The sequence below is a fragment of the Oryzias latipes genome, chromosome 23 (assembly GCF_053564925.1).
Source record: "Oryzias latipes strain Hd-rR chromosome 23, Olatipes_Hd-rR_3.1".
In the NCBI taxonomy this organism is placed as follows: domain Eukaryota; kingdom Metazoa; phylum Chordata; class Actinopteri; order Beloniformes; family Adrianichthyidae; genus Oryzias; species Oryzias latipes.
In genome coordinates this window covers 4235194-4352324 of record NC_136259.1, presented here as the reverse complement: position 1 = coordinate 4352324, position 117131 = coordinate 4235194, and the positions used below count along the sequence as shown (strand labels likewise).

At 44.7% G+C, this 117131-nt stretch overlaps 3 protein-coding genes and 2 non-coding genes across 8 annotated transcripts; 3 read left to right on the top strand and 2 right to left on the bottom strand.

The window, feature by feature from the left end:
* Window positions 1-35163: 35163 nt before the first annotated feature.
* On the top strand, window positions 35164-35235 carry trnaq-uug (transfer RNA glutamine (anticodon UUG)). Its single transcript has one exon. It is a non-coding gene; the product is annotated as a tRNA-Gln (tRNA).
* Window positions 35236-35514: 279 nt separating this feature from the next.
* On the top strand, window positions 35515-35586 carry trnaq-cug (transfer RNA glutamine (anticodon CUG)). The gene has a single exon. It is a non-coding gene; the product is annotated as a tRNA-Gln (tRNA).
* Window positions 35587-43083: 7497 nt separating this feature from the next.
* Window positions 43084-48705, top strand: slc38a2 (solute carrier family 38 member 2). Of its 2 annotated transcripts, none has more exons than XM_023952368.2 (16): window positions 43084-43445; window positions 44139-44276; window positions 44374-44455; window positions 44533-44648; window positions 45186-45259; window positions 45354-45446; window positions 45522-45597; window positions 45920-46002; window positions 46073-46131; window positions 46211-46363; window positions 46438-46517; window positions 46602-46702; window positions 46942-47066; window positions 47162-47306; window positions 47491-47588; window positions 47665-48705. In XM_023952368.2, exons 2-16 carry the CDS (start codon window positions 44146-44148, stop codon window positions 47764-47766), a joined length of 1518 nt encoding a protein of 505 aa, XP_023808136.1. In that variant the 5' UTR covers window positions 43084-43445; window positions 44139-44145; the 3' UTR covers window positions 47767-48705. The 2 variants fall into 2 exon arrangements, with proteins under 2 accessions (XP_023808136.1, XP_023808137.1); XM_023952369.2 differs by having other exon boundaries at window positions 43093-43578.
* Window positions 48706-52234: 3529 nt separating this feature from the next.
* On the bottom strand, window positions 52235-70335 carry scaf11 (SR-related CTD-associated factor 11). The gene is made up of 15 exons (XM_023952350.2): window positions 70105-70335; window positions 63184-63230; window positions 62954-63099; window positions 62788-62871; window positions 62622-62695; window positions 62454-62533; window positions 62342-62379; window positions 62200-62264; window positions 61988-62116; window positions 61613-61713; window positions 58360-60426; window positions 55959-56281; window positions 54982-55137; window positions 54795-54914; window positions 52235-52582 (listed from the first exon to the last, which is right to left on the bottom strand). Exons 2-15 carry the CDS (start codon window positions 63200-63202, stop codon window positions 52487-52489), a joined length of 3498 nt encoding a protein of 1165 aa, XP_023808118.1. The 5' UTR covers window positions 63203-63230; window positions 70105-70335; the 3' UTR covers window positions 52235-52486.
* Window positions 70336-72713: 2378 nt separating this feature from the next.
* Window positions 72714-114780, bottom strand: arid2 (AT-rich interactive domain 2). Of its 3 annotated transcripts, XM_023952211.2 has the most exons (22): window positions 114575-114780; window positions 114246-114435; window positions 114031-114124; window positions 113019-113116; window positions 98811-98944; window positions 89991-90209; window positions 89836-89903; window positions 88649-88718; window positions 87985-88232; window positions 87557-87653; window positions 87269-87478; window positions 87037-87195; window positions 83501-83579; window positions 83287-83421; window positions 82971-83176; window positions 79797-82081; window positions 78434-78579; window positions 78211-78349; window positions 78049-78137; window positions 75872-75995; window positions 75554-75645; window positions 72714-74270 (listed from the first exon to the last, which is right to left on the bottom strand). In XM_023952211.2, exons 2-22 carry the CDS (start codon window positions 114335-114337, stop codon window positions 74159-74161), a joined length of 4896 nt encoding a protein of 1631 aa, XP_023807979.1. In that variant the 5' UTR covers window positions 114338-114435; window positions 114575-114780; the 3' UTR covers window positions 72714-74158. The 3 variants fall into 3 exon arrangements, with proteins under 3 accessions (XP_023807979.1, XP_078798278.1, XP_078798279.1); XM_078942152.1 differs by lacking the exons at window positions 114031-114124; window positions 114246-114435; window positions 114575-114780 and adding an exon at window positions 113584-113720; XM_078942153.1 differs by lacking the exons at window positions 114031-114124; window positions 114246-114435; window positions 114575-114780 and adding an exon at window positions 113365-113442.
* Window positions 114781-117131: the final 2351 nt, after the last annotated feature.

Here is a 117131-nt window from a genome sequence, read left to right as displayed (position 1 = left end):
TAGGCACGTTAACATTGGGAGTTGGGTCATCTAGACCCACTAGTCAGTGCTCTGAACCTTTTTTCTTCAATGATTTGTGATCTTCACTGGTGTCCATGGATTACATGAAATCTTTCCACCTTTATCCACCTTTGTCATGGTAGGGAGAACACGTCAATGTAAGGGTGGGGTCATCTAAGATAGCACAAGGGTTAAAAGGGGAAAAGAGCCTAAAATGATATCCATCATTTAGCCCATTCTAGCTTAAAACTAAAATAATGTGGACTGACCTATAGAACACATTTTTGATGTTTTAAATATCAATATAAAAAGGAAGGTTGCAACGATTCTTTCCCAGCAGTTGGGTTCAAACGAGTTCTGATTGGGTTTCAGTTCAATTTGATTTGTGTTTTACAAAAAACAAAAAAAGCTTATAACATTTCAGAAAAATCTTTTTATTATTATTTGTAAATCGGCGAGTAATAACGAGGAAAACCATTTCGGTTAGCATAAAAAATAAAATAAAAACTTCTTTCAATCGAAACACATGCAAACGTGTGTTTATGCAACGATTCACTTTAGCCACAATTCAGTTCAATGATGTAACATATAGTTGGGTTTTAAACCATAAAGCCTTGTGCTATCTTGTGGGGTCAAAATGACCCCACCCTTACATTGACGTGTTATGGATAAAGGTGGAAAGATTTCATGTAATCCATGGACACCAGTGAAGATCACAAATCATTGAAGAAAAAAGGTTCAGAGTACTGTCTAGTGGGTCTAGATGACCCAACTCCCAATGTTAAAGGGCCTAGGATAGCACAAGGGTCACACTATTAGAAAAGTCCTGCAGCGGTGTACCTGGGCACCGACACACACCGCCGTGCTTCCTTCACTCCCTTCCACGGTTTGTGTCTGGTTCGGCAGTGACGCCTCCACCGTCCTCACTCTCACACAAACCTTTTGCCTTCTGTGACCCCTCTGCCCCAAATCTTCTTTTCCTGAGGATTAACTGTACCTTTCCGGACAGTGGGCTGCATTCCTGGAACACGCTCACCGTGAATAACCGTCTGTGTGGGAAAATGCCCGGCCGCATTAGTGACAAAACTTACTAACATCTTCCCTCCATCGTCTTGTAAAAGCACAAGGAAAATAATCTGATCGTCTTACTTTCAGGCAATCACCGTTCATTTGGGAAAAGTGGGATTTGTGCAGATTTCAGTTCTGCATTCAGATGTTATCAATCACTAATAGCTGATCAATTGTTCATCATCACCTCCATTGTGACAGTTTCTTGCTCATATATTGCTGCCAACAGAATTTGAAGACCTTAAGAACATTTTAAACGTTGCAGTTCCTCCTTTGACCACTGGGGGCTAATTTTAAAAAAGTGATTTACCATTGAATCTAATGTTCACAAGATCACTTGTGGACCAGAAATGAATCTACGTCTAGTCTCGGTGCAAAAACATTTTTGACAATTGTTACTTTATTTTCTGCTCATAACAGGCGGAATCATTTTTTTTAAACCTTTTTATTAAATCATGTTCAAAGAAGAGCACATAACATAACCACATAACAAATGAGGGCGTGCTTTGGTGATTGACAGGTGACAACAGATCCCGAGCTTTAAAACTTTGACACCTGGAGTTTTGGAATTCTGTAGATGATTTTTTTTTCTTACGACATTAATGCAGCAAAACTCACAAAACAGCCAAACAGTTGTAAACTCATTTCCATTCAGACAGAGCAGGACATGTGGAACCGGTTTAGGAAGGACCAATTACATTCACGCACCTTGTGGCATGCAGGGTCGGAACTTTGGAAAAGTTTTAGCTAAACAGACAACCCTTACCAGACATAAACAACATGTGGAGATTAAAAAAAAACGGTTTAGGGTACTAAATGTCACATTGTTGGGTGATATTCGTATTTCTGTTTTTATCCGTTCACAAAGTTGTCTTCTTCACAGAGAAGGAAATCCAAACCAGTTTAAGATTCAATCAAGAAGACGTCGAAACATTTTGATAGAAAGTGTCCACCCCTAGAGGACATTTTCAGTACTGCGTCAATTTGCTGTGTCTTTAAACTGGATTCAATCTGGAAGTCAAGCCCCTGGATGGTCAAGTGTAGGACTGCCGCAGAGTTTGATTCCCAGGGGGCGCGATGAGCGACATCCAGTCTGGGTCTTTGGGCGAGACCCTTCACGCTACTGCCTTGTGGGGTCCAGATGACCCCACTCCCAAGGTTAACGTGCCTCCTGGGAGTGGGGTCATCTAGACCCACTAGACAGTGTGCTGAACCTTTTGTCTTCAATGATTTGTGATCTTCACTGGTGTCCATGGATTACATGAAATCTTTCCACCTTTATCCACCTTTGTCATGGTAGGGAGAACACGTCAATGTAAGGATCGGGTCATTTGAACCCCACAAGATGGCACAAGGGCTAATTATGTAGCCACAAGGCGGGCAAAGTCCGGGTGTCCCTGTGCAGGGCCCCAGCCCGGCTCACATTCAGGGTTGTGTCTGGAAGGGCATCTCTGCCAAAGCGCCTGTGTGAATGAGAAGTGAAAGCTGATTCGCCGTGGCGAGCGCTGAGAGGATCTGCAGGAAGGTGAACAAACAAAATGGAGTGCAAACCCCTGCACGTCTGGCTAAAGGGTTGTTGGTTCAAGACCGGATGTGGACAGAAGTAAACGGGGGGGGCAGATACTCTTGTTTTCCATCGTGGGGCCCTTTAACAGCATCCTAAACCCCAACAGCTCCAGTGGAGTGTCCCAGAGGCCGCAGCCTCACTGTGGATGTGAACAGGCTTTCTAAAAGGTCAGAGGTCGTTCTGAGCAGATCAACCCTGTAAAACTATGGAATTGAAACAATTCACTTTAATAAAAGCTTAAATCATAAACTCAACTAATAAATCTTTTAATTTCAAAGACAATGAAAACCTGCTAGAACTAAATAAACGTGTGGACTGTCTGGTTACATAAAACTTCTGCCATTTTAGCATGAACTTGTGTTTATGATTTCTGTTTTTTTTTCCTGAACTCAAACAAATCAACTGGAAGTTCAAACCTTAAATGGAAAAGCAAACAAAGATCCAAAAATAGCCTTCTTCACACCGAGGGCCCGAAGCCCGTCTCACATGTAAAAAAACGTTTCCTGTCACCTCCTGACATGACTGTTCCTGTCGCACACGCCACAGGTCTGATCCCCTTCCAGATGCTTTGCTGGGGCCTAAATGTGTGTCTGATTGAACCAGCTGTTATGTGAAGCAGAATCAGTCTGCATGACCCCCCCCCCCCCCCCCCCCCCCCCCCCGAGGAAAAGCAGGCAGGAAGCAGCCAGCACTCACCCGCACAGCATCCAGTCTGTTACATCATGTAGGAACTCACAAAAAAAGAGAGGTTCAGATGTTGTTTAGTAAAGACTGAGAACCAAAATGAGGAAACCATGAATCTCTGTGAAAGGAGTGGATTCCTGGAACCCACCGGTGAAAACAACTGAAAAAAATATATATTTTTTAAACACAAAGCAAGTTTTTAATCATCAAAACAAATGAAAAAGAAATTGAAATCTTTTTCTTCTGGTGTGTGATGTGATCAATTATTTAAAAAGTGTTATTCAAACCATTTTTGTTTCTGTTTGAGTTTTTAGTTGAATGTCAGGAAGAGTGTGAAGCTAAGTTCACATCGCCAGCGACCACTTCCAATGAAAAGTCTACATAAACACGCTTAAATGCTCATTTTAGGCTTGTGCGTTCATATCTCTTGCGTTCAGGCGTCACTATGCAGGTTTTCGGGTTCTACGTACAAAATGTGCGGCCTTTGAACCTGTGTTGAAAGTTAAAACCAGGTCGAACTTTGACCAATCAGGGACTCAGATTTGGTAGTGACGTGTGGATGGCATCCTTTTTAATCTGCGTAAGTGGCAACGGGTTGAAAGTTGATCACAAAGGAGAAAGTTTATTATTGCAGTTAGTGTCAGGCTGGAATTCTGTGACAGCAAGTCTTTCATATATCGGACTGGAGATTCCCCAGATATGTACAGATTTCCAACTGTAGGTGGCTGACATGCGCTCAGGGGTCTCTTCACTTGGTTGAAGGGCATCACAAACATGCAAGATGTAGCCGGCCCATCCGCCAAAGTCTACTGACTATTCATGCTTCACTAACTTTCAATCAAAATTTCAACATCTATCGCTCTTTCAGTCAGTCAACTCATGCAGTTAAATATTTCTCTTTTAGTTTCTTTGACATTCACTTTTCTTTGCATTCACATTCCTTTAAGTGAGCCTTTACATTCCTCTTAGTTGTCATTTCACATTCCTTTATAATTGCCATTTCACATTCCTTTAGTTTTGGCATAAGACTCCGTGCAATTCCATGAGACAAATTTCCATAAACTTTCGGTAATAACTACCCCCTAACGGGGCTCACAGGTGGAAGCCGGGGAGGAGGGTGGGGCGAAGAATGCAGTGCTGCAGTAAAGAAGGACGAACAGCTTACACACCTGGACTTAAATAGGACGCTGCACAGGTGAGTTGATTAACTGACCCGCCCTAGGGGAGTGGCCTAAGTAACCGCCTGCTTGAGATTGACTGCCCGAAATGCTCCCAAGGTCGCTCACGGAAATGGAAGTCTGGAGATGTCTCCAGAACACAATCCAGGGTTGGAGTAGGTTAGTGTAGGTTGGTGTAGGTTGGTGTAGGTTAGTGTAGGTTGGTGTAGGTTGGTGTAGGTTAGTGTAGGTTGGAGTGGGTTAGAGTAGGTTGGTGTAGGTTGGAGTCGGTTGAAGTAGGGTGGAGTAGGTTGGAATAGGTTGGTATAGGTTGGAGTTGGTTGGAGTAGGTTGGTGTAGGTTGGAGTTGGTTGGAGTAGGTTGGTGTAGGTTGGAGTCGGTTGGTGTAGGTTGTAGTGGGTTGGTGTAGGTTGGTGTAGGTTGAAGTAGGGTGGAGTAGGTTGGAATAGGTTGGTATAGGTTGGAGTTGGTTGGAGTAGGTTGGTGTAGGTTGGAGTCGGTTGGTGTAGGTTGTAGTGGGTTGGTGTAGGTTGGTGTAGGTTGGAGTTGGTTGGAGTTGGTTGGAGTAAGTTGGTGTAGGTTGGAGTTGGTTGGAGTAAGTTGGTGTAGGTTGGTGTAGGTTAGTGTAGGTTGGAGTAGGTTGGTGTAGGTTGGAGTTGGTTGGAGTAGGTTGGTGTAGGTTGGTGTAGGTTGGCGCGGCCGCTTCTGACATGAGGGGGTTAATGGTCAGGAACAAAAACACAGATCAGTTCTCTGTAATCATTTTTGCTTCTTTAATGTAAATTCATCAGATGCCCAAAGTCTTGTCTGTTTGTATTGATCGAGGAAAAAGTGTTGCAGTTCACCACTCAGGGCAACGTGTTGGGGAGGTGCTGACGGAGCCTGCATAGTGTCTGAACTGTGACAGCTGCAGTTCAGACTCATGAAAGCGATGCCTGTATGTTACTGGGTCAGTCCCTGTAGGTTAATGGAAAGCAGGGCTAGTCTGAGAGGGGCTCATGATTTCAAGTCTCTGACGGGAACACTGTCTTCTTTGGCAGAATTTCTTGTCTGACAGCCAGAGGCTGAACACTGAATGCCAAACGGGGGGGGGGGGTCGTCTCAGTGTCAGAGATCAGCTCTGTGATCCTCTGCATCCAGCTGGAAGAGGCCGAGCGACACAAACACTCTGGCAAAGATGGCAACACAGTGGGAGAACTGACGCCCAGGTGACAGAAGCAGTCCATCTGAGGACACGCTGACCCTCACACAGATTCTGACCTGTTGGTTGAGTCTAAAAAAACCCTAAAGAGAACCCCGGAAAGAATGTCGCTCTTCTCAATATTTACTTTGTAAGAAGAAAAGCTCATTTCTGTTCACAGAACAGGTGATTCCAACTGCAAATGATTACAGGCCCACCCCAGTGAAAATGGTGTTTTTAACTTGTTTGTAACATTTTTCTCATGATAGAGGACATTTAAACATTTAGTACAATCAAGCTTCAAATGGCATTTCTGAGTTTTTCTTCATTCAGATTCCAATTTAGATTCAGATTATGAATCATGAAAAAAATGGCGTTTGAAACAGCTTGTAGCAGTGACGGAGCTGTAGTAGTGGGCGGGGCCACACGCTCCCTGCTCCGCTCCATTCTGATGGATTCAGTTGCAGACAAGTAGATTCATGAACATCTTTGTTTACTTCATCCGAGCTGGATGTGTGCGGCTGGATAGCTCGGATATAGCTCGCCGTTTTGGTTGCTAACGTTAGGTTGGAGGTGTGAGGGGCTGTAAGCTAGCTGGAGAGAGTGTAAACACAGGGATGATGGAAAATGGCGCCAAAAGTCCTGCCTCCACCTAAAGGTGAATTTCTAGGTTGTAGAGGATGGTGCAGTGTGTGTGTGTGTGTGTGTGTGTGTGTGTGTGTGTAGGGGGGTGTTCTGTGGTTGCATCGTGATCTTTGGGCCTGCTCTGGCCTGTGGTGACGAGGTTCTGGCGGGGTGGTGGGTGGCTCCATGGTCCCCCTTTAGCCCGCGTCTCCATGTCCAGCGCTCGGTGGCCCCAATAGCTGCCTTCCGGTACGGCTGAGCATGCCTGCCCTGTAGGCTTGGGGCCCCAATGCCAGGGTTACCCGTGCTCCGCGGTGCCGGAGGCCCCCCCCTCCCTCTGCACTTAGCCGGTCTCCCTCACTCGAGCTGCTTGAGTCCTTTCACCGGGGACACTCTGGAGTCCAGGGGGTCTCGTGCCCCCTCTCTCCTGTTCTGGCCAGTCAGGCTGGGTAGTATCTGGTTCCCCCTAATGATCACATGGTACAATCCGGCAGCGTGCATGCAACTCCACCCCCACGTGCACACTGTTATCCCTCTTCCTAACCCACAGGGTATTGATGGACAGGGATCTTCCGCTCATCTCAGTGTCAGATTTTCACTCTTCTTTCTGTCTTTCCAGCAGATCTAAAATAAACATTGTGAAGCTTAAAATCATAAACTATTCAAACTAGCAGCTTGGCACTCGAATCCCCTTACTTTCCCCCTCTCTTTTTTTTCTTCTCCCCTTCCCCCCCTTTTCCCGTGTATAAATTAAAAGAAAACGAAAGGGGTTTATACAAATATACACTTTGGCTGTGAAGGCCTAATTGATGGGTGGAGTGAGGTGTAAAAACCTAGCGTACATTGAAGTGAGGTAGATCTTCCTTAATCAAATTGTGACGAACGTTCACACATAAATTTAGTAAAATATCTAGTAAAAACTCATGTGATGTATAGCCGGCCATATTTTCTGGTTCAGGGAGTTGTCATTAATGTTGTTGAGTGTCTGACAGGAACACTGCAGGAAGATGAGTAGACCTGCAGGCATGGGGTCGCGTCACTCCCCTCTGGCGTTCTGCTCGGGGGGAAAGCTGACGGGCTCCAGTGTCTGCGGCGTCCAGAGCAAAGAGGCAACGGTCCAAGAGCTTCCATGAGTGAGGAGAATGGCTGAAGAGGACACCAGCAGGAGGGAATCTGAGAGGGAAGTGGGAAGCTTTGCATGCAGCAAGGCTAAAAGTGTCATGGTGCCTCTGTCAGCTTTCCTCCCCCTCCCCTCTCTGCTTGGCTCCTGATGATTCCAGCTGTGTCCACTCACCTCATCACCGACCAGACCTACTTAAGGAGATCCAGAACCAGCATTCATCGCCAGTTCGTTGCCCCTGATGGTGCATAACCTGGTCTCTCGTTTAGTTTAGGCCAAGTGTTCATGTTCACATCTAACTTCTGTATTGCCGCGCCTTCAGGACATTCTGACCACGAGTGGACACCTGAGTCACCGGATTACCTGAGCCACGGAACCTCTCGGAACACCAAGAACCTCCAGCCTCGCCTCGAGCCATCACTGACCTCCAGCCTCGCCACGAGCCAACTCCGACCACCAGCCTCGCCCCAAGCCATAACTACCTCAAGCTACTTCACCTGCTGCTCTCCAGCCTCCAGCCACATCGAGATCTCAAGCAACTCCGAATATCATTAAAACTTACCAACTTACTCACCTTGAGATTTCCTTCCAGGTTCCAGCGCCTGGGTCTGCCTCGCCTAGCTTTCCATGACAAAAAGTAGGTGATCAGATTAGACCTCCACGAATTGCAACTTAACTCTTCAAAATGAAAAAAACAGTGTATTAACATACAAATACTTTACCAGGTATTGTTCATTCATTCATTCATTTTCTTAACCGTTTCATCCCTTTCGGGGTCACGGGGCTGCCGGAGCCTATCCCGGCCACTTGTGGGCGAAGGCAGGGGGGACACCCTGAACAAGTCGCCAGTCTGTCGCTGGGTAGAATGTCCACAAAGATACACCCATTCACTCTCACACTCACACTCACACCTAGGGACAATTTAGATTGGCCAATTAACCTATGAAGCATGTTTTTGGATGGTGGGAGGAAGCCGGAGACCCCGGAGAGAACCCACGCATGCACGGGGAGAACATGCAAACTCCACACAGAAAGGTCCCCCGCTGATGTTCTGTTTTTCACATCCCCCAGCCGGGACTTGAACCGGGGGCCTTCTTGCTGTGAGGCAAGAGCGCTAACCACTGCGCCACCGTGCAACCAGGTATTGTATCCTCTGCAATGGATCCTTCCTCATTATGCAGAGAGAGTTGCTACAAGTTTGTTGATAAAAATGAACTAGACTCCTGTGTGTCCATGCTGGAGCGGAGATCCCGGCATATCTAAATACCAACGCGTCATCAACAAACAATAGAGTTTGCATTCCTCACTGACAGCCAAACAGTGAGTCAGCACCTTCCTGGAAATCGTTCCTGTTCGTACACAGAGTTCAGGGTTCTGTTTCTGCAGGTCCAGATAAAGTTGCAAAACACAGGGGGAGGGGGCACCATTTCATTCATGAGCTTTCGGCTCACGCTTCACCTTTTTTAGAATTGTTCCTCATTTAACCCGAACGTCTGCTTCTAAATATGAAAAAGCGTTTTTGTGCAACTGATCCCAACAAACGACTGGCAGCAGTTTGCTGGACTTTAACCCAGGAACACTATTAAAAAGTTACACCATCACTTTTGTTGAGTAATTTTTACCCCATATAATACACACAACAAAAAGTACTTGACATAAAAAAATAGATCAAAACATGACAACACATGGTAAATTAAATTGGGTACCAATTGAAAAAGGAAGTTCCTAAAAACATGCTCATTTACTGAAAATTGGGAATTTGAGAACAAAACATTTCTAAAAAATAAAATGATACTAGAAACTTGGTCTTTGGTCCACCCATTCCTGGGACTTCCCTGGTGACACGCGACGTAATGAAATTCATTTCAATCGTTTTGTTCAGGTGAAAATCACCCGGCGATAATGCTCTAGGGTTAAAATCCAGAACTGATCTGGCATAAGAGTCTATTCTAAATCGATGCTGTGCTCTAGAAGTGAGTGACAGACAACTGTTGCAGGTGACCCCACTGGCACCAAGACAGCGCCGTGAACGTTTGCAGTGAAGACCATGTGACCTGGACAGTGCAGCAACCGTCTACCGTCCTATTCACCGATGGGTGTCGGGTCACCTTGCACAGAAATGATGGTCGTCAGCGTTGCTGGTGAAGGCGAGGTGAGCGATAGGCTGAGGTCAACATGGTCCTCAGGAGTGGCTTTGGTGGGGGAGGAGCAACTGTCTGGGCAGTCATCACCTGGTTATTGTAGATGACCCAGTCACTCCCTGTTAGACACCATAGAACCATCATCCTCCCCAATTCCACCAGAACACCCCAACCCTCTGTTCATGGATGATAACGCTCCCCCGCATGGTGCCAGAATTGTCAGAGCTGGACTTCAGGAAGTGGGAGTGGCTCATCTGGTATGACCCTTGACCTGAACCACACAGAGCACGTCTGGGACCAGCAGCTGAAGCAGAGACTGGATGATCGGACCCCAACCCAAAGTGAACCTGGTAGAACTGCAGGAGGGTCTTGTGGAAGAGCAACTTCATGAGGCTGGAGAGGAGCAGGAGACGCCGCTGTCAAGCTGGCATTGCAGCAAATGCAGGAAATACTTAATATTGACATGCTCTATGCATACTTGGGGCTACCTTTGTAATTGTCTTCATTTTGGGGGGTAATACATTTCAAAATAATGAAAATGACGTTTCTTCTCATTCATTATTAGTAATATCAAACGATTTTTCTGAATCATTTATTAAAATTCAGACCAAATGGGAAAATCCCTCATAGAAATGACAGTGAACTTGTTGTGAGCAGTAAAGTTCTATCGTGGAAGAGAATCAGGGTTTAACACAAGCCAAGCTGCAGAATAAACAAAGACTTTCTTTCAATTTAAAGTTGACAGAAACGTTGCTAAACAGAGATTTCTTTAGGACTGGAGGTTCTTTTCTGGAGGGGCTCTGGAACAAACTGCCCTCTAAATAGAGGAAGGTAAATGAACCACAGTAGGAGGGAATGAGGTCATGGCTGTTCTGACTGAGATCTTTCACTGATGTTGACAGCTCTTATTTGCTCTTTGGTGACAGAAAAACAGTTTTCGCTGCAGGCGGCGAAAACCGGAGCTGCTGCTGCTGCACACAGCCGTCCTTTCTGGTCAAGACGAAGGCGAGCAGTGGACAAGTGTCCTCAGTGGAGTAGACATACAGAGGACAGAGATTCTGCAGTCAGGCTGCTTTGTGAAGGACTAGATGATTCTGTGGTCACAAAGAACAAACAGCAAAGAAAAGAGGAGTATTGAGTTCTGCATGTCGGTGGAATCAGTGACTGACAGGAAGCCGTCAGGAAGGAAAAGATGAGAAACCTGACGTGGGTGCAAAACTAAGGACACACAGCAGAAGTAAGCCAATGGACGAGACTCCACACCCCACCCCTGCCCCCAAGGACCGGTTCCAGGCGGTCCTACCAGCCTCTTAAATGGTCAGGATTAAATGTGGTAATAAGATCTGAATCCAGAATAAACTGGGATGGCACCCAAGACCCCCCCCCCCCCCCCCCCCCCCCCAGCCTGTAACCCACTTGACCTAACACATGGAGTAGCGACAGAAGGGGTCCTTGGCTTTTCACCAGAAACCCATTCGGGTTGGAGTTCTGGTTGCGGCAGTGCACCTTCATCCGTCCTGTTTTATCTGCATGGTCGTCATGTTTTTTTTCTCAACATTTCACCAGCATTTACTGTGATTTAGGGTCGGTCCCCACCAGCCCTCACATGTAGGGGGTGCACCAGTTTAGCAGCACTAACCCTTGTGCTATCCTATGGGGTCACGATGACCCCATCCTTACATTGACGTGTTCTCCCTACCATGACAAAGGTGGATAAAGGTGGAAAGATTTCATGTAATCCATGGACACCAGTGAAGATCACAAATCATTGAAGAAAAAAGGCTCAGCGCACTGTCTAGTGGGTCTAGATGACCCAACTCCCAATGTTAAAGTGCCTAGGATAGCACAAGGGTTAAGGTGATTATAGATTATAGATATAATAGATATGGCTCTTCTAACCTTAGCCCTAACCCACCCAAACGTTCCCCTACATGCCAACAATCCAAGCTCTGGATGCTGCCATGATCAGAAACTATCCAACCAAAGCGGACAAGAAATGTTCTCATTGCCAAGTTTCAACTGAGAAATTTGCATGTGTATCTCTACCACTTATACCACTGACATGGAGGCCCGATGTGCATGTTTGACTAAAAAAAAAACACTACTCAGACTTAATATGAAAAAGAATTTCCTGAAAATTACCAGACTCACTGAGGAAAATCCTGGATTAAACATTAATCTTATCAAGCTTCCAGCATGAGAAGGATTCAGCCCAATGAAGACACAGCCTTGGACAAAACTACACCCAGAGAATAAAGTTGGAGTGAGGGATCATCTGAAGCGTTCAGGTAAACGTCTAGCATGTTTTGGCTCGTTTTGACTGTCAGAGTTCTGGTGTGATGCTTTCATTTTATACAGCTGCTGATGAAAGGTCTCTGAAAGAAGACACTAGCCTGAAAGTGAAACTCAGTATAATTAAAGCGTGCAGACACCCCCACCCCTCCATTAGTGCGACTAATAATAGCAATCAGCAGGATGTTCTGTGTTCAGAGGGGTCCACTTGTGCTGCGTGAACCAGGTGGAAATGAGCAAACACAAAATTCCACATTTAGAAAAGCCTGTCCTCATTTTTGAGTGAGACACTGTTAGGTTTTTCACATCAAACTGGAGACATTTGATGGAAAACAACCAAAGTTTTGCAAAACCTCACAGGAGATGACTCCCACAAACAGATGGGGAAACACATTGGCGCTTTCAATTGTTCACTAACTAAACATCAATATGAAAAAATGGGAATCAGTGCTGTGGTGGTTCAACCTCAAACCACCACATGGGTGTTAGTATTTCTTTATTTTTCTTGAAATTCAAAACATTCATTTTTACTTTGTTTACTTAAAATAGATTGACAATGGGTGCACACATTTGATTAATTTGTTTTAAGTGAGAAAAAAGTAGTTTATTCCCTTTTTGTTTTTCTGAGTTTCCATCTCAGGTGAGCCCATCCACAGTAATCAGCAGAGGAGATTGGGAAATTCCACTGGGGGAACTGCAGGGGTTGCCAACTCTCCTCATGGACTTTATTTTGCTTATTTAAATGAAATGATTTAGTCCACCTTTTGTTGAAGACTACTTTTGTATTATATGAATTTTGTTTGGTTTCTGTTTCTCTGTTTTGTAATCAGATTAATTAGTTTGAATGTTTGATTAGTTAGTTTCCTCTCCCTCATGTGTCTAGTATGGTTTGTCCCTGTCTATAAAGCTTCCCCAGTGTGTCAGTGTAAGTCTGGTCAGGCCTGTTCACTTTAGTCCCACTTGTTTTGTTTCATTTAGTTATGTTCTCAGTTGGGCCCAAATTACTTTAGTTTTGAAACTTTTCTGTTTTTGTACCTTTTTTTTTATCTTCCTACCAAAAAAACAATATTAAAAGATCTTGTAAGAAACACCTATTTTTGTCCATTGACTAATTGTGAACCTTCACAAGTGCATACATTAATATCAATGACCTTATCGATGACCTTATGCTCTTGTCACAACTGCCCTTATGGGTGGATACGGGCTGTCTGCGGCAGAGAAAAACAGCCAAATCTGTATAGGGTACACAGGTGGCCATACATATAAAGACAAACTTAGTGAACCCGTAGAGTAAAATTATTCTTCTATGGGCATTCTGCAAGTGACAGAACGTAAGCAAGGGTGAGATAAGTGAGATGCAGGCGTGTCTTACATATTTTTAAATGTTTTAACCCTCCTGCACACTGCCCAAGAAGCCGGTTGTGTTGTCCAGGTGATAAGTGTGCATCCACTGTACATTAGAGGTGTGTAACTCACTCTTTACCAATACTTCACGATACACACACACACGACAATGGAAGGTTCCATTTTCATGGCGTTCCTTGACATGGCCTCCAGAGAACTGCAAGACACACCTGATGCGTCCGCTCTTGTCGGGTCAGCCCACGCACAAGTGCATGTGACATATCGGCATTAGAGGCTCAGAACTGTAAATATGAATCAGGGACAGAACATGCAGTAACATGTTTCATTGCAGAAGTACCATAGCAGTATTTTTATCGTCTTCCTGTGAATAAGATGTTAACCCTTGTGCTATCTTAGATGACCCCACCCTTACTTTGACGTGTTCTTCCTACCATGACAAAGGTGGATAAAGGTGGAAAGATTTCATGTAATCCATGGACACCAGTGAAGATCACAAATCATTGAAGAAAAAAGGTTCAGAGCACTGTCTAGTGGGTCTAGATGACCCAACTCCCAATGTTAAAGTGCCTATGATAGCACAAGGGGTGGTTTTAAGTTGGGCTCCTCCCCCGTCTGCAATCATCCATGCCTCTAAAATCATCTATGAATTATAGCACGATATAGTGGGCTCCTCTTTCTGTGGTGACGGCAACACCCTCCGATTCCCCACAGCAATCCTCTCATCTGTCAACAAAGACGAGAAATTTGCCTCGTTTCCCTTTTCCTGCTTGCTGCGACCCAGAAGTGATCCGTTACCCAGCTCTACACTTCTGAACAGGAAGTGGGACTTGTTTTCACTTCAGAGGTGGCCATGATGCAGGGGTAAAGCGGTCAGTCTCTGATCAGAGGATTGCAGGTTTGGTTCCCACCCTGCCCGCCCATGTGTCAAAGGGTTCTTGGGCAAGACACTGAACCACACATAGCTCCTGGTGGCTGTAGATTGGCGAACGTGTTCAGCAGCGGTGTCGCCATTAGAGCGCAAATGGGTGAATGTGACTGGAAAGCAATTTAAAAAAGCGCAATCTAACTATACGCCATTTACCATTTAGTGTGTTTGGTGAATTTAGCTAAATTTACAGAGAAAAGACTACGACCAGGTTTTCTTGCAACTCCAAAATATGAAACACGGATGTTAAGCAATTATTTATTCGTAGAAATTATTGGACATATACGGCGGCCAACAGGGCTCCCACTACATATAAAAGAAACAACGCAACATTACCCGCAACACAACAGCATTAAACCTCAGCACAATGGAAATGACGGAACAAGAGGAAATGAGGAGGTTTTTTTCCTACCGGCGGGAAAAAAATTATTCCGTTACTAACTTTTTGGCACTCCTTAGAGCTACGTGATATTTGCACCAGATTAGGGTGTTTTATTACTAGATAACGTAATTTCTTGCCAATACACGTTTGTCTAAAAATATAAATTTACCCAGCTCTCCACATAGTGAGATCTGCATCCAACGCTTTTTGTCTAACACTAGGTAAAGTTCCGTTTAGTAGGCAGCTAAGCTAGCTCATTTAGCTCAACCCGTTCAGGCAGCTAGGTGAGGACAGTTTAGCCTCTAATGATCGAGAGTTGCAGTTGACAAGTGTGTTATCTTGCTTATCTTTGAGTAAGCAAAGAGAGGCGCTGTAGCTGTGTCATTCAGACTTTGGATTGAACAGTCTTTTTCCAAGTACTACACCGTGCATGACAATCTCTCATCAGCTTCCTAGCTCTGCGCAGTGCACTAACACGTGACTACTCGCCAAGCATGCTGGGTAGTCATGCATGCTGGGTAATGCAGTTCCATATAACTAACTTCAATACACTACAAAAAGTGATATTCATAATATCTATAATTTGTAAGAAATTATGTTATCTAGTAAGAAAACACCATAATCTAGTACAAATATCACGTACCTCTCAGGAGCGCCGAATAGAAAAAAGTAGGAAAAAAAGTCCCCATTTCCTCATTTTCCGTCATTTCCGTTGTCCTTCGGGTTATGCTGTTGTGTTGTTTCCTTTGCATGTTGTGTGAGCCCTGTCGGCCCCAGTAGATATGACTGGTTACTTATAACATTCATTATATTCTCTGTTTGAGTTCTTATACAATGGAAGCTGTACTGGTTTTCCAGGTTAAATATCTCACAGATGCTGTTTGGTTTTGTCTGAAGATGTTCTGCTACACTGCTGCTTTCATTGGGACTGACTCAACTGGACTCAAACCGAGCACTGTTCTCTGTGGGACTGCAGGCTGTTTACGCTTCCGGTTTTCAGAGGTCAGATCCTAAATCAGAAAAGGGGGGACATTTTTCTGCAATCGTCCCCTCATCATACGAAGGCTGCTAGACTTTAAGGGGCACCTGTGAGACGAACAAACAAGACAGTCATGATCCGTCTCTTCGAGATTCATTCACCACCTCACTAACTAAAGTGTTCTGTCCAAGCAGAAGAAGTACTCCAGGTTCTGTGCTTTTCCTTGACTTCATTGCTTCTGGCTGAACAATGGAAACATCTGGTAAATTATAAATGAACAGGTGGAGTTGCTCACTAAGGATTCTGCAAACGAGAATGTAATCAAACACCAAAGCCTTTGTGGCCACAAGTTTAACGAAAGAGAAAAACACGACTTTCTTCTGTTTTGACAACTTTCCTGCTTCAACAGTCTGTCTGGAGGTTCAAATCCAGGCAGGACTATCCTGCTTTCTCTGACTTGGCAGATCTGTCGACGTGCCAACTATTCTGCACCCAAAAAGGTCAGCCGCTCTGGCTGGAGCTGACTGAGGCCACCGGAGACCGGATATCTCAACGTACTATAATATGTACTCAGTGCCTATTTATACACAGGCCAGTAATTACAGTTCCCCATGTATGTCACAGGTGGGACAAGCTCATTTTGACATTATTAAAGCGTGCACATCAGTGGAGCAAACACTGGTGAGTTTAATCTGGGTCCATTGGGTTATTTCTCTGATAACTACCCATAAATCTATGAAAGGACAGAGATCATTGTGTCGCCACAATAAAGAAAGTTATCTGTTTGATTTTCCAACCATCTAGCCATCTTTCACAGACAGCATCAGAGCCACTAATTAGAGTGAGAGTTTGATTTAAAGTGGTGCAGTCTTTCATCAAGACATGTTAGAAGTCATACATTTTGTAAATTGCACCTTAAACAGAAACCTTTGTTGCTCCTGATCCAGGTTTGTTATCTGAGCCAAAAGTCATGAGCAACTCAGTTTTCTATGGTTTGTTTAAAGTCGTTCATGTTCAGTGTTGAAAAACTTTCAGAGGGAGTTTTATGTCTGTGCAGAGCGGAGGGCTGACAGTTACCGATTTGAGTGACAGGAGGATGAAGCAGGTTTTCCAGCCTTTGTCAAGGCCGTGTCACACAGCAACTACGAACATTTTGTGCAATATTGCACCGATGAAAATAGTGAAATAGTGAGAAAAGTTGTTGATCTGTCGTAAAATTTTGACAGGTGTATCATGCACGATCCATGTTAAAACACCAGTAAAAATCCACGTAGAACAGATACCGTTCGTGATTATTGCGCTCTTCATAGGCAATTCATTAGTAATTTGTGCGTCAATTACATAAATTGAACGCTTTCTGTGTGCCGTACACGTGATATAAAAGTTATACATCGGTGGCACATGTGTGAAAAGTTCATTAGACATACGTGGAAGGGTCGTGGAAAGTCACAAATTTGCGCATGCATCTTGCAAAAGTCATACAGAACTGTGTAAGATTTTCATAATAGTTGCGTATTAACTACGTAAAACACGCATAATCGACTAAAAATTTGAAAAGTTTAAAACCAAATGAATTCAAAGACCTGTCAGCCGAAACCCTCAAAGGACATCGATGAATGACAAACGCGAGAATTAATAACGTATATCATGTGTATATCACAACAAATTGGAATGTGATATGTGCAAATGAACAAAATGCGTGACACGGCCTTTAGCTTCTATATTCTGCTTTGGTTCACTTTTGGCTCTCTGAATAATCTATTCATATTTACAGAGAAAGAAAACTGCACCAGGGTTTACTTTCAACTCAGTTACATTTGTTGTTAAGTCTTAAAGAGGTTACCTGAGAAAGTCAGCTGTAACACTTTATGCAAATCTGAACGTCAGATCTGAACGTCAGCCAGGGGCTGAGCTATAGGGGGGGCAGCTGCCCCCCCGGCAAAAAGACTTGCCCCCCTCCTCCCTGAATTCAGCAATAAAGCTACATTTTAAACAGCAATGCAAATTTAACAATTCCCCAACCACTGTCTACTGAATGAACGTGCTTTGGTATCTACAGAGGACATCTGGAGCTTTTCGGTGATACCCATTGTCAATGGGTGGGACTCTGGGAATTGTAGTTTTTGGTGGGCTCAAACACTGGAAAAAGTTTTTTGCACTTTTCTCTGGTAGTCAAGTGGATAATTCCTTTACCTGATAATATTACAATGTTCTTAACAAAACGGGTCAGAACGTTACAGGCGGTTATAGGTTGGGCCCGTGTTTGTCATCAGTGTATGGATGTGTGGGTGGCTGGAAAGCCCTTTGGGCTTTAACGGAAGGTAGTAAAATCAAATCTTCTCAGCTTCATGGTCGTTCAAGTTAAGCCTCTGTTTAACTCTGACCCGTTTATCTGTCTGCCTGTTTGACCCCTGACCTTTTTCTGGTGTTTGACCTTAGAGTTTTGGATTCCTGCTGCTTGGACAGCGCTCAGTTTGTCGGGCCAGGATTCTGACTCACTCTTCCACTCGGACCAGGAGTTCCCTTCCAGGCTGTCTCTAGTCTGAGTATTCCTGAACTCTGCCTGTTTACATGAGTGAGGACTCACACCAGCACCTCTATATGTTCACCATTAACCTGGTGTTTTATTTTGATTAGACTGCTGTGCCCCAGTGAAGCACAGAACCCTGCTGCCTGCTGTGCGGTGAGAAATTCACTAACACACCTGTTACCATTCCAACCCAGCTTAACTTTTCTTGGGTCTGACGGAACCATCTGAGCAGAACCAGGTAAAACTCTGGTGAAAGGAGAGGAGCATCTACCCTTTCACCACCCATTCAGCCATGACACATGTCAACAATGAGAAAAATCAGACATTTTCTGCATCATCCTCCACACAAACGTCTCAAGGTTCTCATTTCCTGCACTGTTGTCCTCAATAATAACAATTCATTTCATTAAAAGGAGCCTTTCTGGCACTACGAACTCAGAACACATCTAAAAGTCTAAAAGAACAAAAAAAAACATAAAACCAGACACAGTACGGAAAAAAAAGGCGGTTTAACATTCTGAAATGAGAGGGAAGTGAGTTCCAGAGTTGAGTCACTCTGCTCTCTAAACTGCCAATCACAGGGACAGAACAAAGGAAGATGATTCCAGAACAGAGGAAGTGTTGGAGATGTGGGAGATGTGAGAGAGATTGTGAAGGGCTTCAAAGATGAGAAGAGTTTAAAATTCAATTTGGAAACTATGGTACAGCTGCTGGAGAACTGCAGTGACATCATCATAACGACTAAGGAATTCTGGACCGATTGCTGTTTCTGGCGACATGTGAGTGAAACCAAACAAAAGAAAAGACAGTTGAAATGATCTAGATGAAAGTGTCAAAGCCGTGGACAAGAATTGCAGTGGTACGGGATGGTCAGGGACGGGCGATTGATGTTGGCTAAGTAGATGTAGGCAGGCTGAGAGAAAAAAAATCGTCAGGCTGAGAACAGCACAGTAAGAGTTGATTGGTTTTGGATAAAAGAGGGTTTGACCCCTGAGTAGTACCTCAGTTTTGGTTGGGTTTAAAAATATTTCAGGGAAAGAATAAAATGGATTAGTTAAATAAAGTGGGATGAAGGCTGAAGGGGGTTTGATGGTAAGGTAGAGCTGGGTGTCATCAGCATAGCAGAGATGACTGTTATGTTTATGGAAGATGTGCCTGAAAGGAAAGATACGAAGGGTCAGGGGCCCAGAACTAAGCCCTGAGGAACACCTGAGCATCTTTATTGAGTTAAATGATCCGGATATCATCTGACAACATTTTAAAGAAAAACTTGGTAGCTGTTGTGAACAAACTATTAAAATCACTGACTGTATACACCCAGGCACTACCCCTAGCTTTAATTTACTTTTGTGAAAGAAGAGGGACAACAAAGATTAAAGGTTTCACACTCCTCACAAACACAATAGTCCAGCATGGATAATTAAACAAAAAACACTTGTGAACTAAACTGGCACATGTTCTAATGCCACTACGTACATTTGTGCTTTTTCCAAATTTCAGTCTGTTGTGACACGATGTACGTAATTCATCAGTGTGTTTCTTGGTTTCGTCATTGGGTTGAGGATTACACAGTTTATGCGTCTTTTATGTAGTTTATATACAATTATTACGTAATTCTTATGTAATTGTACGTGATTTTTGCGAGATGCACACACAAACCATTCCACGTATGTCCAATGAACTTTTTACACATGAACCACAGATTTATAACTTTTATATCACATATCACGTTAAAGTTATGTAATTGATGCACAAACCTCTAATGAATTTTAACATTCATACTTCTTCCATGGTTTTAATATGGTTCATTAGTGACACATGGAAAATTTCACCTAAAGAACCACAAATTCTCTCACTTTTTCCACGTATATTTATGTGTGACCAATTTTTATCTGTGCTATATGTGCATTGTGGATGTGTGACACTGCCTTTATTAACACTTGGAAAAGTTAACAGCAACAGTAGTTTTAAAGATATCCTATCCTTGCTTATGCAAGCCCAGATACAGCTTCCATTTTTAGCAGTGTTTGTGTGACTTTACTGTGGGAAAAAGTCCTTATTTACGTAACCAAGTATTACAAAACATTATTCCAGCATGCGGCCAAACCAAAGCGTCTCCATTCGGTCAACACAGATAAAAGAGCGTGAGTCTGGCATGTACACGAGAAATCATTCAGTCAAAGGTGCTCTGTAACACCGCTCTGCCAAATGGTTGCAACTCGTAGGAGAACAGATCATAAGTGAGTGGACTCGAATAAAAGGAGGAGGCTCTTTTGGCCAACTCAGTTCTGATCACTACATGCTGACCAAAGTTGTTTTCTGTCCTTTACCCTCCTACAAAAACATGAAACCATTTAATAAAATTCTTACACAACTTAAAACTTAAGGATTTTTCCTTTCAATTGAACTCGTCAATGGAACCAAAGTCATAATAAACACAATTCTTTCAATAAGATATGTATTTTTTGTTAGAGTTTTTCCCCCCAAAAAATCCACATTTTGCAGATTACGCGCCAAGATTCTTCCTATTTCTCAGACTAGAGGTTTGACTCCTTTTTATGACATTTTTATAAATTCTTAATTAAAAATAAAAATTCTGTCAAGTCCACCTGTAGGTTGTGTTCATCTAACATTTCTACATAGGCGTTTTTAAAGTCATGAGCAGTTTTACTATCAGCTTCCCAAAAAAATGCACATTTCTTTTCAATTCAATAACTTTAATTCATTTTATTCATCAATTAAATGTTTAAATAATAAATACGCATGTATGACTTTGAGTGTAGAACATCTCTCTTGATCTTCAAAACCTAAAACGTTGATCCTGCACGTGGAGACAGCCTCTGTACGTGAATCTGTTGGGAAAATGTTCTCAGAATGAAGGGGCGGAAGGAGCTGGACTTCAGTTTAAATCCTATTTCCAGTCATGTGAAAGCCTTTTGAAGTGCTGCTTGGTTGTGGAGTTGGCCGCTGACGTTCTTTCCCTGAGAAAAGGGTCTCACAAGCGCAAGAAACTCTGATGATAAAACAGTTCTTCAGCTTTAAAAGCAAGTCGTAGAGTTTTTTTCAAATCCACACATTACCTGTTTCCTGTAGCAGGAAGCCGCTGTGTTTCCTGTCTACTTCAAACAGGAAACAATCGTGTTGAAGATGTTTTGTTTGTCTATTCAATAGAGACTAGGTAGGCTAGCAGGAAATCACAGATACTAGCAGCTAACTCAAGTCTCGAAAGTGTTAGTTTTGCGCTGTTTCTACATTTTCTTCCAACACCAAAGTTAGAAGATGTTTTGGTTTTAGCTGTTTTTGCTTGCAACGACTTCCTTGACTTCAATGAGCTCTGTGTGGTTGCAGCATGCTAACTGTAGCTCATTGGCGTGAACCGAATCACCCCCGTGTTCCCTTTTTTCCCTCCCTGCTGGTGCTGTGAAACCTGAAGAGCCCATTCATGTTTTAAAAGCATCGCTATCACATACGAGTACACAAACACGCATGTTCAGCAGCACAGAGCCGAGCAGCTGGAGGTGAGGAGGTAGAGAAACTGAGCTAACCTGCTTCAAAGCTTTTACGTCAAGAGCATTGCAGAGCTAACTTGTCTTTCACATAAAACAACACAACTGTTGGATTAAAGAAAGTTCAAAAAACAGTTTGATTTTGTTCTTTCTGTGTGCAGTTTGCTTTTTCTTCTAAAGATGATTTACAAAGGACAAAGAAAAAGGTGGGATGAGGCGGTGTTGTATCTGCAAAAAAAGGAAAACAAAATGAAATCCTCTTAAAAGGAGCTACTTCAATAGGTGAACTGGAAATGAGTCAAGAAAGTAGTCAAACGTCTGAAGACTTCCTCTGGAAGGACTGAAAACTATTGCTAGACCCAACCTTAAAAGATTACAGGTCAAGTTCCTCTTTCAACAGCTACATGTAATCTTGGGGCAACGTTGTTGCCACAGTTCTTCCGCTTTTAACCCTTTAAAGACCCACTCCAATAAAAAGCGTGTTTCTAACATATTTTAAGGCATTTTACTGATGGCGGAGGACATGTATAAAGAAAATTAAGACAAAAAATGTCATTTCTGAGTAATAAGTCAAACTGTCATGAATCAGGAGCACATGAAGAAATTCCATTTAACAAAGTTTGTAGCTACGACATACAATTGACGGGCCAAAGTCTCCCTGCTCTGCTCCATTCTGATGCATTCACTTGCAGACAAATAGATCCATGCTTTCCTCGCCATTTTTGTTGCACCAGTGACGTTAAAGGGAAGTTGTAAGAGGCTGTAAGCTAGCGGGAGAGCGTGTAAACAGAAGGATGCTGGGAAGCAGGGGTGGGCTTACTCCTTGCCAACAACTCAGTAGTATAATATATTGTGTTGTTTTGTGTTGACCAAAACATACAGATAAAGTGGTGCTTTTGTGCACCATACCACATCATTACTTGATCAGATTTGAATTCAAAAAGGTACTCCCCTACTAGTCTTCGGGTCGTTGTCCTGACCAGTGTGGTTCCCGAAAGGAAGGACCCTTCATGGACCACACAGGTCAGGACAACAAGCCAAGATGATCATCCTAATCATCAAGATGATGGGGAGAGAAATTAGCCAGAAATTGGCCTGATTATACAATTCTGAACTGCTACCTAAAGGATTTTTTAAGTGCCAAACTATCTTCCAAACTATTGCTTCAAACTGAAAACTCTTGTTTAGCATGAGATCACAGGCCAGAGTCCTCCAATCAACAATGGAACCATTGTTAAGGTCGAAACATCTGTGGCTCAGTGCTGTCAGACGGACCCTTTGTTTTTGTTAGTAGGGGATCTTCAATCCAACAGTTACACATGAATTACAGGTCCATCCACAATAGTTCACACATACATCTATTGTACTCCAGGAGGGTTGTCCGTCTCAAGATACTAGATTTTGGCTGCCTTTGGGTTTTTCCAATCTTATACTGCTCTACTCAAACAGCCCAGCTACTGTACCAACTGGGCTTTAATTACATCAATGCATACATGCTGGTGGCTTTGGTGGCCATTTTCTTCAGGATCTACTTTGGGGTTATATCTTACTGGGCTGCAATAACTCTTAATTTGTTGAAATCTTTTTTTGTAATAAAGTAACAGAACCTAGAAATATTCCAGTTGGGTTTGAGACGTCTAAGCAGGTCCTGCAACTAAAGCCAGGAATCTGAGGGTCTAAGACACAAACTGAGATGATCCAAAAACTCCTTCATGAATGCAGGTTGTTGTTTGAAGCCAACAGTGTCCTTTCTGATAGAAGCCTTTCTTGTTTGAGAAACAAGGTTGGGACTCTTGTCCTCGGTGCCTCTCACAAGCTGCAGTGTATTTGTTGAACAACAATGAGATCACAAATATACAAAACAAATACTATGTTACCAATTTATCCACTCAACACATTAATTGACACCACAAAGGTAATCCTTGGTACTTTTTCAAAAACATTTCATACCAGAATGATAAACGATATTTTTGGCTCAGGCCCTTATTAGTAAGGTCAGGGTGTTGTTGGTGGTGTTCACTGTCAGCCATTACTAGGAAGAGAACATAACAGAGTATCTTCTTTGTGTAAACCCTTTAAACTGGTCGAATCTCTATGCGGTCTTAATGATAACCCTTTGTGTCGTGTTGATATGCAGATCCAAGCACTTCAGTAAAAATGTGTGCCATTGTAGTGACATCTGACTCTGAGTTGATGCACACGTATGACTGGTCCCACAGTCCTGTGTGACTCCTTGATGTCACGCACACTTCCTTTCCTGTTCTTATTTAGGTCTTCAGCTGAAGTCCTCTAAATTGAGCAGCCGTGATGTCATACAGGAGCTTCTGTGTGGTACAGGGTTGTGTCATTGGTTGATAAGTAGGTGGAGTTAACTCTCTGTGGGAGTTCTTGACAATAAAAACAGCTCTAGTTTTGGATTATACCATCAAATAGAAGCTGATTTTTCTCTGCTGTTAACTTTTATCACAGATTTATCAAGTATTTTAGTCAACATGTATCAGGTATCTCAAGATCTGATCCCTTTCAAGTCTTTAGTCCAGGGGTTTGGTCTTACCCTGACGCTTGAGTTCTCCTCACAATTCACTCCCAGGCCAGAGTACATTTGACCCAGAAAAACAGTTTATTTACCTTGTGGGATTGTTATGTTCTATGCTCGGGTACAATTGACCTGCCTACCATAGGGCTAGCTTGCAGAGGAGAGTCAGAGGAGAGTTCAGGACTCTGGTAAGGTAGAGATCTAGTGTGATCGTTAAGCCCTCTAGGCAACTATTTCAGCAAGTTTTGACATCAGTCATAAATTCCCCTTGTTTCACATGTTATTTACTCATTTAGTACTGGGCATAAATCCACAATGTAAACCCAATTCCAAACAACACCATCCAGTAAGAGACAAGCCATAAGTAAAACCGTGATCATTAAGCCTTGACCAACAAAAATTGTTCCACAAATCTATAGAATCCTTCTTTTAGCCGTTTATTGATGGATGGTAAACAGCTAAAGAGTGTAATTCACTGTTTACTGTAAGGAATGTATGACACTGGTTGGGGAGATGTGGTACTACATGAACAACAGTGATCAAGCATGGATCAGTACAGATTTCCTGATATGAGTTGTTGTCGTTCGCCTTGTTTTCAGGTGGTCTCATCAGCCACTATATATGTTCCCCCGTTGTGCCTTTGGGTAGGTCAGTTTGTTTCTGTTACTTGGTCTGTTCAGTTGGTTAAGTTAAAGTCAAGTTTGTTGCCTGACTTAATTCTGTTTCTTTTGACCTATTCTAAGGGCCCAGTTTGTAAATTATCCACATTTTATTTTAGAAAAATCAAACTTTCATTTTTTGATTAATTTTCTGTTGTCCTCTTTGGCCGCTCGATCCCTCACATGGTCGCCCACAAAAGTCATGACATTAGGCTTTACTGTGATCCTGCATCTTCTTGGTAGTTATTTTTTCAACTGGACTTGAAGTCGAGCTTAAACATTTAAGTCCAAATGTTAAAAATAAAAGAACGAGGAATGGAGCTTACTTCAGTGAAAAACTCCAGCAGGCTGGACCTTGTGCAGTTTATAATATGCTTCCTAATGGTAAATACTAAAAGCAACTACTGGGAAAAGGCTGGCATCAAACTGCTGTTCATGAATAAGACGTCCACTTCAAAGATATCAAATTATTGATTACAAATGACACAGATTACGTCTGCTTAACATTCATAAATAAGAAAACTGAGAGAGGCTTTTAATCATAAATGACCCATTTCAAGGAAATTTGAATCGGTTAGTTCAAAAGTGGCCCAAGTCCAAGAGGTTTGTTTTTCCAGGAAATGATTTTAATTGCAGAGCTTAAAAAAATTAAGATTGAAACTGCATTTCTAGTTATTTCTTTATTCAAATCGTGTTGGGTTTGGAACAGATGAAAACCTGCCATTTGAAAAAATGTGGGTCTGTGACGCAGCAATTGCCACAGACTACAATCCACTACAATCCACTACAATCCACTACAATCCACTACAATCCACTACAATCCTAAATCCTCCACTTGCAGACATATAGATCCATGTACGTCTTTCTTGTCCTCGTCTGAGCTGGAATCTGGACACAAACTATACAGCTGGATAGCTCCAATATTGCTTGCCCTTTTTTTTGCTACGCTAATGCTAGCCTGGGCTTGCGAGGAGCTATACGCTAATGGGAGAGTGTAAACAAAGGCATGCTGGAATTTTAACTTCTGCGCCAAAAGTCCTGCCCACAACAGGCTAAACAGTGCATAATCAAAAATTAAAAGCTCACTGCTTTTACATGAGAAAAAGTATAGTTGGGGTGGGAATATAAGGATTTTTGGACGCAGGTATGAAACGTTACTTTCATTTTTTACTTTGTTGCGTCTGTATTCCATGTTTCTCGTGTTCTACCACTCTGACTACACAGAGAAGTAGAAACACAAAACCAAACATAAAGTGGACATCACATGCCCTACAGCCAGCCGGGTGGAGGCGGGCAGGGTGTCAGTGGGTTCACAGGACTTTTCGTCCTGGGTGGAAAGTTTTTGGAGAGTGAGACGAGCGGCCTCCCAGCCCCCTCTGAGGCCCCTAAGACTAACCTGATCCCCCCCATTTGTGCGTCTGTCATAAAGAATGGCCCCACTAAACCACTTTCCCACCACTAAGAGGATTACAGTGGTAATGCTCTTGAACCAAGAGATGCTCCCGCACATCTAGACTTGTAACGCAGAAATAATGACTTGTCCAAAGTTGAACACAAAGGTTTTCTGTAAAACGCTTGTGGTCGAAGATGTAAAACAACAAAACTTCAATGTACAAATTAAATAATTAGTGACTCATGAAAGGGATGCTTAGAGCAGACAGTAACGACCCAGTTGTGTCAGTTTGATTGGAAGGCAACTCGTTGTGTGGCTATTTGCATAAATGTGAAGACTTAAAGGGTTTATGTCAAACTGGAGGTTAGATAGCAGCCTGTATTGACCAAATGACCTTAGATTTAACACCTTCGTCCTCTACGGCCGTTGGGCTGGCGGTTGTTGAGGGTTGTTGGGATTTCCCACTGTGTTAGGGGGTCGTGTTTGGCTAAGAAGTGTTTGTGTAGTGACCTTGATCCCCTCGCAGTCCTCATGTCCGATCAGGATCAACCATGGCTCTGTGTGAATAACATGACAAGTTCTCCAAAAGATAACTCACTTCCTTTTTGAAGAATTGTTTGGCTTTCAGTCTGTTGGCCACCAGCCTCCTTTGTGTAGGCGGTAATGTAGGGACGCACAAGTATGCCTGGACGTGGGCGTAAGCACCAGGGTCAACAGATGAGCATTAGGTTAGAGGGGAAAAAAGCATATTTAAAGTATTAAAATCTTTTAAAATATTATCACTTTTTTTCTAAACTGTTTAAATTGATCCTGTTCTTTTTATTGAAAATAATCAGATTACCTCTCAATCCTTAGATTTTCTGTCATGTTTATTTATACTGAGATTCCACAGAACAAAAAAACTACTGACCTTCATTCTCCTAGTGAAAAATCCATCTCTCTTTCGTGGAAGTCAGCAAAGAAACAAAAGTTGTGTGTCTACACTGTAATGAAGATCCTCCTCAGTGGTTCTGTGTTCCAAAACACACTCAGTGGGGATGAGGTGAGTGAGGCTGAGGGGCAAGAACATCCCTCACCTAATGAGAGGGAGCACAGAAAGGTAATAAATGGAGTTGTGGGGGGAGAGGAGCGGAAGGACGGGGAGGATGTCAGTGATCTGAACTGGCCACGGCGGGGGGTTTGGTGGGAGACCCATGAGGGTAAATGTAATTTATAAGGGCTTTTTATTTGGTCAGTGGGGCTAAGGACTTACATAAGGGGAAAAAGGCAGCGGCGGAGGTCAACAGGTACAGCTTCAGTGGAAGGAGGTCAAGTCATACTAAACAACAGGAACTCTTTGAACTGCCTGTAAAGCTGTCAAAAGAAGGAATAAGCTATTTCATTGACTATCTATTGTGTAAAAAAACACCAATTTGAGGCAAACCAGAAAGAACCAAATCTATCACTTCCTAAAATTACCACTAGAGGCTGGTTCCAACAGGAAGCGCTTTCCCGTTAACCCCGTGTTAAAAGAGCCAAATAAAAGTTTATAGACTGGTTTGAAAAATCTGTTGGGTGTTTAATTCTTTAGTTGTTCTTTATGTAATTTATAATTAGTAAAGTGTGTTTCTGTCTAGGAAATAACACAAATTCATTAAAAGAAATGTATAAAAACTTAAAACAGACAAAAGGTTGAAGTTTTTTAATTATAAGACAAAAAGGAAAATTAAGTTCATAAAGTAAAGTCAAACCTTTGATTTATTGTTATTTGACGGCATATGAGAACTGGATTGAGTGTCTGTGTGTGTGTGTGTGTGTGTGTGTGTGTGTGCCGCCCCCCCGGTGTTCCAAACAGGAAGTTCCTGCTGGTTCCCTGAAGCCAAAATCCATTGGGCTATGTTTGAATTCCTTCACTACTCACTACATAGTGCACTATATGGAGCGTTTGTCATTTTGTACTGCTGTCCTTATCTACTACTTCAAAGTCGAATGCCCTAGAAATTTCCTTACGAAAAACCAGTGCGCATCGAAGCTCACTAAATTGGCGAATATAGACCACAATGCATTGCGTTTGAACAATTTTTGCGAAAATGTTTTATTTAAATGTATGTTTTAATAAATCATCAAGGTTTTCATCTTCAGAACTCAGTGGATTCATGAGTGGTTGTCGCAAAACGCTCACATCAATGAGATTTTCACTTTGTGAAAACGATGACGTCATATTTGCTGTTTAAAAAAAAATTTGTGAGCATGGTGTCCAAATTGCTTTTAAAATCCAGGGCACTAAATTGTCCCGCACTATATAGTTCTTAAATAGTTAGGGATTAGGGTGTGAATTCAGACATTGTCATAGACTTCTACAGAGAAATTAACAGCTATTGCTCACGTCAAAATAACCATTCTTGATCTGATACATTTTTTTAACATGTTCTTGTAATACTTTCAGGAATGCTAGGGGTGTGGCCTTCCAAAAGCGAACTCCTGATTGGAAACACTGACTAAGACCGACTCGGACTGCTTACTGACGTCGGCCTCAGCAGCAGTCACTGACTGCAAGGAATACATTGTATTCACAGTTGGAAAGATTTCTGCGCCTTTGAGCGAAAATTTGACCCCCGCCACATACTCGAAAAGTCACCAAAATGTGCACACACCTAGGATAAATTGAAAATGAATTTTTGCCTAAGTGAACGTCACCCCCTGAAGACGATGACATCACGGCGATCCCGTAAAAAAAATGAATGGGCCGAAAATCGCTTATGGGGCCAAAATGTTTTTTTCAAAATACAGTTACGAAACCAAAACATTTCCGGGATATCCCAAGGAAGTTCTGAGGTCATTATGGGACGGCCACACGACCTACGGCATGGCGGCCATTTTGTGGCTAACTCTAAAAATTGGTGATTTTTTGTGTTTTTTGACAATATGGAAAAACGGCACTTTGGTTTATGCGATTTTCATGAAAATGCATTCTACACTAACATTGAGCTAACATGCTGTTAGCTCGAGTCTACAAACACAAAGAAGTTTCGTCGACCTTTGACCTTGGGAAGAGGCCACCATCTTGAATTTTTTTTAAAAGCACCTTAAGTACCAGATACAATCGAAATCTTGTCCTACGGATTTTTATCGATCGTCTCAAAATTTCTCGGGCATCAATGGCAAGCTACTGTGGACAAAATGTTGCAATTACATGTTGTAGAATTTTAACGGCATGCGTGTTGCAAATTTGCATTTTTTATCGGAATGTTGTAAAAAACGAATATGCGATTCTCTGGCCCGCGTTGAAAAAAACAATATAGCATACAGCAAGATCGATAAAGGAATGTGGGCGTGGTAAACAATAATGATCGTAGAAAACTGTGCTGACTTGGCAAAAACGAAAAATTCAGATTTACTTTTTTAGGATTGACTAATGAAACCATTGTACCACATTAGCACAACTAGTATAGTTGGCATAATTAGCTTTGTAAGCTATGTGTTTTTCTGAATAAGTTGATGATGCTGATTGCAATGCTAGTCCGTTTAGCCACATTAGCATAACTAGCGTAGTTAGCATAATTAGCATTTTAAGATATGTCTTTTTCTGAGTCAGTTGATGATGCTGATTGTTAAGCTAGCACTTTTAGCCACATTAGCATAACTAGCATAATTACCATAATTAACATCTTAGGCAATGTGTTTTATCTGAGTGAGTTGATGATGCTGATCGCAATGCTAGCACCTTTAGCGACATTAGCATAACTAGCATAGTAACCATAATTAGCATCTTGGGCAATGTCCTTCTGAGGTAGTTGATGATGCTGTTAGGAATGCTAGCACTTTTAGGCACATTTGCATAACTATCATCGTTAGCAGGATTAGCATCTTAGGCAATGTGTTTTTCTCAGTCAGTTGATGATGCTGATCGAAATGCTAGTAATTTTAGCCACATGCAGCTCAGTTAGCCTTACAGAAAGAGAAGGAGGAGTTAGATGTGGGTAATGGCTGCTTAGCATGTGTGTTTGGGTCAAAGGTGGGTCTTACGAGTTGCTGTGGTGCCTAGACCAGGGCAGCAATGGTGGCAGTGGTGCTGGTAGAGGCAGGCGGGGAGGGCAGGTGGCGTATAGAGGGGAGGGCGGGTTGCGCCTGCGGGATTTCCTCTCTACTTGCATGATACCACCAACGGGGACACAGTTGAATACCTTCTCCAAATCCTGAAAGACTGGATGAGCAACTCCTACAAACCCTCCAGCACCATACAAAGGATATAAAACTGGTCCAATGTTCCACAACCTGTCAGGATCAGTGTGGAAACAGAAAGATCCAGAATCCAAAGTTTTATTTTGTTAGGAAACAGACTGGAAATGAACGTAAGATGATCATAGCTCTCATACACATTAAAAAGTGAGACAAAAAACTAAATATAAACATCAAGCAATGCCGCCCTACCACACACACACAAACCCCAAGATTTTGTGTGTGCGTTTTTGTGTGCTTTGATGACATCATGACATACAATAAATCAAATTACGTCATGATGACCTCATTGTCAAGACACAATGTCATAGCGTGAACTTACATTTAGTTATGTCATTTGTCCCGTCATGACATCATATTGCATGTCATGATGTCATAACATGTCATATGACATCCTTGTCAGAAGTTTATAAATAGCAGTCATGTTTTCTGCCAGATTTAACTTTGAGATTCAAAGAGATCAGCTCTTGCAAGGATCTAAAGATTGTTTGGAAAATGTCTGGAAATCAGAGAAACCACGCGACTAACCCAAACCAGGGATTCTACCGGCCTCACGGAAATCCTCACTTTGGGCAAAGAAACCACCGTGTCCAATTCAACCCAGAATATCCCTCCCCTAGAATGCACGCCCAACATGCACCAGTCCACGTCCCCCAAAGGAACCCAAGTTGGGGACACAAAAACCCCCATGTCCCCTTCAATCCTGCATTTCCCCCCTCTGGCATGCGACCCCCACATCCACCAGTCCATGCCCCCCAAAGGAACCCTAGATGGGGACACAAAAACCCCCATGTCCCCTTCAACTGTGTTCCCCCACCCCAGAGAAGGAACCCCCCATATCCAGTTGAACTCCGTTCAGAAAGCACCGACCCTCAGTCAGCCAATCAATGTCCTCAACTGGAAATACAAGACAACCAGAATAACCAAGAAAATGTGGCTGCCAGTGAGGACCAGGCATCAAACGAGAATGCAGAGGACATCATAAAAGAGATAACTGACCTGAGAAATCAGCTGATGGAGAAAGACGCATATCTTTCTAAACTGAAGAAGGAAAAACGTGAAGCCCGGACGGATAGGGGGGACAAGCTTCATAGACTCAATGTGAAAAACATAAAGCTGGTGAAAGAGGTCAAGTTTAGGACCCAGTGTGAACGTAAAGTGGTCACTCTGAGAGAAGAACTGAAGGATCTCAATGAAGCTGCTGAAGCAAAGCAGCCAAAATGTGAGGAGAGAGAGAAAGAGGCTCATATCCAAGCATTGAACAAACTGGCACTGCTGAAGAAAGAGCTGCAGGAAAAAACCCTTTACAATCTGCAACTGGCACAAAGACTGAAACTTGAAGAGGATGCAGAGAAAGATCTGAAACACAAGATGGAAGAGATCCAAATCCCATTGGAGACTGCAGTCAATGGGATTTCAGGGAAACCTGCACAAAGTTTCTCTGCCAATGAAGTCCAGCTTAGTGTTGAAACACAAACCAAAGTGTCAGAACCAGAGGTGGTAAATAACCAGGTGGAGGCTGAGGAAACTGACATGTTCTTAGCACCTCAGGATTTAAATGGATGGCCACAAAACCATCTCTCTGAACCAGAAGTGGTCTGGGAACAGGCGGAGTATGAGAGAACTGACGCCATCATAGCCCCTCAGACTGAAAATGAAGAGCCACAAAATGCAGCATCAGAACTACATGTGGTCTCAGAACAGCAGGAGGCTGAGGAAACGGACACCACCATCCTAGACTTTCTGGACACTGGTGAAGCTCAAGACCTCAGGATTTCTCAGGAAGAAGTCAGCCCCCCATCACCATCAGAGCCTGTTCCATCAATGGAGTCAGGACATGAGGACAGGGAAGAACCAGAAGCTTTGCCGTCTGAACAGACCAAAGCACAGAAACCATCACTGTGGAAGCGCTTCAAAAAGCTTTTTAAGCCACGCCACAGAAATCACAGAGACAAAAAAAACCAGGGTTGATGTGACAGAGAATTTAATTTAGTTGTAGGAATAGTATTTTAATTAAAATAAGCTTTAGTTTTAGTCACAATTTAGTCCTGTTGATTCTGTTAGTTTTAATATAATTTTAGTCGACTGAATTAGAGTAGAGATTCAGTCGAAACAAATCTAGAGTCAAAGGTAAAGCATTTATATGAAATGTACTAAGTTATGAACTTATAAATAGCACTCAAAGACTTTACTAAGTTGAAAAAAAAAGAAAAATTTCACTTTGCTTTCCAAAGTTGTCATTTCTGCAAATTAAGCATCAACAACCTAAAAAAATAAACAAATTAAAAGAAAATAAATTATAACTTAAAATCATCTTTTCTATCATCCTTTTCAATACACCTTCCCCCCGCACACACACAAACTCTGAGTGGTGTGTGTGCGGTGGGGGGTGGGGCGGCATTCTATGATGTTTTTCTGTATTTTTTTGTCTCACTTTTAGTTTTTAAATGTGGAAAATGTTTCTAATGTTTAGCACTTTGATTTAGGTCAAATGGAAAAGTGCTATACATATAAAGTTTGATTAGAGATCTAAGGAATGTAAATAATAAAGATGTGTGTGTAATAGAAAAATGTTCCTGAAATAGTCCATAGTCTTTAGGCGGTCAGGCTTTGGGCAGATGATGTCTTTATTCTGGTGGGATAAGCTCGGACAATAGATGAATAAAACCCAGAGCCTAGACGCTGATGGTGGTTGAAGGCCAGAACACGTTAGAATATTGGTCCAGGTGGAGAATGGGGCGGAGGAGGGCCGGCAGAACCATCTAGAATGTAGAAAGACAAACGTTGCTTTGCTCAACAGTAGCTGGGACAGGCTCCAGCATCTTCAAGGCCCCAGAAGGGATAAAGCGGGTTAAGAATATGGGTGGGTGGATGAAAACCAGTTATCATTTACATTTGGCTGCCAGTGACGACAAGACATCAAAAGAAAATGTACATGATATAGAAAAAAAGAATAGCTGACTTAACAGCTGTTTGAGAAAGATGCACATCTAGAAGAGAAGAAACTTTAGGCCATGGATGATTGGACGATTAAGAAGACGCTCTTTGACCAAAACAGAACTATGGACAGAGAGTTCAAGTTTAGGATCAGAGTGGAAAGAAAGTTGGGATCCTTACAGACAAACTGTTGGAAATAAATCAAGCTGCTAAAGCAAAGCAGGAAAAAGCACAAACACACACCCACACATACACACATACACAATTAAAAATAAAAAAGATTTTGTTACTTGAAAAGAAACTATCTGATCAGAACTGGATTTCATCATTTCTGTAATGAGTTTGATAAATATGTTATTTTTTTATTGTACTGACTGTATTTCAGTGTATTTACTATTAATGGTTGAAATAAAAAAAAAAATTAAAAAAAATCCCCTCCGTGAACCGCCACCTTACCGTGGTGGAGGGGTTTGAGGGCTTTAGTGATCCTAGAAGCTGTGCTGTATTGGGTTAACCCTCTTGTTAGGGTCTCCCATTGCAAACAGGTCCTAGGTGACAAGCCGGACTAAGAGCGGTTCAGAAAATCACGATGGAAATTGTTACATCTAAGTCACCTTTATCTTTCCTTTTTTGCTGCTTTACTTTAGACTTCACAACACAATGTTAGATTTTTCATGGCTACTAGTCCTTCCAATTCATCCTCACTTCTACTCACCTGGAAGTGTTTGCCTATCCTCCCCAACCCATCGTACCAGACCCTCTACTGAATGAAGAAGACCAGATCAGCCAAGCTGAAGTCACAGAAATCCTCTCTACTAGCATGATACGTCTTTGAGCCAGGACCTCCAGCATGCATTAGGGGGGTTTATATAAGAGTGTTAAGCAGCTGGGATGAGGGTCAGCACCTCTGAACAACATTTTTGTTTGTACGATTTTCATGAAATTGTACTCACATGCAGCTAGCTTGAGTCTACAAACACCACAGAAGTTTTGATGACCTTTGACCTTGGGAATAGGCTGCAGTCTTGATTTAAAAAAAAAGCACATTTACTTCCAGAGACAAAAACTTGTCCTTGGGATTCTTAACGATCGTCTCGTAACTTCTAGGGCATCAATGAGAAGGTAATGTAGAAAAAATGTTGGAATAAAAAGTTGTAGATTTTTGCGCGTAGTGAATTTTAAACTGTTGCAAACTTCCAAACTTAGCTAGCTTGCACATTTTTTATCAGCGATTTTCACAACATTTTACGCATATGCGGCTATCTTAACTCTTCAACCAACTCTTGAGTTTCGTTGACCTTTGACCTCGAAAAGAGGCCGCCATCTTTAATTTAAAAAAAAAGCACCTTTAGTACCAGATACAAACGAAAACTCATCGTTGGGCTTTTTAGCCTGTAAAGTGTGTTCATAGGGTTTGTAGTGTAATCATTACACTATAGAACCCTTGGAACACTGACATTCCACCCCTGGTGTAGTGTTTAGCACTCTGGACTCTAAATCCAGGAGTCTGAGTTCAAAACTCTTTAAATCCTGGAAATGCTCCTTCTTCATTGTTAGACGGAACTAAACAATGCAGAAACTCAAACTGAATTAAAAATCAAATGAATTAAAAATAACAGACATCGTTATTCATAACTTAAGCTTCTGGCCACTAGTAACCAAATTCTATCTTATGTTTTCAAAATAATCCTATGCACTTCACTGTTGGTGTAGAAGATATGCCACGTTATTTTGCACATATAAATTATTTTATCATTTAATCTTTTATGTTGTTCAGCATATATCTATTTTATTACTGAACCTTTTGCATTGGTCAGCATATATTCCATTTTGTTAGAATTAATTTTTTCGTAGCCTGTATGGATGTAAGTGGACATAAGGTTCTATGGTGTAGTGGTTAGCACTCTGGACTTTGAATCCAGTGGTCTGAGTTCAAATCTCAGTAGAACCTTCCAACCCAACTGACTCTTCTAACTCATCATTGTTACACGGATCTAAACAATCCAGTGCCTCAATGTAATGAATTGGAAATAACAAACATGCTTTTAGTTTTCTGGACTCCAGGAACAGAAGAAAATTTCTATGATCTTCACTGTTAGTGTACAAAATGTGCCATATTATTTTTTAAATATAATATATATTTTAATAATAAATCTTTATCTTGGTTACCATTGTTTCCCATTTTTACAGTTTTTCTAATAGAAACATGTAACAATGTATTTGCTAGCTTGGTTCTATGGTGTAGTGGTTAGCACTCTGGACTCTGAATCCAGTTGTCTGAGTTTAAATCTCAGTGGAACCTTCTAACCCAACTAACTCATCATTGTTAAATGGATCTAAACCATACAGCAACTCAAACTAAGGAATTAAAATATCAGACATTGATGTACATACCTTTAGCATCTAGCAACAAAATTCTTTTTTTTTCTCGTAAAAATCTATGCTCTTCAATGTTAGTGTAGAAAATATCCCACCATGCTGATCGTAATGCTAGCACTTTAACCCTTGTGCTATCCTAGGCACTTTAGCATTGGGAGTAGGGTCATCTAGACCCACTAGACAGTGCTGTGAACCTTTTTTCTTTAATGATTTGTGATCTTCACTGGTGTCCATGGATTACATGAAATCTTTCCATCTTTATCCACCTTTGTCATGGTAGGAAGAACACGTCAATGGAAGGGTGGGGTCATCTGAGATAGCTCAAGGGTTAAAGCGGGTAGTGGTGGGGGACGAGGCCAAGGATGGGTAGCGCCTGCGGGCCACACAACGCTGCTCGTGGATTTAATTTTCTTTTCTTGCTTCTTAGCATTGAAAGATGAACACATTTTCTTACATAGGAGATAACCTCTTTTTCTCAGCCTTAATGTTACTTTAATGTCAATAACTAACCTAGACAGGTAATAAACAGACTGGATTATGTTGGGTTTTGGTCCATAGAAACATAATGGGCATCAATGAGGCTGAGTGTGGATTTTTTTACATACAGTATCTATATGAAGGCACTTGGAAACAATACAGCAAAGCCACAACAAACCAGCCCAAGCAGCTGGATCTGCAGCATGTCACTGGAAAATGTAAACACTGGTGGGAAAAAGAAATTTTCCTGCCGTGTTGATGATTCAGACAGGAAGTGATCAAGTATTTTTGGTTTTGTCCCCATAAAAACTTTCAAGAAAACTTTGAAAAGTCACTTTGTTTCCTTTCCCCCACAGGTGTTTCTAAGCTGCTCAGAGTTGGGTATTGTGGTGTAAATCTTCCTATCTGGTTCCTTCAGTTCCTCCAAAAACCTCCCAAACTGATCCAGACTCAAAGGGATTGTTGCATGATTTGATATCACCAAGTAAAGTTTTGAAGTCATGAGGGTTCTCCTAAAATAAAGACCAAGAACTGCCCCCTTAACCCCTGTGCTATCTTAGATGACCCCACCCTTACATTGACGTGTTCTCCCTACCATGACAAAGGTGGATAAAGGTGGAAAGATTTCATGTAATCCATGGACACCAGTGAAGATCACAAATCATTGAAGGAGAAAGGTTCAGAGCACTGTCTAGTGGGTCTAGATGACCCAACTCCCAATGTTAAAGTGCCTAGGATAGCACAAGGGTTACGGCCTTTATTGAGTCACTGTAGGAGCCTTAGTAACCTTAGTAAGTATAAGAAGGAAAAGTTGGATTACAGTTCATACATTTTGTGTGTTTTGGTTTTTGTTTGTATGTATGTTGTGTTTCCTCTGATCTCGAGAGCTTCCTCTCACCATCTCTGTGGTTGGTTGGTGGTTTAGGAGTTTCTAGAGGTTGTGAGTTTCGTTTCTATCTCAACAAACAGAATTCTTTTTGACCCAATGGAGTTTCCCATCATGGATAATCTGTCACGAAGTGCATTGTTTTCTCTCATCGATGACAAACAGTCAGCCGCTAACAGGTTTTTCGTGAAGGTGTGTGTGAATTCCTGCAGGATTTGTGCAGAGGTCACGCCTGTGCACGCTTGGCTTTGTGCGCCGAGCCAGTGTCTGCCGTGGAGGCCTCGATACACTGAACGCATTGTTTCCTCAGAACTTCCTTCGCCCCCCCCCCAAGACAAAGCAAGCATTACAGCTGCAGCAGGAGCAGATGATCTAATCAACGCTGAAGAACAACGACGGCCGTCATTTGGACCACCTCTGGTCTGATCAGCCTGGCTCTCAGCTGAAGATGTTTGCCTGTGTTCTGTGTCGAAGGTCTGCATTCCTCGCCCTCTGTTCCAGTTTTCTGATCCGCATTAGGTCTAACGTACTAAAAACCCAAACGAAGGCTTGTTTTTTAATATCTGATTGTACACATAGTGGTGAAAAAATGTTACAAGAAAATCTTTGTTCCAACTTTCTTCATAAACTAAACTAATTGATGCTCCCAAAAGGCAAAGATGCTTCAAAAAAATGAGACATTTCAGCAAAAAATAAGCGGACCGTTCGACTGATGTCCGTCCAGCTTTGTCTCCGTTTGATGGTCTGACCTCGAGTCACGAGTTGAGGGGATTGCAGTGAAGGTTTTTGCGGAGCGCTACGGGTTTAAAGACATAATAATGTTGCATAATGTGGTCACAAGAAGGATGCCTTCATTTGCAGCTGCTTCACCACCTGCTGCCGACGACCTGAAACAGCGACTTCCAACACAGAAGGTCGCGGCCTGATGAAATGAATGTGCAGAATGACCCAGATGAGCGATCATGAGACCTGCTAAATGATTAAAGTCACGTCAGCTATTGCAACACAGTTTTACTGTACGACTGCACAGAATTACAAGAAAACTATTGGCTCTTGGATACCGCCCACTGCAACAATGAAACAAGTGTTTATAATTACATCGGTCCAAACATTTGGAAGTCTAAGTTGAACATTTGTACTTGTAGTAAATGGAAAAAAAAAACAGTTTAATGAAGGTTTCAAAACTATTGTAATTTTTTTATGTTTGTTAAATTTGAATTTCTTTGTGCTCAATTTAGAAACGAAACGTTTGTAGGAACAGAGTAGAAATTACAGAGAAAAATCATCTACTTGAGTTTTTCACTAATAATTAAATGACAAAACATAAGAAGTTTTAAAAACTCTACATTTTTTCAAATGAACCCTCTGAAGGACATTTTTGATTTGATTTTTTGATTTGAAATGGTTTATTTCAAGCAATTAAGTAGAAATAATACACAACAGCAATATCATCATCAGTTATACATTCATACAGTAACTAATCAAACTTAGGATAATTAGACATATTACTAAATATTGCTTGAAAGGGAGTGGAAGGAAGCGAACTTATATAATCCCACCCCGATTATACTGTAACCATTTTATTACATGATTTATCAATATCCGGTTCCTAGCTTTTATCAGACAGAATTAAGAATCATAAAGTATCGATATAGCACATGACAAAGATGAATTACTTAAGTATTACGTCAAAAATAACTATTTTAGAAATCAACATGGCAAATGCAGATCAGTCATCTGAAATATATGCAGATTATGTTACTTATAAAAGTCATTCATATGAATAAAACATAATACTATATCAGTAAAGCAGACAACACTACTTCAGGAATTTTCATAGCAAAATTTCATCAAGTATCAAAAGTTATAAACATGTGCAAAATTATGCTACATTAGGAAAGATTTTTGAATCAATTTATGACTTTTTGGAGAAAGTGAAGTAATATCATTAAAGGTCAATCAATTTAACAATTTTCAATAAGTGATTAATCATTTGTTTTACTTTTTTTAATATTTTTTTGTATTTTTATTTATTTTTATAATAAAGTAATGCTGTAGGGGAAAAATAAAAAGGGTCCATAACTGTCGATTGTCCAAGGTTGGTATTTCTTCTATTACTGATAACAGCCGTTCTTTTGGGTTCAAAACAGAGTTAATAGTTCTCTTCCATGTTCTGTCTGCAGACATTAGATTCAGGTCCATATCCTTCTTCAGCTGATATCAGCGACGGTGAAAGTTGAGGTCGTTGATAAACTATGTTAACGATCAAAACACAAAAATTAAGAGTAAAATGCCATAAAAGTACGATCCAAACATTTTTGGAGGCTGATGTCACTTTTGTCTTAATATTTCCTTGTTCACAAAAGCTCCCATAAATTTGTCCTGCTCGGCTTTCCATATTTCTACATGTGGTGTTGTAAAAATCTAGATAAGAGCAAATAAAACTCTTGAATCGTGATGATGAAACAAAAGCGAGCTGTTGAATCAGATTCAATGGTTCATCAACAGTGTAGTAGGGAAACGAGCTTCCACTTCCTCATCACACACTTGACACCCAGGACAGTGGAAAGTCCCCCCCCCCCACACAAACACACACTCACACATGAATGGAGATCGGAAGAGCCGCCTCCACATGGGCATGTTTGTGTGTAATCGTCCTAAAAACAGATCGTTGAAGCTGTTCTGAAATCCTGATCTGTTCTGGTCACAGCATCGTTTTTCTATCTTTTAGCTTCTCAACACACATGAACCACTACAAACAAGTTCATTTCCGCACATCAACCAAATTAGCATTTAGCTTTTGTTAAGCTAACTGTGTTAGCATGGTGCTTTTTTTTTCTTTTTTATAAACTTTGTTGCACATTATGCCATTTTACAAAAAATCACATTCAGAACACTTGCAACAATTGCAAATATCGAATACAGAAGTAGAAAAAAAGAATAGAAATAAAAATAAGCTAGGGGGTTCAACTCTACCAGAAAATGTTGAATCTTTCACATACAGACAAGGTTCTGATTTGCTTTTTGCCTCTCAGAATTAGGAATAAACAGATTTAACTCAGAAAAGATACAATGAAACAGGGTTTCTGACCAGAGAACTTACATTTGGGAATATGAAATTTGGCCAAAATGAGCGAGAGATTTAAAAGTAAACCGGAGTCCTTTGTCATCTTCTTTGGCATTAGACCTAACAACGCATCTTTTGGTGTTTTGAAGTTAGCAAAGACAGTTTTCACCATTCTGTACAACAGAGACTAACAACTCACATAACTGTTTATAACAGTAAAAGTATTAGATGTAGTTTCTGAAGGGTCAGTGTCAGAAAAGTACAATCACTGTGTGGCGTTTATTATCCCTGATTGGTTGGAATTGCTGGTGTTGCTCTTTTACCTCAGCTTTCCTGTAATGTGCTCTGATAATTTAGCATTTCATCATTTTATTAACATAATTTAAAGCTCAGTTGTATAGCAATCACGTTCAAATTAATGTCTTCTTTTATTTTTCGTCAATTTGGCTTTTCGTGGCTTTAGCATTTAGTGTTTTTGACTTGGTTAGCATTTAGCCATTAAATTAGCATCTTTAAAGGGCCTATGTCATGCTTTTGTTAAGCCTTTCCGAGTAAACTACATCCATATATAGGATCATTTATTACCTTTGACACACTAACAAACAATTTTTTAATTAAATATTAGTTATTTCGCAGGTAGTTTCTTACCTGGAAGTAAGACAACTTGATCTCTGAGGCTCCGCCTTTTGCTCCGTGTGGGAGCCGCCCATTTCATGACGTCAACGTAGGGTTGGCCTCGGCAGCCTGTCTGTGTTTAATAAACAAACAACACCCAAACCTAAAATAAAAGGAGAGCATTTAGCCGCAAGCTCCACAAAAAAAGTGGGTGTGTCTGTTAGCCTGGGGGCGGAGCTGGCAGCGCAGACTCTTCCTGGAGGGGGCAGTTCCCCACTGTGACGTCACAATCTAAAGGCACAATTGAGTATTTATTACACTCAAATCAAATGTTATGAATGTAAGACTTAAACTGCAAAATAGACCTATGGATCTGTGTTCCTTAAGGACATGAAGTTTAGTCATTTGGTTACTGAGTTACTGAGACACACAAGTCCATTCACAGCATGCCTTTGTTTTTGATCGTTTGCTCGCAGATAATGATCTCAAAAAAGAGGAAAATTCGTAAAACAATCATTTTTGTTTGCTAATATATCCAATTTTTCCTGTTTCAGGATTGGTTTGAGGACACAGCTGGAACATATCCAGCTCTGTTGTTGGACATGACCGTTTTCAGGTGTCTAACACAAGTGGTGGACCCGCCCATGTTGGACTACACCTGAATGACAACTAGCATAACCAGAATGACATGGACTGTGGCAGATAGATAAATGACTTGTCCCTTTTTCTTTTACTGGAGAGCATTTATGGCTGACTGTCCCTGCAAAGCTTCATCTTTGAGTTTAAATGGAGCTTGCAGGGTTTTCCTTACAGAAAAATGTGACAAAATCATTGACTGTATGTGAGACCTGGACCGAGTGACCGTGATGTCACCCAGAGATATCAGTTTGATTTCGGCTTCAACCAAATGAAGTGTCACCATTTTCTCGAGATACCGACACGCAGTGGTTAGTCCAAGTCGATTGAGGGCAACATTTCTATGGTAACCACTCTCACCAATTAAGAGTGAGCTTGTCGGAAGGCCACACCCCTATCATTCGAACGTTAGCTTGATTGCTGGAGATGTGGGGTGGGGGGTGCCAACCACAACCATGTTTTTTTGGAACTGCCAGTTGATTTTTCAATTAGGGTTTAGAATTCATGAACGTGTACAGAATGTCGTGGCATTTTCTACGTCGAAGCCTTGTATCTTCGCAACGTATCAACAGAGAGACCGGACTCAAAGGACAAGAAACTCCTGTATATGCTGCTAGCAGTAAGCAAAAAGGCGCTAATGAGGAGATGACTCAAACTGAAACCACCAACAGTTGAGGACTGGATAAACACTGAAAACCTGAAAACGCAGATGGACACCTTCTATGGGACATGGTCCAAGTGGACGCAGTATGTTCAGCCAACCGGTACAGATATTATATGATAACAAATGTGAGTTGACTGATACGTTTTTGTCAATAACAAGAAAGATGGAGGTCATTGGTCTACCCCACTACATGCGTTAAAGTTCTGATGCTCTTGTAAAATTATGTTAAAAATGGAAAAACTCTTTGTTTTTCAATGAGTTAAAAAGTTGTAAAATTTCAGAAACTTTAACAAATAAAGCTTAAAAAATAAGATAGTTGGCTCGGGAGGATCTGTCAATCAAATGTTTTTGACGTGAGACCTCTGATTGGTCAGTTTATAAGTTGAATAACTTGCACGAAAATGAATATATCATGAGAATTAGCAAGAACAAATTCAAAGATCAAGAATGGTCATTCTGACCAATAGGAGGACTGAGTAACCGCTGTTTATTTCTCTATAGAAGTCTCAGGCATTTTAGCTTCTGGGAACCACTTCCTGTCTGGAACAGGAGGACTCTCAGTCCAGCTCTCACGTACAGTCACGGATTTGAATGTTATTTACAATTCAGATCTAATCTACATGCTTACATGCACTTCGAAAGCTAGTATTTAATAAAGATCCGTGTTTGCATATTGTCACTACCATCAGATTTAAACTTTCTGTCTGACTTTTTCTGCGTTTGTGCTCATGAGGAAAACCAAATGACAGGATGGTTGGTATCCACTCAGCCGGTTCCAGTTTCAACCCTTCTTATTATTTTTTTTTTTTGTCTCTTCAAATTCCTCGGATGAAATGGAAAAGCCAGATTTCTCAAAAACCCAAACAGCTGCTGTCATAAAGTCATCAGATGATGCTGCTTGAAGACGCGATAGTCGGATTTCTGGCTGTGCATGGAACCGGATTAAGCGTTCAGGCCCTGTAGACAGACGGGGTGGGGTGGATGGGGGGGTGGGGGGGCTGTGGTTTTCCAGAGGTGGGATGGACTTGTGGCTCAGGCGGATCTGTTTGTATACAAAACACGTCACAGCGAGGCCACGCCCACTGCGCTGAGCCGAGCTGATGCAATAAAACCGGCGCGCGGAGGGCTGCTTCCTCAGAACAGGACCTCCATCAGAACTCTCTGCCGCCGCTCCAGTCCCGGCTTTTTCTTATTTAAGATAGTTTTTGGGATTGTTTTTACCCTAAAAACTCGGTTTTTATTCTTCCTAGGAGCGGGTTTTTCCAGTCCGAACAGCTTTTTTATTCGAATTCATCCATTGAAAATCATAAATCATCGCGGATCCGACTGTTTTTTTTTTAATTAATTATTTTTTTGGAAGAATTCCTCCGGACTCGAGCTGTTTCTGACCACCAGAAAGGAGTTTTTATTTGGTTTTCAGCGTCCGTCTTGCTGCAGGTAGGAGCATCCTCGCGCTGGAAAATTACCAGACAGAAGTGGGCGTGGCTGTTTCTGTGACGCTTCCACCCGCAAAGACTTGAATTATTTACCTTCTGAGTCACGGCGCGAGGAGCCGCTGGTCTTAATTCAGGTGTGCACGAGCCTGGCCTGGCTTGGGGGAGGGGGGGGGGGGGGGGGCCTCGCGCACTTTGATGTCCAGACGTGGGGTTGACACCGGCTATGGGGGGGGGTACCGGCTGACACGAGCCGGTCGGTCTTGGGGATGCCGGGAATTCTGGGAGCGGCTCGTGAGCGTTAAAAATGTTCTGCTTGAAATGTCTGTTAGCACTCCTGGGGGGGCACAACCGCCACGAGGAAACGGGGGGGGGGGGCATCTCCATAAAAGGAGCTGCACGTGCCTTTTGTTTCTGTGGAAGCCGGCTCTTTTTTTTTTTTCTTTTCCCGTCGAAATATTTAGTTAAAATGTTAAAATACTTTCTTTAAGCTTTTCTTTTGAAAGTGTTTTTCCTGTCTGCCATCTGCCGCGAATTTATAATTCATCTCCTCAGGTGACGCTCCGGCTCTCTAGTATTTTTCCACTGCTGACGTCACGCGCTGCATCCTGGGGGCCGCGCGCTGCCGCTCAACTATCCAAAGCTCGCGAACGCGCAGGAAGATATAAAACGCCCTTTTCCCTTCTTTATTTTCCAGCTCAGAAATGCCCAACAAGAAACACACCGGCGCCGAAATGAAAAGTCTGGGTGCCCCCCAGGAAGACGACAGCAGCACCAACAGCAGCGAGTTCCCCTACCCCACCACCTTCATCAAGAAGAAGGTTCCTCTGGAGGGGTGAGGCTGCCCTTCATCCCTGCTCACCCACCCTTCATCCCTGCTCACCCACCCGCTGAGGCCAAACTCCTAACTGTCCTGCTTTTATTTTGTAAAGGCCGTACCCGGAGTTCGACCCCGAGTGTCAGAACTTCCTGCCCGAACACAACCCAAGCAAGAAGAAGTATGAGACGGATTACGTAAGAGCTCCTCTGACTCCTGCAGACGTCCCGTCTGTTCCTCCGGCCTGTCCTCACCCTCTCCGTTTTTCCCCCAGCACCAGGGCAGCGCCTCCTTCGGCATGTCCGTCTTCAACCTCGGGAACGCCATCATGGGCAGCGGCATTCTGGGGCTGTCCTTCGCCATGGCCAACACGGGCATTGCGCTCTTCGTGTAAGCGCCGCTCGCTCTGGTTGTTTGAGTCTGGGACAGGTGTGGTTTTGGTCTGCTGCAGCGGTTTGACCCTGACGGGCTGATCAGACCCGGGCCGGTTCTGGTTTTGGGGAGGGTTTTGGTGTCGGTTTAGGGAAGAAGGAGCGGCAGTTTAAGGCTAATCCTTCCAGATTAAGGAGCAGCAGATCCTGAATGGAGGAGGTGGGAGGAGGCGGAGAACCCCAGACCGACCCGGATCGGGGAGCAGGTCTTCCCTGAGACCGGGTCGGGTCTGACGGATTACTGACGGCCGCTGGAGCAGTCTCCGGTGGCGTTCAGATTAAGTTTCCCCTGGACTATTAATACGTCCAGAGGAACATTGCTGCCTCAGCGTTAAGAGGATCACGTTCAGGCGACGGGGAGGGGGGTTCTGCTGATGCCGTGATCCCGGCACACTTGGAGATCAGCGTTTATCCGTCCTCCACGTTTGCTGATCCGTCAGGAGGGCGCCGGCGTCCTTCGCCGCAGCGTCCTCACACCCTCCTGCTCTCTTTGCAGAATCCTCCTGGTTGCCGTGGCGATCTTCTCGCTCTACTCCGTCCACCTGCTGCTGAAGACGGCCAACGAAGGAGGTCAGCATCCTGAAGCAGCAGCCCCCCCCCCCCCCCCCCCCGCCGCCGTCCGTCGTGGTGTTGACCTGATCTCGTTGTGTTTCGACCCCCACAGGTGCGCTGGTTTACGAGCAGCTAGGGTACAAAGCCTTCGGCATTCCCGGGAAGCTGGCCGCCTCCTGCTCCATCACCATGCAGAACATCGGAGGTGAGCGACGCCGGTGAACGCGGTCGACCGCGGTCGCCTCTGTCCACGTCACTGATTGGCTTTGTTCTGCTTCAGCCATGTCCAGCTACCTGTACATCGTCAAATACGAGCTGCCCATCGTCATCCAGTCCTTCACGGGCGCCAGCGGCGGGTCAGTGGCTTCCTGTTGCCATAGATTTGTTTCTTTTTTACATATTTTTTTTAGCATTTCTTGCCTCGGCGTTCTCTACATCCAAACCAAACTGTGGATGTGAAGCGTTGCCGCCATGTCCTTAGCTTAAAAAAAGAACAGGAAGTACTAAGTAATGCAGTTCCTCAAATGACCACTAGGGCTGGCCATCCAATGCAATGGCTGCGGTTTTCCCAGAATGCATCAGTGCATTCCCTGTAAAGTGTTGCCCTCTGAGGGGGCGGGGTTACTGTAAACTGTCGACCCGGGCTGTCCTTCACGGCTGGTTCTTCTCGCCTCACAGAGAGTGGTACGTCAACGGGGACTACCTGGTGCTGATGGTGTCGCTGGTCATCATCCTGCCGCTGTCCATGCTCAGGAACCTCGGTAGGCGCCGCGGCCCGCGAGCCAAGCAGACCGCCGCCTCGGCAGCGCTGACCTCTTTTGTCTTCCTCAGGTTACCTCGGTTACACCAGCGGGCTGTCCCTGCTCTGCATGGTCTTCTTCCTGATCGTGGTGAGCGCCGCGCTTCCTGGTTCGTGCCGGCATCCCCGCAGTGGGGGAATCGGGTTCTAACTTGGGTCTTCGGTTCTAGGTCATCATCAAGAAGTTCCAGATCCCGTGCCCTTTGACCGCCTTGGAGGCCGCGAACGAAACCCTGAGGAACCTCTCGGTTTTTGTCAACGCCAGCGCCGCGGACGACGGCGAGGACAACTGCAAGCCCAAGTACTTCGTCTACAACTCGCAGGTGAGGAACCGCTCCGGCAGAACCCTAGAACCCGCTCTTGACGGTTCCTTAAACACTGACGGGTTTCCACGCAGACGGTCTACGCTCTCCCCATCCTGACCTTCGCCTTCGTGTGCCACCCCGCCATCCTGCCCATGTATGAGGAGCTCAAAGAGTAGGTTCTTCTTCTTCTTCTCCCTCGTCTTCGTCGTTTCCCAGACTCCCCCTGGTTCTAACCCGAAGATCTGATGTTTTTCAGCCGCTCCCGCAGAAAGATGCAGAACGTGGCCAACGTGTCCTTCCTCGCCATGTTCATCATGTACCTGCTGGCGGCGCTGTTTGGATACCTGACCTTCAACAGTGAGTGTTGGTCCCACCGTCCGTCAGGGTCCGTTATGTAAGCGCGGGAAAAGCCGCCGCCGGGCTGCAGCTGTTCCGTGTTCTCCTCCCGGAACACAACAACGCTTATGCAACGCCACGGCGGGGGGGTGGGGTGGTGGTGGCCCCCACAGCCAAAATCCACAGCTGAAAGGCGGCTTAGTTTGTGTTCTGACGGGACGTGAGGGTTCTGGTCTGACCCGTCTGCTGGTTCTCCTCAGTCCACGTGGAGCCGGAGCTGCTGCACACCTACTCCAAGTACTACAAGTCCGACGTCCTGCTGCTGATCGTGCGCCTGGCCGTGCTCGCCGCCGTCACCCTCACCGTCCCCGTGGTCCTCTTCCCGGTGAGTGTTTGGGCTTTGGACGGGACCGGTGGGCGGGGCGTGTCAGACAGGACCTAACCGCCCCCCCCCCCCCCCCCCCCCCCCCCCTCACACAGATCCGTACGTCGGTCAACCACCTGCTGTGCGCCCAGAAGGAGTTCAGCTGGATCCGCCACGCCATCATCACCGTGGTCCTGCTGGCCGGAACCAACATCCTGGTCATCTTCGTCCCCAGCATACGCGACATCTTCGGCTTCATCGGTGAGCGTTCGTCCGCACGCCGTTGTCCGATGGCGTCCGGGCAGAAACTGCGATTATTCCCGGTCGATTTTCAAACGTTTGGCACTTTTGCGACCGAGTCGGAGTCCCCGATTGGTCCAAGTTTCCATGATTCTCGGGTCGACCAGGATCCTGATCTTCATCAGCGCTCTGCTCTGCTCTCCAGGTGCCTCCGCCGCCGCCATGCTCATCTTCATCCTGCCCTCGGCCTTCTACATCAAGCTGGTGAAGAAGGAGCCCCTGAAGTCCATGCAGAAGATGGGGGTGAGTTCTCGCCCGCTCCTTCCCTCCCACGCCGCTCCGCTTCGGCGCCCTCACGCCGGATCCCCTCTCTCCGCAGGCGGTGGCGTTCCTGGTGTGCGGGATCTTCGTCATGTGCGGCAGCATGACCCTCATCATCGTGGACTGGGCCAACAACGCCTTTCAGAAGAACGGACACTAAGGGGCGGAGCCTGATCCGACCTGTGGAAGCACATTCCCAGAGAATGTTTCAGAACTCTGTACAGTTTTAGACCACCGACAGACCCCCCCCCCCTCTTTTTTTTAATGTGCTTTTATTTTGAAATAGTTTTTTTTTTTATAGTTAAGGTACAGCTCAGAACAAAAACATGGACGTGCCTCCTGCCGGAAAACACTAAGCTGTCGAGTTCAGCCGCGCTCAGGAACCGGCTGTGGGCGGGGCTATGAGCACCGCCGCTCGATCTGCACCACTTGAAGGTTTCGCCTCACCTCCTCCTCATCCAGAGGCGTTCACAACTCCGTTAACCGATGTGTTTTTTTTTCTTTTTGCCAAAACCGGTTTGTAAATCACCTGTGAGTATTGAGAAGCACCTGTAGAGTTCAGCACACGCCTCCCGGAGGAGGAGCTTCAACATTTCTGGTCGTCACGAAGAAGGGAGGAGTCAGCAGGAGTGAGCGCTCCCTCGCAGGTTTTTTTAAAAAAAAAAACAAGTGGAGGAGCGGTCTGACGGCTCCTCCGACGTCACCAACCGCTTTGTCGACCCTGTATTTATGGAAGACCGTCAGCAGTGTAATTTAATCTATTTTAATATATTTATATGATGTATATATGTACATATCCGTAGACGGACTGCAAAAAGCTGTTTTTATTGCATTGGAGCTGCAGAACAGGAAGCCCTCCATGTGATGCTGCTGCTGCGATCAAAGTCATCCCACACTGAAGCTTCACATGAAAAACCAAAACCTTTTCGTGTTTTTTATACGTTTGCCCCAAAGAGAAGCAGCCAAATGTTCCTCTGGAGACGGACCACCGCTTGACCTCAGGGGCACGGAGGGCTCGGACCCCCAATGTTACTCTTGTTTCAGTGAAACACTGTAAATTCTGTAGCAAATGTCCAAAAATAAAATCAAAAATCATCCAGAGAGTCTGATTTTCATTCTTCTCGGTCTGTTTAAGCGGGAATGCGCCTCCTGAAATACTTCAATGGTCTTGTTGTGGTTTGAAGTACTTTTTGTTCTTTAGTGGACATCTCAATGAAAATGTGTTAACGGTCGTCTTCCAGCTGCTGCCTATAGGAGGCGCCAAAAACGATCATCTGCACCTTCCTCTCTCACTCCAACGTCCTCTACGTCCATGGACCTCCTCTACGGTGTTCCTTTAGACCTCTGTCCTGATAGCTACATCATCACTGGTCCACCTCTCAAACATCCACCATGACCTGTTCCTCTGATGGATTCCTCCCAAAGAGAACCTCTGCCTCTTCATCTCTGCTGCCTCCAGCTCTTCCTCCTGTCTCTCACCTCAGTCTTCTACACCTTTCCTTTCATCCATGATGGCACCTCACCTGCTCCACCCGTTCCAGTCCGTATAGTTTCCACTTCCCTTTCCAATTCCTGCTATGGAATCCCTGATTCTGATTTTAAAATTGTTTTTTTTTCTCTCCTAAATGACTGCTTTATTAGGAGGAATAGTAGAAGTTTTTCTCTTTGAAAACATTTTGTCAGAAAACTGGACACAATGTTCTTGACAATGTCGCCCCCTAGTGGACAAAGTGGGAACCATCGAGTCTGATTTCAAGGTTTAGAAACGGTTACTATGGTGATAAACAAACCTTTGTTTCTGTTGTTTTTTAACCCTTGTGCTATCCTAGGCACTTTAACGTTGAGAGTTAACATAGCACAAGGGTTAAATGACCCCACCCTTACATTGACGCGTTCTCCCTACCATGACAAAGGTGGATAAAGGTGGAAAGATTTCCTGTAATCCATGGCCACCAGTGAAGATCACAAATCATTGAAGAAAAAAGGTTCAGCGCACTGTCTAGTGGGTCTAGATGACCCAACTCCCAACATTAAAGTGCCTAGGATAGCACAAGGGTTAAACAAGGAGATCTTTCACCAACTCTTTTTGCCATCTATGTCAATGACTTAGCTGAAGAAATTAAGAAAACTAACTTAGGTATTGATGTTAATAATTGGAACTTGAGCATATTACTTTATGCTGATGATATTGTTTTGATAGCTGATGAGGAAATAAAATTACAAGGAATGTTAAATACAATGAATGACTAGTGGAATCAATGCAGACTCACTAAACACAAATAGTTCATTTTAGAAAGCCTTTTGTACCTCAAAGTATTTATCTGTGTTATTTCGGTAAAACTACTCCTTTGTATACTGATACCTCTAAATATCTGGGTTTTTGTTTTTTTATAAAAATATGATGTTCTCAGAAGGAAAGCAGCTGTTATCAGATTCTGCTGGGGGGGGCGCTTGGCGCAGTGATAAATCAGATGAAGGTCTGACCTGAGTTGAGTTTTGACACGTTTAGTAAATTGTACGATGCCGCGGTGGGATCTGTGTTATTTTATTCTGCAGGAGTCTGGGGTTATGAAGACCCTCCTGAGTGTGATAAGGTTCAAAACAGGGCAATAAGATACTTTCTGGGTGTACACAGGTTCACCACTAAAGCCGCCATAGAGGGGGACATGGGGGGGGGGGGCTTGTGTGATCAAACAAAGAGCAGAAGTTCTCAAATTATGGAAAATATTTGATTGGGATAGAGCTCACATTTATCCCTGGTGTAAAGACGTGTTGAACATTCTGTCCTCTGTGAACCTACAGTCATTGTTTTTTAATTGAAATTAGATAGATTAAGGAAACTTTAGTTGGTTATTGTGAAAAAGAATGGAAAAGGAAACTGCTTCAAAAACCAAAATTAAGAACTTATTTACAAATTATCTGCTGAGCCATATGTTATGTACAACTTAAAAAGAGGACAAAGATCCTTATGTGCTCAACTTAGAGCAGGAGTGCTCCCCCTACAGGTGGAGGTTTGTCATGGTAGGAAGAACACATTAATGTGAGGGTGGGGTCATCTAAGATAACACAAGGGTTTCAGGCGTTCCTGAGGAGGAAAGACTCTGTGAGCTACAAGTGGTGGAGGATGAATTTCATTTTTTGTTCTATTCTCCTTTGTAAGAAAAACAGAGACTTTGTATGTATGAGATGATAGAAAAGAAATGTCCTGATTTATTTTGGTTATTTGAAGATAAAATTTAAGGTTGGCTTTTTTAAAATGAAATTTTTTGTTTGGTAAATTTTGTGTCAAAGGCAGGGACAATAGGAATGGACACTTTGTATTCTGTTAGACTTGGGGGGGGGGGGGGGTTATTGGATTTTTGTGATGGGCATGTTTCGATACGTTTTATGTATTTTGTCTTTCAGTGTCATTTAAGCCCGTGTGGGCTGGGCACATTAGTGCATGACACTTAAATCAATCAAAAACTTCAGTAAGTGATGTAAAAAAATAAACTATGCAGTTGATTTTATTGTTGGGGAGATAACAAACTATTATATCTTAAATTTTTAACATGTTCTAGCATTTTCTAATGATAAATGCCAAGAAGATCAAGATTAAAACTGCATTTAAATATTTATTCAAATGGTCTGTCGTGACGCAACTGAGATGGGCGGGGCCAAAGATTCCCTGCTAAAATGTGAAGCACACATTTTCAGACATCTTTGTTTTCATAAACATTTGCCGGTTTTTGCTGCATCGCTAACGTCAGCGATGAATGTTTGATAGTGTTTTTCTAGTGGGTTTTGTTTGGTCCACTGAGCTCAAAAGCCTGTGAAATTATTTGACTTTGATAAAACTACATTGCCGTTCCGCTTAATGGACTGTTGGAGCATTATGGGTAATGTAGGCAGAGTGATTCGCACTGTGACGAGTTGAATAAAGGTTGATTTCTACGACTGTTTTGCTTGGCTTAACGCGTCTTCTAGTCTGAACGCCGCATTGCTTTTGAAGAACATAAACATTGTATTTGTCTTCAACCAGAGAGCCACAAAGGAGGGGTCGCGGGGCGGCATGGGGGGGGGGTGGCACGCGGGGCGGGACCACCAGGTCCAAACGGGTCCCAGCACAGGTTCTGGTCTTTCATCTGCAGTTTTTCATGAGAAAAGACGGACCTGTGTCTGATGTCCAACAGGCTGAGCAGGAAATCGATCAGCTTTATTGATCAGTACTAAACCCAAAGCATCAATGATGATGATGATGATGATTAGTGAGGAGGAAGCTTCATCACCCCGCCCAACGTTCAGTCAGACATTGCACACGTTTAAAAGCAGAAACCCGAAAACAAACAGTCTGCTCTGGATGTTTACATGAAATCAGAGGCTGTAAACAAAAGCGTCTCCTCTGACAAACACTGAAGAGCAGCACGTTTATTTCTCTCGGGTTTCTCGTGAACATGACGACACATTCAGGAACCGATGCACTCGCCGCCGCCGCCACCGACCATCCAATCAGGGATCTGATTACAATCAGTGAATCGTGATGAACCTAGAATGAAGGAGCGCGCGGTCGGGAGGAGGAAGCGGACCGGAGAGCTTCACCTCCACGGGCGCCGGCGCCTCCGGACCGCCTTCATTTCAGTAGTTCCCCCCCCCCCCCCCCCCCCCCCCCCCCAAGTCATGTGATCTATGCAAAATAAAGGGCTCTTGCGTTACAATTTCTGATTGCTCATTCTTTTCTAACAAAATATGAAAATCTATAGAAAAAAATCTTCATTCAGTAAAAGGTATCAAAGAAAACGCTGGCGCTCCGTCCTCTTCCGGCTCGGAGGCCAAATTCCAGCAGGAGGAAATTGCACTTGAGCAGCAGGATGGTGGGGGGGGCGGGGCCGCCCGCCAGCAGGTCATTTCTTGCGGGCGTGTTTGTATTTGTCCACGTAGGCCTTCACCAGGTTGGCTACTTTCCCAGAGTTCACTTCCCCGCTTTTGCTGTGACACACCTGAGACGACAACAACAAAACAGGTTTGGCGTCACGGCGTCCAAAAGGAAAACGACATAACAGTCAAAATATGTTATTCAGAATGTTCCCCACACCATGATGCTCCCACCGCCATGTTCCACTGTTAATTGGACCTAAATGGTCAAAAGAGTTGCTTTGGAAAGAACTGAATCCAGGGGGGGGGGTATTCCAGGAAGCATGTTTAAACTACCCTGACTTTAAGCCTGAACTCTGGCTGAACTCTGCCTGAACTTGTTTACTCTGGGTATGTCGGTTCCAAAAGACCGGATATGAGTTAGCGTAATTACGGTCAACCTGGATTAATGCACGTGCACAGCAAGTACATAAAGACATTCTCAATGGATCACCGATTTCTGGAGTCACAATGGAAACGCGTGGACAAAAAAAAATGGAACTGGAGCTAACTGGAACTCTGTGTCTAGCAGGGTCAAACTCAAGGTTTATCCCTAAGTGTCTTAACTGTTTTTGGTGTTTTCTGAAACGAATTCACCTTCTTGTCTGGCTGAGCGGGGTTTATTACTTTTGTGTCATGAAATACCAGCAGAAGTGATTTGTTTTGATATTCATTTAAGTTGGATAGGTTGGATGTATAAAACCTATCCAACTTAAATGAATGAATTCAATTGGTAACAACTCAATATTATTTTACAACTCCAATTTACATATTTATCTAAATGTCATTTTACTCCAATTCAATTACATTTTTTTCCATATTAATCTATTGTACTTCTTGAACTCTCAAATGTCTAAGTTTGATGCTGCAGATTTTCTCATTTTTATAAAATTGAAATAAATGATAGTATGGATTTACAATATATACCATGCATTCAATTATCATGACTGACTGTAACTTCAGTTCTTATTCCATACTGTACTAGTGGTGATAAATAAACTCATCATCCTCTTCGTCCCTCTCACTCATGGTGCAGAAAGTATTAAACGCAACAGGGTAAAATAACTAGACAAAACACAGTAAAACAGCTACAACTACACATATTCAGACAAAAAACCTACACTTGTATCCAAATCTGTCCAGACAGGCAAAGGGAATGGTATCCAACAATTCCTTGCGCTGCCGATCTAACAGCAGCACCAAAGTTACACCTACTTAATTTAATTAATTTGAATGAAAGGAAAATAAATGTCTGATAACTACGTGTTATTTTTAAGCTAAAGCAAATAATTAAGTTAAATCAAAGTAAAAGGTTTCTCTTTCCAACATCCATATGTGGTCTTATCAGCCTCTCATGGTGGAAAAAGTATTATCTGAGCTTCTTCATCCACTAAATCAGTGTTTTTCAACCAGTGTGCCGCGGCACACTAGTGTGCCGTGGGAGATGGTCAAGTGCGCCGTGGGAAATTGCCCTCATTAACTGATCTAAAAACATTTTTCATCTCCAGGATTTCAGCTCTTTGTTCATCCAAACAGGCCCTGATAAAACACTGAGTAGTTAGGAATATGAAAGATCTTAAAATTACTTTTTCTTTGTGTTTATTTGATTCTATTAAAGACATTTTGATAAGAATCACGGTACCGCGATTTAGCTGCAGCTATAACTGTGTAAGGAAAAGTCCCCCCCCTTTAACTGTCTCCGCCAATCATTCTTGAAGGCTTAATCACATGTCATCAGTCTGACCAATCAGAAGTGGTTAAAGTCTTCACTTCCTTGTTCTGAATTCTGCTGATAAAGTCGCTCAGTTCTAACAAATATACCAGCTAAAGCTCGTCTTCATCTCTTAGAAAAAAACAGCCGCAACTTCCTGCTTTTTCTGCCACAATTATCATACAAATCCACGTGAGATTGCGGGGGGGGGGGCGCTGTCGATCAATACAGACCATGAATTTCTGTTTGTTTGTTTTTTTGGATGCTGGTGTGCCGCGGGATTTTTGTCAGGGTTAAAGTGTGCCGTGGCTCAGAAAAGGTTGAAAAACACTGCACTAAATCATCTTCAAATGGACACGCACGCATGCTGCTTCACCTCTCTGTAAACAAACTAACCTTCAACTAAACCTGCTCAAGACCAGGTTATGTTCAGAGCATGAGTTACCATGGCAACGTGACATACCCTGAAACATACCTCGGTTTTTGGAACCGAAAGCTGAAGTTATCCGCTTCCTTAGCCTCAAACTTACCGTGGTAACTAGCATAACCTGCTTTCTGGAATACCCCCCTGGAGCTGAAGGAGTTACCTTATCCACTGCTTTGCGGACGATGTCCTTGTACTCCTCCTTAGTGATTTCTTTCTTTTGGTAAAAAGGTTTGATGGCCATCTTCACCTCGTTTATCGCTTTCTCCTGAATCTGCTGTTTCTGGAGTAGAAAGAAAAGGCCGTCAGAGCGTGGAAGTCCAACTCTCAGGGGATTATGGGTGGTCTACCTTCTCCTTCTTTGAGCTGTCCGCCCAGGCGCGGCTGTGCTGGCCGGCCTGCGTGGTGGAGGACGGCAGGACGTGGCCGTGGGTCACCGCGGCTCCACCTTTGGGCGGCGTGGCGAGAGGAGCGGCTTTCCCAAAACCTACGACAGCAGCGGCCACCTGGAAATGCAGAGAGTCGGTCAATGACGGGACCTGCAGGAGGAGTTTCTGTGTGTGCACCCACGCACACCAGAGGGTCGTTGTGTTAGTGCACATGTGTGTGAGTGCTTATTACTGCATCTGACTGCATGTGTGAATAAGTGTGTATTTGTTAGTTTGCGAGTGTCTGTATGTGACTGTTTGTGTCCTTTTGTTTGTGTACCAGAGTTGTGAGGTCCTTTGTGACTGGGTGTGTATATATATTTGTGTGCAACTGAATGTGTGGTGTGTGTTTATCCGTGTGTAATGTGTGTAGTAATGTGCTGTACCTGTACACCAGTGCTGACTTATATTTCTGTGTGTGCCTGTGTGAGTTGTGTGCCTACACCAGCGTGTTGTGTGTGTGTCCTTTGTGTATCCTGTTTGTGTACCTGCGTGTTTTGCGAGTACCTGTGTGTCTTTTTTGTGTACCAGTGTTGTGTGTGTGCACCCGTGTCGTGTGTGTACCTGTGACGTGTGGTGAGATACCTGTGTTGTGTGAATCTGTGTTTTGTGTGTGTGAATCTGTATTGTGTGTGTGCATACCTGTGCATCCTGTGTGTGTACCTGTGACGTGTGGTGAGATACCTGTGTTGTGTGAATCTGTGTTTTGTGTGTGTGAATCTGTATTGTGTGTGTGCATACCTGTGCATCCTGTGTGTGTACCTACGTGTTTTGTGCATGTGACTACAGGTGTATTGTCTGTGTGTGTGTGCCTGCATGTCTTATGCGTGTACATGCATGCCGTGTGTGCACCTGCATGTGTGAAGTGCGTGTACCTGTATGTTGTGTTGTGTGTATACCTGAGTTGTGTGACCATCAGTCGTCGTCATTGTCTGGCTCCCTGCCTGTATAGGTGGTGGGGGTGGAGGAGGAGGCGGGAGTCCCTGCGCCCCCATGGCGGGGACCTGCAGCAGCGGCACTCCGGGGTGAAGGTGCACGGGGACCTGGGGGGGCACGGCGTACGGCGCCGCGGGCTGCAGGCTGACGGGCAGGGCCCCCTGCAGACTCTGGAGGGGGTAGTGAAGGACGCTGAGCTGCGGGGGCTGGGGGGGGACCATGCTCATCACCGGGACAGGTGCATTCCCAGGAATCCCATGCGGGGCAGCGTCGCTTTTAGGAGGATCTGCAGAAACATTTAGTGGAGTTTAGCGACAGAAGAACACGAACCTTCTTCATTATTTAGACAGGAACATGAAAACGACAAAACGTCCATTCAAGTCATTTTAAAAATGATGGAGAACAAAGATCTACAGAGTCTGCATCACATTCAGGACGTCTGTGTTTCTATCAGCAGAAATACTACAGACTATTAAAGGAGGGGGGGCAGCCTAGTACTAATTTACAACAGAAGAACCAAAAATGTACAATAGAGACAACAACAGCTTTGTTACCATGGCGATTTTTACCTAGATGGCAAGTAAAAACAACTTGTGTAAAATCGCTCTGGTGAAAACAGTGTTTCTAAACTTGTTCTGGTGGCTTTTTTCAGATGATAAAAGACTATATTTTAAAAGAACCATTTTAAAAAGTCACCATTGATTTTTTAAAATAAATAAAAGTTATTTTCTTTAACAAAATACCACAATCTAAAAGTGTTTCATGTACATCTGCTCCTGTTTGTTTGTAGACATTATAGCGGCAGCCAATCAGCTTACTCAAAACCGGTCACATGACCTCATGTTCCAGAATTCACTGCTTGGACACAGATTTACGAACGAGGAGGCAGTTTCCTCTAACGGTTATTTTCTCCCGCAGGAGATGAAGAATACAACAAAAATCGACCACTATCATAATATCTTATCTTGTGTTTTTGTGAACAAGGGTTGGGCGATGTCCCTTAAATTGGCCGTTGACGACGTTTGCTTTCAACCATCGGGATGGACGATGATATTGTCGGGGGGGGGGCTATTTTTACATTTTTCGTTCTTATATAATTGCTATTCGTTATTTTACTTTATTACCTTATATATTTTATTTTCCAACTAATGACTCATCCACGATGATCCAGTATAAACTGAGGGAAGTAACTTTAACAAAAAAAGTAACAAACAAAATAGAAAAGAAGTAGTCCGCTCCCACGCTTAACTAGTCAAGTGGACCGGCGGAGCGCGGACTTACAGCTTTGTGTTTGATGGGAAGGGGGGGTGCTTTGTATGAGCGGTATGTGTGGGAGATTTAAGACTGCGTTCCGTCCCGCAGCTCTAGGGGTACGAGCTACCGAACTCAGAACCGGGTCTAAAAGTGTTTGTCTGAGCACAGCTCGGATCGTCAGCACACACAGCGGTTTGAGCTTCAAAGCAGAAATGTCGCTCAGTCCTTAGAAAACATTCAAACAATCACGCGGATTTGTGTTTCCAGTCGTGTCCCGACTAAATAAAGGCTGATGTTATTCTTACATGTTTACGTGCAGCCAGGATGCAGCGCCGCCCAAAGCTAATGTTGTTAGCCCGTGTTAGCATACTGCTAATCCTGGCTCCGTTCAGAAAAAGCACTGACCACACGGATTAAAATTCAAATGATGAGCGAACAGGTGCTTCATAATAACCGTAACATTATTAAAAGCACGTTTAGAAGATCATCTCGTATTTTACCGAGCTGACATGTCAATGTATATAGCCGCCCGGCGCCGTTTAACATTGTTTTGTGTTGTTACATTCAATAAAGTTTGGAAAAAAAATAGCAGCTCGGCGGAACTTATATCCTCTTCCACTTTTTCAAACCCTACTGCGCATGTGCGAATGATTTATTCCGACCGAAAGTGTGACCCATGTGAAAATTTGTTATATTCTGAAAACATTTTTCTGGAACCATGTACACGCTTGGATTCTAATCCGACTATTGATCCCATCAAGATATTTTGCACATGTAACCGCGGCTTATGGTGTCGACTCGCAACGTGGCGGGGGCGTGGCATCACGATGCTGTCTCTCCATCGGGATGCCATTCACCCATCACGATGGTATCGTCCATCGGCACAACCCTATTGTGAACCACAAATTTCATCTAGAGAATTTCCTAACTTGTACTGCACGGAATGAAAAAAATTCAAGAAGCAGGTTAAAGACAAAATTGTGGAGTATTTGACCACCAGCTCCATGTCAACAATCACTCTGCATATCTAGAGTTTTCATTTAAGTAGTTTGTGATGCAAACATCTGAAAACATTCAAGCCCTTCTCCTGACAGCCTGAGGAGAACCTACCTGCTGCTGCCGGCTGCTGCTCCTCCTCCGGTCGGCTCCAGCCCCCTGCTCCTCCTCCTCTCTCCTTCTTGGAGTAGTAGTCCTGAACGTCTGCAGGCAGCGTCCTCCTGACGGCCCAGCTGGAGGCGGAGGACCAGCCCGAGCGGTCCAGCACCGAGTCTCCGGCGTCCATGTCTTTTTTGCGGCCTCGGTTCTCGTTGAAGCGGCTGTAGGCGTCGTTCCCTGAATTGTTTCCTGAGTTGTTTCTGGGATGCCAGCGGTTCTCCGCCGGGTCGTCCTGCTGGCCCCCAAAGTTCCGGCCCCCCCACCCTGAGCCCCGACCGAACCCTCCTCGACCCCCCCGGCCTCGCGGCTCTCCTTCGCTCCGGTGGTCTTCCCGATGTGAGCCGGAAGCCCTGATCCTCTCAGTGACCCAGTCGGGGTTCTCAGAGGAGCGGTCTGGAGAACGTTCTGCAGGAACTCCGTTCTCACCGCGCCCAGAGCCTCCATACCTGCGGCCCTCTCCGCCTTGGCCGGACCTCCACCCTCCTCTGTGCTCCTTCCTCTGGGGGGAGCGATCTCTGGAAGACGGGCGGTCAGGGCTGGGGGCTCGCCTGTAGGATTGGGTTCTTGAACGAGATCTGGACCGGGACCGACTCCTGTAGCGTGGCCTTCTGCGCTCGCGGCTGCGCTCCCGACTGCGGTCTCGACTGCGCTCCCGGCTGCGTTCCCGACTGCGCTCCTGGCTGCGTTCTCGACTGCGCTCCCGGCTGCGATCCCGACTGCGCTCCCTCCGGGAATGCTCCCTGTCCCCGTCAGCATCCCGGCTGCGCGCCCGAGAGGACCGGGCCGGTTGCCAGCCCCCGTCCCGTTCTCTGGAGCGCGAGCGCGACGACTTCCTGCTCTCCCTCTGAGATGACCAAGTGGAGGTCGGGGAGTGGAAGCGGGAGCGACGTTTGCCGTTGCTGGTTTCCTGGCTCCTGTCCCTCTGCTCCTGCTGCTTGGCTCCGCCCTCCTTGGCGCCCTGCAGCTCTGCAGCAGGCAGGGAGGAGGAGTCAGCGGGAAGCTCTACGAAGTCGTTCCCGTGCTCGCTCATGGGGGAGCTGCAGTCCATAGGGATCACGTTCGTGTTGTCCTCGGAGGCGGCATCGTCTTTCGGGAGTGTGGCGTCGCCCTCGAGCACAGAGCTGTTGTCTTTAGCTCCTCCCTCAGAGCTGCTCCCTCCAGAGTCCTCAGAAACCTTCACAATGTTCTGAAGCTCTTCCAGGTCCTGATCCTCTGCCTCCAACCCCCCAGCAGAGGGGGAGGCGGGCTGTGATCCAGGCTTCCCCTCTGATGTTTCTCCCTGCTTGGCCTCCTCCGGTGTGGGATCACGCTGAGGAGACATCTCCTCGTCTATTTCAGGAGAGCACGAAGGGGGCGTGGGACTCCTTTTATCAAAGCTTTTTCCTTCAGAAGAAGCAGGGCTGGCCGCCTCCTCCTCCTGGACGCCCTCGGAGCAGCACAGGGGGCTGTTCGGAGCCAAGTTTGAGCGCTGGGAGCCGTTCTCCTCACCTCCTTCTTCTGGATGTTCCTGAGTGTCACTAAGTACAGACTCTGCACCTCCCTGCTCCTCAGCGGAGGTGAACCCACCCTGCTGCTCTTCAGCGTCGCTCCTCTGCAGCTCCTGCTTCGTTTCCTCTGCCTGCTCCTCCTCCTCGCTGCTGTTGCCTTCATCTCCGCCGCCACCCTCCTCCTCCTCACTTTCAGCGGGGCTCTCAGGAGCAGCTTTCTTTCCGGTGGGGGCTTTCCTCTTGCCACTGGCTTTGCGGTTTGTCACCCGTTTTCCTTTCCTCCTGGCTGGAACCTGAGAGGCCTTCCCCGACTTGCTCGGCTGACTTCCGGATGAGTCGGAGTCTGACGGTGCGGACTGGGGCGGGGAGGCGGGGCCTGGCGAAGGAGGCTCTTCCTGAGATTTGCTGTTGCGCCCCGATCTCCTGGAGGGTAAGGACTGCGGCTCTTTGGTGGGAGCTTTGGATGTTGAGGATCTGCCGCCTCGCTTCTCTCCACTTTTGGGACGCGTGACGGCACAGACCACGCCTTGAAATACTGAAGGAGAAAAAATATTGTTTTTAAAGTCAACTCAAAAATGGCGCTGTCTGAGCTTTTTCACCCTAGAATTATGGGATGGACTCTGAATGGACAGGGAAACTCCTGTGAGCTCAGAGAATATCATAGTTACAGCGATAAGGGCTTAGCCCTTTGGAAGCCTTGTGCCATCTTGTGGGGTCAAAATGACCCCACCCTTCCATTGACGTGTTCTCCCTACCATGACAAAGGTGGATAAAGGTGGAAAGATTTCATGTAATCCATGGACACCAGTGAAGATCACAAATCATTGAAGAAAAAAAGGTTCAGCGCACTGTCTAGTGGGTCTAGATGACCCAACTCCCAACGTTAACGTGGCAAAAGGGTTATAAATAAAACACATTTTCCAAAATTTTCATTTTTTTTCCTAAGTTATGCTGTCAATGTTTTTGGGAATGTTTGACTTTTTAAAAATGTACTTTTCTTCTACGGTGGCCTGCATGGTCCATCATCCATCATCATTAACCCTTTAACACCACAGCTTTAGTTCCAGAGTGTCTGTCTGAGAAAACTCTAGAAAGATGCCTTAAAACATTTGTATTTCTACTTTTCACATATCAGGTGTTCTTTACGTAATGTAACCCAGCGATAAGCCACATGTATGCATGTATTAAAAAAAAGTGCAATAAATCCACATTTCCAGTTGAACTTCTGGTACCTTCCTTTCGTCAGGAGAAGAGAGGAAACAGTCGGGAGACGAGAGGAAACAGTCGGGAGACGAGAGCAAACAGTCGGGAGATGAAAAGGAAACAGTCGGGAGACGAGAGGAAACAGTCGGGAGACGAGAGGAAACAGTCGGGAGACGAGAGGAAACAGTCGGGAGACGAGAGGAAACAGTCGGGAGACGAGAGGAAACAGTCGGGAGACGAGAGGAAACAGTCGGGAGACGAAAAGCAAACAGTTGGGAGACGAGAGAAAACAGTCGGGAGACGAACGGAAACAGTCGGGAGACGAGAGGAAACAGTCGGGAGACGAACGGAAACAGTCGGGAGACAAACGGAAACAGTCGGGAGACGAGAGGAAAAAAACAGAAGTTGACAGGAAGCAATCAACAATGGCGAGCAATAGGAAAAGAAGATTTGCAAAGAATGTTCTTTATCCTGAATAATCACTGTATGAATTAACTGTGGAAGAAGACAGAACTCACTGAAGTGGCTCGGGTGGAGCGCTGGGCTGGAGCAGGAGGGAGGCGAGATGAACCCCGGCAGAAACAGGGAGCTGTTCCAACTGGTTTGATGAAAACTAGCCCTTAAAAAGCAGGAAACACGAGGAGACCATGCAATCATTTCAGTTCTGTTGAAGTCAGCTTGATAAAAGTGAACTTCTGCGTAGCGGAACGATGACAAGAGCTCAAAGGTGACTTTAGAACAAGTCTTTAGATGATTTAAGAACCAAAAGACCGCAGCAAATGACAAAGAGCCCTAATAACATCGCCTGAGGCTCCATCACAGTTTCTATGAACAAGTGTTAGAGCTGGGTGGAGGAGCCGCCATCACAATATGCTACTGAGGGGTTTGATTACCTGGAGGAGCCATGGGCAGTGACAGAAGCAGCTGAGGCAGAAAGCCAAGGACAGTGCAGAGTCTGGGGTTTGCACTGCACAGATCCAGTGTCATGAGGGCCGTCCTCTACCAGCCAAACAGGATCTGCACTACAGTAAAAGCATGAAACGCCTCTGAGACGAGCATTCAGTGTGCTGGAAGCAGAAACAAAGGCTGCCTCTGAACGGCTTACATGTCCTGCGAGGATGACGTGATGGAGACGGCCGGCGCCCACGAGCAGCAATCTGTTCCCCTCACCTGCAAAAAAAAAATGGCCGACATGTAAGCAGCATGGTATGGAACATAGGATCAAGAAAGAGGAGATGAAAGCAGACCTTCTTCCTGCTCAGTGAGGACGGCTCTTCATCGTTGCCTAAAAGGAATCACAGACAGAAGTGAGCACAGACTTCAGTTCAGTCAGAGGCGTCTGGTGAGGTTGGTGCCTACATTTCCTCACGAGTCCTTTTGTTGTAGCCGCTGTGGTTCTCTCCCTTTTCGGCCTCCTTAATCTTCTTGCAAGCTTGTTTCTGAGAGAGATTTTTTTTAACTAAACTTTTTTGACTAAACGGGTAAAAAGTTCTGCTTGGTTTGTTATGGTTCAGGAAGGATTCTCACTTCAGAGAGATCTTCTGCTCTGGGTTTCTGCAGCTCTCAGCTTCAGCTGGAATCGGCCACTTCCTCACAGGAACCTTCGACAGAGGAGCAAATTCAGCTTTTAGAATTAAAACTCAAGGAGATCCGTCAGACTGAGCGAGGTAACTTCATCTAGAGACAGACTGACCTGGACAAGCCGGAGGTTTCCGTCCCATCTGCAGACGCTGCTGAAAGGTCTTCTGTCCACGGGGCAGGAGGGAGACGCCTGCAGCTGAGGATCACCAGGAAAAACATCCCAAAATGACTGAAGGAAAGTGAGATTGTTTGAAGAAAAAAAAGAATCTGAGCCTCACCTCTGCCCATGTGAGGAGGCAACCGAGGCAGAAGACATGGCAGCAGCTGTCAGGCATGGCGAGCTCGCCTCCCGCCAGTGCGCCCAGGCAGATGGGACATCTCTCGGCCTCCTCGCCGTCTGACCCATCGGCAGGGCCCTGACCACCTGAATGCAGGTTTTAGAAAACAAGACGCGGTCTACAACAGCCTCCTCACTTTACCGTAAAAGTCATGAAAGGGGAAGTCTTACCGCTTCCAGCTCCGGTCATGTCCGGCCTCAGGCTGCCCTGATCCCCACTGCAACACAGAGACAGCAGAGCTCAGGGTTTCCCTTCACAACCGAGCGGACCCTCCAAGACGCCGCCTGGTGCAGCCGCAGCGTTCAACGCAAACGCATGTGACAATGAACACGTGAAGAAGAGAAACGGAGTTCTGAGGCTTCCTCTCTTTACTGCACCAGCATCGGATCAGGCTCATTTAAAACCTTCGTCCTGTCCAGCAGCTGAACAAACAGACCAGAGCTGCACGCCTCCAGTGGTTGACAGATTTTACTGTTTCAATAGGAGGTCATGAAACTGTTGACTTACAAGATGTACATTTGTTTAAACCCCTTTTGTATTTGAGACTGTATTTTGAGGCCACAAGGGCCCCCGGTGCCAGAGAGCAGGGGGGCTTAGGGGCACGGAGAGCGTGAGCCCCAGCCAGAGAACAGCCCTCCTGCCATGCCCAGGGGGGTCCAGAACGAGCCACCTCAGACGTGATGTGATCCAGGCGTGGAGAGAGGTCTGGGAAGCCAGCACTCAAGAGACATGACCCTCACCGCCAAGGGCCTGGGGTAGGGCAGTGTTTTTCAACCAGTGTGCCGCGGCACACTAGTGTGCCGTGGGAGATGGCCAAGTGTGCCGTGGGAAATTGCCCTCATTAACTGATCTAAAAACATTTCCCATCTCCAGGATTTTAGCTCTCTGTTCATCCAAACAGGCCCTGATAAAACACTGAGGAGTTAGGAATATAAAAGATCGTAAAATACCTTTTCTTTGCGTTTATTTTATTATATTAAAGACATTTTGATAAGAATGAAGTACCGCGATTCAGCTGCACCTTCGGCTGTATTTTGGAAAAGTCCCGTGTTGGGGGGGTTAATCACACGTCATCGGTCTGACCAATCAGAAGTGCTTAAAGTCTTCACTTCCTTGTCCCGATTTAGCTCGTAAAGTCGCTCAGTTCTAACAGAAATACCAGCTAAAGCTCGTCTTTAGCGGTGTAGCTTTCCACAGAACAAGTGGAACAAGTGAACAAAACAATGAAGCTCCGAAAACCGATCTTCGGCCGTTTTATGCACTATATTTCCCATGATGCATTGGGTTGTGAGAGTGACAGCGCAAAAGGAGATCTGTTGTTAAACGTCTTGGAACTAACGAACACACAAACTGTTTTTAAATCTTCTGACTTAACTTTTATTGCATCTTTTAGAAAAAAACAGCTGCAGTTTCCAGCTTTTTCTGTAACAATTATCTCAAAAATGCATGTGAGATTGTGGAGGGGCTGTAGATCAATATAATACATACTATGAGTTTCTCTTTTTTTAATTTTTGGATGCTGGTGTGCCGCGGGATTTTTTTTAAGGTTAAAGTGTGCCGTGGCTCAGAAAAGGTTGAAAAACACTGGGGTCGGGGACATCAGCGGTCCCACCTACTTGTGTAACTTGTGTGTGTTGACGTGTATAGCACAGTGGGGTTTGGGATTTGTGTTATAAAATTGGCGGGTAGGGCATTGAGAGGACATCTAAACCCAATGATTTTTCTCCTGGTAGTGTCAGACGAGAGCGACTGCACGCTTGCGCTGAAACTGGGGCTCGACAAAGCCAAGAAAATGTTGCCCTGATGGGAATCGATGCTCGACGCGGGCAGACAGATCAGAATGGGGGGGTGGGGGCGTCTAAAAGTCTGCAGAAAACTGAACGAATACAGGGAGAAGAAAAGCTGAAGAAAACTTTTCTCATTAAGGAAGGATCCGTTAGTTTACCTTATGGAGGTAAAACCACAGATCCACATGAGGTGGACTCGTTCCGTTTCAGATTTTCTGTTTCATTTCTCACACTCCATGAAAATAGCAGTAAAACTGAAGCAGATCAAACAGCGACGGCGTGTGACACAACGAACACCCACAGCAGCTGCAGACAGTCTACTCCAGGTTTGCAGGTTCCCATCACAGAATCAATAGCAATCAAGAGCCTGATTTGGCTCGGATCCCTCAGGCGGGAACCACGCACCCGGCAGCGGGCGCCGTGGCGGGACGGCTGGGTCTCCTTCCATTTGAGGAGGCACGCGAATCGGCCCGGGCTTCAATAAAAGCTCATGCAGGCAGGAGTGGTCCTCCGCCGGGGCCCCGGCTCGCAGCGGGGCCGGCCGAAGAAAGAAGGAAAAAAAAGAAAGTGCACTGGGTGTAGCTAAACACAGTGACGAATGTTTCAGCAGAAGTTCGACTGGCTGTTCTGCGTGTCAAGTGGCGCATTTCCCACCGAGGACGGGGATTTGCTGACGGGTCTTTTTGTAAACATATATTTTTTGTTAATTTCTTTTTGATGGCCCGCGATCTACCGTCACACCCGATCGACGTAACGAGCCCCCCGCCTTGGATGAAACTGAAACAATAGACTCTGATGTGACACTGCTTTGGTTTTTACTGTGATTCTAATGCAGTGAAATATTTCTACTTGTGCTGTTGACCTAAAACCAGAACGTGCCGTCATTCCTCTGAAGTTCTCCTGATGACTGCTTTCTGAAGTTCATGACACCAGGAGCCGTTTGTCACATTTTCACTCGTTCTCTGAAATACGTGGCGTCGGGTTAGACGTCTTCTGCTTTATTCTTCAGTCAGAGGAAGCAGGCGTGTGACCAACAGATTTAAATGTGCATCTCATACTCAAAGCAGACATAAAGGGAGACGGCCGTCTTCACTCTGAGCAGTTTTATGATGGAGTACAGACAAGATTTTCACAGACCAGCCGGTACAAGGCTGAAGTGGGCGGGTTTTTTTAGCTTCCAGGTTCCTTTAACTTTTGAGGGTTAAGTTTATCTTCATCCTTTTTAAAAAAAAAATATATATATATATATATATATATATATATATATATATATATATATATATATACACCGTAAATTCCGGACTACAAAGCGCACCCGATTACAAGCCGCACCCACCCATATTCACGTGTTTGACTGCTTTTATACATACACAAGCCGCGTCAGAGTACAAGCCGCGCATGTGTTAGCCGATATTGTCATCCTGACAGATCACGCCCAGCATCCCAGAGTGAGTGCAATTCATTAGCACATTGTGGGTGGTGCCAGTTTTGCCTCTGGGTCACGTATTTGAGTGTATCGATATCTGTCAAACAGCATGGACCTCTATTCTGTTCACAAGTCCCTCAGTTATGGTGTTTTTATTTCATTTTTTTTTTACTTATTGACAATCTAGGTATCATACATAAAATTACAAACAGTAACCATATAATCAACATTACATCCCTCAGTTATAATGAGGAAATTTACATCCGCGATTCCACATTTCCCATGAGTCTTAGGGGCTAAAGGCGGGGCCAACGCCCGGCTCGCCATTCTGTTGTACGTGTTTAAGAATGAGCAAGTAGCAGCAGTGCATGGAGGGGTGAACGGGAAAAGCTCTCCTTCCGCTTGTGTCGCAGCAGCGTTATGGGAGTAACAGGACTGGTTAGAAAACACACCGGTAAAATACAGCAGCGGCGACTGAAAAGCGCGCGCCTCAGTGCGATACGCGCGCCTCAGTGCGGCGCGTGCGTCAGAATTCAGAAGCCTCTGCACTCCGCGGACGCCTCTGCGCTCCGCTCCCGCCCCGCGTGCTCCTTGTCTCCCCTTCCTATCTACTCCGACACCTCTGGCCAGGGCGGCTTCAAGGAGGAGCACTTCGTCCCCGTTGCGCCGGTGGATGGAGCAAATCGTTTCTGTGCAAAGCAATCGGACTTAATACTGTACGTTTTGTGTATGAGGGGCGGGTGCGTTGTTACGTGTGGGAGCCTTCAGACTGCCATCGGCCCTGCAGCTCAATCAGCAGGAGAAGATGTCTCCAACTCACACGGAGGCTGTGAGTTTTTCAAAGCAAAATTCCGCTTTTACGGTTTCCTTAGAAACCGTAAATGGAGTGTAAATTCACTCCATGCGCTGTTCTCTCCGTCACGCAGCAAACCGGCTTTTCCAAACCCGTTGGTGACGGTGGACTTTTTTACGCTGCTTTTAACGATTGCTTTTAACTTGAAAGCTTCATCATAATGTAGCGGCGATCACGTGCACGTTGGGTCTAATGGCCCCAAAGGATTCTGGGATGCGGCCGGGCATGCGTGTTTCGTTTTGTTGAACCATGACTGAAGTGTCTAAGACCTGAAGTCAAGTCCATGCTGTTTGGCTGCTTAGAGGTGTGTTGAATAAAAATGCCTTGAGCTTGGTGTTAGATAGAGAATTCAAACTATTCACTGAGGTCGAAAGTACGTACATGGCGGCCGCCAATTAAATCCATAAATTAGCCGCGTCACTGAATAAGCCGCAAGGCTGTAAGCGCAGGAAAAAAGTAGCGGCTTGTAGTCCGGAAATTACGGTATATATATATATAAATTTCAGCTTTGTCTGAATTTTAAGGTTCAACGGATAAATGCACCTAAAACTTGCATTTTAAAAATATAATCAGAAATATAAATCCACCCTTTGAACAACTTTATTAGCAGCATCCTTGTAACATTAGACAACCGCTTGCTAAATATTTAGAATTATTATTATGGTCTGTGGGAACAACTGTCACAATAATATTTGGAGTAAAAACCCCAGATTTTAATCTGAAATACTTAATGTACGAGAGAAATATTCAAATGTAAGTTCCCTTATCTTTGACTTATAAGTCATAAATTATCTTATAATAAATGCATGTATTAAAGCTTGTCCGTGCCGTGAAATCCTAACTAATGGATCCTATTTTTCTTCAAGTTTCCTGTGGACTGGAGCTGACGTGGTGCTGGAGGGGCTAAAGAGGGAGAAAACATGGGGATGGGGTCTGAGACCAAAGCTGCTCACCACATCAACAGATGCAGAGTCCCTAACCCACTGAGACTCAGCCCCAGACACATCCCAGCCGTCTAACCAAAAACAGGAAACCCATCACCAGGTGAATTCTGTTCCCTCTGATGTGGTAGACTCTGCAGAAGGAACCCTTTCTGAAAGTGTGGGCCTATGCCTTCAGCCGGACAGAGAGAAAGTGAACTGTCTGGATCCTCTGTCCTCCACGTCATTAATATAAAAGACACCTGTCCACAACCTCAAACAGTCTCACGCCAAACTCCACTATTATCAAGACCAAAGAGCTGTCTAAGGACTGGGAAGATGGAATCTGCAATAGTTAAGCAGCTTGTTGTAAAGAAATCAACCGTAGGAGCAATTATTAGCAAATGAAAGACGTACAAGACCGCTGATGATCTCCCTTCATGTGGGGCTACTCCCAAGATCTCACCGCGTGGGAGTCAAAATGATCACAAGAACTGTGAGCAAACATCCCAGAACCACACGGGGGACCTAGTGAATGACCTGCAGAGAGCTGGGACCAAAGTAACAGAGGCTACCATCAGTAACACACAATGCCGCCAGGGACTCAAACCCTGTAGGGCCAGACGTGTCCCCCTGCTAAAGCCGTCTAAGGTGTGCTAGAGAGCATTTGGATGATCCAGAAGAGGATTGGGAGAATGTCCTGTGGTCAGATGAAACCAAAACAGAACTTTTTGGTAAGAACTCTATTTGTCATGTTTGGAGGAGAAAGAATGCTGAGTTGCAACAAAGAACACCAGACCAACTGTAATGCATGGGGGTGGAAAGATCATGATTTGGGGCTATTTTTCAGCAAAAGGATCAGCATGACTGATCCGTGTAAAGTAAAGAATGAATGGGGGCATGTATCGTCAGATTTTGAATGAAAATCTCCTTCCATCAACAAGGACATTGAAGATGAAACGTGGCTGGTGGTTTCAGCACGACAACGATCCCAAACACACGTTGCCTGGGTAACGAAGGATTGACTAATCAAGGTCCGGGACTGGCCTAGCAAGTCTCCAGATCTCAACCCCATAGAAAATCTTTGGAGGGAGTTGAAAGTCTGTGTTGCCCAACGACAGCCCCAAAACATCACTGCTCTACAGGAGATCTGCATGGAGGAATGGACCAAAATACCAGCAACAGTTAATGAAAACCTTGTGAAGACTTACAGAAAATGTTTGACTGCTGCCAACAAAAGGTATATAAAGTATTGAGTTGAACTTTTGTTATTGACCAAATACTTGTTTTCCCACCATAACTTACAAATAAATTCTTAAAGAATCAGACAATCTGATTTTTCTGGATATTTGTTTCTACTTTTGTGTCTCATGGATCTGAAGTCAAAACAATTAGTTTTTTTAAGTTATATTTAAGGGTGTAATTAGATGATTTTACCTCTTCAGAAAGACAATTTAAAGTGATCTGCAACTCTCAGAGGATCCAGACTGAAGGATTAAAGATCTGGATCCATGGAGCACTTCAGACTGACATGGATCTGGAAAGCTCTAGAAACCTGCTTTAACGTGATCCACACTTTAGTGGCTTATTTGTAGGAGTTGAACCTCTGCAGGGCTTCGGGGAGAATGAAGGAGCTCCTGCTGTCACCACAACTTTATTTTAGCAGAGTCATCCGATTAGCTTCCCGCAACACGGTGAAAACAATCCCGGGGTTTCCGTTCAACCGGGAGAGGTGGACAGACCGCCGCTGTCGAAGCTTTATTTGGTGTTTTTAGCAGCGGCCTTCGGACGGCAGACGCTGAATTAGCACCAAAACTGTGCCAACACGACGCTAACAACACGGTTGTTGTTGGCTAACCTGTGTTAGCCCCCGATACAAGCGGCTAGCCGACAGCTAGCTGTCCGCTCCAACCACGGCGACGAGAACGGCAGGGAATCCGTTCATTGCCGCCCCACAAGATCGCACTGAAGGTCACAGGCTCGCTAGCTGGACGGCGGACGTAGCTGGAAGCTAACGAGCAGCTTTGAACAACAGCACCTGCTGACGTCGGCTTAGCCTGCTAGCAGCTAGCTCCTGCTAGCAAGGCGAAAGTAAGCCTACTTACCGCTGAGCGCGCTCGCGGCTGCTTCCCACCGACTGAACGGCTCCGAGCGTTAAACCTCCCGCGACAGAAAGAGGAGAAATCGCAGTGCCTGGGAGCAGTTCGGGGCTAAAAACGGGACGTCGCTTTCAAAAAGTCTCAGCCACATGTCTTGCGGTCGGATTGAGAGTTTGCACCTCTGGCGCCCCCTGTTGGGCCAGACTGGAAGCGCAGAATGGATTTATTCCGTCCACAGATCAACAGGTGGAACACGCGGAACATGCCGCGTGCCACAGTTTGAGGTTTTCCCAGAAAAAAAAAGTTCAGTTTGATCTTAACGAGTTTGAATATAATAATTTAAAAAATCTGTTAATTTAAGAAAAATCGATGAAATAGGTGTATTAGTATAGTTTGTAATTGATATAAACCTCCATAGATAGATAGATAGATAGATAGATCCACAATACAGTAAAAGATGCAGTGCCAGGAGCACACATGATAGTCATTAAAAGCACATTTTAAAGGGACAAATAAAGGTGCAGAAAAATAATGATAAAAAACATTAAAAAACTTCTAAAATATAAAATTATAAAAAGTGCAGCATCAGTTGGCTAAAAGGACAGATGAAAATGCAGCTTCTCCAGTGTTTCCAAATTTCTGATTGAAAGCATTAAAATGGCACTAAGATAATTGTATTTATAGTTTAGATAAATTATTTTCCAGATATAGAAAATGGTAAAGATCCATTTTCATTGTTTTTCTCGACTGAGCTGAATCTCAAAACTGTTTAACTGGATGGCTCCAATATTGCTCAAAGTTTTTGTTGCACTGGGGCTGTAAGTTTTTTCATTCATTTATTCATTCATCTTCTAGTCAGTTTTTCCCTTTCGGGGTCACGGGGCTGCTGGAGCCTATCCCGGTCACTTGTGGGCGAAGGCAGGGGACAACCTGGACAGGTCGCCAATCTGTCGCAGGGTAGAGTGTCCACACACACACACCCATGCACTCTCACACTCACACCTAAGGACAATTTAGGGCTGTAAGTTTGACTTTTAAAAGAGAACGACATGTATTCATTTCAAAATAAAAGACACCCTGTGCATGGGGTCAAACCAGCATCAGGTTGAAGTGCACAAAAAAACAGATTATAAATAAAAAATAAAGGAAATCTATTTTTGAAATAATTAAATTGTATGTTGGAGAAAAGCTATTTGAACTTAAAAGAAACATTGAAAGTTTGAAAAACATTTTTTTAAAACTGTAAAGGAAAATTATTAACCTAAAACTGTTAACAAATGAAAAGTAATGTTTGTAACAGCGGCTTTTTCGTATGTTAAAACTTTTGTTTCTACGTTTCCTTTCCTTTTTAAGTTCAATTTTTTTATTTTAGAGTTTTAATTCCGATTTTTCGCTTTCCCTGCTTTGGGGTGGGGCTTTAAGCTCATTGGCTACTGGGACATGATTGACATCAGATGACAGAGGCTATGGTGACGTCATTTCTGCTCCAGAAGAGCGTCTATTGTTGGCGCTCTCTACGTCATCCCTTCTTTGATGTGGTGTACAGTAAATCTGGTAAACTGATATATTTCCTTCATTTTTTTTGTTTCAAATTTACAATCTGGTTTTCATTCACTTTAAGCCGATTATGATTTGACCCCATAGATGTCACCTCCAAGCAGCAAAGTGGTGACTGTCGTCAAAAACAGTTCATTTTAACCGCTTTTAGAGCATAATATAGATCCTTTTTGAACTGTAAAGCGTATTTTCATCTTCATTGCTCACAAAATCATCCCCAAAGCTGTATTTCTGACCACCAGCCCCTCCGCCCCCCACAAAAACAGGCGGGTCCTCCCATTGTGATGTCACAAAGTGAGGAACAGCCCCTTCCAGGAAGAGTCTGCGCTGCCAGCTCCACCCCCAGGCTAACAGACACGCCCACTTTCTCTGTGGAGCTAGCGGTGATCAGCTTTCATGTTCACAAAAGCACGTCCATCTTTCCCAAAGTTCACGTTTGATTTCTTGGCCGACTCCAGGAAGACGTCATGAAATGGGCGACACCCACAAAGAGCGAAAAAAGATCTAGTTGTCTTACTTCCTGGTAGGAAAATGACTCATGTTTCATTAAAATGCTCTTTAGTGTGCCATTTGATCTTATAAATTGATATAATTACTCTAGACGGCTTAATAGCATTACGTAGGACCTTAAAATCCTTGAATTTATTAAAAAATACAAAATCTTTATTATCCAGTGCACCTCAAGAATCATTTTTGGTCGTTTTTTTCTGACCTTAAAAGGGTTTTCTGTTGTCGCAGAGCTCAAAAACCACAAAAGATGGCTAGAGTGTTGTGGTCAGGAAGCCTTTAGCTGTGATACGTACCATGTTCGTGAACGAGTTGAATCAGATTTTGTGGTTAGTTTGTTGTGAAAACAAAAATAAACTTTTTATTTTTCTTTAAACCAGAGAGCTGCGACGAAGAGGCTGAAGAGCCACACGTGGCCTCAGGTTTCAAACCCCCGGTTTAGACCGCGTGTGCGGCACGTGAACCGATCACGTGGTCAATTCTCCGTAAAAAGTAGTCCGATGACCTGAAAGAGGAAGAAACCTCAAGAACGGAGAGAAAAGACGAAGCAAAAATGTTCAGTGTTTTATTTAAAAACTATAAACAGTCACCAAAGTAAATAAAGCCAATCTCTAACAGACTGTTAAGTCTATGTATAGTCACACATCCTACTGACACCGCAGAAATGAAGATGGTCAGGTCGCTCCGGTCAGATGCTAATACGACAGGCAGTCAAATGTTACACAACACACGGTAGAGAGGACAGTCTGAGGACGTGAGCCGGAATGTGGCATGGTAGTAAGAATGAAAAAATAGTACAATAAAACTCCACACTATATTAAGATAGAAAAAAGTAGTGAAGAAAATATCATACCTGCACGTAAAGCAAAGAACACAGGAGAAAACCTGTATAAAAACTCCATGTATTTAAACCAATTTACAAATACAAAAAAATTTTGGTACGCGCTCCGTGCCCGTACGATGACAAGACGCTTACAGTGGATACATACTTGTGTGTGTGTGTGTGTGCGCGTTGGGGGGGGGTAGGAGGTGTGTGAGGGTTGAAGACAGGAAGAGAACACCTTCAATTTTTTTTTCTTCTTCTACAAAATGACATGAGATATATTATTCCATACTCTTTCAGCCAGCAAAATGAGTTCTACAAGGTATTATAATACAAAAAATGTCACAGTTCCACAAAAAAACTGTTTCCCCCTCCCTAAGCTTTACAGCATCAGTACCTTTGCAGAATTATTTACAAGTTAAAGTACATTCATCCACTGCTGAGTATAGAATCACATTAGATACAAGTGACCAGGGATCATAAAAAACAAAAGAAAACCAAAAATCATACTACTTTATGAAATCTCGCCAAAGTAATGCTTCTATTACTCCACAGAGCAAGTTCTCCAGTGGCTGCATCGGCATGAAAGGATCTTTATATATATATTCACAACATATGTACAGGATTCTTTTTCATTAATTGTAATGGTATTCATTTCAATAATAAATAGGTGAAAATATATTGACTCAAGTAAGAAAAACAAAGCTACCGAGGTTTCTAAAAAAAAAAAAAAAAAAATCTCTGCGCCAGTTGAGTCCTTCTCCAACCAACTCTGCCCGACGCCTTCAGTAGCCCCGCCCCCTCCCGCGCTGCGCTCCTCTCAGAGCTCACACGTTTGCAGGATGACAAGAAAAAAAGAGAAACCAAGTAAACATATGTGCTCGTGTTTGGGGCTTTTGTCGGTGGAGTCCCTGGGGAGGAGCTCCCCCTTGTGGACAGCTGGTGGAAGACCCCAAGACGTTTTTTTTCCTTCTCCTTATTCCTGCTAGTGGATGGAGGAGGGCGTGGGTTTGAACACAGGGAGCAAAGAGGGGAGGGGTGTGGCTGGAGGGGGTGGGCGCTCCGTCGCCGTTCTCCCTCCCCACGCCACCTGGACCTGCTACAAGCTCACCGGTCGCCTGCTTTTCTGCTCCCGGGAGAGCCGACAGGGCGGTCGGGGGAGTCCTGTCCACGTCAGGCCTGCAGCGACCGTGTGAGTTCATAAAGGCATTTGGCGAGCGTGGTGGAGACCTCCATGTTACTCAACGCAAGAACAGAGAGGTGCGTCTCGTGCCTCTTCACCAACCTGACAAATGAGAAGAATCAAATCTTTAGACATGGACCCACAAAGCTCAAGTTTCACACCAGCAGCTTTGATTCCTACACATATAGACACGTCTAAGGAAAAGCTGCAAACAAATTAGTGTGTGAGAGGAAAACAACAACCCTGCTGAAGTTAGGCATCCTGTTCACTTCCAGGTTACACCTGGTTTGAAAACAAAAGAACCAGGTGCAGTTCCAAAAGCAATCCTTCTAGGATTTCACAATCTGGTAATTACACCAGATCCCAGTTTTTCTCAAACCTGCAACTTTGGCGGATTTTTTTCATTTTTGAGTTTCGCTATCATCAAACTGTCTTCACCAATCAGGTTCAGAGGCTCGAACACAAACACTATAAAAATAAATCTGACCAATCAAACGAGTCGCTGCATGAATACCTGGAGATCAAGACATGGCTGATCAAGTCTCAACATTGAGTTCATAATAAACAGACTATGGAGTGGTCCATTTGTAAACAGATTCTGCTGCAGTTCCCTTATAAACAGATTCATGGGGGTATTCCATAAAGCAGGTTATTTGAGTTACCACTGTAAGGCTAAGGAAGCAGATAAATGGAGGTATGTTTCAGGGTAGGTCACGTTGCCATAGCAACTCATGCTCTGCACATAACCTGGTCTGGAGCAGGTTTAGTTGAAGGTTAGTTTGTTTTCAGTGAGGTGAAGCAGCATGGCGTGTCCATTTGAAGATGATTTAGTGGATGAACAAGCTCAGATAATATTTTTTCCACCGTGAGAGGGGGATAAGACCACATAAGGATGTTGGAAAGAGAAACTTTTTTACTTTGATCTAACTTAATTATTTGCTTCAGTTAAGATAAATCTTTTTTTTGTTAGGTCAGTTTAAAAAGTAACACGTAGTTTTCAGATAGTTATTTTACTTTCAATTCAATTGATTCAAATAAGTAGGTGTAACTTTGGTGCTGCTGTTAGATCGGCACCGCAAGGGATTGTGGGATACCATTTCTTTTCCCTGTCTGGACGGATTTTGGTTTAAGTGTGGGTTTTTGACCAAATGTGTTTAGTTGTTTAGCTGTTTTACTGTGTTTTACCGAGTTTTGCAGAGTTATTTTGTCCCACTATGCTTAAGTCTCTGCACCATGAGTGAGAGTGAAAGAGAGGATGATGAGTTTATATAGCACCCCTACTGTCCATATCCATAATGACAATGACGGAAATTGGTGCCATTCGGTTGTAAACGGATTCTGGTGCGATTCTGCGAAAGTTGTGTATCTTTGGCTCTTATACTCACTTTCGACCGCAGTCTGAGTGCTTTGCGATGTTCTTTAACGTTAAGGCAGCAGTTAGTCGAATGTGTTTCGTCACTGGTCCCTCTTTCTCATCCTGGGGAGGCACAGACAGAGAAGGGAGGGGTTTAGAGTTAGCAATTCTGACAAAAAACGTTCATCAGTAAATGTCAACAGTAATGTAAAAAACATAAAACTGCTCAGATCTCTTTACTCCAGTGTCAGTCCAGACTGGAGTCTGAGCTGCTTACTGCCCCCCACCCACCACCAAAAGCCCTTCTGAAGGGCAGGAGAACTGCACCGGGTCAGTCTGCTGTACTCACAGTGAAGTCCCTGAAGACCAGGTTTCGAGAGCCTCTGCGCAGCGCCATCAGAGCGGCGCTCGGGTGATTGATGATTGCTTTGGGCGCCCTTTGTGCCACGGGGCTGCCGGCCACCGGGGGTGTCCTTCACAACACGCCAAAAACACAAGTCAGCAAACATCGTAGAGGTGATGCCATCAAAAGCAAACACTGCCAAAACCCTGGTAAAAGAAACTTTTGGTGAAAGCCAGTTAACCCTTTAAGGCCGGAGGTCTAGCTTCAGTGTTGAGCTTTTTTAAAAGCGTATTTAGAGGTTTTGTTTTTTATATTAATTATCCGGGCGCATCCGTTTAAGAAAGTGGAAAAATATCAAGTTTTTACTAGAAATTATTCACAATAAAGTTCAAAGTGGCTGTAAGGAAAACTCTGATGACCCAGCATTCTAGCAGCATTTAAACACATCGTCTAACACCAAACTTGGAGATGTGGCGAGTCTTGCATCGGATTTGTGCAGTTCTGTGTGCATCGGGCGACTGGTGCGTGCAATTTAAAGATTCCTGTGCGTTGGAGCCGTTGGCTGAAATTTCAGGTTGTCAGTGCGTAAAGTGTATTTCATATTTTCGGTAGTTGAGTGTACACACAGTTATCAAAAATTACGCAGACACAAATCCTGTAAAGAAAAGAACAGTCTCCTTCGATTTGTGTGTGTATAGTTTTTGATTTGTAACTCATACAATACAATGTGCGTAACTGTGTGTACTTGTAATTGTGTATTAACTTGTACAAAAGTGACAAAATACAATAAACACACACACAACTTTAAATAACAGCAGCTTAAAACTAACTATACATGTAAATCTTTAAAAAGCACAGTCGACTGATACACAAAACCGCGTTTACCCATAGTACAGGTGTGAGACCTCACATCTCCAAGTTTTTTGTGTTAATGATGCGTTTACATACTGCTAGAATGCTGGGTCATCAGAGTTGTTTTTAATTAGCCGTTTTGAACTTAGATTGTCAACAACATCTGGTGAAAACTTGACATTTTCACATTTTCTTGAACAGATATACCCTGATAATTAATGTTTAAAAGTCTAAAAATGAAAGTTTAAAACACTCGACACTAAAGTATGTCTGTCCTCATTGCCCGCAGCGTCTTCAGCACAGAGATGTTTCCCCAGCAGGCAGCGCAAAGTCCTCCTCAACGCCCAAAGAGTGGAGCGGGTCGAAGGGCCGATCAACCTCTGGTTTGTGCGTTAATGCGGTTTTGTGTGTCAGGCGACTGGTGCGTACGATTTAAAGATTTGTCTGCGCAGGAGCCTTTTTGAATCTATAGTTTGTAATTTCAAGTTGTGCGTGCATTAATTGCGTTTCGTACGAACAAGTTTTTAGATATTCGAGTGTACACGTGAATACACAATTACAAGTACACACAGTTACACACAAAATGTATTGTGTGAGTTATACAAATCAAGAATGATGCACAGGTAGGGCAGGGTTGATAAAAATTATTAATCAATCTGTAAAACCAAAGTCCATTAGCTCGATGCTAACGTATAATGGGATTTCCCATAGGACGGCTAGTGCTAACGCTCCACCTAAACGTACATTGTTGACTAAATGAACAGATTGACAGACTCACAGGCAGTGAGTTTTCCAAAGTTTTTATGGAACCTAGATAGAAAACTGAAACGTCCTCCAGGAGAGGCAGAACAGAAGGATCTGCACATTTTTGGTGGAACTTCTTTTTTGTATCAGATTAATATTGTTTTCAAAACATGTTTAGATTATTAATTAATTTCTATACCAATATGTCTAAATGTGTAAACTGTGCAAAATCAAAACGGAATGGAATCGAGTGGATCAAAACAATCGAAATCGAGATCCAGGCTTTGATGAATCAAATCGATTCTTGAACTTATTGGTGATTTCCGGCTCTATGCGCACAAATCCAGTGAGACTCATTTCTCTCCATAGATTCTGGCTCACTGAAAGGCCCAGTGAGTCAGAATCCGCTGATCACGTCGATTGCGTAAACGGTTGGAGAGTTACGGTACGTCAAAGAGCGCGTTTTATGTTGGCGTCTCCAACGTTAAAGGGTCGAGCATGAATCAACAGATTTCAAAAGCGTGTTCTTTGCGATCCTTTCCAAGTTTTCTTGGAAGCATGAATGAGAAAAGGAAGGAGCTACGTACTGGGAGGAGGTGTGGTTGGGGCTCTGCTGCGCCTGCTGCTCCTCCAGCTTCAGTGCCGCCAGCAGAGCCTCCCGGGAACAGTGTTTATCCTGCAAGAGCAGAGCGTTCATGAGCGACCGCATCGCATGGGGCCAAACCCCGCCTGTTGGATGAAGAGGTCACCTGTAAGTGTGTGATGAAGGACAGTCGCTGGCGGGGAAAGGGTTCGCAGCCCTCCCACTGACACTGCCCGCCGTAGACGTCCTTGCCCCCGTGCTGCGTGGCGGCGTGGTAAAAGACCTGCGACGGCGTCTCAAACCACCTGAGCCGAGAAGAGAACATCAACAGAGATCCCCACAAAAGCCCTGACGGGGGGGTGGGGGTCGGGGGTAGAAAGGCATCGTACCGTTTACAGGAGTGCCACAGACACTTAAAATTCTGCCCCGGCTTCCGGCTCTGCTCTGTGGGGGGTTGCTGCGCTGTGGGCTGTGGACTGCTGTCTCCTGCTGCTGTGGGCTGGGCGGTGGGGGGCAGAGGTGGGGTAACAGCGGGCTGCAGGGTGGGGGGCACAGAGAGAAAATGATGAGGGTTTCAGGTCATTTGTTAGGGACAGGAGGACTTGTCGGCTGGCAGGTAACCCGGGCCGTCTGCTGGCGGCGAGTTGTTCTCTCAGCTGCGTTTCTGTGGGAGGTGGGTATCGGCGAGAGCCACATGGTCTTAACTGGCCCCGCCTTCTTAACCTCCAAACACACGGGACGGAATTTAACCTGAAACTCTAGTGACCTGTCAACACTGTGGCAGCCAAATCACTAAAAGCCAAAACACCAAAATGACCAGAAGATTTGATCAAACATACAATATTCTGTCATAAACCTAAAACGTGAACAGACTGCAGTCACACATCCTAAAATGCCAACGCTCTGCAAACTAAAGGAACGTTATTAGCTTGGCTAGAATCGGCTGGTGGCCGCGCAGCGGGAGTCAGGTTTTAAGAAAAAAAGTGAATTTTTTACGGCGCCTGGACGAGTTTTCCACATGCGCCACATCAGTGGCGCCCGAGCACACTTCAAGGTTGTCTGGTGGCAGTCCGGTGGCAGGAAGGCAGCAGCGAGATAATTGAATAATAGGAAGATCTCCAAGGTCCCTAAAATCATTTAATGATCAGCTGCCACTTTCCAAATGTGTGAACATTTGCAGAAAAACATTTGAAAAGGCTTTTAAAGGCGGCGGGGGGGGGGGGTTCTTACATGGGGGGTGTCCGAATTCCTTCACTGGACTATACTAACTAACTATAAAGATTGTTTGCCATTTTGTAGTTCTGTCCAAATCTACAATTCCAAAATCCATTCCCCTAGAAATTGTGCATCGATGCCCAATAGATTGGCGAATATAGACCACAATGCATTGAGTCATAATTTTTGACCAAAAAAAATGTATTTAAATGTAATTTTCTTTTCTAAAACCATCAACGTTTTTATCATCAGAACTCATAAATAATCGTCACAAAACGCTCATATGGATTAGATTTTAACTTTGTGAAATCGATGACATCGTACCCGGAAAGGAGTGACCACGGTGTCCGAACTGCTTTTAAAAGCCAGGGCACTACATAGCCCCTCATTACATAGTTTACAGTACTTAGGGGTTAGGGTGGGAATCCGGACACAACCAGGGACTTTCTGTGTTTCTTTTTAGAGAGAGTAAAATAAATGTGTAGCGGATCTCTGACAGGATCAGAGGTGAAGATCACAGTTTCCACGGCGACTCACCGGCGTGACGGCTGCTTGAGTTGGTGAGCAGTTCCTCTGATGGGTGGCGTTCTCTATTGCTACTTTGGCTACTGTGCTTGGGTCGGCTCCTGCGGGCACGGCCACCATGGTGGCGCTGCTGCCGGCGTTGTTGGGGTCGCTGATGGTGATGATCCTCACCCCCACCTTGTTGGGGATCCCCGAGGGCGAAGGGGCGCTGCGGTCCTCACTCTCGAGAGGCCTCTTCAGGCCTCGGGCCTCCGAGGCCAGCCCGTTTGCAGGAGGGGGGGAGGTAGCAGCGGCGTTGGGGGAGGAGTTGGGCAGCAGTTGCTGTCTCAGCACAGGCGAGGCGTGGCCCGGCCCCAAAGGTCCGTTACAGAGGCTTGCTGCCTGGGGTCCGTTGGCCAGGCGCTCCGCCGGCTGGGGTTTGGCAGTGTCCTGCTGAGGGGGAGGGGGAGGACTGGGGAGGGGCGTGTCTGAGCTGAGACTCTTCTCAGAGGGGGCCGCCTCCCCGTTCCCCAAGTACTGTTTGGAAGCAATGTGATTTGGAATGTTTTTGCTGAAGCTGCCCCCACTGTCGCTCCGGGGAAAGTCACACACCCCGTTGACCAGGGCCTTTTTGGGGTCAGAGTTTCCCTCCATGGGAGCGCTCAGACCCGGAGACGGGACCGGCTTCCCGTTGGCGGGGCAGCCCTCTATGGCCGGACCGTTGAGCGCCCCCTGGCTGTTCCCTGAGTGATATGGAGGTAGATCGAACTCCCCGCTCTTCTTACCGTTTAGCAACTTGGCTCCGCCCCCCACGTCGCCGTTACTGGTTCTGCCGTTGGAGGCGTCTCCCTCTGCCAGGGAGGAGTTCTCCATCACCTCGATCTTCCTCTCGTGGACGTGCAGCCCCGTCGCGTCCTTGGCCTCCTCCTCCTTCTGACAAATGATTTTGTCTCCTCTGAGGGGAGCCTGCAGCGGTGGCAGAGGAGGTGGGCCCACCAGGGCGCGGTGGGGGGGCGGTCCAGCGGCGAATGATGGGGAGACGCCCGGAACCACGGCTCCCTGGCTGACTACGGCCGTAGAGGTGGTGAAGCCCGTGTTGGGGACCACGGTGAAGGTGACTTGTCCGGCCGCAGTGGGACGCTGAATGATGGCGGCCCCCCCGGGACTGCTCGTGGAGATGAGCTGACCCGGCAGGAGCTGAACCGTCTGGAGGGCGGGGGAGCCCGCGGCGGGGAGCTGCCCCGGTACCAGCTGGACGTTGAGCTGATGGGGAGCGGGAGGGGGGGCGTTCTGGGCGTTGTAGCCGGCCTGGTAGATGACCTGGGGGTTTGAAGCTATCGTGTTGTTGGGGAGGGGCACCTGTGGAGCGGGGAGGATCAACTTTCCTCCTGGCGTGGAAGGGCCCCGCTTTGGAAGAAGCAGCTGTTTGATCAAGCTGGACTCGGTGGAGGTAGGCTGAGAGGGGGGCGTTGGGGAGATCATTTGGAGGGGGGGCTGCTGTCGTTTGGCAGACAGCGTGTGGCTGACAGTCTGATTGACCTGAACCTGGGCGTTGGGAGGGCAAGGACCAGAGGGAGGTCCCGGTTGGCCTATCTGGATAGTTTGGGGGGTGGAAAGGGTGGAGGGGTTGGCTAGAACAATCTGGTGTATGGCAGGGGGGTAGGCTGTGTTCTGCTGGGGGTTCGGGCCAACGATCACCACGCTCTGCTGCGGGCTGGAAGCCGCCAGGGGAACGGCCGCCCCCCCCGGCTGGCTCGGTGCTGGTTTCGGGGCGATGTTCTGAAACGTGACCCGTGACCCCTGGTTGTGAGGAACCGGGTTGAGAGAGGGCGGCGTGGAGGCGACACTCTGAGAGTCGCCCTGGGAGGCCCCGCCCGGAAGTCCAGATGGAGGCGGGGACTGAAGCACAGGTGGGTGCTGGGAGATGGGGGGGCACACACTTTGCACCTTGGCAGTGAGGATGTGGCCTTGGGGGAACGGCTGGAATAGCGTGACGGGCGTTCCGGCTGGTAGCATGGGGGAGTGCTGCTGTTGCGAGTTGGATGGAAGGGGGTTCTGGGGGCTGTGGTTCTGGGTGGCAGGGGGAGATGTTGGAATCTGGACCACCGGCCCTCCTTGCAGCTGCTGCTGAGCTGCCAGGGGGTTTGGTGTCAGCTGTTGGGGCAGATGCGTGGTAACAGGTGGGGGTGCCGGCTGCCGGACAACTGTCTGGTGGCTTGCTTGGGGGGGTTCGTGTGCAGTTAAAACAGTGGAGGGCGTGGCTGTGTTGGAGTTGAGGGTGGGGCCCGGTGCCCGGACAAAATGTGGGGGAGGTAAACCTAAAAAAACACAGAACAGAGTTTAGATGAAAAGAGAAACTTCCTGTCTGTGCGTGAAGACCCTTTTTTTTTTAAAAACGTTGCCGTCGGTTGTCGTCATGATTTATGGCTACAAAAACTGCCTGCAGGGAAAGAATCCAACAACACTGTCAGAAGAACAATCACTAATTTTTTTCTACAGTTTCAACTTGTTTTTTTCTTTAATCACAAAAGATCTTTGTAAAACTCCATCAAGAAGATCAAATGTGCGGCATTAACCGTATATGAGAACTGGACTCAGTGACTCCGCCCCCTGAAGTTCCAAACAGGAAGTACCCTCTGGCTCCAAGATGCCAAAATCCCATAGACGTCTATAGAGAAATAGACAGCTCCATTACCACACCATGGTCAAGGGGAATACTCGATTCTGATTGGCTGCTGGCTGTGCATTAGAAAGTGACAATGCACGCCTGCAAAAGTAGTTCCGGTCACATAGCTTGAATGTTCCGTATCACTGCGCCGGCTTCTTGAAAACAAACTTTAGCTTCATCCTCTGGACAAAAACAAGCAGAAAGAGGAGAACTTTCCCTCTGTCTATCTAACCCATCGTGACGACCAGCATATATATCGCCTTCCTTTGCCGCTGCAGTCGAGGTCGTTACCATGACGACACGATGCACCACGTATTAAATAGTCCGTTTTTGGGAAAAAGTGATTTCAACCGAAAAAAGAATAAAGTGCTAAAAAAAACAACGATTTATTTAATTTTTTTCTAAGTGACCATAGCGTACAGATTAACGCCCAGTTCTCTTATACAGTCAAATCTTTACAAACTCCATAACAGAATGTAAACACTGTGCTGTGGAGGTGTACCAATGGGTCAGCAGACTAAGGCAGTTGCCGGTCGTACCTGGAGGAGGGGCCTTAGCGTCTGCTGGCGCCTCATGTCGAGGCGCAGAAGGAGGAGTGGGAGGAGCCGGGTTCTGCTGCTGCTGATAGTATAACTGGACGGGCAGAGGGATGGCCCTCGGCCTGATCCCCACCAGCAGTATCTGGACCTGGCTGCCGGCTTTGGCCTCGTCCTGCCGCCGCATGGTGTGGTTGGGAAACACCGTCCTGCGACAGCCAGGATAAAGTCCGGTTATGGAGGACAGAGTCATTGCATTCATCGTCCTGCAGCTGAAGAATCTGATGGGATAAAGTCTGTGCTGATGCTGCAGACTCACCGCAGACACTTGAGGAAGCCGGTGGAGTTCAAGATATTGCTTCGTCCCATTTTGCTGCACGTGGATAAGTACTCAGAGTACATCTCTGACCGAGACACAGAGCCTTCAGAGTTGGTCTCGAAGTGTGCGTTTAACCTGTGAGGGAAGCAGAAACAGATGAGGGGGGAAAAAATAACAAACAAACAAATGAGTTATGAAAAATAAAGTATCTCACCACTGCAGCGTGAACTTCTCTCCATCCAGTTCAACGATCCCAGGAGGAGGTTGGGAGGACTGAACTGGGACCCTCGTTACTGACGGGACAGAAAGCATTCAGAGATTAATAAAAACTGGTTTTATTATCAAGCTGTAGAGGAAATGAGCGGCGACACATGCAGGTTCCTGGTTTCTCCACAAGAGGTCAGCAAACTCAGTTAAAGATCCACTGATGAAAATCCTGTTTTTGGTGTTTTCTAACACGTTTCTGATGATGAAGAACAACATATCAAGAAAATTAAATGAACAACTGCTTTTCTGAGCATCTCTTTATTGAAATTATTGTAAATCAGGAGCAGACCAAAAGAAATTGTTTGAAAAAGATTCTCTTGGTGACAGAGCTACAAACTCCCTGCTCCGCTCCATTCTGATAGCCCCGCTTTAATGGATAATAATTAAAAAGAGCACTGGGAAGGCTTTTACAATAAATCAAAGGACTTAAACTGTAATAATCCACATGTAAACGCAAATCCTATTAAAGGATTTCAACAGAACGTTTCCGTTTTGATGCAGTTTTGCAGCATCTGAGACTCAAACCCGCGGCTCCAGCTTCACAAAGACCACAGCGCAGAGCAAAAAAACTGTATGTTGGCAGACAAGTGTGTGAAAGAAGGCGTGTCTTCCCCTCTCAGGAACACAGCTCATGTTTACAACACAACCCAGCATGAGATCCAACAGCAGGAGAAGAAAACGCTGCACTAAAGTCCAGAAACCCAAAGACGTCCAGGAGGAGGTTCCCGTGCCGTGATGAAAGATCGCTATGCAGGACATTTGGAAGCGTGGTTCCCTGGATTTGTGCGAACGCTGAGCGCAGGAGAGGAGGAAGAGGAGCTGCGGGGGCACAGAACGGATCGATGGAGGAACGCCAGGCAGAAATCTGAATGAAGACGTTTCAACCACTGCTGTGTCAACCAGAGCAGCAATCTCTACAGCATGTGTTCCCTCTGCTCTCCAAAGTGGCACATTTGTGAATTCCCAGGACTAAAGTTTTTCCACTGCAGGAGATATTAGTGCCCAGAGACGTTCACTCACTCCTGAACATGCTGAGAAAAACATCAACTTATAAACCATACATCACATCTCAAAAAGCTTTACTTTCAGATGGACTTTAGGTTCATGTTTTTTATCTTTGGTAATTTAATCTGAAAGCAGTTAACGTCTTAAATAACTTGAATGAAAGCGCTTAGCTACTTTTATTTTTGTTTACACCACATTTGGACTAAATGGTGTCATTTATTATTAACAGGGACATAAGAATGTATTCACAGAATTATATATCTGATTTATAGCTTTATAGCTCTGGCTTTGTTTTAAAAAAAGTTATTTCCAATCGGTCTTCGAAGTACTTGAATTAGGGCTGCAGCTATCGATTCTTTTTGTAATCAATTAATCTAGCACAGGGGTCACCAACCCTGTGCCCGCGTGCGCCCATGCGCCCCCGAGCACCCCTTGTGGCGCCCGCAGGAAATGCACCAAAAAAATTTTTTTTTAATTGAAGCAAATATTCAACAATCAATCATGGGATGTCTGTCAATGACACCAATATCAACTCTGAGATAAAGGTAAACAAAAAAACAAATACGAAAACAAAAATAACCTTAACCTTTGTTTTGTAAAGGGTCCTTGGGTTCCTTGAAAGGCGCTTTAAATAAAATGGATTATTATTGATATTATTAATATGACTTAAAAAAATAAAAATAAGGGTCTATTACAAAAGTTTAAATAGATCAAATAAACTACACAATGTCTGGGCATTCTTATGATTCATGTAATGCAAAGATTTAGAGAATAGGTTGAGGTTGGGGGGGGGGGGGGGGCTAGGAGGTATTTAGTAAACAGGTCCTGTGGCGCCCTTCATACCACTTAGTGCCCATGAAATAGCCCTCAGTCTCGAAAAGGTTGGTGACCCCTGATCTAGCACTTAATCGATCGATTAATCGAGTAATCGGATAAAACGATTTGTGTGTGTTTTTGAACAACCAAAACAAATCTTGCATAACAAAAATGATGTGGTTGTAAAATGAACAAGCATTTGATTTTAAAGATCCGCTATGATGCAAATGTTACTTTTGGTGTTTTTAAGTTGGTCTTGAGAAGTGGCGGAGCTAGAACATTTTGTATGGGGGGGGGACAGAAGACTTTGAAAGGGTGGCACAACACCAAAATGGAAGGCCATTAGAAATAAAAGAATCAGAAAAACATATTTGATCATTATCATTGTTTATGTTTCGTGTAAAAATAATGCTTTTGTTATTTTTGCAATACTTAAAGAAGCCTCGCGGTCCACCGAAAGGCGAGCTACCGCCTGTCCCAGCCCCTGCCTCTCAGCGCCCCCTCCGCGGCCCGCGCTGGTCGCCGCGGAGCGGCTGACGCCGCTTCTCGCTCGCTGCTGGCGGCACGCGCGGGTATGCCAGCTCTATTTCTGCCGTTTATTTATAGATCTATTCTCCTGGGGAGCCGGTTTAACTCGTGCTGGTTTGCGGCGCCTTCCATCCGTGAAACCACGGTTCGACTCCGGGCTGCTCCCTGTTCCCTTCTCTACCTCTGCCGGTTCCAAGCCCGGTTTGAGAAGGTTGCGTCAGGAAGGGCATCCGGCGTAAAACATTGCCAAATCTATCATGCGACTCGTTCGCTGTGGCGACCCCAGATGGGAGAAGCCGAAAGTGGAAGAAGATTTATAGATCTATTCTCCGCCATCGCGCCAACTAAATTCAAAAGGTCCGTGAGAATAAACGGTCAAATGAAATCCCTGCGCCGCGCGAATAGTGCGCGTCATGGGAATTTAACGAGGCTTCGAGGCAGAGTTTTTGCCTCGAGGAATTTTTGTAATCGAGTAACTCGAATAACTCGAGGAATCGTTTCAGCCCTAACTTGAATTATTCCATTTTCCTCCCGTTTACAGCAATTTTGAATGAGAGGGCAAAGATCCTGTGGGACTTCCAGATCCAGACTGGTAGGATGGTAATGGCGAACCAACAGACATTGTAGCGGTGGACAAAAAACAGAGGAAAGCCGTTGTGGTGGATGTGGCAGTGCCAAGTGATGGGAACATCAGGAAGAAGGAACATGAGAAACTGGAGAAATACCAGGGACTCAGAGAAGAACTGGAGAAAGCATGGAAAGTGAAGGTGACAGTGGTGCCTGTGGTAATTGGAGCACTCAGGGCAGTAACCCCCAAGCTGGAGGAGTGGCTACAACAGATACCTGGAAACCATCCGCGGAAGAATTCATTAGATTTTAACCTCTGAATTGTGGACGGGTCCACTGGCACGGAAGTAAGCCTCGGCTTATTTCCCATCATCTCTTTGTTTACACTCTCTCCCACTGGCTTACAGCTCTCACAACAACAACAAAACTGTTTTTGAGCAAACACTGCATCTTTACAAACATAAAACCCAAACAGTCCAGATGTACAGAGGCGTTTGCCCCTGAATCCGCCCCCAGGGAGCCCCAAGGGGGGAAAATGGCGTGTTTCTGAAACGCCAAAGTGCTCACCTGCTGCTGCCGGCGCCGATGCGGGGACCTGCTCCACCAGCTGTGGCCGCACCTCCGACACCTGCTCAGCATTCGCCTGATGCTCGATTAAACGCACCGCCGTCAACGCGTCGGGTCCGAACGTGTGCAGGTCCACGGACACTAGCCGCACCAGGAGGTCTGGGCGAATGAAACGAGACGTTGACAAACGGACCAGTCTGCTTCTGCTGCTGGGACCGGTTCTGGTTCATACCTATGCTGTGGTCAACGGAGGCGATCTTACTGCAGGACACCTCTCCGAGCTGAGCCAGCAGGTACAGCACCTCCAAGGAGGCCATGAGGAGCATGAGGTCGGGCAGGGTGAGGAGCATCATCACCTCCCTGTACGACTCCTGGTCCACATACTCGCAGATCAACACGCTGTTGTCGTCCGCTTTGCTGAGGTTCCCCAGGATCTCCATGGCTGAGGGACACACGGAGCAGGGGGGGGGGGTCAGCTCAATCTGACATAGAGGAGCCCAGGAGCAGGGAGGAGACTCACCCCTCATCTTCAGGAAGCGGTCTCTGGACATCAGGCATTTGGTGATGGTGTGAAAGATCAGGTGCGTCGTCCGAAAGTCAACGGGGTCGAGCTGGAGCTGCAGCGAGAGAACCGCATGTTCAAACCCCCCGCACACAAACAGAGGGGAGCGTCCAGCATCCGAGGCTGAAGCTGGCGTCTGATGTTTTAGCTTCCACTTTGACAGTCGAGAGAAAATCTAAAATCACATTTGAACGGTTCCAACAGGAAATCTAGAAACCAAGGTTAAAGACGCTACAGAGGAGGGAGACCATCTCTACCCTCAAAAGTTAAAGAAAACTGGAAACTTTAAATCAACGGAGACGCCAACTTCATTCTCGGACCGAGCGGTCCATGAAAATCCTGTCCGACATTAAACTGGTGAGAGCGCTGACGTTCGAGCGCCGTACCTCGGCCGCCACGTTGCCCAGCGTGTCGAGTCCGAGCTGTCTTAGTGAGATGAGGTTACAGTGGGCGCAGAGCAAAAGGAAGCGCAGGCACGTTCGGTTGGCCGCCAGCAGCTTGACGTTGGCCTCCTCGAAGGAGAGGTTTCGCAGGATGACGGCGACCTGCAGCACCCGCTGGGCCTCCATGTCGCTGATGCCCTGGTTTCGCGGCGGGTGGAAGAGGCTCTGCCAGCGATCTCCACACGTGCCGTCTGCGCAGACAACACAGGGGGAGGGCCTTCAGAGCCGCCAGGGGTTTGGACTTGCACAGACACTGACGCACAGCCTCCTCCAGATGTGTGTGTGTGTGTGTGTGACAGTACTAAAACATCTGCACATCTGTCCCAGTCATGAATCACTCCTGTTCAATTCTTTGCACATTTTTACTTGAATCTTCATCTCATTTGGTTAAGAAAACTTATCTGGCAGTTTTAAATAAACAAAAGTGAATTTTTTCATTCTTACTTTTTAACATCCAAAACTTGAGACAAGAAAAACAGCTTTAAAAGTTAATGGATTTATGGATTTCACATCAACCAAGTCTAGAGTCATGTGAACCCAGCCGGGTCAAACAAACATTCGATGACAGCTCGTCAAACACCCGTGTGCCTCCGGGCCACGCCCTCACCTTGGGTCAGGCCGCTTTTGTCCCAGATCAGCTCCCGGACTTCAGTGTCTTCCACCACTTCCCTCCAGAACTGTAAGGAAGTAGAACAGCAGCTCACACCTGTTTCCTCGTGAAAAGATGTAGCCTACATTTCCCAGGATGCACTTTGAAGGAAGTCAGGAACTCAGGAGTCCCAACGAGGTAAAGGGAGCGGGAAGCGCGCCGAGTTTAGTTTTTGGACTTTCCTGAAGTCCTTCAGGTACAATAAACAGCGGCGTTTCTGAAGTTTCTGCATCTACAGGGCTTGCCGAAACGTCACTGAAATGGCGAGCAGCGTTGTATGGCCCCGCCTACGCCCTCGCCGCCCCCGTTTAACCCAGGCATACAGGCTGCACACCCCTCATCCTCCCACCCTGATCAGAGCTGCAGGTGACAAAAGAAACGCGGCAGCTTTTCTGTTGAGTTTATCTCCATAGCAACCATATTATGTTTAAGTCCTCTGGAGGTCACAACAGATCGATGTAATCTGAAGAAGAATCTGCAAAAGTAAACTTTTGGATTTCCTTGACAACTGAGGATTTTTGTTAACCACGCCCACATTCCTACCCCAGTCATATCGTATGTTTCTATGGTTTCGTGCAGCTTGAGCCAGAAATTCACAAATTACATTTTCACAACACTCGGATAAAAAATGTGCGAACAGTAGGGGAGCACCTTTTTTTCTTTTTTCAAGCTCGCCACGCAAACGCCGTTCAAAATCGACCACTAACATTCTAACATCCATTTCCCAAGTAGCTTTGCAGTGATGCTCGGAGAGTTCAGAGGCGTTAAATGAGAATCCCCAAGATTTTAACTCGTAGCTGGTACCAAAGGAGAGGTTATTGAAAATTCAACATGGCTGCCTCTTCCTGAGGTCAAAGGTCAACATAGGTTCAGTTGTAGACTTTGTGAAATTTGGTGAAGATAACTTTTTAGCCTCAAACGAGTCTCGTTTTTATGATTGTCTTTCCTGCTGTCATGTCAACATTTGTCCTCAAAAGTCCATTTTCTGCAGCTACTAGCTGTGCAAACATTTAGGGGTTTTGAGTTTGTGGGCGGGGCCACATTTTACTTTCAATGCGCAGTCAGACAGTAAGCAGAATTGCAAAAACATTTTGGGTCCTGGCAGTTTAGGACCGCTGCGGGGGCAGAATCAAAAAAGTCTTTACCCTGATGAAGTCCCGGGACGTTTTCTCCTTCCAGTCGCTCCCAAACACCCCAGAGAAGCTGCCTAAAGCTGCACACAAACAGAGGAGTTGACTTAGAGGAAGCCGCCCCCGTCGGGAAGAGGGAGAACGCTCCGAAACGAGGGCTGTGGACGTACAGTCGTCGAAGACGCCGGCGTGGGCGAGCAGCAGCGTGACCAGTTTGGGGTCCTTGTCCAGCTGCATGACGTGCTTGCTCTCGTTGGATAGAAGTGTGCAAACGTTGACGGCGAAGTCCACCTCGTTGGGGAGGCCCGACAGGAGAGAGAGCACCAGTTTGCTGTAGTCGCAGGGCGGAACGAAGTCTGTGGACAGTCCATAGCTTTGGCGGAGATAGTCTGTGGGGGGGTGGGGACAAATGGAAAATAGTTCAATTTAACTTCACACGATACGGTTCAGCTGTTCGATGAGGTTTCCCATCTGTACGAGGAGCACCAATGTTCAAGTTTAAGCCTGCACTGATGCTGAAAAACAACATTCTGAAGAGGAGAAACATCCTCGGGGGGGTTTACTGTACTGCTGCTTCCGGAGGCCGACCCTGATGTTGTAAAGATGGGATTTCCATGTTTCCAAGGGTTTGTACCATCATTGGCGCCAATATTTGTTATTCTGTCGCATATCTGCAGCAGCTTTTTTTTTTTTTTTGAACAGATGAGAAACAGATGAGAGCTGTATATTTTACTGTTACATAACAGGGATTATGAATCTTATGACTGACAAGGAGTATATTTGAATAAACCCATTTTGTAACTCAGACTAAACATTATTTATATTAATCATATTTGATTCAGTTTTTTTTGTTGGGCGAACGGTAAAGAAGAGGAGATGTACGTTTGGGGGGGAAGGGGGGGGGGTTGATGAAATTGGAAGATGATTATAGAGGGGGGGGGTAGAATCACAATTGATGGTAGTTAGTTTATAATCATAACCGTCAGGTGTAAATGTTGACCTAAAAGGGGCGGGGCCTGTCCACACACACTCAAATGTTACAAACATGCCTGTTGGCTCCAAACATGTTCACATACAAACATGTCAGCATGGACAGTACAACTACCGTTCACACGCGCATACAAACCATCACTTGTAAAGCATTTCATGCAGTCACGCAAACTATTTATGCAAAGGTGAGATGGCGCCTGAGCTCCAGTGATGATGGAATGTAAAAAAATAAAATAAAATAAAATAAAGAAGGACAGTGCTCGGCCCTCCCCCCACCAAGACCCCCGCCGCGGTTGAAGTTTAACTCCATTCACTGTGAAACTTTCAGGGAACTGTATAACTTGATATTTTTTAATTTGAACTAAACAAAGTTACTTGTTGGAGTTTCTATTCTGAATTTTGATGCCAATGTGTTTACTTCCACTTCAAATGAATATCGACTCCAAATATTGTAACCTGAAAAAATAAAATTGGTTGACCTCTAGTTTGCTGCCGCCAGACAAAACCCGCCAGAACCTGGACAGAAGTTCTTGTGAGTCGTTCAGGAACATTTATAACACAACTCAACTTTGTTCTCCGTTTCAAACTTTTCAATGATACCAACACTTTCAACTGGAGCTACATTTACTTTTTAACCACAAGGAGGCGCCAGAACAACAAAAAACTTCAGCTTGAGGCTTGAATAAAATTTGTTTGCTTTTATTTTTTGCACGTGCGTGTAAGATAGTCAACTCGGTTGTAATCAGCGTTAGAAATAAGGGGAAAAAAATGACAAGTAATATTTGGTTGTCCTCCCCAATTTGTGGTTGTCCTTGGATATCAATATTCAACAGCAACTAAACCTACTCAGATGTCAGTACTTACATCTTTATTTCTTCTATACATCTAATATCAACTGCCTCTTATGGTGGACATTTAAAAAAAACTCTTTAAATATTAAAAACAAACATTTTACTAAATATTATAGCATCTGGTTCCACAAAGTCTTGCCATGTAAATCAAATAATGTTAAGGTCAAATGAAAATACTTTATCTTACCCTATAATATATCAGAAAATTAATTACATTAGCCAACACTGTAACCTAATGAGTATTTTTAAAATTTAGAACACTTGTACAGACCGGGACTAGTACAGCATTCCAAATATAAGTTAATATTTATATGTGATGAAAAGTTATAATATGATATAACATCTATTTCAAATAAACACATGTGTAAATGATACCATGTTTAAATTGTGCGCTGCAGTAGCAGTAAAGACTAATTCCCTGATCTTTTAAACAAGACATGCAGGTCCAATGTTGTCATTCTGCGATGTCTTCGGACGTACTCTGTTTGTTCGGAAGTCACGTGACATTGTTCGTGTACACTCGGTTTTATCTTAAAAAGTCAGACGTCAGTTTCCCAAAAACTTTGAAAAATAGTCGAAAAATACCGAAATGTTAAATAAAAAAACCAGGTTGTCACACGGACAACCATCAGGTTCATTTTGGGTTGTCCTCCGTGAAATCTGGTTGTCTCGGACAACCGGATAACCGCTTATTTCGGACGCTGGTAATATTTGTCTTTTGCTACTATGAGAGGCAGGTTTGAAGGTCATAAAAGGAAGCAACATCCTCAGGTTACTGTTGAAAGCCTCATCGTTTGGAGGCGACAGAAGAATTCCAGTTCATCGCAGCTGAAGCTGCACAGCTCAACACCACAAACAAAACCATTTCTGCTCGCTTCAGTCGGATCCAGAGACAACAGGAAACTTTTCTGGCACCAAACATTTGAAAGTAAACCTGTAAAAGTAAAAATTAAGACTGAAAAAGATAGAAAAATAAAATGTAGAGAATAAACATAAAAAAAATATTTTAGGATAAAATATTTAAGACTTCAACATAAATTTGTTTTTTAGTTGTTTAACATGCTGTACTTTTTATCTGTTTCAAGCTTATTTTTTAAAACAGAACCATCGACTGTTTACGAGATGTGGACCGAGTGAGCATCCACAGAAAACACCTTGCTTCTGGTTCGCCGTTTTTCCTTGATGTGGACCTGACCACGTTGGAACCAGGCGGCGTCCGTATGCAGTGATTTGTCTAGACTGCGTTTCCATGGCAACCAGTCTCACCAATCAGGATTGAGCTTGATGGAAGGCCCCACCCCTAACACTGAAAGCGGTCAAACACTTCAAATGTTTGACATCACGCCACATACTTTTGAGGCCTCTGATTGGTCGGTTTCTAACTTTATTAACAACATAAAAACAACAGAAAAAGTACTGTGGAAAAAAAAAATCTAGAACATATACAAAAAAAGGTAGAAGATCAAGAATGGTTATTCTGGCTAATTGAATGACGGAGTTACAGCTGCTTCTTTCTGAAGTCAGTGGGTACTGAGGAGTCGCTCAGTCCAGTTCTCATGTACAGTCAATGGAGGGAAACGTCTTCAACTTCTAAGTTCAGATCTTTAAAGGTTTCCAGCTTTGGAACCATCCTGGAAAAAGTAGAGTGTTCCCACATAGACCAGCTTTTACAGTAGAGAAGGAACTTCTTTATGTAACAGAGTCAGATCTGCATTAATCATTAGTAACCATTAGCAAATTAAAAACATAAAACAAATGACACTTTGCAGCCCATGTAAGCAACAGTGCAGATGCATGCTGGGCTGTTTCAGGTCAAAAAGAGCTCTTCATGTTTATGTCTTCTCTGCAGAAAACCATCAGCTCACTTTCACACCAGTTGAAGGAGTCACATGACCTTCTCTGCATGTAAACACACACGTGAATGAGCATTAGAATGAACTCAGGCGTGTTTCCACAACACATGCAAGTGATTAGTGAACCTTTACGACTCCATGCAGCCAAACTGACACCACCACCACCGGCTGGTGGAGTTATGGAGTCTGTTAACTAAGCAGGCATAAAAAAACAAGCTTGCAGTAAAAAAACGTAGGAGTTGAATCTAATCGGAGGAAAAACCAGCGAGTGAAGCGTTCTCCTCATCAATAACCGCAGTGAGTAAAGCCAATTATCCCAGAGAGCGGCGGGCCGCTCCACGCCGAGCTGCCAGTGGAGCGCCAATGTTCACGCCAAGAGGGCAGACTGACAACACAAACGCACAAAGAAAACATTTGGTCACAGATCAGGCCGAACGTGTGGAGAGAGATTTGGTTGACAGGAAGGAGAATTCCTCAGCTGATCGGGAACCGAAAGCTCGTTTCCCTGATCTGGGGCCTCATTTATAAACGTTGCGTACGCACAAAAGAAGGCGTACGCCACTCTCTACGCAATAGTTGAGATTTATAAAAAGCAAACTTGACGGGAAAATGTGCGGTCCTCCACGCAAGCTCTGACCCAGGCGTACGCACAAAAACGGGTGAAATGAGAAACGGCGACACCGTCGGCAGATGGAAGAAACACGTGAAAGTGAAAATGACAATACTGCCTCTCAGAAATAACATGAAGACTTCACAAAGCAAGTCTTACAATTAACAGCTACACCAACACCCGTTTGATCGATCAGCAGTGAAACAAACAAAAAAATCAAACGAAAATTACAACAGAAATTCAAAAAAACTTATTTGCAGAAAGAAAAGTGAAATATGTTCTGCAATATTGGCATGTTGTGCAATTCATCCTCATAAATAATATAGTTAACAGAACGAAATAATGTACAGAACTGATATTCTCGTTAATGTGTCCGTCTGGCGGAGCAGATATAGGTGCGGACGTGCGGACGGACGGACGGACGTACTAATTGTCCACTGGGGAAAGTTGTTTTCATATTAAGACATTTCTTCATAAGCTACAGAATTATGGTATTCATGCATACGCCTTTGGTTTGTTTTATTTTTGATAAAACAATGTATGGCGTATGTCTCAACCATTCAGAAAGCAACAAGAAATTACATTTGTGCTGAACAATTTCCCATTTCCACGTCGATTATTACCGACATCTGTAGCTTGTCAGATGTAATTAAATGGAGGGAAATAGAATGCTCCATCACAATGCGTAATGACGCACAATGGCTGATCTTGCGCTCTTAGAAGATGTGGCAAATGGAAGAATTCGGAGTGAACGCATCTTTAGACAGCAAGAAGACGTGCTGGCAAATGAGGACGAGTGGCTTATGAGCCGGTTCCCACTTCCTCGAGCCGTCCTGTTGGACCTCTGCGGGCTTTTGGGCCCGGCGTTACAGAAGAGCACTCGGAGGAACCACGCGTGTCACCCGGTGCATCTGGCGCTCTGCCTGGTCCCCTGGCGCATGCATCTGGCGCTCCGGTGTGTGTGTCCCCCCCCCCCCGATGGAGCGCTGACAACCTCGAATGGTTGTGAGGCTACAGCATTTACGGCGTCTGCCACCGTTTGCCACTCACGTGCCTTTCTGGCATTAGTAATGCCCACACTGTGCCCTCCAAACAACACTTTTCTCCTCTTTTCCACCTCGCCAACGATAACTTCTACCTCACATTGAGTGAAGTTACGTTTTTTTGATTTCCTCTCGGTGTGTGCCATGGTTCCGCAATCAATGAATATTCATTTATGGGCGTTTCACTGACTATTTATGGACAAATATGGGCGTGTCATAAAGCCGCAAAAAGCTGCGCTGCATTTAGAATCGGTTGTGATTTATTAAGGGAAAGATGCGTAGGATGTGCGTGCGCACGGTTTTATAAATCCGAATATTTCTTTGCGTACGCACGTCCTATGTTTCATCCGTACGCCATTTCTGACGCAAATCCTACGCAAAGTTTTATAAATGAGGCCCCTGGAGACAGCAGAGCTCCTCTGACGAGCTAAACGGCGTGTGACGTCACTTTAACAGAGACAGCAGCGCCACAACGGGAGGAACAGAATAAACTCACCTTTATATATTTTTTCCCACATCCCTCTTTTATTGCAAGCTTTCTGCCTGTAGAGGGCTGTGGAGGAAACGGTTTAGTTTTACTTTTTAAGGTTTCTGGTGGTGCAGACTGGATCTGCATCGGTAAAGAGAGTTTTGAAAGAAAAAAAGACAGTTCAAGCTAGTTTTCACACTGCTCCTATAAGAGAGGACCAAACTGCCAGCGAAAGTCGGTGTCAAAATGTGTCTTGAAGTTGAGTTTTGGCATTTGGACCTAAAGTCTTCTCTTTTTGAAACGTTTCATCTAAAGACCTTCCTGGGGTGAGCAGTGACCAGAGCCTTCTAACCATTTACCACCATGGCTTCAGCTTCATCTTTACATTCTTTCAACTACCATAACAGTGGCACAGTGGTTAGCGCTATTGCCTCACAGCAAGAAGGTCCAGGTTCAAGTCCTGGTTGGGGACCTGAACCAGAATGTGTTGGTTATGGTTGCATCGGGAAAATCTGACTTCACAGGTTAACTGGTGACTCTAAATTGTCCTTGGGCGGGAACGCCACCGTGTATAGGTGTGTGATTGTGGCCCGGCGACAGACTGGCCAGCTGTCCAGGTATACCCTGGAACGCCATCCTCCACGAGTGGCCAGGTTTAGGCTCTGGCCCGTGACCCCGGAAGGGCCAAAATGGGGTTTAGAAAATTAAGCTGAAGCTGAGAAAAGCAGCTGATATAAAACACTTTACAGTAGTGAGGAGTTTACAAAAATCAGCTGATTCTTCATAAACAAGTAAAGAGTGTGTGTTACTTGTGTCGCCTGCAGCCTCTCCAGTGTTAATCGGTTAAGTCCAGACGCTATGGCTAAGTCCAAATTGCTTCCCTACCCCTCTAATCGTTGGGGCATTCGAGGCTGTAGTGGTGTCCGAAAGTCTTTTTTTAAGGAGGAGTCCTGGTAGATTTAGGGCTGGCTATCCCTCCGCCAGTAGCGTGATCTGCATCGCGCTTGTGGCGCAGAGGAGAAACGCATTTCCTCACGTGGGTGTGCTCTAATGCACAGAAGTTTACATTTAAATCCAAATTTGCACAACTTTTTTAAAGTTGTAAAACCGATGTTATTAATCTTCCGATCGCGCAGGCAGCTAGGTGCTGACGTGGATAACCGGCAACTATTGATGACATCATCAAGCGGTAGTGACTTCCTAATTTATAGATACTATTTTTTCCATACACCTCTCTGTTTTGAGGGATAAATGCAGGGATAGGGAGAAGCCGTAGGAAAAGGGAAGCAATTCGGATTCAGCCTATTTATTCAACTTCAAGACTATGTCACCTGGATGAAAGAGAACCTTCATTGACGTAATCTACAGGTGTTTCCCAAAACAAAGTCCTACCAGGGATGAGATAAACACACCGTCCTATCCATCTTCTACAATAAAAAGTGTGTTTATCTCTTCACAAAGACAACTGTATCAACGAGACATTTTCCAACCTTTCGTGACTTGTGCGGCTACCCTGTTAAGCCATTTTTCCAGTGGTCAAAATGCACAAACCTCAAGACACTTTGTCATATTTATTTTCTCTTGTTGACCAACTGGATACCAGGATACTTGAGACTGAACCAAGACTCATTCAGGCGGACCAGAGTTTGAAACTTTTTCTTTCACAATCGAGTGTACAGCAGCTGGAACGAGAGTCAGAACCTCAGAGTCGTTCTTGACGGGAAAAGGTGATTCGCCCTCTCCTGGACGCCTGCAGTAATGCAGTAAAGTGAACCTAAAGGCCAAACTCTTCATTTACAGGCCAACCTATGTTCCTACTTTCACCTGTGCTCATGAGTTTTGGGTTCCAACCAAAACAAGAAGAGCTGGAAAACAAGCTGCTGAAACGAGTTTCCTCAGAAGGATGAAAAGGTGAGAAGCTCAGCCCCCCAGGAGGAGCTAAAGGAGCTGCTGTTCCTCCACATCCAGAAGAGCCAGTCGAGGTAGCTCAGTCATCTCCTTTAAATGTCTCTATAAACGGCTTCTAAACGCCTCCTGCTTTGATCGAACTCTTTACAGAGTATTAACTGATTAATAAACTTGATTTACAGTGGGACTGACAGATCACAGTATGAACAGCAACAAGTCAAACAAACTTTTTTGGGTTCAGTCTCTGTATTTGGATCATTCAGTCCCTGCTGATCATTAAGAAGCGACGGTGGGGCAGAAAGAGCGGCTGAACTCTGGCGCCTCTGACAGCTGACTTGATAAAGAGACTTTGACTTTGGGACTCTTCCAAACACGCCACGCAGAGCTGAGATGAATGCGGGAAAGCTACAGGAGCGTTCTCACAGCAAACACAGCCCTGTGATGTCATTCAAGTGAGAAGAGGCTGCTGCTGTCCAACTGGACGACCAGTGAGCAGCCTGTGATCCAACCAGACGCCGACGAGCACCAAGCGGTAAACAGAACCCAAACTGTGCCGACAGTAAAAACGCCTCTCATCTTAAGGTGTTAAACCTACCATCAGGTAACAAGTTCAGGAAAATCCTGGCAATTCTGTTTATGTGAAGATTTTCTAAAAGCAAATCTCTGTGATCCATTCCTTTCATTTGACATAAACTGGTTTACAGATGAACACTTGATGTTTTTACCCTTTCTTTGATATTCTGGAGCAAATGCTTTTTTAAGCCAGTTTAAAAAAATCCTAATATAAGATAAGATACTTGATGACTAAAGATGAAAATCTCTCCAATTTGTACAGCCTCAGGAATCCCTTCAAAGAAGGACTGAACCAGGATTATTCATTAAGATAGAAATGAAGGACAAAACGATCCAAACTGTCCTCGAAGCTTCATTCACGAGAAAAGTCGAGCAAAAATCTAAAGACTTTGCCAACTAAACCTCAAACGGGAATATTTGGGCTTCGTTCCAAAAAGACTCAGAGAGAGAAAAGCGCCAGCGCTGCCAGTTGAGAGGAGATCCCAGGCTGAACCATTCAGATCCTAAACACACACATGCATGGGCAACCACCTCACCACAGGGTCTGATCGACAAAAACATCTGTGTTTCGCAGCAACCCTTCACTTCTCCTTCATCAGACTATTAAAGACGAGGAAACTCAGATTCTGTTTCACAGCTCTGCTGCTGCCCGATGGATGATGGGTAATGACAGGAACCGAAGCGTCAGCTTACCGGAAACAAGGTGCTGCTGGTAGTTGTAGGAGCTGGGAGTTGCACCGACTGGAAGAGAGGTTTTGGGATTTCCCGGCTGTGCTTCTTCATCGTCCTCGCCGAAGTGGTGGACCTTCTCGTACTTCTCCAAGTATCTGTGAGGATGAAAGGGGAGGAGGAATTAGGAGGACATGTCCAGCTAGAACGTTAGCTAGAACTTCTATTAAGTGGTTTCAGAATTTACACTTTGAATTGATTTCTCAAAAATATGTTTATTTGTTTACATTTTTTTTCCAAAGAAGCAGCGTGGAAACATCAAATGAAACGGACCTGCTCTAGTACACTTTTAAGATTCTTTTCAGTTTTTACTCCCCCTTATAAAGGTAAAGAAGCTCATCTGAGCAGGTCGAGCACCAAAATACAGACAGATGGATAAAAACAAATAAAAATAAACCTCTAAATGTAAATAAAGATTATTTTTTACTCAAAAAATATGATCCATTGTTTCCTCTCTTTACCTTGCGTCTACATTTCTCAGATTGAATCCATGAACCCAGTGTGGTCTTTCTTATGGTGAATGAATATAGATTTGTTTTGATTATAGATTATTGAGTAGGGTAATCAGCTGGTGGGTCACATGTTTGTGGGCGGTGACATTAATTGGCTTTAACTCACATGGGATGTAAGATGGAAGGGGGGGGGGTGAGCTGAGTTGTTTACCTCTTTAGTGCTTTTTTTTTCTCTCTTTTTTGATCCCAATATAACAAGTGGATTAACTTACCTTCATTATTCATTATTAAAACTTCAAAATACAAACTTCGTTATGCTCTATGGTTTTTTTGGAGCGCGTCATTCAATACCCGGACCCACCCAGCGTTAGCCTCTCAGCAACTGTTTGGTTTTGAACAATTGAAGTCGCTACACACAAAGTAACTGCTCTTCACTGAACGGCGTTTTCTTCTCAACCCAATGAGGAGGAGCGGCTCCAGGGGACTCCTCAGAGCAGAGGAGGAACCACAACACACTGGTCTCTGTGCAGAGATGTCCAGCACCGACATGATCTACAGATCATTTTGTTTGGCATTTTAAAACCACCAAAAGCTGCCGTTCATTTCTGTTAATGAGTACTGATGGGTGGTGTAACAATTTATCCAACCAGATCAATCAGTCTGTGGTGAATCAAATGGAATCGATCATTATAACACTTCAAAATGAGATAAATAGATCACTGATATTAGAAAATTCCACCTGGATTTATATACAGTAGGCTAATTTTACTACAACATAAAAACGACAAGCAGACAAAACACACGTGATGTCAGCAACAATGGATCCTTCCAGTCCAATGAGTGGAAACACTGTGAATTTAGAAAGTCATGTGACCATACAGTGTGCTAGAATGTTCCAAGAATGTTTCAGTTGGACGTGGAAAAACACCAGAACTTTAGGAAACTAAAATGTGAATGGATTTGACATTAATTCTTGTTTACGTGTTTCTTGAAGAAATCCAAGGAATGTGGAAAACTTCCGCTGAATGTTCAGGATCCAGGTGTTTCTCTGAGTTACACTGGTTGAAGTTTGGGCTAAAGATGACCTGGATCCCTAGGAGCTCAGTAAATCGGATCGTTCAAAATGAACAGACTATGGATGGAATACTTGTTAAAATGAAGCGTTACACCGCTAGTATTAAGGCTGAGTCTTGTTTGTTTCACAAACAGAAGAAATCCTGAGAAGGAGACAAATCCAAAGCAGGAGGTTCTTTATTTATTCAAATCAACCCTTTCATCTTTGTTTATAATTCCAGTCGTGACGGCCACAGACTCACAGTAAAGTTATGCACTCTACAGAAAGGTAAAACATCAGCTGAAAGAAAACTTCTATGTTCCCTTCAATTCAACTTAAACGTTCCAAAGCAGAAAAACAGCTTAAACTGTACCATGGTTACCATCAACCTCAACAGTTTACTGTATCTGAGAACCGGACCCAGTGAGTGACACCATCACCCATACAAAACGGCTCAATTCACAATACCAATGGCGCCACGTTGGAGCCAGATGACGCCAGTAAGCAGTGTAGGGCTGAAACGATTCCTCGAGCCTGAACCGTACTCCGCTTCGCGTCGGACAGTTGCTTCCGCGAAGTGCGTTAAAAAGTAATAAACGCACACTTCGAAGGCCATTAACCCGCTTATACCATGGTCAGTTACAAAAGCAAAACATATTAACCAGGTTTTAGTCCTTAATTCTTGTTTTTTTTCCGATTTGGATATATGTTACGTGATGCGGCGCATCGTCGCGCAGCACCACCGCTGCAGTCAAGATTCGGCGATATATATATGCTGATGGGTTGAATAAAGCATCAGTTCAGAGAGAAAGTTCATCTCTTACCGCTTGTTTTTGTCCAGATGATGAAGCTAAACGTTGTTCTAAAGAAGCCGGCGCAGTGATACAAAACATTTAAGCTAGCTGACCGGAACTTCTTTTTTTCACCGTGCGGTTATCAGGTTTTAATGCACACCCAGCAGCTAATCAGAATCGAGTATTCAACCGGACCATGGTATAACTTGCGATAAAGAAAAAATATCATGAATAAAATGAAGATTAGCAAGAAGATGGTATCAGAGCAAGAATGGTTCTTCTGACCAATAGGATGACTAAGTAACAGCTCTTTATCTCTCTTTAGAAGTCTATGGGATTTTGGGACCAACGGGTACTTCCTGTTTGGAACGTCGGGGGGGAGGGGTCACTCAGTCCAGTTGTCATATTCGAGTCATGAATGACCTTCCTGAATGTAGGTAGAGAGCAATAGCAGCTGAGCTCCATCTCCAAGGATAAAGAATTAGTATACGAGTATCTTACGTCATGAACGTGTCTGACAAAGTTCTGTTCTGACTGTATTATATGACCACACACCTGCAACTGCAGAGCTAAGCGTTAGCACAGGAAGATAACCGTTTAAAGCTCATCCGTGTTAAAGAAAACGCTCCACAAGAAACTCAACAAATGTCTGTTTTTGGGCAACACACATTTGTAATATCAGCATGTGAACACAATTCGACACTGTACAAAGCTAGCTGACAGAAGACTCCCAGCTAACTCCACAGATCAACTACTTTACTTTAAAGTGTTTGCAAAATGAACGTAATTTCAACCAATTTTGAAGCAGAGAACAGCTAAGCACGGATATGCTACGCTTTCTCGTAGTAAAGTGTGGTGTGTACAAAAATAAAGATTATCAGATTGGAAGCAGAGAAAAGAAACTTTGCGATAGTATGCAAACTTTTCGGTTGTTGTATTTACGCAATTAAACCGTCAAACCAATGGATTTTGACCACTGACAGTAAATAAGAATTGGACTGAATAACATCTCCCCCCCTCGCGTTTCAAATGGGAAGTACCCTACATTTATATTTTAGAAAAAAACAGCTGTCACTCATTATGGCTGTCAGAATAACCATCCTTCATCTGCCATCATTTATCAACATGTTTTTGCTAATCCTAATTTTTTTAATGATGTTTTTGCTGTAGTTCAAGTTATAAACTGACCAATCAGACGGGTCAGTAACGGTAGGTGGCCTTGCGTTGCATTTTGGAAGCAGTTGACAGATTCTCCCGAGCCAACTTTCAGTGGAAGAGGTGTGGCCTTTCTAAGATGGTCACTCCGGATTGGCGGGAGTGGTTGCCATAAAACTGTAGATGGACCAATCACGGCTTACTGGGGACGTCTAGTTTCAACATGGTGACGGGCAAATCGTGGAATAATGGCGACTGAATTGGTTTCAACTGGTTGGAATAGGAAGAAAGGCCTTTTCTATGGGTGACGTAACACGCGATCCGTCCAGGTATATTATACAGTCAATGATTCTGACGCAGAGAAAAACTTTCTCCGCATCATAATATCTTGGAATTACAGAAATTGTGTAAACGGTCGAGGAGTTACAGTAGTTTGAAGAGTCTTATTTTGTGTCTCCAGCAACATCTCAGGTATAAAAGGGTTCAGGAGTCCGAGGTGAATGCATTGGTCTCTGGTTCGAAGCCCCACAGGTCTGTCATTTCTGTCTGATGACGTATTTTTTCAGCTTTTCTGACTGAAACTGGAGCTACACTCCGTGGTAAGACAGTGTGATTGGCGGCTCTCGCTCCAAAAAGCGGGTTTGACCGTTGGCCAACAGAAAGGCCAATCATACCACTAACTGCTAAAGTAAGCCGCAGCGGGGTGGACGCTCGTGGTTAAGACTACATCAGAGCTGCCATACAGCCATGCAGAGAAATACCTCGGCGGTGGCAGCAACGGCGGCGGCGGGGGGATTTGGTGAAGCCGTAAGTCACCCCGCCAGTGCGGATGGTGGCTGAGGTAATCCCCGCTTCGCTGGCTGTTGCTCCACACGCCGGACTATAAATACACTCTGCCTGCATTTGTGAAGCGACACAGCAAGAGGGTGTGAGCACGCGGGGAGGGAGGGAGGGAGGGAGGGGGAGGGGACAGGCACCAATGCAGCGTCATCAACCGCTGTATGGCCATGAGACAGATAAAGGCTGTGGGTGGAGGACGGGTGAGGCACCGGATTGGGGGGCGTTTGAGTGCAGCTGCACATGCTTCCTCCTTTCCGCCAACATGATTAGTTTACTCCTCCTCCTCCTCCTCCTGCTGCTGCTGCTGCCAGCAGAAACCCTCGCCGTTTGCATAAATTTAACTGCTGCCGTTGAGGCGGTGGGGGGCGGGGCTTACAGATAGTTTCCCTCCAAAGTTTCTGCAGCACAGGCAAGGTGTGGCTAATCGACACAGGGAGCTGCAAACAGCCTCCGTCTGCAAGGAGGTGCAGGAGATCCCTCTGGTTTCAAATCCTGCCCGGTTTGAGGCCCTTTTCTGCCCCCTGCTGGATGCAGATGCAAGTACGTAAACAGAACAAGCCAGCTCCTGCACAAATGTTTGCATGGAGTCCACAGGCCGAGGGGGGGGGGCAGTAACCACAGGAGTTTTTAAATAATACGTCTGAGCCGGGGGCAGAAAGTCCTCAACCTTACAGGCAGTGTACCCAATAGGAAATGCATTTAAACAAATGAAAATATTTTTATTGATATATTCTAAGGTGTTTTACTGCAGATGGAGCTAAAAATATTTTTAAATCTGCCATCAGTGCCGTCAGACTAAACGTGAACTCACGGCGCTGTCCTCATATGTGCGACACACTGATCCGAATACAGCAGACTTTCACCACCGTCTCTGTTCTCAGCAGCTGCTTTCCATTTATCAACAGGTGGCGCGTCGCCAGGTTAACACCTACACGGCCTTTAAGAAAGTAAATGAATGACATAAACAACAGCAAGCAAAGGCTCAGAGAGACCAGACGCTGGAATCAACGGCAATGTGTGCTGAGAACCAGCACATGCAGAGGTTCTGCTGGTCCGGAACATTCAGGTGTGTGTAAACATGACAAGGTCGTAGAGAAGCAGCTGATGCTGATGTTAGAACATGATTCACAAGTGGAAAGGCTTCAGCAGACGGGACTCCCCACAGAGTTCATCCTGAGGTCAGAGCTCTCAGAGCCGGGAAGAATACCAGGACCCGTCCACCTCCACGTCTTCAGGGCTCAGAGGTACGACTCGGTTCATGCCTCTGCATTTAAACGCAGAGCAGAAACTTCAGGACGACCGGGAGTGACGGGAAATTCAACATTTAAACGAGATCTACTGAGCCTGGAGTCTCATTTGTGACCCTTTATCAAACTGATCCCTTGAAAGGTTAAAAACAACAACTCAACATTTCCAGAGTCTGTAAATCCACCACTAACAGAAGCCCTGAGGCCGGTTCCTGTAGGAACTGGACTCAAACTGACCAAACGTTTCAACATCTGACGAGGACGCACGACGTGAACGCACCATATCAAGAAGGTAAGCGACAGCTTCCTGGATTCAGGCTCCAACAGACTCATGCTGCTCTAGTTTCTCTTTGGATCATAAGATTACACGACGTTGGACCTTTTTTAACGTAATAACCAATGTTGACGTCTTTAATTTCATTTATTAAAAGTCTCCCAACAGCTCTGATCAAACCAAACTTCCACTTTGAATAATACATTGTTTTAAGGATGTTTTAAGGCTGTAAAACCCCTCACTACACACTTTCAGCACTTTTGTCTCTTCTTTAAACTCTCAAAGTTCAAGCCTTTGTAGAAAAACGACTCCGGAATTACAGAGTAAAAAATCTGATTGATCGCGAAGACGATTTACGTCGTTTAGGCAAACTGAACCCGGTCGGTACAGGAGGAGACTGACTGGTTAAGAGCCAATCAGGACGCAGAACACAATGCACCGTAAGCAAAACCAGACAGAAGTGGCAATTAAACTAAAGGCTGATGCTATTCACACACTTTGATGCAACCAATCACAAGAACTGACGGACGTTTGCTGCCCAGAACGTATTTTAAGTGCGTCCAAGGCTCTAAATATGTTGTTGTTGGTCACGTGTATTACCCTAACCGTAACTGTAACCGTAACCCTTCGTCCGGATTCGGATTCGCAAAGAAAAATTTCAGCACTGGCAGCACATATTTAGAAAATGACGTGCAAATGTAAACAATATAATCCAATTAAGTAAACTCGTAATAAAATACCTGTTGAGGATTGTTTGTTCTGTTCAGCTATCCGCTCCATCAGACGGTTAAATCCAGGCCGTGTTGGTTAAGAAACTGCACTTTCCTCTGCTACTGATCCAGCTTAAATAGTTGTTTTCTCCTCTTCTTCTGGATTGTGACCGTAGCTTGGCCACGCCCCCTGTGGGTCTGCAGCGTCACTACAGGAGCTGCGATGGCGTGTTGGTCTACGCAGAAGCCTCACGTCTGGTGGTGCGTGAAAGCACCGAAGGAGGCACAGGTATAGACGGACCATCTTCAGGGCGCATGCCGAGGGCGACCACGCGGTCCACAGGCGGATGTTTGCTACAGGCGCTGATGCTTTCAGTCACCTGGTCAAGGTTCGACAGACTTCTGCAGAAACGTTTATGTTCCGTCACCTTCAGATGGATAAGATACAGTTCTGATAAGGACATCTGCTGTGTTTATAGCAAATCTAAGAATTTCTTTCCTCCTATCGGTCTATAGAAGTTCCTGTAAAGTAAACCTTATTGGTTGATGAGATCTAGGTCTAAACAGCAGCCTGTGGAGCAAACTATCATCTATAAAATGCAGTTTACGTGATTCCCAGCCCATGCCATTAAAACAGCAATTAGGTGGCATTTTTTTGCATCCCTTTTATATTGATTGCCTGCACCTGCAGCTGGTAATCTGACCTGAAAGTTGCATTCAGACGGCTTATTAAACGGAGCTTTGTTTGGGGGAAGGATGGGGCTCAGCCAGAGCACATAACCTGCCATTTTTATTGGTTGTAATGAACAGCTCTGGAGAGCTACAAACATTTGAAGATGAAGGATTATTTCACATTTGCTTAGCTTTGGTTTTTCCTCAGTTGTACCTGAAGACGCCTCCCGCATTAGTTAGGTGCAAACTTTAGTCCGTTCTGTAATACATAGCATTACAGCCAATAGATCAGGCTTCACAAGGACCAAATGTACTGCATCTATTTCATGAAGTGCTACAGCCAGATTGTAGCTCTGCTGTCAGGAGTAAGGCAGATCAGCCCATCTGCTTCTTTGAAAAGAAGCTGAGAGGAGAAGATTGGGCTATCAGTGGTGGGCCACACTGCTGGAGGGCAGGTTCGATTACGGGCGGACTCAGACAAAACCTTTTGAAGTCGTCTGTGATAACAAGTTTTCTGTTGAATGTCTCTTATTGTTGAAACCAGAAGAAAGGAAGCAGATACGTCCATCTCCATAACTGCTGATGAGCGGAGCATCGCTGAAGCGTCATCAGCACAGATGAGGCAGTGGAATAAAACATGGACAGATCAAAGGCCAGTCCATCCAGATGTTCCAGGCTAGCAGAATCTATTAGCCGGCACAGGAACTGGAGCCGGGCCCAACGCCATGATGGTGCGTGATGTGAAAATGAACACCAACCAAAGGCGAAAAGTTTGAAGCCTTCTCGACTCATTTTTTCCTTTGGGGCAAAGGTGTCACACGTCCAAACGAAAAACACCCCCCCACACTGCCATCAGCATTAGGACGAGTTCAGTTCCCGTCAGATTTTGGGACATTTCCACCTCTTCTTCAGCATCTGTGACCCAAAAACTACACCTAGTGGCTGATGAAGGACCAAATGTTGTATGGTTGGTTTGTTTTAGATCAGTAACTGAGTTCCACATAACCTCATTAAAACAAGACGGGTAGATGTGGTAAAGAAGTAAAAGTGTTGGACATTTGTCTTTTAAACTCTAAGGAAACAATAATGTAGATACCATGAAGGTCAGGGTTTCATAAACTGATCTACAGCAGATGATGTTAGTCTACAAACTATCATAGATTGAATAGTAAATGAAAACAAAGAGACCTGTTGTCTCCAGTTAAACTGGTGGCAGATAAACGTGCTAGCATCTCATCCAAACAGTCAGTCTAGTGCTGAGCTAATTAATGAATCACAACAATCCAACTCCAGTGAAGCTGGTAGGACCTGAGCATCACTGCAGCGGACTCAAAAGTAGTCGGCACCCGGAGAAAATGCCTGAGAGTGAAGCGGCACCGCCTACTTTTTAAAGGACAAACAAAAGATCGCAGCAGGTAAGCCCTGTACGGAGGGTCCGGAATTAACCCTCACCAATTGTGAGCATTTTTTCATTTTTAGTGGGTAAAAGTTAGAAGGGTGAGTAGATGTTTATTAGCCTTCCGTTTGGTCACTATAATGCTCCTCTTCTGCCGCGAGTTACACAACACAAGAAACAGGAAAACGCGACACCACCCTCCACTCTTGTTAATTTCAACTTTGAGTGGTGTTTGGCTAACGAAGCAGCGAAACACGACGATTCTTAACAGAATCCAGACAGAACCGGAGGACAAAGCTGCTAAACTCACAGCAGCAACAGAGAGTTCAATAAAAAGTGTTGAGTTGGAGACAGTGGAATTGTTATGCTGACGACGCTACGCAGACGGCGCTACGCAGACGGCGCTACGCAGACGACGCTACGCAGACGACGCTACGCTGACGACGCTACGCTGACGACGCTACACTGACGACGCTACGCTGACGACGCTACGCTGATATTGCGTTCTGGATGTCTCCAGAATGTGACCAAAAACGTGTTTAATATCGGACACTATTTTTTTACGGGCCGGACTTTAAACTTTAAGACATGCCAGGTGAATACGACAAAATTTATTCTCAGGACATTTATAAAAAACTGTATTTTTTAAAAATAAAAATAACCGTTTTAGCCTCCATGTGAAACTGTGTCAGACAGCCTCCATAGACGTCTGTATGTTAACGGTCAATGACATAATGGCAAGAATCCATAACAAATCATGTTTTCAGGATGTTTCTGTTATGATTTCATTAAAAAAAATGTCTCATCTGGAGGCAGAATTAACAAAAAGAAACATTTTCTATCAATATATATATAATATATTCTTTACTCGTGTCCTCTATCATGTGAGAAATGCCACAAAAATATGTTAAAACACAACTTTCATTAAAGTGGGTCTTTATGGAGTAACGAGCGGAATTTGTCTCTGTCCAAGTTCAACCGACATCCACTGGTGGAACAGGTGAAAAACCTGCTCTGATGGATCCGACAACACGGCTCTATCAAACACCTTCAAAGATCTGTTTGGTCAGAAGAAGCCCTCTGCAGGTCTCAGGGACGGATCCCTTCATCAAAAAACACACTATTTACGTCCTAGAAAATGTTGGAAAAAACTTTATCCTCCTTACAACTCATCCCATAGCTTCAAAACACAAAAACAAGTGATGAGCGTTCAACCAAGACACTGGAGTCAATCAACTTCAGGGGGACTGACCTGAACTAAGGAGAAACTGTGGATTACAAGAAGAAACACCGGGCTTTAAAGCTAAATGTAAATGTAATTGCACCTGCCCATCTGCACTACAAACAACAGACAGTTAACAAGTGTTGTGATGTCGGCTGAAGGAGCAGCAGCTTCACGCGAGACCGATTTGGTTGATTGGGCTCGGAGAGCTGCCGCCAACGTTTTCTTAAATCCTAAGAAGCTGCAGATAAAAAGCAAGTTTCACACATTTTATGGCAGTGAAGTGTGAGCGTCGACTCACACAGACAGCACTTCCTTTAACCAGGATGCAGCATTGAGGGCAAGCAGAGGTTGATCAGAGTATCAGTCACCTGACTCGGCTTCTGGCTACAACATGCTTGTTGGCGTCTTTCCAGCATATCCAAACTCCAGGCTGTTGGTTTGAGTTCAGGGAGGAAAAGCTTTTAATAAAAGAAGAACTGCTGAGCCGTCAAACAGTTCGGACTCGATCCACGTCAGTCAGAGTAGCGGCAGAAAACTACAAGCCTCCTAGTTTACTCTAGTATTTTCCGCTGTATAGAGGCACACCAGAGTTATTTATTTATTAAAAAAAAATCTGATATGCCAACTCCTAACCTTATTAGGAACACGTAAAAAACGCAGTCCGACACCGTTACATGTTATTGTGTTCACAGTAACACCCAACCTAGTTTGGAACTCAATCAAAACCAGATCCACATCTTGACAGAGCACCGTGTATCTGTCAAAATAGCTTTGACACCAGTAAACAACCAGAATTAATCCATATATAAGCCATTCTGGATTATATAGGCGTACTATTATTTTTACAAAAAAATAAGGCTTTATAGTGCGGAAAATATGTTACATTCACACCAGGCATTTGACGCGCGTTCAAGAGTGAGTTCTTTGAATCTGCGGGCAGCACAATGTGTTCACACTGAAAAAGCAGGGAGGGGCTTCTTCTTTTTCTATAATTTACAAGCACATGTCTGCACTTTAGAAGAGGCTTAGTGCAAAATGTTGAAGCGGTGATAATTTCCCCGAATCTAGCTCCAGGCGGTCTTTTTTTTTTTGTGGCTAATGTTATTTACACAAAACCAGCACAAAAAGCCATATGGACATTCATACGTGCAGCCGAGATGCACGCGGCCGCATTACCCGTACGTACGTTAAATGCGTCCAAGGCTAAATGTTGTTGGTGGTCGCACGTATTTAAAAGTTAATGTTAAAGTTTAAGTCCCACACCTGGGTGTTCTCCTGGGGGAACGCTGAGCTCCAGATACAGCCGCACTTAGTAACCATTTGGTTGTTTAACATAACCCTTCCTCCGCGTCCGTCCGGCCAAGTTTAGCACTGGCCACACGTATTTAGAAAAATGATGTCCGAATAGTCACTGGTTTTTTTGTTGTTGTTGTTTTTAAACAGCTCTACTCCAAAACATGAAAGATAATGCTTCATAATTTCTGCCGGGCACAAACCGGCACATTTCTACTTCATGATCGCTTTTCAAGCGGTTGGCACTTCCATGCATTAAGGGGAAGCCATCCATTCAACACCAACAAATCAGAGTCCCTGATTGGTCAAAGTCTGACCTGGTTTAAGTTTTGACACGCATTCAATGCCCACAGGTTTTGTACGTAGAGCCCGAAAGCGGTCCTACAAATGTGCGTAGCCATGGCTGAACTCGGATTTACATAGACCTTTCATGGGAAGTGGTCGCTTGGGTGGTGTGAACTTTAGAGTCCAGTACTGAAGACTCCAGTGAGTCATTCATTCGTCTTTTTTCCCTTTTGGGGTCACAGGGCTGCCGGAGTCCATCCCGGCCACATACGTGCGAAGGCAGAGGACACCCTGGACAGGTCGCCAGTCTGTCGCAGGGCCACAATCACACACCCATGCACACTCACATGCACACCTATGGACAATTTAGAGTAACCAATGAACTAGGCCTGCACAATATACCGCAAATTTATCGTTATCGCAACATCAAGCTGTGCAATATGCATACCACAAAAGACGGCAAAAATCGCAATAAATGGTTACCTCAAATGTGGAAAACAAACTCATGGCAGCCTGAAATGGTGAACAAATGAAATTAATCCCTTTATGCATTTAACCAATCGGAAGGACCCGTTTACGTTTTTGATCACTCAGATGAGCCCTTTTATGTTTGATGTTTGCCTCCTATGTCGACAAGGGTCATTTGGATTATAATTTTTATACTGTTGCAGTGAAATGGAAATTATGTTTTTGGTTGTTTGGCTATTTGTTTATATACCGCAAATTATATCGTTATCGCGATATTAATCACCAATATCGCATATCGCGAGTTTTCCTCATATCGTGCAGCCCTACAATGAACCTATGAATCATGTGTTTGGACGGTAGGAGGAAGCCGGAGAAAACCCACGCATGCACGGGGAGAACATGCAAACTCCACATTAATGTTCTGTTTCGGGTCCCCCAGCCGGGACTTGAACCAGTGCTGTGAGGCAAGAGCGCTAACCACTGTGCCACCATGCAGCCCTCCAGTGAGTAAATGTCTCACAACAAAGTAACTCATTTCCAAGATTGAACAACTTAAAGAAAAGAAACGCCGTCTGGCAGTGGAAGCTCATTAACTGCATTTGGACAAACAGCAGGAGCTGTAGTGCTGAACAGAAAGCGAGTTCTTCCTAGTCGCCCAGACCAGAAAACGATGTCACACAGGGTAGTGTGTCCTTTAATCCTTCCTGCTAAAGACTGAGGATCCATTTAGAAAGCCGGACCCGGTCAGAACCCACGCGTGTTTGAGTTCTGCCAGGTTCAGCGCAAATGCAAACACAGGCTGATGGCGGGTACAGGTGGTCATTCAACTGGATAATCAGGGTTAACAGTTGTCAGCAAACGGCCACCGCGGGCGGCTCAAGTGGGCTGGAGTGGCACACCGAACCTGCCCCGGCCCCCAAACAAACGCTACCTCGCTGTGACCTCTGACCTGTCCCTGTCTGAGCAGCAGAAGGAACAGAACCACTTCACTCCAGTTACTTCCTGTGAGCAATCACAACTAAACTTTCTCATTTGGACTTTTGGCCATTTTCAACTAAATCTGTTTGACACTGATGCTATTTTGGAAATAGGGACAAAGTATGTTTGAACGCACCTCAACCAAACGCTAAGTGAAAATGCAATACAAGTATAGTACATGTGAAAAACAAACGCACGTAGTTCTGTACTTGATCATGGCTAAAAAGAAAAAGAAAATCTTTAGAAACTAAAGTTCTTCTTGGGTTTAGTAGAAGCCTGAGAAAAAGTGCACAAAACACAACATAAGGATGTAAGTTCTATTATTTCAAAGAAAAGGAAACACTTGTTTATGAAAGCATCTTTGCTAATTTAACAAAACCCAAGTGAGCTGCAGCCTCTGCAGACCTAATCAGTAGGTCTAAAAAATGGCGAGCAATATCAGCGCTATCCAGCTGTACAGTTCTGATCCAGATTCCAGCTCAGACGAGGAAAACAAAGACGTTCATGGATCTATATGTCTGCAGGTGGATGATCAGAATGGAGCAGAGCAGGGAGCTTCTGGCCCGCTGATCTTAGTTTGGACATAACTACAAGCCTCTTCAAACCGTTTTCCTGATTCACAATGATCTGAATAGAGGAATAACTCAGAAACACCATTTTTAGCTTAATTTCTCTTACGTATGTGCGCCAAAATCACAATCTTCATCGGAGTGGGTCTCTGAAATTTGTCAACCAACACGCACGCGAGCACGAAGATGGATCGGACTTGATCTGCAGTCGACTCCATCAAACGCCTTGAAACATCCGTTTGGTCAGACTGTGGTGGACCTTCTGCAGGACGGATACCTTCATCTAAACAGACCGTTTACGCCATAAAAATGTCTGAAATTAACTTTGTCCTCCTTGCAACTCATTCCATAGATGAGCAACTAAGACACTGGCTAATTGCTGGAGTCATTACACTTTTCAGGCCTTAAAAGTAAAGTTGAAAAACTTCACGGGCAACTGACCTGAACTAAAGGAGAAACTCCAGAATTTAAAGCAAAGGTGAATCTTGATGATGCAAGATCTAACAAGTACCAGAGAGGATGAATAGCTTCAACCAGGTAAAGGTGGTTAAAAACAAAAAAAAGGTGGGGAGCAAACAGCACAGATCTTCTGCTGAGGTCCCGATGATCCATCTTCACCGGGAGCCCCTCAGGCTGCAGCCTGTAACGCGGCACTGAGCCCCGGAGCACCTGCTCCGCGCCGACAGCAGCTTCCATATGTAAACAGTCGCCACATGCTACCTGAGCGGAACCTCAACCGGGAGCCGCGCGACCGACTCACCGCAGGTAGTACTGCCTCAGCGCGAACGCGGCGTTCGAGCAGCTCCTCGGGAAGTTGAAGTCCTCGGCGAGTTCGACCCATTGGTTTTTATCGGAGACCTGAAAATACATGGAAAATATATTTAAAATTAAAATAAAAAACACACACACCTTAAAAAAAAGAGCGGTTACACTGAAACCATCCGGTCTGCCACAGGTCCCCCCTCCCTAATTAGCCAATATTGGAAATCGATAACTTTCTCAAAACTATCAGGAAACACAACAAAGCTGAAAAAGGCCCTTATTTTAAAATATTTAACCCGTGTTTGTGTACAAATCTGAAACAAAATCAAGTTAAAGTGCATAACTCAGCAGCTACACCGTTACAGTTTAAGCTAGTTAGCCTGTTAGCTTGCTAGCTAACTTTTTTTCCCCCACACTGACGTTAAAACGTCACCGAGTCAAACTTCCACAAACTGTGTCCGTCCGCGCGACCGGGAGCGCTCGCTGCGCCTGCCCCCCACCCCCCGCGCAGCGAGCGACCCCGCCGTTGACGGTGTTCCCCCACACGGGCCTGTGAGGCCTACATTTGGCGTTCAAGCCACGAAGCCGAAGAAAGATGGCCATGGCGAAGAGAGAGGAGATGGGGGGGAAGAAGGGGAAAAAAAAAATGTCAAGCTTCCTCCCCCCGGGCCGAAAACTGTCGGTGACAGCGCGAGGCGGCACGCCGCGTGCCGCGCCGGGCTTCCCGAGGCCGGACCCCGCGCCGATAATCGATGGTGAACGTGCCCGCTCATTTTTGAGCGGCTCCAAGTCAGCGCACTCCGACTTCCGAGCGGACGGACTCTCGATTCAAACAACACAAGCCATGGAGATGCATGGCAAAACTAGCACAAGGCCAACGCCGTCCCCGCTTGCCGTCTCCCTTAGGGGGGGTCCCGCTTGTTGTCCCGGCTGGTCCGCTTGGGGTTCCGGAGCGGTCCGGCGGAGACTCGGCACACAAATCACACTTTTGCCCGTTTGCTCGCACTCACCTTCGCGAATCCACCTAACGAGACCACTCTGATGTAGAGCGCGTTCAGGTCCAGCTCTTTCCCACCCACGACGGGGATCTTCTTGAACGCCGACCTGCGTGGAAAACACAAGAAACGCGAGCACGCGTGTGTTTAAATGACACTTTTAGGCCAACTCTCCGGCAAGTGCAGCGGACGGTCAAAGTTGGGTTTTGTCAGTCGCCCGAATCTCTCACCCTCTGCTCTGGTGAAATTGCCGCAGCTCGTCCAGGAAAGCCTGTCCTTTTCTCCGCTGATCTAGTAGATTTTTCCCCGTCGAATTTGCCATGGTTCCTGCATGCGAAAACGGTCAAAGCCCACGCGAGTCGCTTCCTAAGACACCAAGGATCCCATACTCCGCCGGCGCTCAGTCATTCGCCAAGCTGACTGTTTAAAAAAGTTAAAGAAATAGCTGATAGCAAGGAGAGCGGCAGCTCGCTAATAAAGACTGATGCACAGCAGAGCAAAAGCCCGATACAAGCCCGGACTAACTTCCAGCGAACAGTTACAAATACGACCGATTTACCGGTAGATTAGAAACGCCATGACTGGAGGTGTAGAATTAATGCTTTTGGTCGCGTCTGTGTTCGTTTGGAGTGGTTTGACAGTGTGTTACGGACGCAGCGCCGAGGCTAGCGCACACACTGTAAGAGCGGCAGAGGGATCCAGTTCTAAGACAAAAAGATGAGAAGGCCGCGGAGCCCGGCCTACCATGCGCGCAGCGCCCTCTGCGGCCAGCGGCGGTACTGCGAGCAGCGCGCTCGCGGCCGGAGCGCAGCCTGGAACAATAGAGACTGTTTTCTTTTTTAGGGACCGTCTCACAAATGCACTCCCCCGGTTGGAAAACGGGTCAGAAGGTTCTCAGAAATCTCCCGTGGGGGGAGGGTATAAACGTTTATGAACACAACTCCACACCGGGCGTGCATTGGTTGGCGTATTATTAGCAAATAAGGCAAACATCATCATATTTTTTCTTTTACCTGATTTGTTAAAATGGAAAACTTTAACGTTATGTTTAAAAAGTTAAAACGATGTCAAACAATGATTTTCAAGCATTTAATTTGCGAAAATAATTATAAAAATGTTTATAATAATTTTTCCACAATGTTTTAAATTAATACAGTCAAATTATAAAATTGTCATGCTATGTAAAAGTTTCTGCGCATAACTAATATGCATGTAGAGCTCCCCTTTTTAAAAATCTTGCCTGCAAACAGTACATAATAAAATACATTTTTTCGTGCTTTTTAAATGTTTTTATTGTGAAACAAACTGCAGCTCGCGGGTTTTCGGCGCGCGGGCTACTCCGCCACCATCCCTTGCTGCCCACTTCGCAACGGCTTTTCTGTGACGGGGTGGCAGCAAATTACACCTGATCCCTTTTCCCTGTAACTGCCAAGCGGATATCTTCTTCTTGATGGGGTTACATTCAACCATTACACGTACCCCTTTGCTCGATGAAAAACCTGTCACAAAATGGCGGAGACGTACGTTTGCAGACCCCATTTTGTCAGAAATGACAGCAGACAGCGGAAAAACCGTGCGTGTATTTTCGCGTCGCTCTCTATTTCGGACTGTTTTCGCCACAAAAGCGGCGGTGCTCCGGAGGTCACCGCAGCCTGTTTGGACTCCCCACCCGTCAACCGAATTCTGGGCTAACCTATCGCTCTAGCTTGTTAGCTTAGTCATCGCTAGCATAAAAACAAAATATCTACACATCTCATCTTCTCACTTTTATGTTTATCCGACCAATCATCCATGGAGACTTCACGGGGACTATTGTCTTTGCGCTTTCGCTAACAAAGATGGTTTTGAAAAATAAACTCTTTAAAGTTTAGAAGCTAGCTGTGCTGCTTAACAGTCGGGACATTTTTGCTAATGCTGCTAGCTAGTTTACTTCCCACTTTTGTCGATTTGCTGCTTTTAAAGGCATCTAAATCAATCCCATCGCCTTCATATCATCAATATATATCAATTAATGGGCTTTTTCTAAATTTTATTTTCTAAATAATGTGACGAGTGACTTTAGTAAAGGCATGCTAGCTTTTTTAGCTAGGATGCTAGCCTTACTCTTCGATATTTAAAGCTCTTTTTAATTTAGATCATGTCTTCCCTAATAATTGAATGTAGGGTGATTCCTACAGTCGATTCAATAGTTTGTTAATTTTTTAATGTGTATATATATATATATATATATATATATATATATATATATATATATATATATATATATATATATATATATATACTCTTCGATGCAGCTGATCAACTGTTTTTAATATCTCTGAAACATTTTCAATCCTCCTGAAAATAACAGTTTTGTTTTGGTGAGGAAAGAAAACGCACAACTGTATGTCTATTGATGTAAAATTCTTAATTTGTGCAAAATAAAACGATTCCAAAAGTAGATCTGGACCTCTGCTGAACTGCTGAATATGTTTGAATTCACAATTCAATCTCCATTATTTACAAATATCAACTTGTAAATCCTTTATAACAAGCTAACGTTTGATTTTGACAATTAGTTTCAAATTTAAACTTAACAGTTGGACTAAATAGATTAGGTATTACATTACAAACCGACAGAAAACAGCTTTTTACTTGAAGAAATGATGAAAAGACTTCAATTTGATTAATCAAAATGGCGTATTTTTTAAATTAAATTGGCTGATTTTTCTTCTAATCTCTTAAACTAGATCAAACAAAATACTTTCTATAGAATAAAATACAGCAGATAAAGTAAATTACCTAAGAATAGTGAAATATCTCAAATGGCGAGACAAATATGGGATGCAAATGTACTTTTAATATAAAACAAATACTATTTTCAGATATCTTTGCTGTTAAACGATGAAAGCATATGTAAAATGTAACCCTTTTTCTACATAATGTTTTACCTCTTTCACATGAATATGAAACTGGACTTTTGTCTTCAGAAACCCTGAACTGGACTCATCTAATAATATTAGTTTATAACTGTTCCAGTAGCAACTCATGTTAAACTTATGCACCCCTATGAGGGACATGTAGGCTTCAGTTTCACTCTACGATTAAAGAAATTCATGTTTAAATCTCCTGCAAAT

What these genes read in the sequence shown, in the direction of transcription:
- slc38a2 (XM_023952368.2), top strand. Translation starts at nt 44,146, where the DNA reads ATGCCCAACAAGAAACACACCGGCGCCGAAATGAAAAGTCTGGGTGCC. An exon ending in GAAGACGGCCAACGAAGGAG is followed by an intron (nt 45,260 to 45,353) that starts GTCAGCATCCTG and finishes CGACCCCCACAG; the next exon opens with GTGCGCTGGTTTACGAGCAG. An exon ending in CGACATCTTCGGCTTCATCG is followed by an intron (nt 47,307 to 47,490) that starts GTGAGCGTTCGT and finishes TCTGCTCTCCAG; the next exon opens with GTGCCTCCGCCGCCGCCATG.
- scaf11 (XM_023952350.2), bottom strand. An exon ending in GAAACCTCCGGCTTGTCCAG is followed by an intron (nt 62,696 to 62,787) that starts GTCAGTCTGTCT and finishes CCTCTGTCGAAG; the next exon opens with GTTCCTGTGAGGAAGTGGCC. An exon ending in ACTGCCCATGGCTCCTCCAG is followed by an intron (nt 61,714 to 61,987) that starts GTAATCAAACCC and finishes CTGCTTTTTAAG; the next exon opens with GGCTAGTTTTCATCAAACCA.
- arid2 (XM_023952211.2), bottom strand. Translation starts at nt 114,337, where the DNA reads ATGGCAAATTCGACGGGGAAAAATCTACTAGATCAGCGGAGAAAAGGA. An exon ending in CGCCGGCGTCTTCGACGACT is followed by an intron (nt 89,904 to 89,990) that starts GTACGTCCACAG and finishes GTTTGTGTGCAG; the next exon opens with CTTTAGGCAGCTTCTCTGGG. An exon ending in CGTCCCGGGACTTCATCAGG is followed by an intron (nt 88,719 to 89,835) that starts GTAAAGACTTTT and finishes ACTTCCTTACAG; the next exon opens with TTCTGGAGGGAAGTGGTGGA.